The sequence below is a fragment of the Argentina silus genome, assembly GCF_951799395.1.
Source record: "Argentina silus genome assembly, chromosome: 21".
NCBI classification, from domain to species: Eukaryota; Metazoa; Chordata; class Actinopteri; order Argentiniformes; family Argentinidae; genus Argentina; species Argentina silus.
Genome location: NC_139675.1, coordinates 11,005,714 through 11,149,892, shown reverse-complemented (window position 1 = coordinate 11,149,892; position 144,179 = coordinate 11,005,714). Strand labels below are relative to the sequence as shown.

Below are 144,179 nucleotides of genomic sequence, written 5' to 3'. Positions count from 1 at the left end.
TCTTACTCTGTCTATCTACTGTATCTATCTACTGTATCTGTCTACTCTATCTATCTGTCTGTCTATCTACTGTATCTATCTATCTATCTGTCTGTCTGTCTATCTATCTACTGTATCTATCTGTCTATCTATCTACTGTATCTATCTATCTATCTATCTGTCTATCTATCTGTCTATCTATCTACTGTATCTATCTATCTATCTGTCTATCTATCTACTGTATCTATCCATCTATCTATCTGTCTATCTATCTGTCTATCTATCTGTCTATCTATCTACTGTATCTATCTATCTATCTATCTGTCTATCTATCTGTCTATCTATCTACTGTATCTATCTATCTATCTGTCTATCTATCTACTGTATCTATCTATCTATCTATCTATCTATCTATCTACTGTATCTATCTATCTGTCTATCTATCCATCTGTCTACTCTATCTATCTCTATCTATCTATCTATCTATCTATCTATCTACTGTATCTGTCTATCTATCCATCTGTCTACTCTATCTATCTATCTATCTATCTATCTATCTATCTATCTATGTACTGTCTCTATCTATCTATCTATCTATCTATCTATCTATGTACTGTCTCTATCTATCTATCTATCTATCTATCTATCTATCTATCTATCTATGTACTGTCTCTATCTATCTATCTATCTATCTATGTACTGTCTCTATCTATCTATCTGTCTATCTATCTATCTATCTATCTATCTATCTATCTATCTATCTATCTACTGTATCTATCTGTCTATCTATCCATCTGTCTACTCTATCTATCTATCTATCTATCTATCTATCTACTGTATCTATCTATCTGTCTATCTATCCATCTGTCTACTCTATCTATCTATCTATCTATCTATCTATCTATCTATCTATCTATGTACTGTCTCTATCTATCTATCTATCTATCTATCTATCTATCTATCTATGTACTGTCTCTATCTATCTATCTATCTGTCTGTCTATCTATCTATCTATCTATCCATCTGTCTATTTATTGATGTAGCTATCATCACACACATCTTTCCCTCAATCTTTTCACAGCTCCTCAAGGTCCACCCCTCTCACCTTATCAAAGCAAGTATTCATCTCTACTCACACACACACACAAACACACACACACACACACAAACACACACACACTCTCATCTTTCTTATTTATTTTTCATATATTTTTCTATCATTTCCCCTCATTCTGTCCATCTTGTTCTCCTTCAGTGGAAGGCATGGAAAGTCCTCATGGGGCTCCGCTCAAAAGCAAGTAACCCCCCCCCCCCCCCTCTCTCTCTCTCTTCTCTCTGTCTTCCCCAACTGTTTTTGTGTGTGTGTAGTTTGTGAATCTCTCCCTTCTTTTGTAGAAGCTGGACTGTAGAAGTTGCAGTAGTATTTACCTGAGTAGCAACACAGTAGTACTACAGCAATACTATAGTACCCTGAGGAGTACCGCGTCCTAATGTCACAATGTACTGTCGACAATAGGAGGCTGGTGGAGGTAGAAATCAGAGGATGGCCTCCGATTTCTCCCTCCACCGGCCTCCACTGACAGAGCTGCTTCTCCCAAGCCTCCATGGTGGCCCACCCGTGGATTAGACTCTTCATTCAAACAACATTTCTCTTCTCTCCCCAGCCGCCCACCAGGACAACTACCAGGCCATGTGGTTCGAGCGGACTGATGACCCCGTGTCGGGAGAGACCATGCATGTCTACAAGGGGGGCTACTGGGAGACGAAAGATCAGGGCAACTGGGACGAGTGCCCTCATATCTTCTGATCCAAAATGCCCCCCCCCCCCCCCCCCCCCTCACCTCACCCCCTCCCAGCAAAGTGGACTAACCCAGACATATGGAAAGATGGCAAGCCGCCCCCTCCAATTCCCCAACGAAGGGTGGATGTGGGGAGAGAGACGCAAACTGGGCATCAACCCCCCCCCCACCCCCCACCCACCACGCCCGTCTATGAGGACTGCAGACAGGCTGTAGGACAATGCAACCTGACAGGGGGACGAGCTTATTGCCTTCATCTTCAACATAATAGACTTATCAATGTATTATCCTCCCTGTAGAGCCACTGCCACAGACGAGACCAAGCTCTCGTTCTCTAGCTCTCTCTCTCTCTCTCTCTCTCTCTCTATCTCTCACACTCTTGTCTTTTTACTCCGTAGACGGTAGATAGGGGGCAGATAGGTGTAGTCTGATTGTTACTGTAAATGCTATCCATCTTACACTGTTTCAAATCGAGACACTTCAAATGTAAAAGAGAACTCGCGCCAAGTCAACCCTGCTCCTCTTCCAAAGGGGGTGTGTGTGTGTGTGTGTGAGTGTGTGTATGAGTGAATGTGTGTGAGAGAGAGTGTGTGTGTGTGTGAGTGAATGTGGGTGAGTGTGAGACAGAGAGGGGGGTAAGTGTTGGTGCTTAGCTTGCTGAGGGTCGGCCTGGTTTTCAGTATTTAGAGTGCTCCACAAATGCTGTTTTGAGAGAAAGGGAATGAATGCGAGTGTGCTTGTGTTTGCGTGGTTGTGCTTGCTCGTGGTGTGTGCGCGCGTGAATAACAAAGTGTATCAGGTTAAGGTCTCGTGACAACTCCAAAACCGTGTGTGTGTGTGTGTGTGTGTGTGTGTGCGTGTGCGCGCGTGCGCGCGTGCGTCTGTGCACAAGATGTTTTCCAAAAAAGAAGATAAATTACATTTTATTTTCAAGTGTACTTAAAAATAAATCAAGAGTTGAAAAACCAAGAATACAAAGCGAAGCAGAACCTTGCAAATATTTCTGTGTATATATCAAATAATGAAGTCATAGTAAATAATGCTATTAATGGTGGATGGTGATAATGATGATAACCCTGATCGATGATGGTGATGGTTGTAATGTTTTTGGAAGGTTCTGTTATTTGTTAATCACCCAAACTGAAACTGGATCATTGTACCACACTAATAAGTTAACTGTAACATGTCATGTTTGATGATCTCCAGCTCCTTGTCCGTCTCTCCATTTGAATGTTCATCTTGTCACTGTTGTATTGTACATGTTATTATTAATATTCTCAACTTTTGAGTTTACATTGTTTCCTTCTCCTGTCTTTATTAATTCATCTATTTGTTCATTTCTGTTTCGTCTATTCTTTCTCACTCCATCATTCCATCAATCTGTACTTCATTCTGCTCTTCCCTCAGTTTGTCTTTTCTTTCTTGTCCTCCTTTTTCTTTGCATGTTTGTTCTCTGTTATGATGGCTGTCAGTGCACCGTGATGAGCTGGGTAGCAGTGGCGCAGGGTGATGATGTATTAAAGTCTGGCTCGAGAAGAAGTGCATATTTGTTGTGGTGAATTGATTGTTATACACACACACACACACACACACACACACACAGACATCTATAAACACTCCATCATCACTTCCAGGCTGTTGAAGTGTCCTACCGAGAGCCTGACAGTGTTAATCCATCCCTGCGTCTCCTCTGATGTCGGGATCTTCACAGCACCAGTGAGAGAAGTCGACTACTTCAGATTCACTGGCCTAAAACTTTTCAAAGACACTGTTGTTGAAGTCTATTTGTCCAAGAATGACCGGAGAATGATAGCATCAGGACAACACAATAACCATGGAAACAGTGAGGAAATATCCAGTGGAGTGACTATAGAGCTGGAGAGGATGTTTTCAATGTTTTGAAATGTTTTCATTGACATAAATGGGGTAACAGGTTCCTTTACAGTATGTTTTGTCACTGGTCAATATTCAGATCTTTCTTCAGATTAAAGGGAAAGTTCCAGAATTATAAAATAACTTTAGGGTACCTTGTCACATTGCTGTCAATTTAAAGGACACACATACCTGGCACTCTTGTGTCATATATGTGTGTTCTCTATAAACATTATGAACCATAACTGGTCTTACTGGATGAATACTTTATTCAGGTATGGCCATCCAAAATAAATGTGGCTTCAGCCTCATGTTGATAGGTATGCCTCTCTTGCTTAGAAACACCACCACTCATGGTGTAAACACATACTCCCATAGCCTGCACACAAACTCACCCCCCAACGTACTTGCAGAATGTCTTAAGATAATGTACAACCAGACACACACAACACACACAGCCATGCACATTTACACACACACACACACACACACTCACTCTCACAAAACAGCAATTGTCTCAGTTTGACCCACAACATACTACAACTGGAATACTACACAAATGCTTAATTTTTTTCATTTATTTTCTGTCATGCATAAAGGAATGAGAGATGTACAGGACACTGTGAGGGAAATTTTTTAATGAAATAAATATGTAGGATGTAAAACAATAAGTAGAGTGGCCATTCCACCATTAGGACAACAGAAGTTTCTGAAAAATAAAAACATATGGCTGTTAGTGGGATACATGAAATTCTGTCTTGTCAAAAACCTCTCCAACTCTCAGCTGGTGTCCCAGTGTGTCTGAATAGTGCACTCTTACATTACTCTTTGGTTTTTGTTGTTGGCTTATTGTTTCACCTTTTTTCTACTCAAGCGACATATGTTTGCTCTTAGTCCACTCTTACCTTTGACTGTTAATCCACTATTAATTTCAGCAAAGACCATTGTCCAGCTGTGGAGAGACATCTGAGGAAGGAACATAAAGAGAGAGGTTCTGCTCAATGTCAATCAGTCAATCAACCTATCAATGAATGTACAATCAAAAGAGTTGTCCATTAGCCCACCTTTGCATTGTGCTCGCTGTCTACTCTGCCAAGTGTGGCCGTTGGGTATTGAACTCAGGTGTGTTTACACTTGGAAAAGATGGGAAAACTGTAGAGAGATACAGAGGAAAGAAAGTGAACCAGATGAACAAAAAAGAAACACTAGAATTGTAACTCAAAATGATATCTCAAGTAAGTGTGATGGCACTCCTCTCCTGTTCACTAATTACCTTTGCACTGTGATTGACTTAAGCTTTGTTCCCTTGTTTTCTCCACTCCCTTTCTTTCTTTCACCTGCTCCTCCTCTTCACAGTATATAAAAAAAAATGTCTCCTTTCTATTTTTGGCATCTGTCCATTATTCTTCATCAGTCTGGGGAATCTCTTTCTTTTCATCATACAATATTGATTGACGTTGGCATGCAATATAATGTGGGAAACATTGATTTCCGTTGTTGTGGCAGTGAATGCCAATGTCAGCCTGCGATGGCTGTAGCAAAGGAAAGAAGGCTGATTGTAGGTTGCAGTCACTCCTGGCCCATACCACGACTAGACTATTTCCAATATTAGACCAAGATGAACGAAAGTTCATCCAAATGTTGTCAATCTCTTTAATAGCTGCCTTATACTCCACAGACAGTTTTTCCTCTCCATGTTTTTGTTTTCTTTCGCTAGTATCTTCCTCATCTGCCCATGTTTCATTAGTGTGGAGATCCACCTTCATTCTGTTTTCTTTATGTATCATTTTTATTTCTATCTCTTCTTCCACAATCTCCTCTCCTGTTCTCTCCTCCTCTTCCTCCTCCTCCTCTCTTTCCTCTCTCTGTCTTTGCTGTTGTATCACTCTCTTCAATTCAGTCTTTCTCTGTCTGTCTCTTTGCTCTCTTTCCTGCAGATCTCTCTTTTTCCTTTCATATGCTTCCTTCATTTGTTGCATGACATTTTTAAAGGACATTTTAAGCGTCCTATCCTCCCTCTCTCTTCTCCTTTCCTTACTCTGTCCATCATGCAGACAGAGTTTCTTCATAAGCATCTTCTTTGCTGCCTTCTCTCTTCTTTTTCCTTCCATTCTTTCCTCTACCTTCTTTGACAATTTTTCCTTCAGACTTTCTCTCTGTGCCCTGGTCCAGTCTTGCCACCGCCCTACATCCCTCCGTCCTGATCTCTCCATCTCATACATCTCCTTTTTCCCCCTCTGGATCACCATCAGTTTCTGAATACTCTCCATCTCCTCCTCCAGCTCTCTCTCTCGATCCCTCACTTTTGTCTCGTCCACCATCAATTCACCTCTCTCCATCTCCCAGTTGTCCTCCTTCTTCCCTTTGTCCTCCTCCCCCACTGTATCTATTGTCTTCCTCTTCCTCTCCTCTCTCTCTTTTATTTCCCACTCTTCCTCTGTCTTCCACTGATTCAGTGACAGTCTATTCACCTCCGTCTTCATCTTTTCTCCCTCAGTCTTCCCCTCCTCCTCTTCCAGCCTCATATATCCCTTCTCTCTGCCTCTCTCTCCATTTCTCCTCATGCCTTTCACTAAGAGCCGGATCTTGAGTGGTGCTTTCCTTGTCAACAGTTTGCATATTTTTTCTAGCTTTGTTTTCTTCTGCTGTATCAGGGCAACTTCATCCCCAAAACACCAGTCTTCCTGATCAACACGACTCAATCCCTCCATATTGACTGCTCTCTAGACAGAGTTTTTGGACGTAAACTAGCGTTTCTGATGCTGGCTGGAAATCGAGTGCAGATGCTTCAAGAAAATGGAAAAACAGACATAAAGTGGAACTGTTCAACAAAAAAACAACTATTTTATCAGAAAAAAAGACTGATCATATTTATACTTTTTTCAGCCTTATACATATGAAGACATTCAAAGATATCTTACTTACTGATCTAACCTCTTCACAACAATGTCTCTGTGCTAACTGCTAAACCTTCTAGAATATCACCTAGCTGGCATTAGATTGGATTAGAAGAAGTTTAATTTTCCAGAAGGTACTTTGTTTCTGGTGTCAGGCGCATCACGGCAATATTAATCAGACACATTACGTCTATAAACATTGCATACAATAACAGTACATTACATTTCCAAAATACAGTACATAGTTAAAAGCAGTACATTTACATCAACCCACTACAATAAAGTAGCTAAATATTAAAGAGTTTGACCAGCAACTCACTCCACGAGCACCATTGAACTGATGATCAGCTCAGAATGTGTGGAAAATGTATAGGCCTACATTCCATGCTTTTGGCCAGTACCTTTTCTCTCATGGTAGGTATCAAAATATGACTTTCAATGTCACAATTTACATCTCCAATAACAGCTTATTCCCTACAGTATAATAGTGAACTGCATGTGTAAAAGCAGTGTGATGTATGTGTAATGCCATTTGAGATTTGACCTACAGTAGGTTACCATGGCAGCCGGCGTCAAATACGGTTCTGAGCTTTCTTGTGTCATCACTTGTGTGATGTCACTATGTTACAACATAATCTGGCTTTGTTGTCCTGTACCTCGCATCTCCTAGCAATAATAACCATGGCACCTCTGATGATGTCACTGTGACATCATGTAATGTAACAATGGCAACCAGGTTCATTCCACGCCGAACATTTTAAATTCCTATAGCCATGTATACAACCATGCACTAGGCTGGGCCTGCATAGGCCTTCAATAAAACCACCTACAATGCCCTCAATAATGCTGACATTTTAGTGGCAAACACATACTGATAGATCTTTTACCATAAGACAGCCCAAAACAAACACATATCTCAACTACAACTGTCTGTTAGCAAACACTTTCTGTTTCTGTAAACACTTCTGCCTTCTCTTTATTCTACCAATGTATTAAAAAGCAAACTAAATGTTCATGGAACACTCATAAGTCTTTTTCGAGATATTTTTGGCAATGCAATGCAAGTTGTTCAGAAACAATTATTACAAATTGCATCAACAAATTGCATCCAGATTGCATCAAATCTAACAAGGGAAATACATGCTTCTTACCAATTAATTGGTTTGTTAATGTTAATTCACACCAAGACGAAACTTGAATATTTTCGATACACAATACTGTACAAATTAGCAGGACATTGTATAATTTTGATAACAATCATTGCCTTTTCAATGAAACATTTGGAACATTTGACACAGAGGACTTACCAATGGTCAGTCTTTCTCCAACTACCTGACTCCCAGAATGTTCACATACCCAAGACTCTGTCCCTATGGCATTGTTTGTGACATCACATCATTGTGACATCACATCAAACTGTACTTGTGCCTGTGAAGATTCAAAGATTCAAGATTCAAGATTCAAAGTGTTTATTATCATATGCACAGTAGAAAACATGTTTCCCTGTACAACGAAATTCTTGCTTTGCTGTCCGCAGAATGCCAACCAATGTAAAATATACAATACTAAAGAATATACAATATATACTAAACAAATGTACAAGACAGCAACATTTAAGGCATAAAATAAAATAGCAGCAATGAAGATGCAGTTTGGGTCTTTTCTCTCTTGTTACTGTAACTATTAAACCTTTTTGCCGAGTCGTTGCCCTGGGCGTTTTATATTTGATATATAAAAATACGTTTTATATTTATCACTTATGGGCTACCATAGCTCAGGCTCGTGACAGCATCCTGTGGTGTTTGTTGACAAGTTAGCCAACGCGAATTAGCGAACTTTTCCTGAAATTGTCTGTGCTCGTCGCCAACCTTTCTCTTTACGGTAGGTTTTTTTTGAATACTTGAAACCCTTTTTTTGTGGAATACTTGATGCGGCCCAGCCTCACCCAGCCTCTACCTCCAGTGGCCCCCAGGTAAGTTGAGTTTGAGACCCCTGCGAATGTTCGAGCTAGATCTGCTAATGGACACTAGAGGGCAGTTCAGAGGCTGCCGCTGTCGGTCAGGAGAGAGAGACATGAGGCAGCTTTTCAGTTTAGTTTAGGTTTGAAGTTATCATATTAGTTTCTAGCTGCTTGGTTGATGCTTGATTTGACTTATTAAAGTATTATTTATTTCACGTTTGCTTCTCGACCATAAACACACACACACAACCTCAATAAAACCAAAACTGGATCCTGCCTCATGTCTCTCTCTCCTGACCGACAGTGACAGCCTCTGAACTGCCCTCTAGTGTCCATTAGCAGATATAGCTCTAACATTCAGTCTATGGGAAACCAAAGGCTTGAATTGCTCTCTTGCTTTAGATCTGTCATCACCTCCATCCAGTGGATCGGTTCATCATTAGACTTGATTCATCTCGATTGGCAAAAATAATTAGTTCTTTGCACAGAGCCACCACCACAATTCTCTTGCATTAATCTTTGACATCAAGGTTTACACATGTTCAAAAGCAATATAGTCACACTCCAGAGCAGGAAGAGACAAGGGTTCGTGAGAGGCATGACAATCAAGAAAAAGAATAACAGATGTGTAAGTGATAATTATTATTTCATTATCAAGAGTGTTTGCTTTCCTCCATTGCTCCTGACCTATCTAGATGAACCGTTCATAAACCGTTCCACTGGATGGAGGTGATTACAGATCTAAAGCAGAAGAGCAATTTCAAGCCTTTGGTTTCCCATAGACTCGATGTTCGAGCTATATCTGCTAATGGACACTAGAGGGCAGTTCAGAGACTGCCGCTGTCTGTCAGGAGAGAGAGACATGAGGCAGGATCCAGTTTAGGTTTTATTGAGAGTGTGTGTGTTTATGTTAGAGAAGCAAATATGAAATAAATAATACTTTCATAAGTCAAATCAAGCATCAACCAAGCAGCTAGAAACTGAAATGATAACTTGAAGTTGACAAACACAAAAAGCAGAAACAAACAGTCGACTGTGACTGTATTGCCAGCAGGGTACAATTTCAACCCTTTGGTTTCCTATAGACTCAATGATAGTGACCACTTGTTTTAAATCCGTAACTACCTCCAGTCAATGGATGGTTCATCATTAAACCTGATTCATCTGGATTGTCTGAATCCATAGCTAGATAACACATTTTGATAGCATGTTTCTCTCTTTTATTTTTATTTTTATTTTTTTAAATCAGTTTTGATAGTTTGGTTCCCCATAGACTCAATGTTAGAGCTAGATCTGCTAACTGTTCGTATCCCGGTGATTGTTGCAGTAGATCGGATTCATCTGGATAGGTCTTAAACAACAAGATGGCGGACTACCCACAATGCCTTTCCCCAATCAAGGAAGCGTCGGAGAATGACAAACGCACATGACGTCATTCCGTTTATTTAGAACCAACACACCTGACTTTAATTTCATTGATTGGGGAAAGGCATTGTGGGTAGTCCGCCATCTTGTTGTTTTAGACCTATCCAGATTAATCGGATCTACTGCAACAATCACCGGGATACGAACAGTTAGCAGATCTAGCTCTAACATTGAGTCTATGGGGAACCAAACTGTCAAAACTGATTTAAGGTGTGTTGGTTCTAAATTAAACTGATCGACGTCATGTCCGTTTGTCATTCTCCGACGCTTCAAAACTATACTGAATAAATAATATCTATGAAATTCAACCGTTCTTCCTGTTCTGAAATGATGGTAATTGTATTCCTGCTATATTCATGTCACAAAACTTATGTCACCCTATTATTCTATCCAGATTGTTTGGGAGGTTTAATTTCATCCTTGTAGCTACAGTATCAGTGTACCCAGGTTGCAGGTCATGATGTTGTCCACATGAGGGCGCTGATGATCCCACTGCTTTTCCATTAAATAGTGTAATGTCACTGTGCTGCGGGTCAGCTGGTTAAATTCATCAACACACACGAATATTTCGTCATACATTTTTCACAAATCCCCAAAAATGGAAATGAACTGCTGCACCTTGATTTGAAGACTTTTATTGCGTTTGAAGTTCTCTGATATATTCCTAATAGAAGATGAAACAACAGTAAAAGCAGCCAAATGGCTAAACAGCTGGCCAAACTAAAACTTCTGGCCAAACTAAAACTTCTGCCCAAACTTAACATATTGGTCTTCCCTGTTTGTCAGATCATTTTCATACAAATTTCCCAGTCAGTCTTAAACTGCATTGAAGAAGCATTTGTTACAGTCTAGTTTACTACATAGGAGGAGCTACAATACAACAGTACCAGCTTGACTTACGTGTGTGTGTGTGTGTGTGTGTGTGTGTGTGTGTGTGTGTGTGTGTGTGTGTGTGTGTGTGTGTGTGTGTGTGTGTGTGTGTGTGTGTGTGTGTGTGGAATAACTGGGTCAGGGTTGAGTGAGAAAAGTTCACAGGCACACATGCACACATACAAACACACACAGAAACATACACACACACAAAGACACACACTCTGAACCCTCTCTCTCGCTGTCATGGTTGTGTGTGTGTGTGTGTGTGGGTAGGTGTTTGTGGATTAGGGATACTGCTGTGAAGAATTGAGTCACAGAGACCTGACCCTCTTTACCATTGAATCACTGCGCATATCAAATTGAGTAGTATTGGAAGAAGAGGCTATGAATATGTGTAACAGTGGAGGTAGAAATCGGAGTACGGGATGATTGTAATGAATGGAATGAGGAATGGTATCAAACACATGTTGATTTCTTCAAGTCAATCTTGATGGATCATATCAAGAATGGAAGAGGCTTTGGTGGTATGACTTCCATTTACATTTTCCAGAAATGTGAATTGAAATAAAGCCAAAGCAGTGTTTTGACTGTGTTTAAATGTCCCACAGCAGTTCAATTATGCCACAAAAGATTGTTAGTAAGTAGAAAATGTAATATTTTAGTTAAAGTTAGTTACTCCAAAAATGTGAGAACATGAACTCACTGTCATAACACTCTGAGCTCCCCAGGAGTGTTTGAATGATGACATCACCCTCCCCCTCACCACTGCCATGCCCCTCCAGCCAGCCCTTGTTGGAGCCCAGCTGAATCTCATTGCCAATCAAACAGTCATCCACTACAACGGCCTTGGAAGAAGTTGTTGCCTTCACCAAACAGTTACAGTAAGAAAGAATTGTTTTGTTTTTGTTTGATTGTGTTTTAGATTTGAGTTTACATGAGTTGCCTCCCTTTTTACCTGTCTTTTTGGCTACAGTGATTTGGCCTGGGAGTTACATCAAAACCATTTACTGCTACCTGCCTACTTCCATGCTGTTCCACTCAAATGTGCGTTTACACAGTGTAGTTGTATGTGGAGTTTTACACAGTTGTGATGCTTCTGCTCTCTAGCAGTGGTTGCTAGTCATGGTTCATACAACCTTCACTCACAGTCTAGGATTCAACTCCATATACCAAAAGTCAGAACATAACTTAGTAGAAAAGGTTTTTGACAATCCACCACTCACAATGTCTGTAAAGAAAACAGGTGTAGCTACGTGTGCAGTAGTCAGTTTCTCTGGAGTTAGATTTCTGCCTTGTCTAGAAGGTTGTGAAGATCTTGGCTGTGATGTTCTGTTGAGTGATATAGTCTGTGCCTTTGAATGTAAGGAAGCTAATGCAATACTTTATCGCAAATGTCAGGCCCACTCTCTCCAAGATTAGCTAAATTGTTCATTGTCAAATGTATTAAGAACAGGTGTAACTGCACCACGGTTACAGTTTTTCTCGATCGCTTAAGCACATTTCTTGAAACAGTATTCAACTTAAACAGTTAACACACCCCTTAATAGTCAACACGGTTGCCAAAACACAACATTTCTTTTACAAAATGCACTGTAAAGCACAACTTAGAACACATCAAAACGGTATCCTTTGTCATCTATTGAAAAGTTCAGTCCACCATTAATTTCATAATGACATACTAAATAGTAACTATAAACATAAATACTCATTGCAGGTTGGACAACTTTCATTTGAAAACAAATGTGAAAAACAGTTAGAACAGTTATTTCACACAGCAGAAAAACATTGTACTATATAGTTTATGGTAGTACTGCGCCTGTTACAGAAAATATGATTGCTTACTATAAATATAAATCAAGTTCATCTCAAATATTCAGAGTCATGCAGGTAGTTACAACAACAAAAATGGTATGACTGTAGAACACAAAAAGTGCCCAAAAAAACATTTACAGTAATCTATTCTCTCCTGTGTGCCAGGCCACATGTTGTATTACTGATGACCTATTCATTTGTGAGTACAGGCTGATTGTTAGTTGAACTGTTGAGCAATGAGAGTTAACATGTATGGAGTAAGATGAACTATAATGGGAGAAATAGCTATATGCTGTCAAGGAAATAATTCCATTTTGTTGTCAACACTTACTCAATAGATTTGTGTCTTATATACTGTAGGTGTCTAACTTTTGTGAAAGCAATATTTAGCTGAAAAACTTGTGCTCATGTATGTTATTGCTGTGCGTATGTGACTTTCAGTTTCATCCAAATAGTTGAAGAACTTGAGCAAAACTGCAACTTCCTGTCTTGCGTCTGCGAAGTTAAGTATTGCATGTTCCTTAGTTGCAGATTTGGTGGCATTATGGTATGGAACATGCCCCATGAGCAGAATGTAGCTATTTGAAATGTCCATGCTACTGTCCATGCTACTGATGTTGTTGCACTTTTTTTCTTTTTGCAGGTGTCTGCTGACGTCGATGTCTTTGCGTCCCAGTGGTGTAATGGTGAAGGACAGGTCCCGCAAGCAGGATGTTGCTGGTTCAAACCCAGCTGAGGCCATGAGGTAAGTTGAGCAGTTTCAGGTGGTGGCTAATTATTGGTAAAGATGCTTCTTAGAACAAGAATTTTATATATATATATATAATATTCTTCTTCTTAAGAAGCATTTTTACCAAGAATTAGCCACCACCTAAACCTTCCATAGGATGGATGGAGAGAGATCTAAAACAAAATTATGGGGGGGGTTATTCATTAACACAGGAAAAAAGCAGCTTTCTACTCGATAACCGCTGCTGGACATTGTTCTGGAAGGGCGGGGGGGGGACACTCCCTCACATCCCCCCCACTTTCCTTTTTTTTTGTCCGAGCCTCGTCTGCAGCTTGCGGGGGGGAGACTCCCTCACATCCCCCCACTTTCGTCAGAGCCTTGTCCGCAGCTTGTGGGGGGGACACTCCCTCACTTTCCTTTTTTTTTTGTCTGAGCCTTGTCCGCAGCTTGCAGGGGGGACACTCCCTCACTTTCCTTTTTTTTTGTCCAAGCCTTGTCCGCACCTTTCAAATCATCCACCGTGGTGACATACCGCTGGTCAGACCTTGCACCAATGTTCCGGTAAGCTACCTGAGGCAGCACAGCTTCTCTACCTTGCGATAGCAGCCACAGGGTTTCAGAGCCATGACCGGGTCTCGAACCTCTAACCCCGTTATGATGGGGGCAAGGTACTAACCACTCAGCCACGGCTCCTTCACACTTTACATACTTCGTTTCTTTTATTTGACTTGAAGGTTTGAGGAAACATATTCAAAAGCATGTTCCAAACATACCTCAAGCACCATCACTGGGGCTTGAACCTCTAACCCCGTGATGATGGGGGCAAGGCACTAACCGCACAGCCACGACTCCTTCACACTTTACATACTTCGTTTCTTTTATTTGACTTGAAGGTGTGAGGAAACATATTCAAAAGCATGTTCCAAACATACCTCAAGCACCATCACTGGGGCTTGAACCTCTAACCCCGTGATGATGGGGGCAAGGCACTAACCGCACAGCCACGACTCCTTCACACTTTACATACTTCGTTTCTTTTATTTGACTTGAAGGTGTGAGGAAACATATTCAAAAGCATGTTCCAAACATACCTCAAGCACCATCACTGGGGCTTGAACCTCTAACCCCGTGATGATGGGGGCAAGGCACTAACCGCACAGCCACGACTCCTTCACACTTTACATACTTCGTTTCTTTTATTTGACTTGAAGGTGTGAGGAAACATATTCAAAAGCATGTTCCAAACATACCTCAAGCACCATCACTGGGGCTTGAACCTCTAACCCCATGATGATGGGGGCAAGGCACTAACCGCACAGCCACGACTCCTTCACACTTTACATACTTCGTTTCTTTTATTTGACTTGAAGGTTTGAGGAAACATATTCAAAAGCATGTTCCAAACATAGCTCAAGCACCATCACTGGGGCTTGAACCTCTAACCCTGTGATGATGGGGGCAAGGCACTAACCGCACAGCCACGACTCCTTCACACTTTACATACTTCGTTTCTTTTATTTGACTTGAAATTTTGAGGAAACATATTCAAAAGCAAGTTCCAAACCGAGCCTTGAACCAGTGACCTCTTTTTTATGAGACAGCATTCTTTGCAGTGAGCCACCACCACTTTCAGACTTGCTGTGCTTTTTTTTGTAACATATTCCAAATTACATTAACGTTTGCTGAAACATGTTCAAAAACAAGTCCCAAACCAAGAACCAGTGATCTTTCACAGATGAGGCAGTTCCTTGCACAGAGCTACCACACAATTCTCCTGTATTCCCCTTAATCTTTGACATCAAGGTTTGCGGACACATGTATAAAAGCAATTTTGTCAAACCACTACAGAGTAGTTTTGATCCCTCAACCTCCTGTCTACAAGTCAAAGGTCTTACTGAAGAGCCACAGCTACTTCATGTTACCAGTGCTTCTATTTATGTTTTATATATTGTGAGTTGATTAATTAGAGAAGTGTTGGAGGAAGAGACATGGGTTCAAGAGAGGGTGTGTGTGTATCTGTTTATGGACACTAGAGGGCAGTTCAGAGGCTGCCGCAATCGGTCAGGAGAGAGGACATGAGGCAGGATCCATTTTAGGTTTTATTGAGGGTGTGTGTGTGTTTATGATAGAGAAGCAAATATGAAGTAAACTATACTGTCATACCTTTAAATGTTTTTGTTTCCTCCTAATGGTTATTTGTATAATCTGTTCCTCTGTTCATTCATGAGCTGTCATGTGACCTCTATCTTCTGGAAGTTTATGTTGTCCTTGGTTGTCTGCAACTACCTCTTCTAATCTCGTTCTATCTATCTTCAAACGTGTTATACCTTTAGTTGCATTGTCGGTATGTCACAAATTCATTGACTACCTGAATTTCTAGATGGTTATTTTTGGGAACTTTGTTACATTTCATGATTATATTAGTACAAATTCTTGTCCTAATGAATGATGCTAGTTTAGCATGTAAATGGATCAACCAAGCAGCGAGAAACTGAAATGATAACTTAAGGTTGACAAACACAAAAAGCAGAAATAAAGAGTCCACTGTGACTGTATTGCCAGCAGAGGAGATTTTCAAGCCTTTGGTTTACCATAGACTAAGTGTTAGAGCTAGATCTGCTAATGGACACTAGAGGGCAGTTCAGAGGCTGCCGCTGTCTGTCAGGAGAGAGAGACATGAGGCAGGATCCAGTTTAGGTTTGAAGTTATCATATCAGTTTCTAGCTGTTCGGTTGATGCATGATTTGACTTATGAAAGCATAGTTTACTTCATATTTGCTTCTCTATCATAAACTCACACACACACACACCCTCAATAAAACCGAAACTGGATCCGGCCTCATGTCCTCTCTCCTGACTGATTGCGGCAGCATCTGAACTGCCCTCTAGTGTCCATAAACAGACACACACACACACACACACACACACACACACACCCTCTCATGAACCCTTGTCTTTTCCTGCTCTGGAGTGTGACTATATTGCTTTTGTACATGTGTAAACCTTGATGTCAAAGATTAATGCAAGATAATTGTGGTGGTGGCTCTGTGCAAAGAACTAATTATTTTTGCCAATCGAGATGTATCAGGTCTAATCATGAACCGATCCACTGGAGGGAGGTGATTAAAGATCGAAAGCAAGAGAGCAATTTCAAGCCTTTGGTTTCCCATAGACTCAATGTTAGAGCTATATCTGCTAATGGACACTAGAGGGCAGTTCAGAGGCTAGAAACTCATGTGATAACTTAAAACCTAAACTGGATCCTGCCTCATGTCTCTCTCTCCTGACAGACAGTGACAGCCTCTGAACTGCCCTCTAGTGTCCATTAGCAGATCTAGCTCTAACATTGAGTCTATGGGAAACCAAAGGCTTTAAATTGTCCTCTGCTGTCAATACATTCACAGTAGATTCTTTGTTTCTGCTTTTTGTGTTTGTCAACCTTAAGCTATCATTTCAGTTTCTAGCTGCTTGGTTAATGCTTGATTTGACCTATTTCATATTTACACACACACACCCTCAGATAAACCAAAACTGGATCCTGCCTCCTCTCTCCTGACAGACAGCGGCAGCCTCTGAACTGCCCTCTAGTGTCCATTAGCAGATCTAGCTCTAACATTGAGTCTATGGGAAACCAAAGGCTTTAAATTGTCCTCTGCTGTCAATACATTCACAGTAGATTCTTTGTTTCTGCTTTTTGTGTTTGTCAACCTTAAGCTATCATTTCAGTTTCTAGCTGCTTGGTTAATGCTTGATTTGACCTATTTCATATTTACACACACACACCCTCAGATAAACCAAAACTGGATCCTGCCTCCTCTCTCCTGACTGATTGAGGCAGCCTCTGAACTGCCCTCTAGTGTCTATAAACAGACATGCACACACACCCTCTCGTGAACCCTTGTCTCTTCCTCCAACACTTCCTCCACTCTTCCTCCAACACTAAATAGAAGCACTGGTAACATGAAGTAGCTGTGGCTCTTCAGTAAGACCTTTGACTTGTAGACAGGAGGTTGAGGGATCAAACCTACGCTGTAGTGGTTTGACAAAATTGCTTTTGTACATGTGTCTGCAAACCTTGATGTCAAAGATTAAGAGGAATACAGGAGAATCGTGTGGTGGCTCTGTGCTACTTGTGAACTTTGCCTCACCTGTAAGAGATCACTGGTTCAAGGCTTGCTTTGGAACTTCCTTTTGAACATGTTTCAGCAAACCCTGATGTCAAATAAACAAAAAGAAGCATGACAGTTGTGAAGTGGTGGTGGCTCTGTGGAAGGAACTCTGCCTCATCTCTAAGAGGTCACCGGTTCAAGGCTTGGTTTGGAACTTGCTTTTAAATATGTTTCCACAATCTTTAATGTCAAATATACAAAAAGAAGCTTGAGAATTGTGTAAGTGGTGGTGGCTCTGTGCAGCAAACGCCACCTCATCTGTTTGAGATCACCGGTTCAAGGCTTGGTTAGGAACTTGTTTTTGAATATGTTTCCTCAAAACTTCAAGTCAAATAGAAGAAACGAAGTATGGAAAGTGTGAAGGAGTCGTGGCTGTGTGGTTAGTACCTTACCCCCATCATCACAGGGTTAGAGGTTCAAGCCCCAGTGATGGTGCTTGAGCTATGTTTGGAACATGCTTTTGAATATGTTTCCTCAAACCTCCAAGTCAAATATAAGAAACAAAGTATGTAAAGTGTGAAGGAGTCGTGGCTGTGCGGTTAGTACCTTGCCCCCATCATCACGGGGTTAGAGGTTCAAGCCCCTGTGATGGTGCTTGAGCTATGTTTGGAACATGCTTTTGAATATGTTTCCTCAAACCTTCAAGTCAAATAAAAGAAACGAAGTATGAAAAGTGTGAAGGAGTCGTGGCTGAGCGGTTAGTACCTTGCCCCCATCATTACGGGGTTAGAGGTTCAAGCCCCAGCGTTGGTGCTTGAGCTATGTTTGGAACATGCTTTTGAATATGTTTCCTCAAACCTTCAAGTCAAATAAAAGAAACGAAGTACGTGAAGTGTGAAGGAGTGGTGGCTATGCGGTTAGAACCTTGCCCCCATCATCACGGGGTTTGAGGTTCAAGCCCCAGTGATGGTGCTTGAGCTATGTTTGGAACATGCTTTTGAATATGTTTCCTCAAAACTTCAAGTCAAATAGAAGAAACTAAGTATGGAAAGTGTGAACGAAGCCTCTCACAAACCCTTGTCTCTTCCTGCTCTGGAGTGTGACTATATTGCTTTTGAACATGTGTAAACCTTGATGTCAAAGATTAATGCAAGAGAATTGTGGTGGTGGCTTTGTGCAAAGAACTAATTTGCCAATCGAGATGAATCAGATCTAATCATGAACCGATCCACTAGATGGAGGTGATCACAGATTTAAAGCAAGAGAGCAATTTGAAGCCTTTGGTTTCCCATAGATTCAATGTTAGAGCTAGATCTGCTAATGGACACTAGAGGGCAGTTCAGAGGCTGCCGCTGTCGGTCAGGAGAGAGAGACATGAGGCAGGATCCATGATAGCTTAAAACCTAAACTGGATCCTGCCTCATGTCTCTCTCTCCTGACCGACAGTGACAGCCTCTGAACTGCCCTCTAGTGTCCATTAGCAGATCTAGCTCTAACATTCAGTCTATGGGAAACCGAAGGGTTGAAATTGTCCTCTGCTGGCAATAGTCACAGTAGACTGTTTGTTTCTGCTTTTTGTGTTTGTCAACTTTAAGCTATCATTTCAGTGGCAAGGAGTGGCATTCCTTCCTTGGTTCTTGTTTTTTAGCTGGCTATAAGGTTAACCAATTTGTTAGCAGCCTACAGTGTCTTCTGAATTTATGCAGCATTTCTGTTTGCAGTTGGATTCTATTACATTTGTTGAGTTACTTTGTAGCTAGCTTTGTAAAATTGTAGCAACTGCTCAGATAAGTTAGCGAGCAGGTCATTTTTCTATCTTGCAAACACTGTGCTATGCTAGCTCAAACAGGATAACTTTAGCTACATTTGCTTACCTTTGTATTCTGTCTTGCTGCATTTTACCCCAGCATTCTAAATGGCCAGTTTCACCTTGTCTCAGCTGTTATCTGTACCTGGGAGCTGACAATGTGTGTACTGCTAGTGCTGACTAACATGGGAGCAATGTAAAATGTCAACAAATGATGAATGCTTTATTGGATTGAGTTTTACAACCTAGAGCATGCATCCTATTGGAGTATAACATGAGCAGGTTGTGGTGACCAACAACCTCTTAAATCACACTTATTATAGCAGGGCTAGATTTTTACATAAAGAGTACTGGAAAATGACAGAAACATCATTCATGTTTGGGTGAGTCTAATTTAATCTGGTGAAGCCGAAACTCAAACCAAACACTGGAAATCACAATTTGCATAACTAAAAGCACTTACTAATTGCACAGGAAAAACAGCTATTGCTAGAGCTAAAACGTACACGCTTTCAGCAAGGAGTCCATCTGCAAAAGACTTGCTGGGGGTGTGTCCCAGTCCTTTTATACTGGCCCTGCCAGTGAAGCCCATTGGCTGAAGTCAAGATTGGATGGATTGATTGGGTTAGAGGGATGTCAATCTCACTATTGGCGCAGTGCCACTGTGGCGGATGGAAATCCTCGCATTGATCTACTTCATGCACACTACACACACACACTTAGGTGCATGCGTGTGCATGGGACCTCACACTGCCCAGACCATTGCACTGCCAAACCGCATCCAATTGAATAAAAGTGTACCAGCTTGTGACAACTGACAGTAGGCCTATCAGTATCTCACTTGATGTTAAATGGAATTGATAACAGTTCTCTAAAACATGCAATATTTTGTACACTGATGCATCCGCCCAGTTTATTTAATCATTTATTTCATTTTTTTTCTCATCAATGACAATGTGCAATACAATAACATGACAATTCGGGAGAGAAGCTTACAAAGAGTGTAGGTCCGTCCCGTTCTAGATCTACTGATATGTCCACCGACGGTCATCATCAACAACAAATAATCCGCCAGCTGTTCCAACCCGTCACCGCAAGAGGGAGACAGGGTTTACACACCTGTTTAACCTGTACATCCCTGGTAACAATGATTGGAACTAAATCGTTGAACTGTAGGCTACTAGTTTGCAGTGATGCAATCCGTGTTACCCCCCATTAACAGTCGTCAATTCTATTTAAATTCTAATTCTATTTTTTCACCATAATATCGCATTATTAGGACCCATCAATATTTCGTCGACGTCCGGTTCAGGGCAGGGAAGACCGATACTCCAGCCAGCCCCGTTAATGACGCCAAAACTCCAGGTGTCCCTGGGAACTCATCAGTGTGCGCAAGCTCCCGCCGCCTACCACGGGGCACTAGCAGTATTCTTGTTTACTCCTCGTGTTGTTCTCTTCAGACCCGGTCCCGCTCGATACCATTCCACGGCAGGATATGACACCGGTTCAGGATCGTAAGTTCGCGCTTCTGTGAGGAGAAAACGCAAACCGTTTACTTGAACTGATGGACTCGGACTGCCAAAAAAGAACCGAAACATGGCCACGGTGTCTCTCCATCTCTGCGCCAGCGCTCTCCTGGTTTTCGCCGTCAACAGTTGTTTTTCCGCCGACGTTCCGTCGTTCGTCCAACCGTTCACCGACTGCGTCCAGAGCCGAGGGAGAGAGGGCTTTTACCGGGGAGCGATAGACGTCACCGAGTCCGGTGGTCGCTGTATGAACTGGAGCGAGGTGGCAGGGTTTAAGGAGCGGTACCCGGCGAAGGGGATCGGGGATCACAACCACTGTCGAAATCCTGACGGCAGAATCCGACCCTGGTGCTTCTTCCAAAACAGCAGAGGCAGAGTGGACTGGGGCTACTGCGACTGTAAACAAGGTGAGGATGTTGTTGTGGTGGATGAATGTTTGTTTTATTGACATTGACTTGAAAATCAGAGTGTGTGTGTGTGTGCGTGTGTCAATGTGAGTGTGACTGTGTCTGATATTGACACACATTCATATTTTTATTTATAGAACAAGCTATAACTTATACAGTTAATAAAAAAGGTTCCACATAAAATTAAGTTCCAGGTAGAACCAAAAAGGGTTCTACCTAACCAGAAAGTGCACAAAAAAAGGATCCATAATGGTGACAAAAAGGGTTATTTTTCCTCACCAGTATAGTTGCTATGGCCCATCCACTGCTTTATTGGGACCTGAACCTTGATCCTCAGTGCCTGTGTCTGAGAAGACTGAGACATGTAGTGTGTGTGTGTGTGTGTGTCTAATAAGGCAAGTCCAGCACATTTAGAGCTTCTCATTTGCCCTTATTGCACTTATCAGGGATGAAGAAAGAAAAGAAGAAAAAAAAAAGAAAAGAAAGAAAAAACCCTGAACACCATAGACTAAATAGGTGGGTATAAACACTGAACACCATAGATTAAATAGCTGGGTATAAACCCTGAACACCATAGATTAAATAGGTAATAATAATATATAATATATGCCATTCAGCTGACGCTTTTATCCAAAGCCATTTAGCTTACATTGCAGTGATTGCATACATTTTTATAGTATATATGGTCCCAGCAGGAATCAAACCCACAATCTAAGTGTTGTTAGCGCTGTGCTCTACCAACTGAGCCACAGAGGACCACAGGTGAGATGTGGGGGGGATGTCAGGCCAGGGGCTAAGGGGGGGTACAGTAAGTAGCTGAGGTGGTGGTGACGGGGGGTTGTCAGGCCAGGGCCAAGGGAGGGTATAGTAGCTGAAGTGGTGGGGGGGGGGGCTGTCAGGTCAGGGCCAGGGGCTAAGGGGGGGGGGGGTACAGTTGGCTGAGGGTGGGGGGGTCTGTCAGGTAGGCCAGGTAGCCCTACAGTAGCTGGGGTGGGTAGAGAGAGTACAGGTGAGAGGGGGAGAGGGTACAGGAGGTGAGTAGAGAGTCTGTAGGTGGGTAAACCTGAACACCATAGATTAAATAGCTGGGTATAAACCCTGAACACCATAGATTAAATAGGTAGGTATAAACCCTGAACACCATAGATTAAACAGGTGGGTATAAACCCTGAACACCATAGATTAAATAGGTTGGTATAAACCCTAAACACCACAGATTAAATAAGTGGGTAAACCCTGAACACCGTAGATTAAATAGATGGGTAAACCCTGAACACCGTAGGTGGGTGTAATCAATTTATTAAAATTGAAATGCATGTCCATAAGTATTCAGACCGTTTGCTATGACACTAAATGTCAACAAATCACTCAATGAATTGAATTGAGTCCATCTTAATGCAAGGATAATAGTTCATGTAATTTGGGAATTAGTATCTTTGTTTTTATAGGGTCTCTGATTTGCATCGGAATCAATTACACACTCAAATATAAAAAACTGCATGTTTCCCAGGTCTGGTTGTGGTTGTTCTAGTAAGTCATTCAAAAAGAAAATGATGTTTTCACTTGACAAACACTGACTTGTTAAGTTGTCGTTTTATGAACAGCTCATCGTAGAGTGCAGGAGAGGCAGAAAATCGGAGGACAGGCTCATTGTGTTTGACACTGTTCCTTATTCTGTTCCATGCATTACAATGAGCCCATCCTCCGGTTTCTTCCTCCAGCAGCCTCCACTGGTAGAGGGTGGAAAAAAGGTGGAAAGACAGAAAGAGGAAGTGGCGTGTGTGTGTGATGACAAGAATGGTGTGTGTGTGTGTGTATGAGAGAGAGAGAGAGATGACAGGCTGTGTGATTTCCCCTTGGCTCAATGTGGGCAGCCTGAGGTATTGCAGAATAATCCACTTCTTAAGATGTTATTACACACATCAAACAAGTTATTAAAGTTAACGCCAATTACACATCCATCTATTTTCTGTGCGGAGCTGACAAAGGTGTGTGTCTGTGTGTGTGTGTGTGTGTATGTCTATGTGTGTGTCAAAGTGTTTGTGATTGAGGACAGCCCTGTGACGTACCTTCTCTTCACGGCAAACTCAAATGTGGTGACAGATTATTCCTATAATACAACACCCAGGAGAGAAACACACACACACACCTGCGAACAGTAGCTTTCTCTCCCTTTGTATGAGAGCTTACAGACGCAGCCACGCCGTAAATGTGTGTGTGTGTTTGTGTGTTTGTGTGTTTGTGTGTGTGTGTGTGTGTGTGTGTGTCATTGCGTCTGCAGGGCAGCAGTTCTAAACTGAACGGCAGGGTGGAGGTGAACCTCAGTGGGGTCTGGGGGTCCGTGTATAGCAACGACTGGGGGGACGCTACAGTGGTCTGTAGACAACTGGGTGACACACACAGACACAGGGCACACATGCACACATACAAACACACACAGAAACATACACAAAGACCATGTCATATTTTAGTTAAAGTTAGTTACTCCAAAAATGTGAGAACATGAACTCACTGTCATAACCCTCTGAGCTCCCCAGGAGTGTTTGAATGATGACATCACCCTGCCCCTCACCACTGCCATGCCCCTCCAGCCAGCCCTTGTTGGAGCCCAGCTGAATGTCACTGCCAGTCAATCAGTCATCCACTACAACGGCCTTGGAAGAAGTTACGGCCTCACCAAACAAGTTACAGTAAGAAAGAATTGTTTTTGTTTTGTTTGATTGTGTTTTAGATTTGAGTTTACATGAGTTGCCTCCCTTTTTACCTGTCTTTTTGGCTACAGTGATTTGGCCTGGGAGTTACATCAAAACCATTTACTGCTACCTGCCTACTTCCATGCTGTTCCACTCAAATGTGCGTTTACACAGTGTAGTTGTATGTGGAGTTTTACACAGTTGTGATGCTTCTGCTCTCTAGCAGTGGTTGCTTGTCATGGTTCATACAACCTTCACTCACAGTCTAGGATTCAACTCCATATACCAAAAGTCAGAACATAACTTAGTAGAAAAGGTTTTTGACAGTCCACCACTCACAATGTCTGTAAAGAAAACAGGTGTAGCTACGTGTGCAGTAGTCAGTTTCTCTGGAGTTAGATTTCTGCCTTGTCTAGAAGGTTGTGAAGATCTTGGCTGTGATGTTCTGTTGAGTGATATAGTCTGTGCCTTTGAATGTAAGGAAGCTAATGCAATACTTTATCGCAAATGTCAGGCCCACTCTCTCCAAGATTAGCTAAATTGTTCATTGTCAAATGTATTAAGAACAGGTGTAACTGCACCACGGTTACAGTTTTTCTCGATCGCTTAAGCACATTTCTTGAAACAGTATTCAACTTAAACAGTTAACACATACCCCTTAAAGTTCAGTCCACCATTAATTTCATAATGACATACTAAATAGTAACTATAAACATAAATACTCATTGCAGGTTGGACAACTTTCATTTGAAAACAAATGTGAAAAACAGTTAGAACAGTTATTTCACACAGCAGAAAAACATTGTACTATATAGTTTATGGTAGTACTGCGCCTGTTACAGAGAATATGATTGCTTACTATAAATATAAATCAAGTTCATCTCAAATATTCAGAGTCATGCAGGTAGTTACAACAACAAAAATGGTATGACTGTAGAACACAAAAAGTGCCCAAAAAAACATTTACAGTAATCTATTCTCTCCTGTGTGCCAGGCCACATGTTGTATTACTGATGACCTATTCATTTGTGAGTACAGGCTGATTGTTAGTTGAACTGTTGAGCAATGAGAGTTAACATGTATGGAGTAAGATGAACTATAATGGGAGAAATAGCTATATGCTGTCAAGGAAATAATTCCATTTTGTTGTCAACACTTACTCAATAGATTTGTGTCTTATATACTGTAGGTGTCTAACTTTTGTGAAAGCAATATTTAGCTGAAAAACTTGTGCTCATGTATGTTATTGCTGTGCGTATGTGACTTTCAGTTTCATCCAAATAGTTGAAGAACTTGAGCAAAACTGCAACTTCCTGTCTTGCGTCTGCGAAGTTAAGTATTGCATGTTCCTTAGTTGCAGATTTGGGGGCATTATGGTATGGAACATGCCCCATGAGCAGAATGTAGCTATTTGAAATGTCCATGCTACTGATGTTGTTGCACTTCTTCTTTTTTTTTTGCAGGTGTCTGCTGACGTCGATGTCTTTGCGTCCCAGTGGTGTAATGGTGAAGGACAGGTCCCGCAAGCAGGATGTTGCTGGTTCAAACCCAGCTGAGTTGAGCAGTTTCCTTCCTTTGGAAGGTTTAGGTGGTGGCTAATTATTGGTAAAGATGCTTCTTAGAACAAGAATTTTATATACATATAATATTCTTCTTCTTAAGAAGCATTTTTACCAAGAATTAGCCACCACCTAAACCTTCCATAGGATGGATGGAGAGAGATCTAAAACAAAATTATGGGGGGGTTATTCATTAACACACAGAAAAAAGCAGCTTTCTACTCGATAACCACTGCTGGACATTGTTCTGGAAGGGCGGGGGGGGGACACTCCCTCACATCCCCCCCCACTTTCCTTTTTTTTTTTGTCCGAGCCTTGTCCGCAGCGACACTCCCTCACATCCCCCCCACTTTCCTTTTTTTTTGTCCGAGCCTCGTCTGCAGCTTGCACACTCCCTCACATCCCCCCACTTTCGTCAGAGCCTTGTCCGCAGCTTGTGGGGGGGACACTCCCTCACTTTCCTTTTTGTCTGAGCCTTGTCCGCAGCTTGCAGGGGGGACACTCCCTCACTTTCCTTTTTTTTTGTCCGAGCTTTGTCCGCACCTTTCAAATCATCCACCGTGGTGACATACCGCTGGTCAGACCTTGCACCGATGTTCCGGTAAGCTACCTGAGGCAGCACAGCTTCTCTACCTTGCGATAGCAGCCACAGGGTCTCGCACATGTTCCAGAGCCATGACCGGGTCTCGAACCTCTAACCCCGTTATGATGGGGGCAAGGTACTAACCGCTCAGCCACGGCTCCTTCACACTTCAGATACTTCGTTTCTTTTATTTGACTTGAAGGTTTGAGGAAACATATTCAAAAGCATGTTCCAAACATACCTCAAGCACCATCACTGGGGCTTGAACCTCTAACCCCGTGATGATGGGGGCAAGGCACTAACCGCACAGCCACGACTCCTTCACACTTTACATACTTCGTTTCTTTTATTTGACTTGAAGGTGTGAGGAAACATATTCAAAAGCATGTTCCAAACATACCTCAAGCACCATCACTGGGGCTTGAACCTCTAACCCCGTGATGATGGGGGCAAGGCACTAACCGCACAGCCACGACTCCTTCACACTTTACATACTTCGTTTCTTTTATTTGACTTGAAGGTGTGAGGAAACATATTCAAAAGCATGTTCCAAACATACCTCAAGCACCATCACTGGGGCTTGAACCTCTAACCCCGTGATGATGGGGGCAAGGCACTAACCGCACAGCCACGACTCCTTCACACTTTACATACTTCGTTTCTTTTATTTGACTTGAAGGTGTGAGGAAACATATTCAAAAGCATGTTCCAAACATACCTCAAGCACCATCACTGGGGCTTGAACCTCTAACCCCATGATGATGGGGGCAAGGCACTAACCGCACAGCCACGACTCCTTCACACTTTACATACTTCGTTTCTTTTATTTGACTTGAAGGTTTGAGGAAACATATTCAAAAGCATGTTCCAAACATAGCTCAAGCACCATCACTGGGGCTTGAACCTCTAACCCTGTGATGATTGGGGCAAGGTACTAACCGCACAGCCATGACTCCTTCACACTTTACATACTTCGTTTCTTCTATTTGACTTGAAATTTTGAGGAAACATATTCAAAAGCAAGTTCCAAACCGAGCCTTGAACCAGTGACCTCTTTTTTATGAGACAGCATTCTTTGCAGTGAGCCACCACCACTTTCAGACTTGCTGTGCTTTTTTTTGTAACATATTCCAAATTACATTAACGTTTGCTGAAACATGTTCAAAAACAAGTCCCAAACCAAGAACCAGTGATCTTTCACAGATGAGGCAGTTCCTTGCACAGAGCTACCACACAATTCTCCTGTATTCCCCTTAATCTTTGACATCAAGGTTTGCGGACACATGTATAAAAGCAATTTTGTCAAACCACTACAGAGTAGTTTTGATCCCTCAACCTCCTGTCTACAAGTCAAAGGTCTTACTGAAGAGCCACAGCTACTTCATGTTACCAGTGCTTCTATTTATGTTTTATATATTGTGAGTTGATTAATTAGAGAAGTGTTGGAGGAAGAGACATGGGTTCAAGAGAGGGTGTGTGTGTATCTGTTTATGGACACTAGAGGGCAGTTCAGAGGCTGCCGCAATCGGTCAGGAGAGAGGACATGAGGCAGGATCCATTTTAGGTTTTATTGAGGGTGTGTGTGTGTTTATGATAGAGAAGCAAATATGAAGTAAACTATACTTGTCATACCTTTAAATGTTTTTGTTTCCTCCTAATGGTTATTTGTATAATCTGTTCCTCTGTTCATTCATGAGCTGTCATGTGACCTCTATCTTCTGGAAGTTTATGTTGTCCTTGGTTGTCTGCAACTACCTCTTCTAATCTCGTTCTATCTATCTTCAAACGTGTTATACCTTTAGTTGCATTGTCGGTATGTCACAAATTCATTGACTACCTGAATTTCTAGATGGTTATTTTTGGGAACTTTGTTACATTTCATGATTATATTAGTACAAATTCTTGTCCTAATGAATGATGCTAGTTTAGCATGTAAATGGATCAACCAAGCAGCGAGACACTGAAATGATAACTTAAGGTTGACAAACACAAAAAGCAGAAATAAAGAGTCCACTGTGACTGTATTGCCAGCAGAGGAGATTTTCAAGCCTTTGGTTTACCATAGACTAAGTGTTAGAGCTAGATCTGCTAATGGACACTAGAGGGCAGTTCAGAGGCTGCCGCTGTCTGTCAGGAGAGAGAGACATGAGGCAGGATCCAGTTTAGGTTTGAAGTTATCATATCAGTTTCTAGCTGTTCGGTTGATGCATGATTTGACTTATGAAAGCATAGTTGACTTCATATTTGCTTCTCTATCATAAACTCACACACACACACACCCTCAATAAAACCGAAACTGGATCCGGCCTCATGTCCTCTCTCCTGACTGATTGCGGCAGCATCTGAACTGCCCTCTAGTGTCCATAAACAGACACACACACACACACACACACACACACACACACACACACACACACACACACACACACACACACACACACACACACACACACACACACACACACACACACACACACACACACACACACACACACACACACACACACACACACACACACACACACACACACACACACACACACACACACACACACCCTCTCATGAACCCTTGTCTTTTCCTGCTCTGGAGTGTGACTATATTGCTTTTGTACATGTGTAAACCTTGATGTCAAAGATTAATGCAAGATAATTGTGGTGGTGGCTCTGTGCAAAGAACTAATTATTTTTGCCAATCGAGATGTATCAGGTCTAATCATGAACCGATCCACTGGAGGGAGGTGATTAAAGATCTAAAGCAAGAGAGCAATTTCAAGCCTTTGGTTTCCCATAGACTCAATGTTAGAGCTATATCTGCTAATGGACACTAGAGGGCAGTTCAGAGGCTAGAAACTCATGTGATAACTTAAAACCTAAACTGGATCCTGCCTCATGTCTCTCTCTCCTGACAGACAGCGGCAGCCTCTGAACTGCCCTCTAGCGTCCATTAGCAGATCTAGCTCTAACATTGAGTCTATGGGAAACCAAAGGCTTTAAATTGTCCTCTGCTGTCAATACATTCACAGTAGATTCTTTGTTTCTGCTTTTTGTGTTTGTCAACCTTAAGCTATCATTTCAGTTTCTAGCTGCTTGGTTAATGCTTGATTTGACGTATTTCATATTTACACACACACACCCTCAGATAAACCAAAACTGGATCCTGCCTCCTCTCTCCTGACAGACAGCGGCAGCCTCTGAACTGCCCTCTAGTGTCCATTAGCAGATCTAGCTCTAACATTGAGTCTATGGGAAACCAAAGGCTTTAAATTGTCCTCTGCTGTCAATACATTCACAGTAGATTCTTTGTTTCTGCTTTTTGTGTTTGTCAACCTTAAGCTATCATTTCAGTTTCTAGCTGCTTGGTTAATGCTTGATTTGACCTATTTCATATTTACACACACACACCCTCAGATAAACCAAAACTGGATCCTGCCTCCTCTCTCCTGACTGATTGAGGCAGCCTCTGAACTGCCCTCTAGTGTCTATAAACAGACATGCACACACACCCTCTCGTGAACCCTTGTCTCTTCCTCCAACACTTCCTCCACTCTTCCTCCAACACTAAATAGAAGCACTGGTAACATGAAGTAGCTGTGGCTCTTCAGTAAGACCTTTGACTTGTAGACAGGAGGTTGAGGGATCAAACCTACGCTGTTGTGGTTTGACAAAATTGCTTTTGTACATGTGTCTGCAAACCTTGATGTCAAAGATTAAGAGGAATACAGGAGAATCGTGTGGTGGCTCTGTGCTACTTGTGAACTTTGCCTCACCTGTAAGAGATCACTGGTTCAAGGCTTGCTTTGGAACTTCCTTTTGAACATGTTTCAGCAAACCCTGATGTCAAATAAACAAAAAGAAGCATGACAGTTGTGAAGTGGTGGTGGCTCTGTGGAAGGAACTCTGCCTCATCTCTAAGAGGTCACTGGTTCAAGGCTTGGTTTGGAACTTGCTTTTAAATATGTTTCCACAATCTTTAATGTCAAATATACAAAAAGAAGCTTGAGAATTGTGTAAGTGGTGGTGGCTCTGTGCAGCAAACGCCACCTCATCTGTTTGAGATCACCGGTTCAAGGCTTGGTTAGGAACTTGTTTTTGAATATGTTTCCTCAAAACTTCAAGTCAAATAGAAGAAACGAAGTATGGAAAGTGTGAAGGAGTCGTGGCTGTGCGGTTAGTACCTTGCCCCCATCATCACGGGGTTAGAGGTTCAAGCCCCTGTGATGGTGCTTGAGCTATGTTTGGAACATGCTTTTGAATATGTTTCCTCAAACCTTCAAGTCAAATAAAAGAAACGAAGTACGTGAAGTGTGAAGGAGTGGTGGCTATGCGGTTAGAACCTTGCCCCCATCATCACGGGGTTAGAGGTTCAAGCCCCAGTGATGGTGCTTGAGCTATGTTTGGAACATGCTTTTGAATATGTTTCCTCAAAACTTCAAGTCAAATAGAAGAAACTAAGTATGGAAAGTGTGAACGAAGCCTCTCACAAACCCTTGTCTCTTCCTGCTCTGGAGTGTGACTATATTGCTTTTGAACATGTGTAAACCTTGATGTCAAAGATTAATGCAAGAGAATTGTGGTGGTGGCTCTGTGCAAAGAACTAATTTGCCAATCGAGATGAATCAGATCTAATCATAAACCGATCCACTAGATGGAGGTGATCACAGATTTAAAGCAAGAGAGCAATTTGAAGCCTTTGGTTTCCCATAGATTCAATGTTAGAGCTAGATCTGCTAATGGACACTAGAGGGCAGTTCAGAGGCTGCCGCTGTCGGTCAGGAGAGAGAGACATGAGGCAGGATCCATGATAGCTTAAAACCTAAACTGGATCCTGCCTCATGTCTCTCTCTCCTGACCGACAGTGACAGCCTCTGAACTGCCCTCTAGTGTCCATTAGCAGATCTAGCTCTAACATTCAGTCTATGGGAAACCAAAGGGTTGAAATTGTCCTCTGCTGGCAATAGTCACAGTAGACTGTTTGTTTCTGCTTTTTGTGTTTGTCAACTTTAAGCTATCATTTCAGTGGCAAGGAGTGGCATTCCTTCCTTGGTTGGTTCTTGTTTTTTAGCTGGCTATAAGGTTAACCAATTTGTTAGCAGCCTACAGTGTCTTCTGAATTTATGCAGCATTTCTGTTTGCAGTTGGATTCTATTACATTTGTTGAGTTACTTTGTAGCTAGCTTTGTAAAATTGTAGCAACTGCTCAGATAAGTTAGCGAGCAGGTCATTTTTCTATCTTGCAAACACTGTGCTATGCTAGCTCAAACAGGATAACTTCAACTACATTTGCTTACCTTTGTATTCTGTCTTGCTGCATTTTACCCCAGCATTCTAAATGGCCAGTTTCTGCTAGTCTCAGCTGTTATCTGTACCTGGGAGCTGACAATGTGTGTACTGCTAGTGCTGACTAACATGGGAGCAATGTAAAATGTCAACAAATGATGAATGCTTTATTGGATTGAGTTTACAACCTAGAGCATGCATCCTATTGGAGTATAACATGAGCAGGTTGTGGTGACCAACAACCTCTTAAATCACACTTATTATAGCAGGGCTAGATTTTTACATAAAGAGTACTGGAAAATGACAGAAACATCATTCATGTTTGGGTGAATCTAATTTAATCTGGTGAAGCCAAAACTCAAACCAAACACTGGAAATCACAATTTGCATAACTAAAAGCACTTACTAATTGCACAGGAAAAACTGCTATTGCTAGAGCTAAAACGTACACGCTTTCAGCAAGGAGTCCATCTGCAAAAGACTTGCTGGGGGTGTGTCCCAGTCCTTTTATACTGGCCCTGCCAGTGAAGCCCATTGGCTGAAGTCAAGATTGGATGGATTGATTGGGTTAGAGGGATGTCAATCTCACTATTGGCGCAGTGCCACTGTGGCGGATGGAAATCCTCGCATTGATCTACTTCATGCACACTACACACACACACTTAGGTGCATGCGTGTGCATGGGACCTCACACTGCCCAGACCATTGCACTGCCAAACCGCATCCTATTGAATAAAAGTGTACCAGCTTGTGACAACTGACAGTAGGCCTATCAGTATCTCACTTGATGTAAAATGGAATTGATAACAGTTCTCTAAAACATGCAATATTTTGTCCACTGATGCATCCGCCCAGTTTATTTAATCATTTATTTCATTTTTTTTCTCATCAATGACAATGTGCAATACAATAACATGACAATTCGGGAGAGAAGCTTACAAAGAGTGTAGGTCCGTCCCGTTCTAGGTCTACTGATATGTCCACCGACAGTCATCATCAACAACAAATAATCCGCCAGCTGTTCCAACCCACCACCGCAAGAGGGAGACAGGGTTTACACACCTGTTTAACCTGTACATCCCTGGTAACAATGATTGGGACTAAATCGTTGAACTGTAGGCTACTAGTTTGCAGTGATGCAATCCGTGTTACCCCCCATTAACAGTCGTCAATTCTATTTAAATTCTAATTCTATTTTTCCACCATAATATCGCATTATTAGGATCCATCAATATTTCGTCGACGTCCGGTTCAGGGCAGGGAAGACCGATACTCCAGCCAGCCCCGTTAATGACGCCAAAACTCCAGGTGTCCCTGGGAACTCATCAGTGTGCGCAAGCTCCCGCCGCCTACCACGGGGCACTAGCAGTATTCTTGTTTACTCCTCGTGTTGTTCTCTTCAGACCCGGTCCCGCTCGATACCATTCCACGGCAGGATATGACACCGGTTCAGGATCGTAAGTTCGCGCTCCTGTGAGGAGAAACAGCAAACCGTTTACTTGAGCTGTTGGACTCGGACTGCCAAAAAAGAACCGAAACATGGCCACGGTGTCTCTCCATCTCTGCGCCAGCGCTCTCCTGGTTTTCGCCGTCAACAGCTTGTTTTTCCGCCGACGTTCCGTCGTTCGTACAACCGTTCACCGACTGCGTCCAGAGCCGAGGGAGAGAGGGCTTTTACCGGGGAGCGATAGACGTCACCGAGTCCGGTGGTCGCTGTATGAACTGGAGCGGGGTGGCAGGGTTTAAGGAGCGGTACCCGGCGAAGGGGATCGGGGATCACAACCACTGTCGAAACCCTGACGGCAGAATCCGACCCTGGTGCTTCTTCCAAAACAACAGAAGCAGAGTGGACTGGGGCTACTGCGACTGTAAACAAGGTGAGGATGTTGTTGTGGTGGATGAATGTTTGTTTTATTGACATTGACTTGAAAATCAGAGTGTGTGTGTGTGTGTGTGTGTGTGTCAATGTGAGTGTGACTGTGTGTCTGATATTGACACAATTCATATTTTTATTTATAGAACAAGCTATAACTTATACAGTTAATAAAAAAGGTTCCACATAAAATTAAGTTCCAGGTAGAACCAAAAAGGGTTCTACCTAACCAGAAAGTGCACAAAAAAAGGATCCATAATGGTGACAAAAAGGGTTATTTTTCCTCACCAGTATAGTTGCTATGGCCCATCCACTGCTTTATTGGGACCTGAACCTTGATCCTCAGTGCCTGTGTCTGAGAAGACTGAGACATGTAGTGTGTGTGTGTGTGTGTGTGTGTGTGTGTGTCTAATAAGGCAAGTCCAGCACATTTAGAGCTTCTCATTTGCCCTTATTGCACTTATCAGGGATGTAGAAAGAAAAGAAAGAGAAAAAAAAGAAAGAAAAAACCCTGAACACCATAGACTAAATAGGTGGGTATTAACCCTGAACATCATAGATTTAATTGGTAGGTATAAACCCTGAACACTGTAGATTAAATAGGTAGGTATAAACCCTGAACACCATAGATTAAATAGGTTGGTATAAACCCTAAACACCACAGATTAAATAAGTGGGTAAACCCTGAACACCGTAGATTAAATAGATGGGTAAACCCTGAACACCGTAGGTGGGTGTAATCAATTTATTAAAATTGAAATGCAGAAATACCTCATGTCCATAAGTATTCAGACCGTTTGCTATGACACTAAATGTCAACAAATCACTCAATGAATTGAATTGAGTCCATCTTAATGCAAGGATAATAGTTCATGTAATTTGGGAATTATTATCTTTGTTTTTATAGGGTCTCTGATTTGCATCGGAATCAATTACACACTCAAATATAAAAAACTGCATGTTTCCCAGGTCTGGTTGTGGTTGTTCTAGTAAGTCATTCAAAAAGAAAATGATGTTTTCACTTGACAAACACTGACTTGTTAAGTTGTCGTTTTATGAACAGCTCATCGTAGAGTGCAGGAGAGGCAGAAAATCGGAGGACAGGCTCATTGTGTTTGACACTGTTCCTTATTCTGTTCCATGCATTACAATGAGCCCATCCTCCGGTTTCTTCCTCCAGCAGCCTCCACTGGTAGAGGGTGGAAAAAAGGTGGAAAGACAGAAAGAGGAAGTGGCGTGTGTGTGTGATGACAAGAATGGTGTGTGTGTGTGTGTGTGTATGAGAGAGAGAGAGAGATGACAGGCTGTGTGATTTCCCCTTGGCTCAATGTGGGCAGCCTGAGGTATTTTTAGCGCCATGCAGAATAATCCACTTCTTAAGATGTTATTACACACATCAAACAAGTTATTAAAGTTAACGCCAATTACACATCCATCTATTTTCTGTGCCGAGCTGACAAAGGTGTGTGTCTGTGTGTGTGTGTGTGTATGTCTATGTGTGTGTCAAAGTGTTTGTGATTGAGGACAGCCCTGTGACGTACCTTCTCTTCATGCCAAACTCAAATGTGGTGACAGATTATTCCTATAATACAACACCCAGGAGAGAAACACACACACACACCTGCGAACAGTAGCTTTCTCTCCCTTTGTGTGAGAGCTTACGCAGCCACGCCGTAAATGTGTGTGTGTGTGTGTGTTTGTGTGTGTGTGTGTTTGTGTGTGTGTGTGTGTGTGTGTGTGTGTGTGTGTGTGTGTGTGTGTGTGTGTGTCATTGCGTCTGCAGGGCAGCAGTTCTAAACTGAACGGCAGGGTAGAGGTGAACCTCAGTGGGGTCTGGGGGTCCGTGTATAGCAACGACTGGGGGGACGCTACAGTGGTCTGTAGACAACTGGGTGACACACACAGACACAGGGCACACATGCACACATACAAACACACACAGAAACATACACAAAGACCATGTCATATTTTAGTTAAAGTTAGTTACTCCAAAAATGTGAGAACATGAACTCACTGTCATAACCCTCTGAGCTCCCCAGGAGTGTTTGAATGACGACATCACCCTGCCCCTCACAACACCACTGCCATGCCCCTCCAGCCAACCCTTGTTGGAGCCCAGCTGAATGTCACTGCCAGTCAATCAGTCATCCACTACAACGGCCTTGGAAGAAGTTACGGCCTCACCAAACAAGTTACAGTAAGAAAGAATTGTTTTTGTTTTGTTTGATTGTGTTTTAGATTTGAGTTTACATGAGTTGCCTCCCTTTTTACCTGTCTTTTTGGCTACAGTGATTTGGCCTGGGAGTTACATCAAAACCATTTACTGCTACCTGCCTCTGACCCTACTTCCATGCTGTTCCACTCAAAACAACAGTGTAGTTGTATGTGGAGTTTTACACAGTTGTGATGCTTCTGCTCTCTAGCAGTGGTTGCTTGTCATGGTTCATACAACCTTCACTCACAGTCTAGGATTCAACTCCATATACCAAAAGTCAGAACATAACTTAGTAAAAAAGGTTTTTGACAGTCCGCCACTCACAATGTCTGTAAAGAAAACAGGTGTAGCTACGTGTGCAGTAGTCAGTTTCTCTGGAGTTAGATTTCTGCCTTGTCTAGAAGGTTGTGAAGAGTGGCTGTGATGTTCTGTTGAGTGATACAGTCTGTGCCTTTGAATGGAAGGAAGCTAATGCAATACTTTATCCCAAATGTCAGGCCCACTCTCTCCAAGATTAGCAAAATTGTTCATTGTCAAACGTTTTAAGAACAGGTATAGCTGCTCCACGTTTACAGTTTTTCTCGATCGCTTAAGCACATTTCTTGAAACAGTATTCAACTTAAACAGTTAACACACCCCTTAATAGTCAACACGGTTGCCAAAACACCACATTTGTTTTGCAAAATGCACTAAAACTCTCACAACTCTCACAATAAAAGCTAATCAGTGCATCATGACAGTATCCTTTTTCATCTAATGAAAAGTTCAATCCACCATTCATTTCATAATGACACACTAAATTGTAACTGTAACCATCAATTTTCATTGCTGGTTGGGCAACTTTCATTTGAAAACAAATGTGAAAACAGTAAGAATTTCACTCAGCAGAAAAACATTGTACTGTATAGTTTAGTAGTACTGCACCTGTTACAGAGAATACGATTGCTTACTATAAACATAAATCAGGTTCATTTCAAATATTCCGAATCAAGTAGGTAGTTACAACAACAAAAATGGCATTACTGTAGAACACAAAAAGCGAACCATTTACAGTAATCTATTTTCTCCTGTATGCTAAGCCACATGTTATGTTACCGATGACTGATTTCATTTGTGATTGTTAGTTGAACTGTTGAGCAATGAGAGTTTACCTGTATGAAGTAGAGATTAACTATAATGGGAGAAATAGCTATATGCTGTAAATTAAATAATTCAGTTTTGTTTGTCAACACTTACTCAATAGATTGTTGTGTCTTATATACTGTAGGTGGCTAACTTTTGCATTGTGTGTGAAAGCAATGAGAAATGACTAACTGTTTAGCTGAAAATGTTGCTTTTCTGCTCATGTATGTTATTGCTGTGCATATGTGACCTTCAATTTCATACAAATAGTTGAAGAAATGGATAAAAACTGTAACTTCCTGTCCTGCTTCTGCAAGGTTAAGTATTGCATATTCCTGAGTAGCAGAGTTGGTGGCATTGGATACATGCATTTATTGTGAGCAGCTTGGTGCAATGGTATGGAACATGCCCCATGAGCAGAATGTAGCTATTTGAAATGTCCATGCTACTGATATTGTTGCACTTTTTTTTCTTTTTTTTGCAGGTGTCTGCTGACGTCGACGTCAAAATGACAGAGTGATGTCTTTGCGTCCCAGTGGTGTAATGGTAAAGGACAGGTCCCGCAAGCCCAGCTGAGGCCATGAGGTAAGTTGAGCAGTTTCCAAGTGACCTTCCTTTGGAAGGTTTAGGTGGTGGCTAATTATTGGTGAAGATGCTTCTTAGAAGAAGAAGAATTTTATATATATTTATAAAATTCTTCTTCTCAGAATTAGCCACCACCTAACCCTTCTGAAGGAAGGTGGATAGAGAGATATCTATACATTTTTATTGCGGGGGGGGACACTCCCTCACATCCCCCCCACTTTCCTTTTTTTTTGTCCAAGCCTTGTTCGCACCTTCCAAGTCATCCACCGTGGTGACATACCGCTGGTCAGACCTTGCACCGATGTTCCGGTAAGCTACCTTAGGCAGCACGGCTTCTCTACCATATACTGCACTACCTGTATATACTGTTCACACTGCACTTTTCTGCACTTCTGGTTAGATGCTCACTGCATTTCGTTGTCTCTGTACTTGTACTCTGCACAATGACAATAAAGTTGAATCTAATCTAATCTAATGTGACTTTCAGTTTCATCCAAATAGTTGAAGAACTTGAGCAAAACTGCAACTTCCTGTCTTGCGTCTGCAAAGTTAAGTATTGCATGTTCCTTAGTTGCAGAGTTGGTGGCATTGGAAATGTGCATTTGTTGTCAGCAGCTTGGTGGCGTCATGGTATGGAACATGCCCCATGAGCAGAATGTGGCTATTTGAAATGTTCATGCTAATGATGTTGTTGCACTTTTTTTTTTTTGCAGGTGTCTGCGAGTGATGTCTTTGCGTCCCAGTGGTGTAATGGTAAAGGACAGGTCCCGCAAGCGCAGCTGAGGCCATGAGGTAAGTTGAGCAGTTTCCAAGTGACCTTCCTTTGGAAGGTTTAGGTGGTGGCTAATTATTGGTAAAGATGCTTCTTAGAAGAAGAATTTTATAATATTAGAATATATTATATATATATAATATTCTTCTTCTTAAGAAGCATTTTTACCAAGAATTAGCCACCACCTAAACCTTCCAAAGGATGGATGGGGAGAGAGATCTAAAACAAAATGGGGGGTGGGGGGGTTATTCATTTAACAATTTAAAAACAGCTTTCTTCTCGATAACCGCTGCTGGACATTGTTCTGGAAGGGCGGGGGGGGACACTCCCTCACATCCCCCCCACTTCCCTTTTTTTTTTTGTCCGAGCCTTGTCCGCAGCTTGCGGGGGGGACACTCTCTCACATGCCCCCCACTTCCCTTTTTTTTTTTTGTCCGAGGCTTGTCCGCACCTTCCAATCATCCACCGTGGTGACATACCGCTGGTCAGACCCTGCACCGATGTTCCGGTAAGCCACCGGAGGCAGCACGGCTCCTCTACCCTGCGATAGCAGCCACAGGATCTCGCACATGTTCCAGAGCCATGACCGGGTCTCGAACCTCTAACCCCGTTATGATGGGGCAAGGTACTAACCACACAGCCACGACTCCTTCACGCTTTACATACTTCGTTTCTTTTATTTGACTTTTTTTTTTTTCTTTTTTTTTTTTTGAACCCGTCTGCTGATGTAAATGTCAAAATTACGAAGAGATGTGTGTTTGTTGTGAGCAGCCCAGTGGTGCAGTGGTAAAGCACTTGCTCTCTAAGTAGAAGGTTGCTGGTTCGAACCCAGCTGAGGCCATGAGAGCTGCACAGTGAGTGCAGCTGTGGGAGGAAAGCACAGAGAGGAAGATGAAAGGGAGTAGAGATTGTTAACTCTAAAAAAAACAACCTTCATGTGACAGGTAGTTTTATTAAAATTTCTCCTTAAATCCCTTTAAGTGCTGTAAAATTTTTCTCGTCTCCTCTCCATAACCGCTGCTGTACATTGTTCTGGAAGGGCGGGGGGGGTAACCCCTTAAATCCCCCCCCACTTTTGTCCGAGCCTTGTCCGTTTCTGACACAGCGCTGGTCCGAGCCTTGTCCGCACCTTCTGACCCTGCACCGATGTCCGGTGAGCACGGCTCCTCTACCTTGCGATAGCAGCCACAGGGTCTTGCATGTGTTCCAGAGCTGTGAGCAGGTCTTGAACCTGTAACCTCCTGATCTTGGAGGAGCGGTATTAACCGCTGAGCCACAGCGCCTTCACACTTTACACACTTCGTTTCTTATATTTGACTTGAAGGTTTGAGGAAACATATTCAAAAGCATGTTCTAAACCTAGCTTCAGAGCCATGACCGGGTCTTGAACCTCCAACCCCCTGATCTTGGAGGAGCGGTATTAACTGCTGACCCATGACTTCTTCACACTTGACACACTTCGTTTCTTATATTTGACTTGAAAGTTTGAGGAAACATATTCAAAAGCAAGTTCCAAAAATGTGGTCCAGAGCCACCACCAGGTCTTGAACCTCCAACCCCATTATGATGGGGCGAGGTACTAACCGCAGAGCCACAACTCCTTCACACTTTACAGACTTCGTTTTGAATGTTTGACTTGAAGGTTTGACAAAACCTATTCAAAAGCAAGTTCCAAACCAAGCCTTGAACCAGTAATCTCTTACAGATGAGGCAGAGTTTGTGTGCACAGAGCCACCACTGCTTCTAGGTTTGTCATGCTTCTTTTTATATATTTGACTTGAATGTTTGAGGAAACATAGTCAAAGGGAAGTCCAAAACCACATTGGTGATTTCTTACAGGTGAAGCAAAGTTCTTTGCACAGAGCCACCACCACAATTCGCTTGCATCACAATTGACTCACACTCCAGAACAGGTTTGAATGCTCAACCTTCTTAGAAGTCAAAGATCTTCCTGAATAACCATAGCTATTTCATGTTGCTGGTGCTTCTGTTTATGTAACACTGCTTTGTCTTTATTTCAATTCACATTTCTGGAAAATGTCAATAGTAGTGAACAAATGTTTCTCGAGAGCATGTGTGGTGCACATCCATGGATGGCAGTACACAGAAATAGGAGTGCAGAATTCTGACAAACACCATGCATATGCCATGAGGCTAAACCAAGATGGCCGCCATAGCCTTTACAAAATGGTCCCTGCATGCTCATGGTGCCATCTTGAAACCTTCATGGCTTTTGTATTTTTTTCCTCTCCGATATTCAGAGTTTAATATCCTTGGTAAGACATCATTTTACTGGCCTGCACTTTGCTGACACACATTAACCCTTTGAGATATTCCAGAGCTTGTTTGACTCATGTTTGCTCACTATTTTAGCAGTATACTTTCTTGACATATTGTAAAGTTACTTCCAACTTTTAGGTCTGTTGGCATTTGTACCATAATTGCAGAGAAGGACTTATGTCACAGGAAGAAGTATACAAGAAAGTATACTGCTAAAATAGTGAGCAAACATGAGTCAAACAAGCTCTGGAATATCTCAAAGGGTTAATGTGTGTCAGCAAAGTGCAGGCCAGTAAAATGATGTCTTACCAAGGATATTAAACTCTGAATATCGGAGAGAAAAAAATACAACAGCCATGAAGGTTTCAAGATGGCACCATGAGCATGCAGGGACCATTTTGTAAAGGCTATGGCGGCCATCTTGGTTTAGCCTCATGGCGCATGCATGGTCTTTGTCATAATTCTGCACTCCTATTTCTGTGTACTGCCATCCATGGATGTAAAACCATTACAAAGGATTAAGCCTTTTTTAAGTCTTCTTCTTCTTCTTATTCTTTAAGCCTTGAGGATCCATTCTGAGGAGAGAAGAAGAGCACACTTCAGGAAAAAGGGTACAGATTTGGGACAATTGTTTTACTTGCCTGCCAAAAAAGGAAAATCATGGCTAAAGTAAGTGATTTCCATATCAAATCATTTCTGGGTAAATGTCAGGTTACATACTTTACTTGTTCATAATTAAATTGCTCAAAAAGCAGCAAGAACTGTAGTTCGTTCCTAGGTTTTTTAGCTGGCTATAATGTTGACCAATTTGTTGCCTACAGTTAATTTATGCAGCATTTCTGTTTGCAGTTGGATGCCTTTACATTTGTCGAGTTGCTTTGTAGCTAATTTTGTAAAATTGTCAGCAATTATTCGATAAGTTAACAAACAGGTCATTTTTCTATCTTGCAAAATACAACAGTGCTATGCTAGCTCACACAACAAGAGAACTTTAGCTACATTTGCTTACCTTTGTATTCAGTCTTGCTTCATTTTACCCCAGTATTCTAAATGGCCAGTTTCATCGTGTTTCAGCTGTTATCTGTACCTGCCATGGGAAGAATGTAAAATGTTAACAAATGATTAGTTTATTTGAATGAGTTTTACTACCTCGGGCATGCATCCTATTAGAGTATAACATTAGCCGGTGACTAACACAACCTCTTAACCCATCAAAAACTGAGCGTTTGAGGAAGAGTAGCAGGGCTACATTTGTACGGAAAGACTACTGGAAAATAACAATGTGAATCTAATTTGATCTGGTGAAGCCAAAACTCAAAGAAAACATTGGAAATCACAATTTGCAGACCTAAAAACACTTACTGAGTGCACAGAAAAACAGCCATTGCTAGAGCTAAAATGCTTGCAGCAAGGAGCAAAGGATTTGTTGGAGGTGTTTCCCAGTCCTTTTATACATGTGTCCCAGCCCTGCCCCTAAAGCCCATTGGCTGATAATATTGGATGAATTGATTGGGTTAGAGGCATGTCAATCAAACTATAGTTGCAGTGCCACTGTGCCGGATGGAAATCCTGGCATTTTTCTACTTTTTAGGGGAGTTATCGAGAAGATCCTCTCAAAAAAGGAAAAACACTTAACAAAATTTAGAAAGAATTCCTTCTTAAATTCTGCACGGCTCATCTTCTCTGCGATAGCAGGCTCAGGGTCCCCCACATGTTCCAGAGCCATGACTCTGTCTCGAACCTTAAACCCCATTATGATGGGGCAAGGTACTAACCACACAGCCACGACTCCTTCACACTTGACACACTTCATTTTGTATATTTGACTTGAATGGTTTGAGGAAACACACACACACAGAGTTTATGAAATCCATGGTGCAACAGCTATGGATTCAGATAATCCAGATGTGGGTGATGGAGGTGGTTAAAAATCTAAAACAAGTGTTCAGTTTTGAGAGTTCAGTTTCCCATAGACTCAATGTTAAAGCCACCAGCATCATCCCTCCAAACTTTCTAGAATTCTCTGGCAATTCTCTTAGTTCATCATATTTAAACTTCAGGCTACCATTGTTATAATGTCAACCAGCAGGCCATTACTGGATTCAAACCCATGGAGCAGGAGTAGGATTAGCACTTGGTAGGGGAGATCATCCATCTGAGCTGCCTGTGAGCTCAGTTGACACTTGTTTTTAATGACATCACATTTAAACATTTGAAAAAATGAAGGAGGATGAAAAGAAAGCTAAAGACAGAGGTATGTTGAATGACTGTGTTTATTGACGTTCATTATTATCATCAAACAAAGTTATAGCTAAATCAATATATATCATATAAAATCACAATATATCAGGAGAAACAATCACATCCTTCACCAAAGAGGTCTTCAATGAACACCCTCAACTGCCAGAGCAGCACCAGAACAACCAACTGACATGTTTTTGTAGATTGTTCCAGCAGTGACGTGCACCATAACTAAAAGAGGATTTACCCAGTTCAATGGAGACCCGAGGAACCTCAAGAGTTAACCTACTCTGAGAACCAGTTTGGTAATGTATGTTCTTGAATTTCAATAATGGAGGTTAGGTAAGCTGGGAGTTTATGCAGTATTATTTTATCCTGTATGACACAGCGGCCAATGTTTTTGACCTTAAATTAATATACTGATCTATTTACACACATTTTCAGCCATTTGTGATTTTTAATGTGAGGCAGACCAAGTAAATCCTTACCTTCTCCTTTTCCAATGGTGTGACAAGGCTGAAATCAGTAAAACATTTTTTCCAATAAGTATATGAGTTTAACCAGATTATTTGCAGTAATATATGAGACGTTGTAATCTGTATGAAGGCAAAAACACCATTTTTAAATTGAGGATGAGTTTTTCTTAGTTTTCTGCTTGAGAACCAGTTTGGGTGTAAGCGTAGTTTTTGAATGACTGAAGGTTTCAATGCTGTGATGTCATAGTTTCAACCGCCTATATTCTTGTTCATTCTATAGATAGGCCCGTTTAATTCCGTCTATTCCAAATAAACTGATTTTTCCATGGATGGATAGGTAGTAGCCTGATAAAATTGAATCAAACTAAAATTCTCATCATCATGTTATGTTAATCAATACTGATTTGGGGTATCTAACTTACACATTTCTCTGTAACATTGCCAGGACTTTGCCAAAGCAAGTTGATCCTCCTGTGTCATTCTATGTAGATTATCTCTGCTCCTTTTACCTTTGTTGAACTGCTAGTTTTCCTGTTAATAGAATTGTAATGTCAAGATTCCCTGTCTCCTGGACTTCCTTAGTTTGTGGAGTCCAAGTGCTCAGAAAATCCTAAAAACAATATACAAAACATATTTAATGAAGACCACAAAATATGTCAATCCAAATCAATTTATCATTTCATTATAACAAGGATCACAGTGAACTATCAATCAGTCACACATTCATATTGCATTAGCTCAGATTGGCACATGACATCATAGTGTCTCCAGGTCGACCATGGGCGCAGTTTTCCTTCTCTGTGATGTCAGTATGCTGAGCTGAAAGAAAATAAATGAATAATGAGGAAAGACATTTAGAAAAAAATTCTATGAACAATTAGGAAACATTCAAAGCCACAACATCCTCAACATCAAAGTGTTTATTCAAAATATGATGTTTATCCTCGACATGACCTTACAGAATGCTGACATGGGAATGTATTGTGTAGGACACGTGATTCTCTGACATATAGAATAGGGACTGATGTTAGTACTCCAGGGGCTAGGTGACATTAAAAATAATAAGCCCCGACATTAAGTCAGGTAGCTGACATCACTGAGCGCCTCTCATTGAGCCATCTGAGGACCTTTACCTGCTGTGATGCCGTGGTTGCCCTCTGTTCTGCCTGCGTCAGGCGCCTCTGTAGACTCCTATAACTCTGCCGTCTGTCTCTCATACTGGACCCAAAAGAGAGCAAGACATTGATATTTACACCTCACGATATCTATATTTACACCTCATATCACAAACACCAGCTAAGGTCGGTTATAGCGGTCATCTCATAAGACCAACGCACTTTTTCTGTCAGTCATCAATGTGTCTGTGTGTGTGTGGGAGAGTGAGAGAGTGTGTGTAAAAATCACCTCTACAATGGTCTCATGGTCAGCCTCCAGCTGGATCTCCAGTTCCTGAGAGCGTTGCTTCTGTCGATTTAGTTCTCCCCTGAACCCAACAGACGATACCAGAGGAAGGAAGAAAAACAAGTTCAGAAATCAATAGAAAGCCTCAGGCTTCCCTTTTTTCCCCCAGTCTCATCTACATCTCTACCCCTCCCCTTCCCATTTTTCCCCTGGTTGCTCATTATTGTCTTTAATGCACCATTTAGGGAAAATCTAATCTCAAACAATTCAGATACAGTAAAATTCAGAGACAGTAAAAAAGGTGCTGCTTTGTGTTCTCACTTGTAGACACACTGAAGTAGGCGCATGCCCAAATGTCTGTCTGTTTTGGGATAAACTTGTAGCCTTGAACCTGCCTTGAATTAATCAAATCTCTTGGAGATGCCATCTTAAGTGGTCCTCAGACCTCACATGGGACCTTCTAGTAAAATAAAGGTTCAGCAAATATTGTACAAATATTTTTTTTTATATAAATACATAAAATAGTACTTGAGGCTGGTGAGTTTGTTCTCAAAGGCCTTGGTCAGGGTCTTGGCCTCGTCCTTCCAGCGCTGCGTGGTCTTCTGCTGGGCTGAGAGCAGACGGGTCAGGTCAGCGCTGGAGCTACGGCTGCTCTCCTCCAGCTCTCGGACCCTCGTGTCCAGACCCTGCTCCTTCCGACTGCACTCCTGCTCCATCTGGGAGACTTGGAAGAAAGGGGTCACGGTGTGGGTGGGTGAGTGTGTGTGTGAAGAGTATGAAAATAAAACACTGAAGACTAGATGACGGGTCAAACATAAGACACATTTATTCCCAATTATTACTTCTAACAGTTGTGGACATGATCGAACAAACTCAACACAAGTGGTCTCATGACCAACTAACACAAGTTCACATTACGTTATATCTGACTCCAAAAGATAGTTGATCGATAATGCTTTGCTCATCCCTGTGTGACAGACAGTCGATCATATTGGACCCTAGATTCCATTAAGAATACCCAAAATGCTATTACCATACTTATAAGAAATTGTGAGGAGTGGTCACATGGTCAAATACCTGATGTGATGACTCGAGTGTACGTGTTGCTAACTATGCATGTGAACATTAGACATTAATGGTATACTCTGTGATAACCTGGTCACGATGATGTTGTGCTGTTTTAACAGAAAATGAGAATAGAGTATCAACAAAATAACCAATTTAACAGTTTCAAAGCAACATATGACTAAGTTTTAACCATACGTTAACGTGCGTCAAGGACACGGGAGAATGGTGCCCGTGGCGGGCCTAACCCAAAACTCAAAGAACAGCTTGCTGTCCCTCTCCTCAAATATCATTCCCAACAAAGGACAAGGTGTGAGATACATTACAATCACAAAGGAATGGCGAGGGTGCAATTTTTTCAGACATTACAATCGCAAAGGAATTGACAAATGGTGAGCCAGGCTCATTCAACTGTAAATAGTTATACACGTTGAAATCAAGGCTGGTGCCACCAAAATCCGTCTACGTGTGTGTGTCAGTTACTCTGTCTGGCACATCCACACCCTGCTTCTTCAGGCTGGCCCTCCCTCCATCCTCCTTCCTTTTGCTTGAACCTAGTCTAACATGTTTGATTCATAAACCTGATGCCATGGGATCGGACCATAACAACTCAGCTTGGAACTCAGCTTCCTCAACCCCCAGCTTAGACCATATTTTTGGATACTTTTTTTTTTATATGAGAAAGGCAAACTAAATCCACTCACTCCTACTTGTTGGTCGTCTTGTTGACTACCAATCCCTCCCACTCTCCCTCCATCCCTCTGTACATCCATCCTACCTGTTGTAAAACGCATCTCTGGGCTAACAGGCTGGTCTTGCACAGTTGTCCCATCTCCCTGTCCCTCTATCTATCCCTCCCTACTCCTCTCCCCCCCTCCCTCCCTCCATACCTGTTGCTTGGCACGTCTCTGCGTCAGCAGGCTGGTCTTTCGCAGCTCGTCCATCTCCCTGCGCAGCTGCATGTTCTCAGCTTGCAGCTGCAGCCTCTGGTCACTGACCCCGCTGCAGTCCTCCCGCGCCTGAAGCCTCCGCACCTCCTCCTGACACCGGGACAGCTCCTCGCCGTAACTGGGGTTAGGGTGATGGGGGAGAAGGTTATTGTCACATTATTACACTGTGCTGATCTAGGACAGAGTAGGCCTGATAAAGTATTGCATTCGCTACAAAGCTTTCAGAAAACTGACCCCAGGACTGTCAAGTCACACAAGACAAACAAGCTCTGGAATATCTCAAAGGGTTAGTGTGTCAGCAAAGTGCAGGCCAGTACATTGATGTATTACTGAGTATATTAAGCTTTCAATATGGGAGAGAAAAAATACAGAAGTCATAAAGGTTTCGAGATGGCACCGTGAACATGCAGGGGCCATTTTGTCAAGGCTAAGGTGGCCATCTTGGTTTAGCATCATGGCACATGCATGGTCTTCATCATAATTCTGCACTCCTATTTCTGTGTACTGCAACCCATGGATGTAAAACCATGAGATTAAAAAAAAAAAAAATCTTTTTATTACACCTCTCAGCTGATCCCAGCCCATCCCACCTTTCTGAGCAAAGAGGTAAGCATATGCTGAATGTTTGTATTCAGAGTCAACAGAATAAACCAGAGATGGTATATTAAATACCTCACAGTTGTAGGTTCTGATCAGAGAGACACTCGAGAGGTCACTTCCCTAAATAAACTGATTGCATCAGGAGCACAACAACTGACAGTACCAAGTACTATACAGCCAACATTGGTTTACTGCTTCCTGCTGTCCTAGTATAGCCTTAAGGTACACCAGTAGAGGGCACCGTCTGCCTGGAAGACATTCTGCAGGTAAAACCATTGAAGATGACCATGGGCCTTTCTCAATTGTTAGAAACTCAACCCCTAGCTTCTTATTCAGAAAGCATTGGAGAAGATTGAGGTTCCTCTCCTAAGATGTTCTCCTCCAATGCTTTTTGAGAAGGAAGCGTGTGGAGGAATCAAGTTTCTAATAATTGAGAGAGGGCCCATGTGCCGATCCCACACCAACCCATAGCAAGTCCCACCCAAATAACTAAAATGGAGACCACCAGTCATAAGGCCCCCACCCCCTAGCTTTTAACTGCAGTTCCGTTTCAACTTATTGGATATAAACTACAAAAGCACATGGCAATTTAACCAAGACCCCTGATAGCTCAGAGACTTTGGCCAACAGACTTGTGCTTGTGAAATCCAGACAGAAAAAAACACCCACAGAACAAAGGGCAGGAGGAAAAACACATTGGACTGGGTCGGGTTCAGGAGCTGGGTGGGGTTCAGGGGCTGGGTTGCCGTCAGTGTGCTCGATCCGCTGACCATTTATTAATAAGAGTTGGTATATGACTTGGGGTAAGAGGGTGGAATGACCGATGATTACCTAGAAAATAAACAAAGGATTAGTTGTAATATCAAATGTTAAATGAAGTTGGAATAAACTCACATGGCTGGAGGCTAGTCACTACTAACATACAAAATGTTAAGCTAATGATGAACCACATGGCAAGCAATAGCCAAAGAAGGAAAGTCCTCAAAACAGAGGTATGAATTAGACAAAGGGAAGGAAAAACACTTGCGTTTCTTTTGCTCATCTTGGAATTGAGAAAATGAACAGAACAGCCATTGGAACTATTAAGAGATTCCCACTTCTTTAGAAGGAGTCCGATGCATGCTTAGGCTTTATATGGAATGGAAATCTAATAAAAAGGACAATCAGGTGTGTTGGTGACAATTAAACTCATAATTATCAGGTGTGTTTGCCATCCTCCATTGCTTTCAAAATATCTCAATGGTGGATAAATGAATTGCATGTTAAAAATGTGCACAAGGGGTAACATACTGTGGTAGAAAATAAACAAAAACTCAACTGCAGAACTAAAAACACTTACTGGATGTACTTGGCACAAAAGAGACTGAAAAACACCTAAAAGACAGCTATTGCTGGAGCCTTCGAAGACAGCCAAAACATGCATGCATTCAGCAAGGAGTCCATCAGCAAATGACTTGTTGGGGGTGTGTCCCAGCCCTTTTATACTGTCAGGCTTAACGATCTGCACAGTACTTACTTGTGATTGGCCGGTTCAGAAAGTCAGCCATCTTGTTGCTTAAGACCCATACGGATGAATCTGATTTACTGCAACAATCACCAGGGTAGAAACAGCAGATCTAGCTCTATCATTGAGTCTATGAAAAACCAAACTCTAAAAACCGACCCACTTGTTTTAGATCTGTAACTACTTCCAACCAATGGATGGGTTCATTATTAGACATTATTAATCCGGATTGACATCACTTGACAAATTCAGATCAAAATGTGTATTTATTGGCGCTGGATTCAGCCAATCGAGATGAAGTCTAATCATGAACCGATCCCCTGGATAGAGGTGATGACAGATCTAAAGCAAGAGAACAATTTCAAGCCTTTGGTTTCCCATAGACTCAATGTTAGAGCTAGATCTTCTAACTGTTTCTACATTTCCATTACATTTACATTCATGGCATTTAGCAGACGCCTTTATCCAAATCGACTTACAACAAATACATTTGTCTAAGCAGGTGAATCATCTGTCCATCAGTCATCATAAGAAAAATAACTCTATGCTCGGACCAGGGGCTATTGGCGGTCACAAAAGAAAGGAGAAGGAAGATTTATGTTCACATTCCGGATGCGCCACCTTCCAGCTCGATAACCACTGGCAGAACCTTCCAGAAGTGATGGAGGAGAATATTGGAGGAGAATATCTAAGGGGAAGAACCTAGATATTCTCCTTCAATGTGTTTTGAGTAGAATGCGAGTGAAGGACAAAGGAGAGGACGCGAGGAATCGTGTTTCTAACAATTGAGAAAGGACCATAGATCCAGTAAAAGGAGAGAGAGAGGAAGATGGAGAGAGTGTGGTAAAGTACCGCTGCTATATGTCAGTTACTATCTTCTCTTCTCTCATTTAACAACAATCAATTGTACAATGAACATACACACACCCACACACACACACAGCAGACACAACAAAAGAGCCCCCCCCTCCTTTATCAACAGCCCACTAGACATAACTAGGTTTGACAAGGTCAATAACCAATCCAAAGGAAAGCAACTTGAGATTGCAATTGCCACAGATCTACGTTCATCAGATTACCCTATCCTCAATTCTAACCATAACTATTAGCTGGATAGATACGAATCAGTGGTTAGGGGCAACATCTGGTCCTATCTACTCTGGGAACTAACCAATCATTTTATTAAATGCAGTATTTATTACGCAGAGTCAGATCTGAAAAGGGCGTCTAATTTTCTCCATCGTAGATCGAGGGAGGGGGGTAGAGTGAACAGACCTAACACTGCATGTTCAACATCACTCATCACAAAATGGGGAAAGCTGGAGGATCGAGGATAGCAGTTTTTGGACTTCTGTTCTTTGTGGAATGTCTGTCGGTAAGCATCCTTTTTGATCACAGCTTATTACAATGACTTAATCATTTAAAACAGATATCAGGACAGTTAATGAATACAACTGGCTTGAACTTTTGGTGCATTGTACAGTATGCATGCCCACGTATGTGTGTGTGTTTGTGTGTCAGTCTCAGGAAGTTCACTCACAAGTTTGCAACAAATCGAAAGAAAAATGCTGTTTTACCTTACCTTGAAAACTCCTGGATACCAAACTTGATTGAATAACATCTGTCTCTCTCCCTCGAGGTCCCGGTCCCCTGTGGGGAGCTGGTGGGGCATCTGCGGAAGGAGATCCAGAAGCTGGAGAAGGAGGTCCAGGACCAGCAGCAGTACATCCAGGAGCTCCAGCACAGCCAGGCCCAGAGGTTGCCTCAGATCCCCGTCACACACCTCCAGGCTGGGGACCACTACAAAGGTTCACTGCATAAAAATAGAATAGCCAAGATAGATAGATGATCATTTTAATTGTTGCATGCTCCATATTCAGGAAGTAAACTATCCCTAAGGTGTACACTATACTAGATATTAGAGAGTAAATAGGTGGAATATATTTAAAGAAAATTATGTCTTAAAAAAGGTATATTAAATGTCTGTAATTGAAAAATAGTGGTGATTCATGGCAGAAGCAAGTTGTTATAAATTCAACAAGAATTGCCATGGTCAGATTTTACAGAAAAATATATTTTTGAAATGTAAAATGTCTCTGAATGCCGTTTGTGAGACTCACTGCCCCCTGCTGGTGTCTCTGTAGACTGCTCTGATGTGCTTGCTGACGGGAACACAGCCAGCGGCCTGTATGTGATCCGACCAGGCCAGTCTGCCAGCTCCTTCATGGTGTTCTGTGACATGAGCGATGGAGGAGGCTGGACCGTCTTCCAGAGAAGGACAGACGGCAAGGAGTCCTTCGACAGGTGGGAGGGAGACAAGAATTACAGGAGTGGTAGTATGAACATATGAACAGGGGAGGCTGTTGGAGGTAGAAATCAGAGGACAGGCTCATTGTAATGCATGGAATGGAATGAGGAATAGTATCAAACACAAGTCCTCTGATTTCTACCTCCACCAGCCTCCACTGGAACATATACAGTGGAATGTAAAGAGTATTAATGTATGCTATCTGGAGAATTTAACAAATCAATACTTGAAACACTGACATTTGACATGAGCATGGATACAGTAAGGTCCTTCTTCAGATGAAGTGGTGGGATGAAATAGTGTATCAATGTGTCTGTGTAAGACTATGATATGTCCATGTGTGTGTATCAGATATGATTTATTCCAATAGTTGGCGTCAGAGTATACTTACTGGAAAACACTTTTAACAGTGAACCTGGATAGATTGACTTCAGCCATCTCGACAGCACCTCTTTATCTGTGTGTTTGTCTCCCTCTACAGGGGATGGGTGGAATACAAGCACGGCTTCGGAGACATCCAGTCCCCGAATGGAGAGTTCTGGCTGGGCAACGATCCTCTCCACCACCTCACCTCCCAAGGTAAACAGGGGTTCATCTATACACAGGGCCAGGAGTTTTTCCCTTACCATGTAACCTGACAAGGAGTAGCCCATAACTAGGGCCTTGAGTTTTTCCAAGTCAGGTTCTTGTAGTCAGAAAAACTCCTGGTCTTACACATGACCATGAGCAATGTTGATATCACATCCATTTATATTAGTTCATTTATATATAATGGTAATTGATGCAATTATAGAGCTACTTTTTGCTAATGGGGGGAAACCCCGTCCACCTCAAACATCCACCTACACACTGTGTGGCCATCTTGACGATGCATAGCAGCCATTTTAGCTTTTAACTACCTTACTCTCCATTCCATAGGAAACTACGACCTAAGGATCAACATGGAGGACTTTGAAGGCAAACAGCGCTTCGCAAAGTACAACAACTTTAAAGTAGACGATGAAAAGGTACGTGAACGCCAGTATCATGAGTATACTTCCCAAATGGAACCCATTTACGGGTTTCTTCTCTGTCCCATAACACCAGACTGTATTATTTTGTCTACTCGTGACATTGATGCAACGTTGAGAGCAAGGACGTCTGTCTCAAGATGTTTCTTTTGCCTTTTTAACCCATCGCCAGCTGGACCCTCTATCCTTTGTTGACTATCACTTTGTTCTCAGAAATCGATGTTGACCTAAGCGAAGTTAGAAATGACCTTCAGTCGAGGTATTGTGACAAACCGAACCTCCTTATCCACTCCCTTGACAAGGCCTACAGTGCAAGGACACCAGTCGTCATTGACTTAACCATTCACGCGTGTTCAGCAGTTTGTAGAATTCTACAGCTCAGCAGGGGCTCAGGAAAATGACTGAGTTGCAATGGGTATGGGTAGTATCACATAGCAGGTGTGATCGATTGCTCTCTCTCTCTCACGCTGGGGTAGGCAACTCTGTTCCTGGAGTGCAGCAGTGTGCAGGCATTTGTTCTAGCTCAGCTCCAACACACCTGATTCAACTCTCTGTGGAACACCAGTGAGCTACTGCTGAGCTAGAGCAAGTCTGCACAGCCCCCCACCCACCCCAACACCATCCCTGGTAAAAAAAAAACTATTTAGATGCAGGCTATTCAAGTGAAATTTACATTATAACTTTGTACCAGATTGCAAACCCCCCAGTGCGGGTTTGATTGAATCCTGCTCTTACTCTCCCCTCACCCACAGGACCAGTACCAGCTTCACCTGGGTGAGTACACTGGCAACGCGGGGGACGCTCTCCCTGAAGCCCACCCCCCTCACGGTGACCAATGGAACAATCTACAGAAGGGTCCCCGTTTCGTCAAGTTCAGCACCTACGACCATCCCAACAAGGACAACGATGCCAAGTGTGTCCGCCATGACAGGTCCGGCTGGTGGTTTAGCAGGTAAGGCAATCTGGTTACCATGGAGACACGTACAGGAGAGTCTCATCAACATCTTACCGATGGCACCAAATATATGTTTATGATGTTAACCTCTATAGAAATGGTAAATGCTTTGTGGGATGCTTGGACGGCCCAACTCTGACATCACCCTATTTCACCCTATTTCAATTAGGGTTAAGGGTTAAGGTTAGGGTAGTCCTAAGGATCCCACTTATGAATCTTCCCTTCAGAAATACTGCCGTACACCTCTGCATCCACCTCTCTCTAGGGGATGTTACGTTCAAAACCAAAGCTCCGGAGCTTGCGTCAAACTCCCTGTGTAGTTTATTCAAAACATTGTGCCGATGCTTGTATGGCTTTGGTTTGGTATTGGTTTCGTTTGGGAATAAGAGGGAGGCGAAACCCCACTCATTTCTAGGGTTGTTGTATAGGAGGCAGACAGTTGTTGAAAGTTGTGTGCTTCTATTGTATTATATCTAGTGAAGACGTACGCAATGTTGTTCCACACAAATGTTTTCCCTCTTGGAAAGTCTCTTTTTTTTTTTTTTTTTTTAAACATTAATAATTATACTCCAACGAACCAACTATTAGAGCGCTCTCTCCGCACTATGGCGTGTGGGACGTCATCATCTATAATAATTTGGCTGCTCTAAATTATTTTGACCAGCAGGTGCCACTAGTGTACACTGTGTTGATCAAAGCCTCCAGTAATGAACCCATTTTCGACACAATTAGCTGGAAAGCTTCAATGCATCAGAAAGCTTCGTTTCCCCATCACCAACTCTCTCTTAGACAAATATAACTTTAGTACTTACTGAATCTGGTCTGTTAAACAAACCTGGTCCTGGAGAAATACAGTTGGATGTCAAAGTGGTGGAGATGTTTGTGCTTCAGGTGTGCACGGCTGTAGTGGGCTGAGTGGACAGGTGTGCACGGCTGTAGTGGGTGTGTCCGTGCAGCCAAATGTGCTCGCTGGAGGAACAAGTCTGATCTGACTCCAATAGAACAAAATATGATTCAAAGGCTCTCTAGTTGCGTACATTCGCCAAATATAAAGAACTCAATCAGTTTATAGTCGGAACACTGGAGGAGATCAATAACAAACATCAGTTAGTCTCTCCCTCATGATTAATGATCTCTGAGTTGTGTGTAATTCTCAATCTGTCCACCAGGTGCGAGTCTGGTAACCTGAACGGCCACTACTACAATGGACCGTCACAATTCGTGACGGACGACGGAGTGGTCTGGTTCACCTGGCACGGCTGGTGGTATTCAATGAAATCCGTAGTCATGATGATCCGGGCATCCGACGTCCATCCGGGTAAACTAGCCGACAGGGTCAACATCATGGAGCGTCCTCCGAAAACCGGATAGGCCGAGAGGGTGCGATGTAATCTCTCAGAACGACCAATCATAACCTCACTGTGACCAAGCCAATGGGCCAATGAATGATGAGCTATTTCTTTATGTTTGTTTTATGTAGTAGCGTCAATACCCCACTGAGTGTGATTGTGTATGAATCTGAATAAAATGATCCGATTTACCATCTCACTTTCTGCTTTCATTGACATCATCTTTTAACATTATCATCAATGTTACTGTTTACTGGCTTTTGTCAACGTTTTGTGAACTTAATATTTGACAGTTCTGTATGAACTCTTCTAGCAGATATCTATTGGCGAAAGTATGATATTTTGATTGTGATCTCAAGTCCAAAGAAACCAGCCCTGAAAGTCAGTAAGAAGTATCCATGCTGCAATTAAATTGCTTAATTATTCTCTGCTATAATATTTCTCTGCCGGTGATATGTTAAATAAGACAAACAAGAGTGTATTGGAATAAGGTCATTGTGTCAGTAGTCACACACATCTCACTCACTCTGTGGGTCTTCACACTGGTGCATAAGCTATAGTACATCAGGTGTGAATAGAAAATAACAGGATTTGTGTAATTATATTTATATTATATGTATGGGAATTATAACTCTATTACACACACACACATCAAATTTAGTCACATATCATGCCAAACAGCGAAATTATTTAAATTGCATTTCTAATCTCTTTCTCACACACAACATTGCCCTGTATGTCTCAAGCGTCTTTGTGTTCTACAACTGTCTGATCAAGGGAGGATACAGTCTGTCTAACAGGGGACTGGAGGCATTCACACTGTTTACAGGTTGAAATGGCCAGTTTTGGTGTAAAGGTAAAGTTGAGCCTTGGTGAATGATATACTGTATTAGTGTTACTTCTTTTGGATAGAAATATCTGCTGTGTGTGTGTGTGTGTGTGTGTGTGTGTGTGTGTCACAAACCAAATCAAAGAAGTTCACATTAAATTGATAATTTCAGGTGAGCATCATTCCACCCTGAAATTTTGAGGAAGAAAACAGGGAAGGACATCTGGGAGAAACTGGACGATGAACGGAAACAACTATTCATTTCATTCATATTTCCATGTAAAGCGCAGCAGTGAAGCAGAGATAGCTGTGACAAAGCTCTGATCCCAGTGATGTTACCTGAGGGATCTGTGATATGCCCTCAAGGGAGGAATCCTCTCTCTGCATGGCTGCAGCACAACAACATCATGCATGAGTGCTGACACACACACACACACACACACACACACACACACACACACACACACACACACACACACATACACACACACAAGCATGCACATACATTACACACTCACACACGAATGGTCAATAGTCAGACATTGTGTATACTACACTACTTTGCAGCCTTCAACGTGACTGGGGGTATGATTTTTATCGTGTTTATTTATGTTCAAAATAAAACAAAATATGGTTAGCTGAGGCATTCTGGGTAAGTTTGGACACAAATGATGTTATATTTGGATTCAGTGAACAAGAAATTTCATAAACAACAAAAAGGTAAATACATTCCACAGTTCGATTAAGGTAGACATGTAAGGTTTGAAGAGTAACGGTATACGATTGAGTTCCAACTCTGGATATCCATGTCCATATATGGACAGTTCACACAATTCACACAAAAGCAGTTCATTGATTGATCTCCGCTCTTCAAAATGTCCTGAACTTCAAAAGAATCCACATCTCACTCAACCCACCCTTTTAAGATCATCATCATCATCATCAAGCAGGTTTCTTTTTTGTTCCAGCTGGCACAGGAAAAAGGACAGCTTACAACCAAGGACTTTCACACGCCCAACTCTTGGGGCGGCGGAACACGATGCACGAGAAAATAACAAATACCAAATAAAAACAAAACAAAAAAAGGAGGCTAGTCAAAATGAGGTGAGAGGCTATGTACAGACCCTGAGGCGTGCCTGTTCCTTCTCTCCTCTGAGGAGAAAAGGTGAGAGAAACCAGGCGATAGAGCAAGGGTAGCCAGTCCCACGCTAAGTAAGTGCATCTGTGCAACATTGTCTCGTTTTTTGGAGAGAGAAAAAAAAAAACGTCTTTTAATAAATTCAAAATGTACAAGTCGTCATACGCAGTGTGGAAAAAAACTGCGGCGAACGAAAGAAGTCCATCCGTTATCTGGAATAGCTTTTTCTCCTTGAGGCGCCGCACGCACACGCACACACACGCACACACACACACACACACACACACACACACACACACACACACACACACACACACACACACACACACACCGCGTTGCCCAAGTGAAGGTTATCTGGGTGAGAGGGGGGCGCTGGAGGGGAAGGAGGCGGAGTTGCGCGGCGAGGGGAATGTCGAGGTGGGTGACAGGCGGCGGGGGCTGGCCAGGTCTCCGTTGTGCAGCTTCCACTGGAGCTCCTCGTTCTCCATGGACAGACGCTTGTTGGCCTTGGACTCCTTCTGGAGGGTCTGCTGGAGCATGACCTGCTCGCTGGACAGCTGCCTGTAGGGGGCGACAGAGAGGAGGAGGAGGAGGTGAGAGAGGAGGAAAACACAGAGATGCATACAGAGATATACAGACAAGACCAGGGGATGAGAGGACGGGGCTCATTGTAATGCATGAAATGGAATGAAGAATGGTATCAAACGCGCAGCACATTCCACATTCCATTCCATGCTTTACAATGAGCCCGTCCTCCAGAGGTGGTGAGAGATGGGAAAACACCACAGATATTCACGAGTGACAGATAATCCACCCACACACACACACACACACACACACACACACAGTCTCATCGCCACAAGGACTTGCTGTAACCACAGGCATACATTCTGTGATGGTGAGTGTATGAGAAACCCTGCTGGAAGAGCAGATGGGGATAGCACGACTTCTGGTGAAAGATGAGTCACACGTGCACGCACGCAGACACACACACACACACACACACACACATCCACACCCATGCGCACGTACACACACACAGGCGCACACACATCCACGCTCAGACCCACCCACGCACGCTGCACGCCTGCACACGCATACACACACACACACACACACACACACACACACACACACGTACTTGGAGAGTGCTTGGTGTTTGTCCATGCGGGCCCTATAGTCCTCGTTCTCCTGCTGGACTTTGTTCAGGCACTCGTCCAGCTTCACGTTGGTCTCCATCTGGACATAAGCAACATGTCACATCTACGCCATCTTCACACCACCAATCACACACCCCACCCCATGGAACAGCTAGTCTAATTCACACTCTTCATAATGGTGGGAATATTCATATTCAGGGTTAGAAACATGGATCGGGACATTCTAACAACTGCCCGTTGCATTCTTCTGCCTGTTCGATTGCGTGTGTCACCTTGTTTACATGGCACCATCACTTTATATGTGTGTGTGTGTGTGTGTGTGTGTGTGTGTGTGTGTGGGTGTGTGTGTGTGTGTGTGTGTGGGTGTGTGAGAGTATGTGAGAGTGTGTGTGAGTGTCTTGTAAGCCTGTGACCCACTGGTGATCAGTGAAGTTTAATTCAATTCCAGTGTGTGTTTGCGTGTCGAGAACCCGCTGGCCCGGACTCAACTCAACCTTATCCAATCATGGTGTTTTTATGCATTTTTGTTTTCTAGCCAAATGCCTGCTGAGACAATCCATCATGAGCTTTAGCTACTTAGCTAGCCACACACTGTGTGTGTGTGTGTGTGTGTGTGTGTGTGTGTGTGTTTATGCGTGTGTGTATGTATGTGTGTGTTTTTCTTGGATGTGGTGATATAAGTGGTCACACCCTTATTAACAAACACAGGGGTTAGCTCAGGGCATTTGGCATGAGTGTGTGCATGTGCGTGTGTGCACCGTTTCCTGAAGACGAACCAGCCAGAAACGGTGTGTGTGTGTGTGTGTGTGTGTGTGTGTGTGTGTCCTCACCAGCTTGTCCATCTGCATGAGTTTCTTGTCCTGCTGGTGGAGCTGCTGGTTCTTGATCTCCAGCACCACCTTCAGACTCTCCAGCTCCTGCTCCAGATACAGCGTGTGGGAGTCCTTCTGGAAGGAGGGAGGGATGGGAAGAGAGAGGGAGGGAGGGAGGGAGGGAGGGGGAGAGAATGCTAAGTATCCTATACAACCCCTTCCCTCACAATCTGTTATTTCACACCACTATGAGACAGAGTTTCCTATTTTCCACTCTGCTGCTCTCCAAGAACCCACCACGACCACCACAACCGACATTACACGTCCCTTCCAAACCAGCAGGGGGCAGCCAACCCCAACACCACAACACTCTTAACTGCACTGCAGTCCATTGACTGTAAAAGCCAGGAGTTTGAGACTCTGACAGTGAACGCCTCTCCTAACCAGGACAGGATACTGTCTCTCAGTAGCCGTGTTGTTGACAGACAGAGGTGCCGACGTGTTCCAAGACCAACCACAGCGACACCCTACCTGGCTCTTCTCCGCAAGAATCCTCCTCCTCTCTTCCTCCTCTCTCAGCTTCTCGCTCAGGGCCTCGTTCTCCATCGTGAGGTCATGGATCTTCTCCTGTATCGAAGAGAGGAGTATAGTTTTGGTTGATGTTATCGGTTATTGTTTTTCGAGAATGTTTTTATGTTTTATTATTTATTCTTTTGGTGTTATTATATTATATCCTGTTGATCACAATTGATTGTGAGTGTATTGTGTTTTTAACAATGGTTATTGCATAATGTACGAGCAATGTGCATTGATGCGGAGATTCAAAGTGAATTAAGGAATCTTACCGAGAGAGAGGTCTCGGTTTCCTTCAGTGTTTTGTCCAGGTTCTCCATGTCTTGCTCCTGGGTGTTCCTGAGCTCTGGAAGACAGCAGTAAATTAATGATAGGAACTACATTGAGGATGCTACAATTTCTCACAAACTAGCTAGAGAAAATACATTTAAAGATAAAAAGTGGATGTAAGGGTGATATGTGTGTGTGTGTGTGTGTGTGTGTGTGTGTGTCCTCACCTTGGATGGAGGTGTCGTACTGCTGTTTAAGCGTCTCCATCTGCTCGCTGTGACTCACTTCCTGTTCTTTCCTCAGAGCTTCCTGTTTGGTCCTCAGCTCCTCCACCTGGGAACCAATAAGACGGGAGGGTGAGGGTTAGGGTTCTGACACCATACTGTAGGTGCACCTCAATAGCCTAAGTTTGCTTCCTCTCCTCGTTTTCCCTCCATCTACACCAGGGGAGGCTGGCGGAGGTAGAAATCGGAGGACGGGCTGATTCTAATGCATGGGATGGAATGAGGAATGGTATCAAACACGTCCTCATTCCAGTCCATGCATTACAACGAGCCCGTCCTCCGATTTCTACCTCTGCCAGCCTCCCCTCCACTGATCTATACTCATTTAAAAACACAGGACAGTGAAAGCAATATGGTGGATGCCTGAATACAGGAAAGGAGACAAGGAGAGGAGACAAGGAGAGGAAGCAGCCTCTGTACACTATGCTGGGCATAGGAATGAAGTCATATCACTGATTTGCTTGGTATTTCATATCTACAGTTCCATATCTGAAAATTGAGTTATTATACAATCAAATATTTGCCAGTCCCCCCCCCCCCCCATGGCTGCTCTGGCACTCATCAGAGATGCCATCAGAGAATAATAACCATGGCAACACTCGTAAATTCTAGGCAGCGCAGTTACGAGCCTGGGCTGCCTCTCCGCGTGTGTGAGAGCCAATGGAGCATGAGAGAGTGGCACTAAATTATGGGTTATGAGTCATATATGTTGACATCACACTAACCCCCCCCCCCCCCCCCACCATCCCCCCCCCCCCCCCCTCAGCCAAACAGCCAGGGAGAAAACGCTCTCTGTTTCTGCAAGTTATACAGTGTGTATGTATCAGTCGCTAACAGCTTCATATTCAACACTGTAGTCATGTTGCTGACTGTGTCTGTGCTCATGTTTTGCTCATAAATAAAGCCTTATAAATCCTTTCAATAAACAGTGTTTAATATGAAAAGTCAGTGAGTAATAAAAGGAAATAAAATTGCACGATGGAACAGCAACAGCTGAGTGAGGTCATCCTTCTGAAGGCCTGGCCGTCCAAAACATCAAGGGCTGGTTTCCCAGACACAGATTAACTCTAATCCCCCCCCCCCGCACCCCCCCGGAAAAAAATGCATCTTCAAAGGAGTGTGATTGAAAGTGTGATTTAGTCCAACCTTAGTCTTGGCTTAATCTGTGTCTGGAGAAACAGCCCCCAAGTGTACAGTACCAGTCAAAAGTTTGGACCCACCTTCTCATTCAATGGCTTTTCTTTATTTTGATTATTTTCTACATTGTAGATTGATATTGAAGACATCAAAACTATGAAGGAACACATATGGAATTATGTAGGAAACAAAAAAGTGTTAAACAAACCAGAATATGTTTTATATTTTAGATTCTTCAAAGTAGCCGCCTTTTGCTTTGATGACAGCTTTGCACACTCTTGGCAAGTTTGTGTCCAAACCTTTGACTGGTACTGTATGTCTAGTATCCTTCCACCCTCCCCTTGACTGACCTGCTGCTCCATTAGGCTGCGGTAGCGGTCGGCCTCCTCCTGGTAGGTGAGGTGGACCTTGTCCCACTCGGCCTGGTAGAAGGCCCTCAGGCTCTCCTCCAGCCGAGACAGCTCCCCCTGGTGGTGCTCCTGCACCCTGCGCAGGGCCTCCTCCAGGAACCCACGCGCCTCCTCCTTCTCATGCTGCAGACGATCGCAGTTCTGGGTGGACGAGACTGGAGAAGGGGAGAGGGAGAGAGGGGGAGAGAGGGGGGAGGATGGGAGAGAAATGGATGGGGGAGAGAAAGAACAAAAATCTCTCACTTTGTGCTTTGTGACTCTCTCCCACATAATTCAGTCTTATTGCTGTTGTTCACATGACAATCTAATAAAGGTTTCATTACAAAATGAAATTATTTGGCTGTAACTCCAAGACAGAGATGATGTGTCAGAATGTACACGCCTCGACACTGTCAACAGTTCAACCGCTCATGAAAAATATGTTTTTGTTCCTCAGTAACATTCCTCACTGCTAAATTCCTCGTAAATTGTTCGTAATGTATGATTCACAAAAAAAAAAAAATATTTGGACAAGAACGTCTGACAATGAAAAGGAAAGAAAAAAAATAAACGTTGCGTAACCTCGTCCCCAGGCTATTGCGTACGGCGCATATAAGCCTGGAATAACAAAGACTTAAACCCGGGGCTTAGTGGAAGTGAATTGACCGAGGAAAGTATTTGTTAATATCTGATCTTAGCGAATCACACAACTGTGAGGCGTAGCCCCGAATCAGAAAAGTGTGGTGTGCAAGCTCTGGGGGTGTGTGTGTGTGTGTGTGTGGGGGGGGGGGGGTGGGGGTCGCCGTGGGGGTCTCCGTGGGAGACGATTGATGCGAAGTGAAGCCAATGGCTGTGCGCCGTCCGTTTTGAACTCTTCCTCTTGGCTCCGTGAAGGCCAAGTTTGACGCGTTGGTCTGCCAGACCTTTCGCGCATTTGGCCAGGAAGTGTCTACAACAATACGCAACCTCTCTTCATCACAAGCTCATGCACACATTCCTTTCATCCTCACAGGACAGGACAGAGCAGGAGACATTTCATGCCAAAATGAACCTCTTCCTCCCTCCGTGTCCACCGAACACGTCATCTTAACACATTCACTCGTGTGTGTGTGTGTGTGTGTGGGGTGTGTGCCTCAATGTTTGAGAGAGAGAGAGAGAGAGAGAGAACCAGTCGACATTCCCCCAGTCCTCAGTGGGATTAATTATACTGCCTGTTGCCACGGCGATGATGACATGAGGCCGGCAGCTGTGGGTCCCCTCAACACTAGTCTCTGTCTCTATTATGGGATGGCATAACAGACACAGACCAGGGTGTGGGCAGGTGGCCTGGAATTGTGAACGATCACCATCACTGACCCCCCCCTCCCCTCCTCCCCCTCCTCCCCCCCCACCACAAATCAAAACATGGTTTCATAACAACACAGGGGCCAAAAGGGGTCAAAGGTGAGGCAGAGGCTGGAGAGAGAGAGTAGGCCTGCTGTCTTCTCCCTGCAGTGGTGTCCTGTCCACTCTCCTCCGTCTCCTCTATCTAAACACTCTGGAGAACTTTAAGCACGCGACAAAGGGAGTTTCTACCTACTCTACTATGTATTTTTAGACACCAGTCCAATGCATGAAGAACTCCTTTCTGAAAACCCACGGAGGGGAGAAAGGGAGCGCGCACTTTGGAGGAGAGAGGATTTAGAGGCCAGATTTAAGTGCACTGGAGATCCATGGTCATGATTTACTCGGCCCCTGTCCCACCGTAACTCTCCCCTTTTTACAGCTCGATAGACAGACTGATCCAGGGGAGGCTGGAGGAGGTAGACATCGGAGGACGGGCTCATTCTAATGCGACGGAATGAAAATGAGGAATGGTTCCGTTCGTTACAGTGAGACCGTCCTCCGATTCCTACCTCCACCAGCCTCCACTGGACTGATCCAAGAACAGTTCATCCTGAAGGTCCTTGGCAATAAACACTAGAGAGGGAGACACCAAACGGAGTGGGGCAGGCAGACAAACTGCTCTCTCTCTCAGCGGTACACGTACTGACTGAAAGTGTTCTTTGTCTGGCGGCAAGTTCAACTTAATGCGCAGTCGACGGTAAAGAAAAAAGGAACTTGTTCGGGCTGTTTAAAGCCTGAGATTTAAGACCTGGGTTTAAAAGGAGACGGTGAGAGCGGGACACACACACACACACACACACACATACACACATTCCACAGCCATGTGTAAGGGTGAGGTCGAGGGTCAAAAAACACTCCAAGGCCAAACTCATCAAAGTCAAAGCATTTCTGCTGAGGTTTGTAGGGAAACTGTGTCCAGGCATGTGTGTGTTTTAAGGGGGCAGGGGGCTGAGTACAGCAGTAAAAGTCTGAGCTTGCATGAGTCTGTGTGTGTGTGTTTTTTTGTGTGTGTGTGTGTGTGAGACAAAGAGAGAGAGAGAGAGAGTCAGAGAGAGAGAGAGAGTTAGAGAGAGAGAGAGAGAGAGAGAGAGAGAGAGAGAGAGAGGGAGAGTGAGTGTGTGTGTGTGTGTGTGTGTGTGTGTGTGTGTGTTGATAGACAGATATGTCTGTACATATTTGAGCGGGAAGGGGGTTTGCCACAGTACTGTGGTTGGTGGGAATGTACTGTATGTGTGTGTCTGTGCATGTATTGAGTTATGTATGTATACATGCGTGCGTGCCTGCATGTGTGTGTGTGTGTGTGTGTGTGTGTGTGTGTGTGTCTGGACATGCAGGCGAGTGTATGTCTACGTGTTTGAAAGCACAGAGGGGCCCTGTATCTCTGACAGTAGTCTGGCAGTGTGTTGTCCATGACCACATAGTGCTGGGTGAGCCTGCCAGAAGCCTTCAGGGCAGCACACACAGGTGGCAGGGGTGGTATGACAACACTGCTCGTCACATGGCACGTGGGCAGAGAAAAGCGATACCCCCCCCCCCCCCCCTCCCTCCCCACCCCTTCCTTCATACACATTACACATCACACACGCCTGGGGTCCGGGCCAAGTCTACGCAACAACTTGACAGAACACGACAAGCCCACCGCTCTCCGGAACGCCCAGCTCTCTGTTCTTGCAATGACATCATCACGAGAGGAACGTGGAGTCCGTGGGAACACGTACTCCAGAGCTCCTGAACGTTGTTTCAAAATGGCCAAACTACATCTTGCTTCTACATCTAAAAAACCCCAAAAAACTTAACACTTGAAACCATCATGTAAAAACCCATTGTCTGCTTCTGACGGATCTGGCGTGTCTCCATCAAGGGTAAACAGCGGCTGATGCAACATCGGAACTCCATCCAGCGCCATAGATCTACGGTATACTAGACCTGCAACGTTTGAGCGTTGACAGTGGGCTAGTGAACAAAGGAGATTGTGTCACTGTAGGAGGTCATGACAAAGGCTCTGGGGCTGCTACGCCCAGGCTACCAATAACAGCAATTAGATTTATGTCTCTGACACACACACGCACACACACACACGCACATGCACACACACCACATGCCAAGGCTTGTGTTGCAGCCTGGCAAACCCATCTTGCCCGGAGGGACTAGCTAGGAGCAACGTGGAGAGCAGAGAGGGACCTTCAAAAACAATGTGCTTTGAATGGCAGTTGACTTCTTTGATAAGATTACACTGATATGCAAACAGGCTTGGTGAACGGGAGGGAAGCCAAAGGAAAGTTTATGAAAGTCAAATTCGGATTTTGACCACGTTTCATGACGGGTGTCGTCTTGGTTCAGTCAAAACAAACTCCGTTTCACTTCAGCCGTTGCGGGAGAGGGCATATCGGCAGCTTTTTTGGAATTACTCGATTTTCGTTAACAGTTGTCTTGTTTATGGTATTGGCAGCTCATTTTTCGGGGGCTTTTCTGAATGAGCGTGCCAATGAAGCTCATTTGAATTTGCATGTGACAGAGAGAGGGGCTAGACAAAACGTTCTCTGTGTTGGAGTGGAAAAGCGCTTGTGGTGTTCTTACGGAGTTCATCCCGAAGGTTCGCTAGCTCCAGTGACAGCTCCTTCTTCTGCTTCAGGGCCTCCTCGCGCTGTGTGTGTGTGAGAGAGAGAGAGAGAGAGAGAGAGAGAGAGAGAAAAGTGAGACGATTAGTCATTTAACCAATGGAAAAATGATTCACATACCACATGAACGCTTTGTTTTGGAGTTGAAGCAGACATCACTTTGAGAAAGGCTTATACCTTGACTGACAGTTTAGCTTCCCTGTTTATCATGACACAAAGTTTCACATAGCAATTTAGGGCTTTAGCATGTTGACATGGAAATACCAATTACACACTGTTGTGTGTATACTGTCCAGTGGAGGCTGGTGGAGGTAGAAATCAGAGGACGGGCTTATTGTAATGCATGGAACACAAATGTTCGAATACCATTCCTCATTCCATTCATTATGATGAGTCCGTCCTCCGATTTCTACCTTTACCAGCCTGCCAAACTGTCTCAAACACTTCACACAGGGTTTCATTTTAAATAGCCCCCACAGCCCAGCGGAGTCATACAGCCTGTAAGACAATCCAGCCATGACAACAGCAGCACTGTGGTCAGCCGTCTCTATATGAGACATTCCTTCAGACATATTGTATTCCTTCCTACAGACACTGTACCTGGATCAGTTCACAGAACACTAACTGACTGTGTAGGAAACAAGGGGGAAACGTTAGAAGCTGTTCATTGGTCTGTTCCTTCACTGTGTGTGTTCAAATGCAAACACGTGCTGTGAAACTCTCACACGTTTACGTGTAAAAAAGGAAGAAAAAAAAACAGACGCGCGCGTGCACACACAGAAGTAGTCTTTCACACACACACACACACACACACACATTCTTTCACACACACACACACACACACACACACACACACACACACACACACACACATTCTTTCACACACACACACACACACACACACACACACACACACACACACACACACACACACACACACACACACACACACACAAGTACATTCTTTCACATATACACATTTTTTCAGGCACAAAAGTAGTCATGCTAACTCACATTCTTTCACACATATCAACATTGTCTCAAAGACTACACCCTGAACTAATCTAACACAGGGCTGACCCCGCCCCCCCACCACCACCACCACATCAAATGCTCCAACTTTGATAATGCCAGAATACTGTCCAAAGTGCATTCTGACAGACTTCAATCTACACCTGAATGAACTCTCATAACAAGTCATTCCCTCTCTCTCTCTCTCTCTCTCTCTCTCTCACACACACACACACACACACATCATACAGAGCCATAAAGGCCCATCTGCTCTCAGCATGGTCAGCCTAAGTGACCCAGCAGACAGGGTGAGAGAGAGAGAGAGAGAGCGAGAGGCCAAATATCCCGGCAACAGATGACCCCCAACTACAAAAACAAAGATACATTTAAAAGAAAGAGAAACCGAGGGAGAGAGCAAAAACAAAGAGAAGGAATGATAGAGAAAGAGAGAGAGAGAGAGAGAGAGAGAGAAAAAAGAAAGAAAGAAAGAAAGAGAGAACCAAACAAACACACCTTGGCTTTCTTCCTTTTGTGAGGAGCCTTCTGTAGGTAGGCTCTGCTAGCTGAGGAGCCCATGTTTCCCCCTGGGCTGCCGAGAGGCGGAATGAGAGGAACACCACAACATGCTCCAATGAACCTCCCCTTCTCCTCCTCCTCCCCCTCCTCCCCCTCCTCCTCCCCCCCTCTACCACCACCTTCACCTCCAGCAGTCACTCAGGAGAACTGGTCTGTCTACATCAAAAGTGTGTGTCTCTCTCCTTCTTTCTGTCTCTCTCTCATAACTTGTATAGCTGGTGAGGGAAGGGGTAGTATAGTACTGAAGGAAGGGGTAGTATAGTATACTTATGGTTGTCTAGTTAGTCAATGAGATGGTCTCTAACATCCTCCCTCCCCCCCTCTCTCTATCTCAGGAGCCCTCCCCATGAAACATCAGACCCTCCCTACCCACCTTCTAACCCCAGACCCATTCTCAGCCCTGTACTCCCCCAAACGAGACAGAGCCCAGGGCTGCCCTTCTGCAAATGCATTTTCTGCATCATTATTGTTTGACAGTGCAATGTTGCTGCAATGCATTGTGCAATTTAAATGCATTTTTAAGTGTGCATGTTTATTGCGATAACATGTATAGTGACTTGGTATTTAATGTTCTTGATTACATCGGAATGGCAAATGGAACACATATCAAAGTTTTCAGTAGGGTGGGGCTGGAGGAAGGAATGGAGAGAGGGGAAAGAAGCTGGGAGGTTAGGCTGGGGCGAAGGCTCCCTGCTCTGGGACTCTGGGGCTGCGTGGTCAGCCTCTCTGGTTGCTTTAAAGAGCCAGTGGGTGTATTACGTCCCCTGGGCAAAATATCGACCGGCTCTCAGACAGGACAGGGAGCCTTACTATTGTGTGTTTGCTGATATGAATGTTACACTAGTGCTGCTTAGCGGGACCAAACAAACAGTGGAGTTACTCTCAACAGCTGAATTATTATCGAATGAATACGTATGACAATTTCGAAAACACATAACGTCGCTTCAACCAGGTGAAATCAACAATTAAAGTCCATTAGCTTAGCAACGGCTGTACATCCAAGCAGTGTATCCATTTTAAACCTTGCAGCATTGTCCACTAGACTCTTTCAAGTGTTCCAGGCAGGCGAGATGGCTCTGGCATTCTCTCTTTAGATAACACACACACACAAATAGCACTGTGCAGTCTAGGGTGAATAAACTACGCTATCAGTGAAGAGCTATTCCACTGCCAAGAGCTCTCTCGCTCTCTAAACAGCCTCCTAGCTAGCACAAGCGCTATCGAGGAAATTTCCCCTCAAACAAAAGACAAGAGGGCAAAGGGCAACTCATTTTGGCCCAAAATGTCACTTAAGCCCTCGAGACTCTGATGGAGGGACGTGAGAAAGCGGTTCTCTATATGTTTACTGCACCAGCAGGACAGAATAAGAGGATTTCACGCTTTTGTTTGTCATGTGTTATGTTCACAATCATCCTCTGTTATTCATGACAAAAATATCTTGTGGTTTAATTTAATTGAGCTTATAGATAGCTCTAGATAAGGTTAATGTAATATATAATATAAATGTAATTGTAGAAGACGTATGAACATCATTTAGGGGTGTTACGGTAGATGTATGTCGATGGGGAACATCTCTTCCCCTTCTATCAGGAAGAATACAGTAAGCTCTCCAGGGGGGTGCGTTATCTGCCTATTGACCTCCAGCCCTGCAGCTCACAGGTGATCAAGGAATCAAGCGCCTTACCCCCTCCCTCCTAGCCCCCTCCCTCCTAGCCCCCCTCGCTCCAGGGTTCAAACTACAGCTGGTGCATTCCTCCCCCCAGTCCCTCCCTCCTCCTTTCTCTCCCTCCCTCCCTCCCTCCCTCCCCCCATCCATCTAATCAACAACAGAAAGACAGCAAAGCGCTCCATCGGTCTCCTCTGCAGATGTGTTTGCGTTTGGTCATAAAACAAACGGAAAACGACTGCACACAGGGACGACTTCCTCTCCACCGTTTGACACAGTAGCATCAGCTATGTCACCGAGTGCAGTATGATTCAGAACGGCATTCGATATTTCCGCAAAGCTTTCGGAAAATGAAGCCCATAATGGTTAATAGGACATAACCTGACTGAACCTGTCTCTCCGGTGTTGTCTGAATTGAAGTCAATGTTGACGGTCTGTGAGGTTGCACAACAGCTGCTCAATGACTAGTTGATGAGGTGTCACTCAGCCAGGACAGGTTGTGTTATCTGTAGGGCTCTGATAGCAGGTTTACGAGAGACAGATGCCTACTTTCGCTGAGTGAGATAACTACTCTCTCGCAACTCCACCTCCACTCAACCGACGCAGATAGGCTGGAGCCGTGTGTGTGTGTGTGTGTGTGTGTGTACCTATACAGTAGATGACTGAGGTCAGTATTAGTCAGGGTGTGGACAGCTATAAACAACACTAACCATTCCTCTCTCTCTCTCTCTCTCTCTCTCTCTCTCTCCAATCTGAGTTCTAGCCATGTCCTCCCCTCCCTAATGGGAACATAGCTGTCATGGCCTGAGTGTTTCTGCAGAGTCACCAGCATCTGCTATCAATAAAGAGCTATAGAGGCACGGTAGTGTGTTTTAAACAAGAGAGGGAGGAAGAGAGGATGATGAGGTAAAAATGAGTTTTAACACCCCTTTATTGTACACTTAAGGAATGTTACGTGGTACAATGGAGCACAACAGCTATACAGACCCAGAGAAAGAGAGGGAGAGAGAGCTTATCTTCCTCCGTCGTTTCAGAATCTGGGGCGAGGCGGAGGTTGACGAGCTCCAGGAACTCCAGAAATCTACTCTGCCATCGTTAAAAACAGGTTCAGAGCCTGAAGTGGCACTACCGCTGAATCATAGGGGAGGCTGGGGGAGGTAGAAATCGGAAGACGGGCTTATTGGAATGAGGAACGGTATCAAACCCGTTCCATGCATTTACAAAAAGACCGTCCTCTGATTTCTACCTCCACCAGCCAACAACTGTTCACACACACACAGCCTGAGGCCTGTTGGAAACTCTTGCGGGACATGACTGAGTCATCCCAACTGTCCCCTTCGTACTGTTCAAATGGAGGAATTTAAAAATTCTGTCTTGGCTAGATTCACTCTTTACATAACAATCTCAATCCTAAAGCCGACATAAAGCACATGAATCGAGCATTTAGCAATTATTTTCTCTCCGACACTGCTAATTTAGAGTCTATCATAAATGGGCTCCATCGAGTCAACCTGAAGCGATGGGAAGGCAGTGGCATATTAATCCCAGCAAATATTGACACAGTAGCCTATCCGTGTCCTGGATTCTGTGAATGACACATGGACAAACCGCTAGCCACACCCAGGTATCTGGTTGGACCAATTCGTTGGCTTCAGTCTCTGATAGAACCGCCCCAAGAGACAGGAACTCAGATGGGGTTGAACAGGATCCTGACTGAATTAGCCTTCCACTATGATTACTGGATGTGTACGATATACGGGCGGCATTTTGAAGAACGCTGATTAAAGATAGAAGGTTCAGTGATTACGAACAACAACTTCTAGCTGTGCTCTGGTTGACCTGTTTAAGTGCCAGTTAAGCATGAAAGGCCAAGTATATGAGGTCCATAGGGGCCCATTTATCCATCGCACACGCACACACACACACACACGCACACGCACACGCACACACACACACACCCCTCTAATACGGGCTCTGATACACCGAACACAGAGAGAAAACAACAAGCTGATGTAGCTAACCACAGTCAGACAACCGCGACATACCACTCACACACACTGATGAACACAAATACATATTTGTGGACAGACAGGCCCTGTATATTTGTTTACAAGACAATGTCTGGTAAATGGGTATTTTCCCATATTTCCCTACAAAACGTGCATCACCCAACACACATTCCAATACTCCTATTGTGTACTGCAACATTGGGAGCCATTCCCAAACTATAGCTAGTGTGTTTCGATGGCAAAACACACCGATACAAAACTGATACATGTATGTTCCTTTGACATCTACACACGTGTACACCTCATCAATGGATCATACAGGACAGCACACACGCTTCCCCATGACATACCACAGAGTTCTATGCCGTTCCGTGCCTGTCGTTCATAGTTTCAAGGTGACCTCATAGAATCTCTAGAATTCCAGTCTTACCCCAGTGTGACCTCAGTAAATACCATAGCAGCCTATCACATAGAAATACAGGAAACAGAATTGTCCTGTCTTACCATAGTAGCCAATCACATAGAAATAGAGGAAACAGAAATGTTCTTACCTCAGTGAAGATGTGCTGTAGGACGGTGGCGAGGGCCTCTATCCTGCGGTTCCCTAGGCCGAGGAGTTTCCTCAGCTGCACGATACACTGGTTCTTCTTCTCACACTGGTCCCGGTACTGGGCTAGCGTAGCCGGCTTAGCCTCCGCTGGGACCCGTACCGACCCAGACCCGGGGGTGGTGGTGGTGGTAGTAGTCACTGGTGCAGCTGGGACTGGGACCAGGTCCGGTGGTTGGGCTGACTGGGGCTGGTGGGAGACCCCACCTGGGGTGGCGGTCGCAGAGGTGGCGGTGGTCCTCGCCGGTGCCCCACGCAGCTTGTTCTTGTCCACTGCGAAAGAACAACGTCCGGATGAGTGTGGAGAGGCCACGACGTTCAACATGGTGACTCACACGTACGACCACAACCCCCCCAAAACACACGTGAAACATAGAAAAGACAAACACACACACACACGCACAAACACACACACGTGTGCACATACACACTCGGTTGTACACAGAAGGGCAGGAGGATACGCCCTGGGAGAGACTGGCTGTTTCTGAGCTAAGACTCAGTCTCCCTCTCTCCCTCTCTCCCTCTCCCCCCTCCTTCCCTATAGCCGCCCAGCTGAGCATGCTGGGATAGCACGATAATGATGGGCAGAGGTAAAGTCCCAGAGTGCTTTAGAAGTGCATTAGCATCAGAGCCACAGTGCAATTAGGGAGACAGAGGGATGCTCTTCTCTCACCCTCCCTCCCTCCTATTATTTTCCTGTCTCCCTCCCTCCCTCCCTTCCTCCCTCACTCCCAGTCCTTTTCTTATTTTGCTCTCCTCTCCCCTCTCCCTACCTTCCCGCATTTTGCTCTCCTCTTTCCCATCATTTTTCCTTCCCTCACTCCCTTCTTTATTTTGCTCTCCTATCCTCTCTTGTCCGCTCGCACCATTTTTATCTCCTCCCCTCATCCCTCCCTCCCTCCCTCCCTTCCTCCCTCCATCTATTTTGCTGTCTCAGAGCTAAAATGGCCCAGTGAGATTTGATCCCTGACTGGATGTCGAGCATGCAGTTTTATCTACATGGGTGAACTGGCCATAGTGACTGTCTGTCGGTGTTATTACCACTGACATTAGTTCTCATCATGATCTTCATCATCAGTTATATCATCATCATCATCAACCCATCTTCATCCCCAATGTGCTGTACTGACTGTGGACTACCATCTCTTCTGGAGGGAGTGAAGAGTGTGTTTGTGTGTGCATTAAAAAAATAAATAATTAAACATTTTTTAAAAATCTGGGTTCCTCGAGGGGGCTTTTCTCTCAGAGAGGGTCCCACTGAGCCTAGTGAACTGACACATGACCTCTGACCTTTGACTGCCAGGATCACACCGGCTGAGGTGTGGCTGTGATTCTTCCTCCCTCAGGGAGGTTTTACTCTACCACTGCCCCCTGCTGGATGCACCCCGTGTCACACAACTCATGTGCTGCATTGCATCTTTCCACCCTTGTCTTTCTTTAACTCCCTCACATGGATGATAAAGGAACAGACTGGTGTAGGAAAGCCTTTAAAATCCATATTTGGGAAGTGCAAAAGGGCACGCTTCAGGTGGAGAAATGGGACACCACAAACGTCAAGTGTACTTAGGCATTTTGAATACTTAAAATACATGCCCTCCTCCCTCCATTGAAGCAATCACTTACAGTGCCTTCGGATGCAAAAATGTCATAGACAAATCACTCAAATAAGTTGAATTGAGTCCATCTTAATGCAAGGATAATAGTTCCTGTAATTTTATGCTAATAACACCATCTTAATAACACCATCCTAATAACACCAACCTAATAACACCATCCTAATAACACCAACCTAATAACACCATCCTAATAACACCAACCTAATAACACCAACCTAATAACACCATCCTAATAACACCATCCTAATAACACCAACCTAATCATCCCTGATAAGTGAGCTCTCTAAAGGAGGGGAAAAAAAGAAGAAAATATGCCTTTTCTAAGTGTTCAATCAGAACAGGGCATGTGGTTTCAAACGTCCCCTTGAAAACTCGACAGTCATGGAAAAACTGCATCGAGGCACATTGACTCGAATGCAAATTTAATCCAATTGAATATCAATATAAATCTGATTAAGCTGTGTTATGAAAGGGAAAGGCAATCTTTTTTCAAGGGCAGCCGGGATAATTCTGGTTCTCTGTGGCTGGGTGAGTCGATCGGTGTGATGCGATTACGCAACACGTGGGCTTGCCAACCCGGGTCGATACAGCTACTGTATATATCAGTGTGGATGGCACCAGTGTTGGGAGAGGAATGCAGTTGGACCACGCAGGCGGTGCTGCCTCAACATCCATCACTAACACCTTATTAGAACATTGTGGCAATGTTACAGGACGGGGGTTGTACTTTTGGAATCAGAGCGGTCGATCAGCACTTGCTTTTTATAGTGTGTGTGTGTGTGTGTGTGTGTGTGTCTTCTCTAATGAGACCTACTTCTGAGGAATTAGTATAATATACCTGTCACACACACCCACACACACACACCCACACACACACACACACACTCGTGCACGCACACACGCACAAACGCACAGCAGTGTGCAGATTAGCAGTATGCCTTTGATCTAGCCCGTGCTTCAGAACCTCAAACACCGTTTCACAGCTCAGAAGGAATTATAATGGGTCCAAATGACTCACTTACATTGGATGTCAAACAGCTCATTAACCCGATCTTAAACACTGAATTAGTATCCATCAAACAACTGCACCGTGTATCAACACTGACACTAATAAGCTGTTTGGGGCATTCAGTCTATCATTTTCATACACTTCGTGTTTGTTCAAGTTTCACATTTTCCATCTCTGGATTACACACCAACATTCAGATTCAGATAATAAATGTATCCTAAAAGTACAATGTTTGTCAGCCAATGTTTGTCTAATGTGTGTGTGTGTGTGTGTGTGTGTGTGTGTGTGTGTGTGTGCACGAGTGTGTACCTGCGTGCGTGTGGGTGTGCGTGCCGCTTGGCGGTCAATCTGAACAGGTGAATAAAAAACGTCCGAATCAGTCTCTCATTGAATAATGTAGGCAGCCCAGTGTGTTGTGTCTCTACCGTTGAATAATTCAGCCAGAGCTGTGACCACCATCAATGTTTTGTTTTTTTCCCGAGGCAGTTTGGTGGCCAGGCACATTCAGTCTCCGATGGAAAAAACAGGTGTTGCGTGTGGAGCCAACATGGCGGGATGGAGAACAGCCATTTGGGGCCCCAGGGCAAATCAGTTTCCGGCGTCCTCATTTATCTGTTGGGCAGTGTAGTGCCAATGGATTAGCTTACAATGGGGACGAGTACAACAGTGAGCCTGTGAGCCTGTAAACTTGTGTGTGTGTGTGTGTGTGTGTGTGTGTGTATGTGTGTTCCTCAGAGATAGGGGTAATTAGCACCCTGTCAGTATGTCTGCCTCTTCTAATCACAGTGTGCTTGAGTACCCCTTAGGAGGAGACACGCTGTCGCAATGCGTGCGCGCACACACACACACACACACAGACACAGACACACACTTCAACGGTTCCTTGAGCGTGTCCTACTGCCAGTCCGGATGTCCCCATGCATGGCTGGTGCTAACAGGGGCAGCGGTGTAGTCTTTCATCCTGTGTTTAGCACCCAGAACACAACAACCACACACAGGCTGTGGGCTACCTCAAAATTACTCAATCTTTCAACACACACACCGGGGAAGGGAAGTAAAAACATCCTCTTTGGCACAAACACACAAACACACACAAACCCCGGCACAACAACAAACACTCTCTTCATTCAGGAGTAAAACAGGTTTAAATTGAGGAAAATTATCTCTGTCTACTTCAGTTAAGGAGGAGACTCATAAACAAACCCAAAACAAAGAGTCGGCCGTGGGTGGTGGTGGTGGTGGTGGTGGTGGTGATGGTGGTGTGATTCACAGAGATAAAATCCCAAAAGAAACTAACTCCGCCACAAAGACAGATGTTGAAATATCTGTCGTGTAAAACGTGTGCATTTTGCATTTTCAGTACAGTTGCATTTTCTTTCTTTTTCATCAACCCCCCCCCCCCCCCAAAAAAAAATAAACAACCACCCACATTTGTTAGAGCACGGTTAACAAAGGGACTAAACTCTACTACTGTACGCCCGTTGAGAAACTGTCTCACAAAATGCCTGTAACGTCTTCCTGACCGAAACAGACATTTTGCTGAGTGTGTACCTGGTAGTTGCCATGTGGAGAGACAGAGGTTGTAGGCCCAGTCTGTGAGAGAGAGGGTGTGTGAGTTAGTCACTTCAGCATGCAGTGGGTAAGGGGGTTGCTATGGGGGTAGAAGTCACTCTTAGGGACAGGTCTAGGATCAGATTGTCCTCCCCTAATCCTTCGCTTGGCTATTAAAGGGGAGAAACACAACTGACCTCCGATCAGTGTCTATGGACAACTGAATTCTGAAATAAAAATGATGGAAGTATCAGAAAGGAGATGATGGGTGAGTGTATGAGAGAAAGGGGGTGGGGGTGGGAGGGGGGGGGGGCTCTAAATGTGTGTGTGTGTGTGTGTGTCAGTCAGTCAGTCAGTGTGAAATGTCTGTCTGCGTGCATGCGTGATCAAAATGATAATCAGGCTCAGGATAAGACCCTTTTGAAATCCAGTCAAAACTGAACCGCAACCGCAACCGCAACCGCATTAATGAAGCTAGTTTGCTAGTTTGCGATGAGCTCACTGGACCAGTAGGGAGCTGGACCAGGAACAATCCCTCATCAGCCTCATGAGGAAGCAAGAGAGAGTTCTGTGTTGGCTGGCGTTTTAAAAAGCTCTACTTCAGAGGAGGATTGAGACTGTGTGTGTGTGTGCGTGCGTGCGTGCATGTGTGTGTGTGTGTGAGATGGGCCCGTAAGGACCTCAATTACTTGGGCTTTCATACTTCACTGGCATCAAGTCATAGGCAGCAGCTCAACCAAGTGTGTGTGTGTGTGTGTGTGTGTGTGTGTGGTTATGAGCATGCGTGGTGGTCTGGCGCAGGGAGCTTTTCCAGCTCAGCCTTTGACAACTGAGCAGTGAGCCAGGGGTCTGTGTGTGCCAGCCTTTAACCTTGGGGAATCAGCCATGTGCCCATTACACACACACACACACACACACACACACACACACACACACACACACACACACACCAAACACACCAAAGGTTGTCCATGGTTCTATAATCTCTATGGGATTAGTACTGTTTTTTTAAAATATTATGATTAGTCTGACGCCGGTACTAAAGCTGAGCAAGCAGATTTGGTCAACGCTGGCGTGCGTACTGCGTTTTAAAGGCCGTAGATTTACTGTTGGCACCCCATGTACATGCACTAGCTGTCTGAGCCATTGGCAGATGGGTAAGCGCACGTACGTGTGTGTATGTGTGTGGGTGTGGGTGTGTGTTTGTGTGCACGGGCCCTGGCGAGGGCTTCGCAGAAAATCTGCCCTGATTTCACTCAATGCGATGTGTAATCCCTGTTGGACAACCATCAGTTGATTGAGGAACATTTGGATGATTAACAGTGAAAAAAAAATGAGGAAAACGGAACAAGCTGTAGGACCGATGAGGTCGGGCAAATATCTGCTGCCAGGATTTACAGATGTACTGTGGGGACTGACCACCAGACATCACATGGAACCACCTCATTCGGTTTCAAGCTGGACAGATGTTGCCTGGTGTCACACACACACACACACACACACACACACACACACACACACACACACAATCAGTGTCACAGGTCGAGTGAGGCTATTAGACTCCAACACGGCTGTTTCGATGGCAACACGTGAAGACATGTCCAGCGTGACGTGCGAGTGGGAGAACAGGCGTGTCATTATCGCTGAGCGTGCCCGGAAACTAGTTGTGCATGTACTGTGTCCCGTGGACCGTGTACCGTGTACCGTGTCCTTGCATCCTGAGTCAGTACGGACTGTTCCTGCGTGTCCTTCACATCTCAGCTCTTGACTCAAGGGGTCTGTCTGTCAGAATGCCCGCATAGAAATAGTTTTTGAAATCCCTGAACATTAAATAAAACATGAAAGCCACTCTTTTATTCATGATTTATTCATCCCAAAATCTACTGGCACGTCGTAAAACAAGACGAATAAATAACGCAAACCGTTTAGAGAAGTAGAGGTTTTTCACATTTCTAATCAGCTCAGTGATGAACGACACCCAAAAGCTCCCCGAAGCAGATTTGTAAAAAGAGGATTCTAAAGAAGGAACATCTTCCCCCAGTTTTTACACAAACGTCATCTCCGGTCAGATCGCCTTCATTCCCCTCATCAGCCGCAAACGCAAAAATAAATAAAAACGCGCACGGTGCGAGAGATTATCTCCGGCGTGGCCGGGCATCCTGGGGTGAACTGCAGCCTCGGCTCTGCGACTAAAGCCGGCACTAACCCACATTTCCCCCTCAGTGGAGAAGTAGGTCTGTAAACCTCCAAAGATGGCGGACGGCTGCCTCTGAAGGCAAACACGTGCTCGCCTGGTTCAGATACAACACCGGCGTGCTCTGCCTCAATGCTGCTCCTCAATGGACAACAAGGCAGAACATACCCAGGCCTAAAGGCAAAACAAGGTAAATACGGCAATATTCTTTACCATCCTTACTGAAATAGGTACATACAGTACAAAGACATATCTTAAATGACTACTTTATATATGTACACAGAGCATATGTATAAACAGTGCTTTAAACACACTTGGTAGTCCTTAGGCAGGGAAATCTGGTTAAAGATATACAACAGTAATGAGAGTGAGAGCCAGATGAGGACGTGTGCTACGTTGTGCCCCTCTAGGCTTCTACACTTAAAAGGAGGTTAGTCCCCGGCTATTCTCCACACTCACTACGCTACGATGCAGCCACGAATGCAGAAAACACACACACACACACACACACACACACACACACACACACACACACACACACACAAACAAAAGGGTCTCTTTTGTATACGTCCGTGACGGCAACACACACACACACACAATAGTGAGAGCCCCCTGGTGAAGGACTCAGAGAGGCAACAATGGCCGCCCGCGTGGGAAGAGAGGAGGGAGCGGGGGAGACGAGGGAGGAGGAGGGGGGGGTGAGGTACGATGAAGGAGGGTGATGGCGGTGGTGGTGATGTGTGAGTGTGTGTTTGGGGTGGGGGGGGTGTGTGTGTGTGTGTGTGGGGGGGGGGGGGGGTCTCAGACCTGCATGGAACACCACGGTGCTCTTCTTGCATCCCGACAGCAGCTGGAGGTTCCGGAACAATCCCTTGGCTGTCAGCTTCACGTGGAAGTTGGACAAGGAGAGTCTTGGAGACCATATCATGTCTCTGGAGATCCAGGCAGGGGGGAGAGAGACCCCTCTTTAGTTTAAATGAAGAAAAGACAGAAAAGACGACTCCACCGGAACAGGACAACTCAAAAGCGCTGCGAACCGTAGCGCTCTCAAACAATACTCCTTTTTAGCGTACACAAATATAAAGGAATACAAGAAGAAGAAGAAGGAAAAAAAAGGGAAACTCTGCTCAAAAAAACAAACCAAAAAAAAAGCCCAAACCGCAGCTAGCGGACTGGATTTGAACGAGAGAGAGTGAGAGAGTCGTCCTGTAGCCGTGCAGCTGTGAATGAGGGAGCGGGGAAGGAGGGTAAACAACAAAACCCAACAGACTAAACTAGTGCCGAACCCCAGCCAATGGGGAAAAAAGAGATAAGAGATAATGGCGCCAAAAATATCTCGTTTTTTCAGCCTCCTGCGAGTATTCCTGCTAGCATCAACAGTCCAAGTCGTCTGTCGTGGAATGCTCAAGATAGAAAGTAAGTGAGAGAGAGAGAGTGAGAGAGAGAGAGAGAGAGAGAGAGAGAGAGAGGGGAGGGGGAAAATCCTGAACAGCAACAGCGATGATGTTCAAGATGATGATGATCCCGTCCACCTTCAGGGGATCGGCGGTAGCACGCGACGATGTCCCTCAGCGTGTTCAGCGCAAACACACGCACACACCACAGCGACGTGGATAGTGTTTTGGTGTACAGTTAGCGAAACACACACACACGGTCAGACAAAGCTCAGTCTCAGCATCTCTCTGCCTACACTGGTCCTTCGACAGCACCGTGTTGAAAATACATACACACACACACACGGAGGGAGGCTGACGGGGATGGAGAGAGGAGGAGGAGGAGGAGGAGGAGAGGTGGGAGGGAGAGGGGGAGGAGTGTGCGCAGAGTGGGGAGTGGGTGGGTTGAGAATAATCTCCTGTCGCTGGCTCCCGTGCTCCTTCTCTCTCTCTCTCTCTCTCTCTCTCTCTATCTCTCTCTCTCTGGAGGATAGAGGAAGAAAGAGGAAAAGAGAGTGAAGATAAAGGTTACCACGGTTATAGCTGATGGGAAGACAGAGATAAAAGAGGAGAAATTGAAATGTAATCTCTCTCTCTCTCTCTCTCTCTCTCTCTCTCTCTCTCTCTCTCTCTCTCTCTCTCTCTCTCTCTCTCTCTCTCTCTCTCTCTCTCTCTCTCTCTCTCTCTCTCTCTCTCTCTCTCTCTCTCTCTCTCTCTCTCTCTCTCTCTCTCTCTCTCTCTCTCTCTCTCGGCAGGGAGGGAAAAAGGATGCTGTGAAAGGGTGCCTTTGTGTCTCTCACACGCACAGAAAGAGTGAAAGAGAGAGAGCGAGCATGAGACACACACACACACACACACACACACCCCTCAGAATATTGATGAGTGACACTGACATTGTTCCATAGCATGGCTGGGGGCAGCCTGTGTACATTTCCATCAGTCTCTGTCTCCATTGACTCACTAGCAGGACAGCATATGGCATGCACACACGCGCACGCGCGCACACACACACACACACACACAATGGGATAGACATTCTATAGAAACATTCAATAAAGGACGGCGGTTATTCAAATTCAGTGTAGAAGGAAATTTAAAAAATGCTCCGGTAATTGAACTGAAATAGCGGAATAGACAACGGCAATGCTCACAGAGAATGAACATATCACACCACTATAGAACCTGCTTATGTAGCCTGGTCCGACAGCGAGGGACGTGGTACTGGACGTGAGGAGGTACCGTCACTGGGTGTGGTTACGGCAAGACGCCGCTATATATGATCACACACGTGTGCTGCTGGATGAGTCAGGGGGGCGTCATGGTCCCCTCTCACTCCTCTTTCCTCATCCCTCTACTCCCTTCTCTCCCTTCTCTCGACTCCTGACGACTCTCCCCATCATTCCCCTCTCCTCTCCTCTCCTCTCCTCTCCTCTCCTCTCCTCTCCTGTGAGGCAGCCACAGCTCACACACCAGCCAGAACTCAGAAATCACATCCATCTGGAGACTACGATACAGCCCTTTCAAATCACACAGCTAGGACCAGAGCAGGGTGTGTGTGTGTGTGTGTGTGTGTAAATATGTGACAGCACTTTGGATGATTGGTGTCATGGGCTTCACCTCTAACAACGAGGCCGCAATGAAACCACTCATATATGCGCGCACACACACACACACACACACACACGACTTAGTGACTGATACAAGTCTTTCACATTCACCCTGCCCTTCCCTGTTATCACCCAAAAGATGATGAAATGTATAAAAGGAGACATGTTGGCCTCCTACAGTGTGAAGGAAAGCAGTCCAAGCCCTGGATTAGGGTTCACTCAGCCCCTCGGCTCCCTGGGAGGAGATGATTGGTTGCGAGGCTGAGCTGGCGAACTGTCAGGCACCTCACTGCCAAGTGACACTCAAACCCAGCATCTTGTCTCTCTCTCTCCCTCCCTCCCTCTCTCTCTCTCCCTCTCTCTCTCTCCCCCCTCTCTCTCTCTCCCTCTCCCTCTCTCTCTCCCCCTCTCTCTCTCTCCCTCTCCCTCTCTCCCTCTCAAACACACTTTGGTGGTACAGCTTAAGTTTACAGTGAAATAAATGTCGGATTTTAGTCAGAAATTACGGCAACATGTGCAAATCACGTCCTGTGCTGCATCTAGCAGGTGCTGAATCGAATCCAACCTTGTATGAAGAATATAGTGAAAATCTGACAAATGGGAGTCAAACATTTTTTTTATAATAAAAACAAAAAGCAAACCTCTTGAGGAAACTTTAAGTGCTCACTTCATACTGTAAGAGATCTACTTAGAAGATAACTACTCTCCACTGCAGGGCAAAACAAGTCAACCCTGAAGTCCCCAGAGAGAGATGAAGTGATCTAATGTCTAAGCTTTAAAGCATGCAGTTTGTGACAAACTCAATAAACTCTTAAAATAAAGAACAGTTCTCTTGCCAGTGTGTCGTTGTAACCGCTGTCCCCCGAAGCCCTGGGTGGTGTGTGTGTGTGTGTGTGTGTGTGTGTGTGTGTGTGTGTGTGTGTGTGTGTGTGTGTGTTAACCCTGCATGCATCTACAGTACATGTGTGTATGTGTGTGCACACATGTGTTTGTGATATGTACTGTCTGCATGTATATGTATAAAGTGTGTGTGTGTGTGTGCGGTAACCCAAAGCGGGGTGACAGCGCGTCTGCGACTGGTGGCTCCCCACAAAGCCGAGTGGGAGTTCCTGACGTGACCGCAGTGCGGGGCGAGGCAGCCAGGCGCCGAGGCCCAGACCAGGGGCTGGGATATGGGGGGAAGGGACCAACCACAACCCCAGGCTTCACCAAGGCCTCCATGAACACATCCACATTTCACAGGGCCTTGGTGAAAATGGCTCTGCACCGTACTCCTCCCCCATTGAACAACTGATTCAGGATCAGATCTCCCTACACCTATCAGACCTTAACCATAACGAGAACAGGACAGACATCACAGATCTGGGACCTGTTGATAAGAGCATTACCACAAGACCTGTGTCAAACACATCAGCCACATTTTTTAAAATACGTTTCCTATACAGCCACATGCCCCAAAAGCCTCTCTCGATGATGTCAATCGTCAAGACGGTTTCATGCCAACACCACAATCTGGGCACAAACAACAACTATATTAGCTTGCTGAACGCCCTCTCACTGGGCATGCCCTGCGCCAACATGGCGGCTAGACTTCCAACGGGGCACACATGTCCGCATTCCGGAACCACGCCAAGCTGAAGTGTTGAGAGAAGTCCTCTTCAGGGCACAAAAGACTGGCTGTTCATCATGTGTGACAGGCGTGAATACAGCAGTGACACCACATCAGTCTGTTCTATACAGCATATGGGCCTCGCAACATGGACAATGGTGGCACCTGCCTTACAGGGCTCTGTGGCAAAGACAAAGCTCTGGGGTTAGACTAAACATACTTGGCTGAGAGAGAGAGAGAGGGGGGGGGGGTGGGGGTGGAGTGGAGGGGGGAGAGGGAATGAAAGGGGGGATGGGGGGGAGGAGAGAGGGAGAGATGTAGAGATACTGGATGAGGCCTTAATGGGGTAGTGGCATTGAAAGTCGCATCAGTGCGAGCCTTGAAAAACAAAGCACACTTCTGCTCCTAGTACAATTAAAGTAACTTGATTGGAACATATGCGTGTGTGTGTGTGTGTGTGTGTGTGTGTGTGTGTGTGTACAGTACGGTTTGTGTGTCACAGAGGAAACAGTTCCAGCCCTCAGAGCAATTTCCATCAGTCTCCAATATATTTGTATAATTACAGGCAGACTGCAGGACGACTATCTTGTGTATCTGTTTGTTTGCGCTCGGCGTGAGCCTGAACGCTAAGCACCAAACGCTGGCGCTAATGACTGTCAAACACATGGGAATGCTCCCAAATTACTTACATGTTTCTGTTAGAGACTTAACTTCAAAGTCGCCAAACTAAAAATAGAGGCTATTAAAAAAAAAAGACAATAAAATAAGGGCTTAGTTCACCGTCTAAGCTTTCACATCAAGCTAAAAAATCATTCAAAGTCACTTTTCCTTCGCTGAAGTTAAAAAAGCTCTTCAGCCCCAACTCCCTCAGCACTCCTCTCGATCTGAAACGATTGGATAGGTCGCCAAAATTCCACCTGGTCTTGCCTACCAGAAAGTAATGTTAACCAACCACCATATTGCTTATACCCATCTCATCCTTTCAGATCTACAGGAGTGCCTAGGGGCTAGGGGTCCATTTGGTGACTCTGCACCAGACACTACATCAGATAATGGACTCTTTTGATCTGACAGATCTCCTCAGATCAATCATCCTAGAAATACCAGCGACCTTGCAAATGACAAATCAGTTCTATTCGTACATGTTTCTAGATTCATAGTCGGTTCTCACAGCTAAGGGAGCACAACATTAAAACGGGTTGAGGGGTGTAATGTTGCCAGTCTTGTTCACATGGAACATACCGTACGTGCATGCTCTCACGATGTGAGGACGCTGGAATGCTGCCATGGTAACGAGGGCCTACTCTCGAGGCGGAATGGGGGTTCTAAAGACAGGTTAACCCTGTGTGTGCACTGTAAACATCAGCCCTGTGTGACAAGGGTATTATCCCTCTGTCTCTCTATCCATCATCCTAATCTCCCTCTCAGAATATTCAAGGTAAACTCGGTATGTTTTTTACATATTCACTTTTGTGTCATGACTTAAGAATCTAGACAGCATATACTGTAGTACCACACACACACAAAATGCATGACGCAAACACGCACACACACACATACAAACTCCCACATGTGCAGTGCTTTCTCACACTCACACACACAACACACAACACACACATCAACAGAAGTTCCTCCTTACCTGTCACTCCCGCGGCGGGGCGGCTTAGTCTGGCCGAGCCGTTCCTCTGCAAGGGGTTCTGGGTCTGCTGTTTAGCCGTCACCTGATTGGTCACCGTGGGGGTCTTCAGGCCTGCGGGCACAGTCACGGTAGAGAAGTAGTCAAAGACCATGGCTGGACAGAGTCTCATGGCTGGGCATGGTGGTCCCATGGTTGGATACTGGACACTGGACTCAGGATCTCACTGTAGCAGTAGACCACAGCTCCACGAGCAGGTTCTGGCTCTGTCGTCTCTTTACAGACAGCAGCTGTCTGGGAAGCTAGGCGAGGGCTGGTCTGGGCCTGTGGTAGAGGGTCTATCTCGGTGTAGTCTAGAGATCATGGAAGGATAGCTAAGAACTCCAGGTATCTCGCTGCTGCACTTTTTTGTTGACACAGGGGAGTGGATTTAGGCTTTAAGACCCCCTGTGTGGTGACTTGACCACCCATAAGGGAGGAGTTTGAGTGTGGGGTATCGGTGGGAGGGGGTCGTTGACACCTCTACCATGCCTACAGTATACCACCACCCCCCCCCCCCCCCCGACATCAGAAACATTATCATTTTTTCATACATTATCACCTGCAGACTGATACTGAATGGGTGGATGGCCCATGGAACCGCTGAGAGCAAACAGATGATTGAAACAGGCTTTTGAGAAATGACAAAAAAACAAAAACATGAGGAACGCAGTGATTAGAACTCATTTGTGTGGTAGAATTCAATCTCATCTCATGCTACTTTGGCTATTAGCCATTTGGGGGGAAAAAACACAGGTTGTGTCGTTAAAACGAGAGAGTTGTTGAGCTGTCAAAAAACGGTAAGAGAAACGAAAACTAACAACGTCCTCAAAAAAAAGATAGGAATCTCTCTGTTCACCCTGACGACTGCTGACTGCCTCAACCCTGCAGAACCCCGCAGAGAAATCAACTGCAGCGAACAAACACACTGGGTCCACACTCAGTGGTTTATGACATCAATGGTACCATGGCAACATAGAACCATACGCCAAATGTGCAGCCATCTGCCGCAGTTCATGTTTTTCATATCCATGTCTCAAAGGCGATATGGAGGAATAATAACACAGAGATGACTGTCAATGTAATGTTCTGTTCAGGTAAACATGTAGTCCAGGGACCGATGTTGGAGATGGAAGCCTGTGGAGCAGCGGAGGTGTACATCTGGTGGAGGAAGGACTCGTTGTCACGCATGGAATGAGGAACGGTATCAAACACGTGCCTCCACTGAATCCCAGGGCATTTCACGCGATGGATTATGTGGGAACAAACCTTCAGGTCCATAAAGAAGACATCTGAAGACATTTCAATATTACAGATTAAAGGGGACATTCTAAAATGAAGGAAATGGAGTGATTATGTGGATGTGAGAAACGCTTATCTAAGCAGGATAGAGATACCACCCGTAAGGTTTCTATTGAGGATCTACAACCCCATTCAGTATGCCAAAGCTATCTATATGCTATACAAATCCATGATTGTCGAGCCATCAGAGCTTATCTAATCCCATCAGCTAAACCCATCAACAGATCAAAGGAACGACACAGTGACTAACAATTAACAAGTGATGGTGAACTGATTAGAGAATTGAGAACAAATAGATTTAATGATGTAAATACTGTTTTGTGTAACGATTTGATGAGTGTTAAATTGGGATATCCTCCCATTTAAATGGGGCATGATGTTTATAATAAGCTGGCAGGCCTAAACATCACAAGATTGGTGAGAGACTGAGTGTATGGGAAGTATTTGGTGTGTGTGTGTGTGTGTGTGTGTGTGTGTGTGTGTGTGTGTGTGTGTGTGTTTCATATCAAATTGTATCATATGCACACGATACAGCAGTAAACAGTTCAATGAAAATATGTGTTTAAAAAGCTCAACAGTGAAACACAAGGATAGGAATAAGAATACACAATCAATAGTATTAACTGTGAGGTAATAAAGTGCAGCCTTGGGAGACAATACGTATGTGTGTGTGTGTGTGTGTCTGCGTCTATGTGTAGAGTGTGTGTGTGTGTATGTGTGTGTGTCTATGCATGTACTTTTGTGTGTACTCACCTGTCGCCGTGCTCCTCCCTGGTAGTGAGGTGGTCCGGTTTCGGACCCCTGGGGCTTTGCTGGTGCTGGAGCTGGTGATGGTGGTGGTGGTGGTGGTGGAGGGGGGCTTGACAGAGCCCTGGGTGCCCCCTAGAGCGATGGTGCGACTGGGCCTCTCCTCCGCCTTACACCCCCCCGATGCTGGAGCCACTGGAGCTGGGGTTAAGACTGAGAGAGAGAGAGAGAGAGAGAGAGAGAGAGAGAGAGAGATGGTTATTTCAGATTAAGTAAACATGAATGACATTATCTCCAAATAACTTTCAACAAGACTTCAATACATTATATGTCCATCTCAAATAGGTTGAAAAGGGTTGGGACCCAAACATAATCAAATGAAATACGATAAAAAAATAATGTTTGAAAAACCTGCATTCATATTTGCAAAGAGAACCGGAGCCCTCAAACCAAACCAAGTCGTCCTTCCTAGATTGCGTTACGTTGTACAGAAACTAAAAGCGTTTCCTAGGGGTATCCATGTGTGTGGGAAGGCAATGATGCACCCCAGCTATCCTCACACTCCCAACGGGAGTATGGAACCCGCAGACCTCTCCGTGCCGCACGTGCAATTTGGATTCTATAATTCCCTTCATTTTACGAAAACACATACGGCAATTACACAAAAAAATATGCTGGCACTAATTATTCTCATGATTACAATCATTAGCAAACTGGCTCTTCATGACTAAACCTGCATAAACAATATTATCTGCATTTGCGACTGCCGCCTCTTTCAAAGTGGGATCGCAATTAGGGGGGCAGGCAGTTGGGAAATACTTAATGATGTTTGTGTAGTGAAGATTTAATGGATGATTAATTGGGAGTGATCAGGCTTAGATTGTACAAGTGTGTGTGTGTGTGTGTGTGTGTGTGTGTGTGTGTGTGTGTGTGTGTGTGTGTAAAATGGGGGGGTGGGGGGGGGGGTTACACCATTGCTGATGAACAATTCAACTGTAAACAAAGAGCACACATATCACCATAGGAACCGCATCTCAGTCGTAATCTGGTCACCATGACAACCTGCTCATCCTACAGCATCTATTAACTACCGTTAACTATTGCTCCGAGATGAGTCACTACAGGGTGTGTGTGTGTGTGTGTGTGTGTGTGTGTGTGTGTGTGTGTGCGCGGGTGAGGGAGAATGTGAGAGAAAAGTAAGGAAGAGAGAAAGAGAAGAGAGGAAGAGAGAAAGAGAAGAGAGGAAGAGAGAAAGACGAAAAGAGAAAGAAGACAAAAGACAAACAATGAGTAGCCAGAGGTTAGCTTGTGTCTGTTTCTTACTCTTGCCAAAGGGATTCCAGATTTCAGAGAAATCCCTCCAGTAGATCTTATCCATGCCCTCATCTCTCCTTTTCCCTCTCCCCCTTTCTCTCCCCCCCCCCCCCCCCCTTTCTCTCCCTGAAACAGTGCGTTGCTGTACTGTAACAAAGGCAACCATTGACCACCATTTGGGGTTTTGTCCAAGCTGAGGTCATGAGCTGCTGTTGATAGCATCATTGACGTTATCACATTAGCTAGGCTTTGATCGCACTGTCAAATCTCTATGCTGTCAAAACAACCTTACTATAACCTTTCTCTAACCACCTCTACATTATCAAACCAACCTTCCTATAACCTTTCTCTAACCACCTCTACGCCGTCAAAACAACCTTACACTAACCTTCCTATGACCACCTCTACATTGTCAAACCAACCTTACTATAACCTTCCTCTAACCACCTCTACGCCGTCCAAACAACCTTCCTATAACCTTTCTCTAACCACCTCTACATTATCAAACCAACCTTCCTATAACCTTTCTCTAACCACCTCTACGCCGTCAAAACAACCTTACTATAACCTTCCTATGACCACCTCTACATTGTCAAACCAACCTTCCTATAACCTTCCTCTAACCACCTCTACGCCGTCCAAACAGACTGCACACTTTCAGGTTTGCGTTTGAAGTCGTATTGATCTTTGGAGGAACTGAGCAACAGCACAAACCCTCATTCATTATTAACTGGCCCAGTGAAGCCAGCCAGAGACGACCCAAACAGCCTCAGGCATTACATACAGCACCTATTCAATCACCTCACACTGGAGGATGTGTACAGGTTGTAGATCAACTGTACACAAGACTGTGTGTAGACTGTCTGCCTCCTGAAACGACTCTCTGGAATCAATAACTGTGTGAGTGAATTACTGTTCGGTTCACTTAGCGGACGGTGAACCTCAGTGAGACACACACACACACACAGGTCACACAGGTCACACACACGCGCGCATGCACACACACACACACACACACACACACACGTAAATACACCTTAGAGAGACAAAAAGGGGGGTGGGGGGGTGGGTGTAGAATCCAGATGTAATCCAGAGGCTTAGAGCAAGGCCCAGACAAAAACCCTCCTCTGAATGTGGGTCAGGGGAGCACACGCACACACACACACACACATGCACGCGCACACACACACGCACGTCTCTGTGTTTAAGCCTGCCCAGATGTGACCTCTGACCCCTGCAGAGGAAGTGGGAAGGCCACAGCAGCAGGGGTTGGTATTCCCAGCGACATTCCCAGAGGCGGGAGGCAAATGGTGACTAACGGAGTCACGGGAGGTCGGATGAGTGGCAGAACTGTATGTGTGGATAATTGTGTGTGTGTGTGTGTGTGTGTGTGTGTGTGTGTTTCTGTGTACGTGTACGAGTGGCAAGGAGGAGGATGTGAACTCACCAGCAACAGGAAAACCACACCAATGAACATCTCTGCTGGGGTATTGTGCTTTGTGTGTGTGTGTGTGTGTGTGTATATTACCAGAGGAAGGACATGACTAATAAAGGTTTTCTGTGGTTTGGAAATGTAGGAGGGATAACTCTGGCGCACACACACACACACACACACACACACACACACACACACACCATCTCTGTCTCACCTTTGCTGGGGGCCGGTGCGCCATTGGTCTCACTGGCGACACTGCCCAGGGAGGAGGAGCTGAGGCTTGTCGACAGGCCCTTCACGGGCAGTTTGGATACAGCCGCCGTTGGCCGAGCAGCGCCTAACCCTGGGTTAACTGACGTCTTGGGGTTAGAGGTCACCGTGGCCGGAGCAGCCAATCCCGACGGCCTCTCTGTGACGCGTGGTTTGGGGATACCTGGGAGAAGACACATATGGGGGGGGGGGGGGGGGGGGGGGGGGTCGAGTTCATCAGTGTCAGTGATCATGATGATATTATTGTTTGTTATTGTTTTGTCAGCGTATTAATATGTGGAGAATTGTTTATATTCGGTATCTGTTTCTAGAGAGAGAAAGAGAGAGAGAGAGAGAAAGAAAGAGAAAGAGAGAGAGACAGAGAGAGTGAGAACATGAGACAGTTACTGAGCAAAGAGAGTCTGATGCACTCCACAGTCCTGAGAGAGAGAGAGAGAGAGAGAGAGAGAGAGAGAGAGTGAAGGGCCCGTATCAGCACATACAGGATGCGGAAACCAACGACAATTGACTTATTCACACACAGTCACAGGCCTATCAGCAACCTTTTACACCATGGATACTCATTCTCTCACTCTTTCTGAATCTCACTTTCTCTCTGGTCAGCAAACAGAGACTTGGCCCCCTGTGGGAGGTGGATCCGTTCTATGACCTTATGGCTCACGATAAAGGTTGCAGCTGAGAGTAGGAGGGTTGTGAGTGAATTGAATTGCCCCCCCCCCCCCCCGCACACACACACACACACACACACACACACACACACACACACACACACACACACACACACACTACTGTGTTGCTGACTCGGAGGAGAACAGGGTGTTCCATTGTGTCTCAACACCATCAAATGCAGCGCTGGTGAAACACTGCAATGCACGACGCAAATACAACAATTTGCATCACTGCTCGGGAGAATACCTCTGAAGTGCAACACACGGGCCTTTATCGTCAGAAAGTGCGTCAAAGGGAAGTGTTATGGGAACCAATAGTCTTTCCTCCTTCTCATCCCTCTCTTTTCCATGACTCAATCACACATGCTTTCCTATCAGGAGAAACACCGCCGCAAAGACTGGTGACTCCTTTTTCCTTTTCACACCGGTGTTAAGTGGATGTGTGTGTGTGTGCGTGTGTGTGCATGTGCGTGTGTGTGCGTGAGATGACGACGATTGTGAGCGCAAAGAGAGAGAAAGAAAAAAGAGAAAGAGAGATAGGTGTGTGTGTCAGTGACTCAAAATTTAAGGCTCTATACATCTGTGTCCATAGCAACGACCTGAGTGGACCTGTGAATTCCGCTCATCAAAAACAGGAAGGTCTGCCGTGTGGAGAGTAAACACAGTAAACTCAACACTAAGACGCCTGCCCTCCGGTGGCTGAATGTAGGTACTGCAACACCACCATAAAGCCCTGCTCTGTGAGCTGTCAACTTGTATTAGATCAGGGTCGAACACATACAGTATGTGTCAAATACTTTCATATCCTTGAGCTGTGCTCAGTTTAGTTTGGTATAATGGAACCAACTGAATAGCCACCACATTTAGTACGACTAAAATACTCAGAAGGACGTATAGTATTTGATCAGGGTCAGACTTGTTTATGTGTTGGGTTGTTTCCACGTCCTAAGAAGACACAGTAAGCAAATAAACCGGATTTGTTAGACCAATTCTGCCCTCGGTAATGGTTGGCGCTTGATGTGTTGTGTCCACCTTGTGGTGAATGTTTGTTTACACCAAGGTTAAGAATCCAAAACAGCACATTGACAAGTGTGTCTTTGATAGGTTTGCCTCTGTGGCCAGTTAGGAAATTAGGAAACAAATCACTGTAATTGGACAAGAGACATCCTAAGAGAGGGCCATTCAAAGACTGTCCCCACAACCAAGTGAGCTCAAAGAAGGCTTTTACACATGGCCCGCCGTCGGGGTCAAGTAAGGACCACTTTCCCTCCGAACAGCAGGGAGACAGGCCAACCTATTGTGCCGCCTCGGAATTTGTCCTTTTTTCAACAGACGCAGATCTGGTTATCTGACAGTTACATTCCAACACACACACACAGTTTTCCGACAGTTAAATCCCCCCCCCCCCACACACACACACACACACACACACACACTTCCTATCTGCCTCAAATCCCTACTGTCCCAAATCACACACTGCAAGCTAGTGGTTATGGAAACAAGGGGTTAAATTACAAGCTATTGAGACAGACCAGACAGATGATACCATGTTAGCAGGAGCTGCAGCGTCTCGTTAATGTCACAAAATGGCTAACGTCACGCTGACTGTATCATCTCAATTTCCTCAGACAACACAGTCCTTTGTGTGTGAGGGGACACTCACAGGAACAATTATTGAATAAATCCCCTCAGGCCAAAGAAAAAGAATAGAAGACCCACAGAGAAAGAGAGGGAGAGACACAACAAGAAAAAAAAACACTTACGCACACATGCTCTTTAACTTCCTCTAAAGATACTGAAATGTATAGGAGAGGGAAGTTGAGGTAAAATTAGACTGCGAGCGCACGCACGCACACGCACACGCACACTCTGAACCCGAAGCACACGCACACACGCACACTCACTCTGAGCCCACAGCACATGCACACACACACGCTCACATTTTAAATGGCCTTTAAGTAAGAGCTGCAGTACATACCGGGTACAGAGAGAGAGTTCTCTTATGTAACACTGCGCAGCACTGAAAGAGACCCAAGCAGAAACACTGTCTGGACACACCAGCTGCAGTCTCTTATCCCCTCTACACACACACACACGCACACACACACACACACACACACACACACACTACATGCCTGTCTGTCAGCAACTAACTTGCTGTATGTGACATGAAGTGTAGAAAACAGACATCGTTGTGTGTATGTATGTGTGGCTATGTGTGTGTGTGTGTGTGTGTGTGTGTGTGTGAGAGTGTGTGTGAGGTGGTGTGTGTGCGAGGTGGTGTGTGTGTGTGTGAGGTGGTGTGTGTGTGTGTGAGGTGGTCTGGAATGCGAAAGGCATTTTAACTCGCAGCTCTGCAGTGTCAGCCTGCTCATTTCCTGCCTCTGCTGCAGAGACGGAGGAGACTTTAAATACACACCCTTACACGCGCGCAGACACACACACACACACACACACTTGGGTAAATAAGACACACATTTGTACGTGCCGGCGCTGCACACACTGATACAAAATCTCACACAACCATCGTTTTTAGCAGCAAGCTCTGTCACAAAAGCTCGACAGAGCGAGAGGGACAAACACATGGAGAGACAGAGAGTGTATGGACTGTGTGTGTGTACATATATATATAGATACAGATATATATTTTATGTATGTACATACCCACAGGCTGGCTCTGTCGTCCTCTTGGTGGAGAGCCACTTCCAGGGCTCTGACCATCCTTCCCCATCTGAGATGACGCTGGTGGGAGTAGTCTGGTGCCGGGACTCCCTCCTACAGCTGCTGGAGATGAAGGCAGGAGAGTGGGCCCCCCGGTGCTGCTCGCTCCCCCAGCCCCTCTGCCCTTAACCTGGGCCTGGAGCTGCTGCTGCTGCTGCTGTCTGGGCCCCAGCTTGGAGGAGACCTTCTGCAGAAAGAGCTGGCGTTTAGTCACCACGTCCCAGCCCATGGGCCCCAGCTCGGAGCTCCGCAGCGAAACCATGGTGTTGGCCATTCCAGAGTTTGAGGCAGAAATGTGGAAGCGACGGAGGGCAGGCAGGGAGGAGGGGTGAGACAGAGGGGGAGGAGGAAGAGAGAGGGAGGGAGGGAGAGAGAGAGAGGAGGAGGGGAAATAGGAGTAGGCTGGAGCTCTGAAGTGAAAAAGTTGCTATTGTACTACATTCCCTCTGGGAATCACTGCTGGGACCAGCCCTGTTTTTTCTTCCCTTCCTCTCCCCCTCTTCCTCCTCCTCCTCCTCTCCCCCCTCTTGTTCCTCCCCCTCTCCTCCTCTATAAACATTGGGCACACATGGAGCGAGTTTGCGGGCGAGTTTGCGAGAGAGACTCACTCGTCTGGGCTCCTACAGATTTGACTGACTCTTCTTAAGCACTTAGATGAAAGCTTACACGAGCTTATACCTCCATATGAAAAATGCCTGTGACTTTGCTTTTGGAATTGGTCCAAAAAGAACAGTTTGCTACGGTGGAACCTTTCTCAACGATGTGTGTGTGTGTGTGTGTGTGTGTGTGTGGGTGGGTGGGTGAAGAAGCACACATGCGAACATTCTTACATAACCGCACACGTCAGGACATTCCATCAACATTTTTGGACTCTCTAGCACTTACATTGTCATTCAAAAACCTTCCCTCAAAACAAAACAGTGAACAAAACAAAATAGCTCTTACGGTAACTCTCAAAATGGTCCGTACCTAATGATTCTCTTGACATTTTAAACCCAACCCATGCTTAGCGAATGGAAGTATTTAAGCCTGAATAACAACATCGCTTAGTCATGTGATGACAAGCTTATAGCTCGACGTGCCTGAGCAACAAGATACTCCCACAGTTACGCAGAAAGACAAGAACATTTTAAACCTGTCAATGGCTTATTGGCTAAAAAAAACCCACAACCAACCAAGAACATCCACCTCTACCACACCTCAGTGATCACCAGTCAGTCCCATGGTTACCCAACCTCAATAACAAAGCTTTGGCATGGTCGGTGACGTTAACTCTCTTGAACCCTTGATGATTTTCATAAACATCTTTGATGACAGGACACCAAGGGAGGGAAGGAGGACGGATGCACGTATGGAAAAACAGGGGTCTGATAGAGGGAAGGGCTCAGTTTGGATTTCATTTCACTTCATGAAATTTCAATTAGCACATTGGAAATAGGCATTTGTTGTCAACAAGGATTTTTCAACTCACGAATTGAACAATTCACACACACACACACACGCACACACACACACACACACACACACACACACACACACACACACACACACACACACACACACACACACACACACACACACACACACACCTTACCATGCCATTTCTTCTCCGTGGTTCGGCAGGTGTCTGGTCCCCTGTCCCCTCTCCTGTGCTCTCTCCCTCATTTGGGACAAGCGTATCTTGGACACCTTCCCCAGGAGTCCTTTCGGGCCCATCTACAGTGACCTCTGAACCTAAAGAGCTGCTGGAGCTCGATCGAGTGCCATGGGCTACAGTGCCCTTCCTCCTCTTCTCTGATTGGCTAGAGACTCTGCTCTCTCTGTTTTGATGGGGTCTGGGTTTGGGGCCTGGTTTCAGCATGGCCATTTTGGCATGACTGGAAGTTGACCTTTGTCGTTTGACCCCGTCTGCTTGTCCTTCCTTCTTCCTGGGAGGGGCTTTCTTCTCATTGGCTGGAGCGGCTTTTCCCTGCACCTGATTGGCTGTTCGCGGTGGAGCGGCTGGCCTGGAAATGATCTTCGACTTAACATTCTTCAAGTCCGGTTTAGGGAACCTCTTCACCTCTGGCTTGGAGGGTTTGGTTGCTGTGGAGACAGTTGTCTTGGCAGCAGCGGAGACTGTGGGTGGTTTGGCCCGTGCTCCGCCTGGGGGTCCCTTGGTCTTGCGAGGGGTAGGGCTTACCCCCTCAGTGCCCTCGTTTGGGGACAGGGACATGGGCAAGGGAGACGCGGCGAATTCCACACCCCCAGAGCCTTGCACTGAGGTTGAGGTCTGGGCCATGTCAGTGAAGCCCTCTGAATCAGGAACCACCATGGTCTCACTCAGAGTAACCTCCACTCCTACACCAGGCTCCTTGTCTACCACCTGGCCCTCTCTAGGCTCCACAACATCCACCGTGAGATCCAGAGGACAGACCTCCTCAGGCAGATCCGCCACCACCTGAGGCATGTCTTCATCGGGCAAACCCGGTGACGTGCTCCCCTTGCTCTGGAGGTCTGTGGTGGAAGTGGTATTCCTCCCTTCTAGGCCTTCACAGAGGTCAGGCAGTGGGGCAGAGAGAGGTTCCTGGGTGAGGGCCATGGTGATGGTGCCAGAGGGTGAGACCGCGTCAGATTCCCCCAGGATTGAGCAGCTGCTGCTGGGCTGCCTGTCCAAGTCACTGGGGCTCAGGCTGGTTCTCCTCACCACCATGTCGGAGCTCACAGACAAGAAAGACTCTTCCTCATCATCGTCATCATCATCATCACCAGGCATCTCTGTGGCCTCGGAGTCTGGTGAGGAACCCCGTCTCCCACCAGCTCCGTTGCTAAGGTCACCATGGATACTGTTGCTAGGTTTCTGTACCCCAGTGATGGAGAGAGTGATGTTGTCGTTCCAGGTGTCCTCGTCATCGGCAGCATCAAGGTACACAGACACAGAGTAGTCGTTGGATTCCGGTTCTGCCAAGTCATCCTCCGCCGGACAGACGGCAGCCATTTTGTTTTCTGTCGTCACCATGTCCAGCATGTCGACATCCAGAGGGCTGTCGGTACGGCCTCCGCTCAGGCTGCTCAGGCTCCGTAACGAGTCCGGGGATGAAGAGGATGATGAAGAGGAGACAGGAAAGGCGTTGCCATTCTGGTCCCCGGTGTGAAGCGGTAGCCTCATACCGGAACTGTTCTGGGCCCCGACCGGAATGCGGTCACCAGGCTGAGACACGCTCATCTCTGCGGCTCTCGGTGGTTGAGGTTATTGTTCCTGACTGTTATAGAACCACACAGCACGGTCAAGCCACTAGCACCTCCATGTGGTTGCTTATCTATTCAACCTCTAATTGGTCTCTGGTTGAAGATGTCATGTATGCTCCGGAGCTCAACTCAAGAACAGGGTTATTGTACAGTTCACTTGTCCTAGAATAATTCACTGAAGGGTGGACACTGAAGTGCACTTCAGACCGACAAGTGTACACTTCTTAGGGTCCTATGGACTGGTCACTCTGTACAGACAGGAGAGTGGAGTACATTGTTTTCAGGGTTCCTCCTTTGAAAACACCTGGAAAACACAAAAGGAAAACAACAACAGTGAATTAATATCACTTCCAAACCACAGTCAGTTATTTATCATCTCAGATGCCAATATTATGCCAGCAAGATTGTGCAAGATGACAAATGAATTGCAGGTGGCACAGCAAGGAACAAACGGTTGATCGTCAATTCCAATCAAATCAAATCATTACATTACGCAATGAATGTTGGCTATGGGCAATTCCACAGAAACAGAATAACCTGGGGACTCAGCACTGCTGCCCTCTACTGGGGAAAGTAGGGAGTGTTTAAAATGGGTGCATTACACAATACAGTACACCTTAACCGATTTTGACAATAGCATACAGTGCATCAACATATTTGTTATAATGTGGAAACTTGTGTAACATCTACACCCTAAAATCAAAACCCCTTTCTCTTGAAGGCTAAGAAACAACGGATAATCTGCCAAACATCAGACCTACAGTAGGTGGCATTATAAAATATGCTGAAGCGTCATTATTTTCCACAAAGTCATTAAATGTAGCTTTAAGAATTTCATATGCCATTTAAATCAATGAGGTCAATCAGCTTAAGATTGAACACTTTCCGTGGTTAATCACCCCGGCTACATGAGCATTTGGATGGAAAAGAAAGATGCTGGAAAGTTGTTTAAGTTTATGAAAAACTAAGACAGAAGACATTGTCAGGAGGCCCAAACATTACAGAGACTTGCCACACAGTTCCATAAATGCCTTTTATATAAAAAAAAAAGTTGCAAACAATAGCCCCATTGAAGGTTGGGCATTGTTAGAAAGACATAGACTTTGTCAAAGGCCCACATCCCTACAGTGCGTGGGTGAATTCAGAGAGAGAAACTCAGCTAAACTGGACTGAGAGAAATGTCAGAGCTTACATGTTTGATAAAGATGCAGGGGAAAGTGTTTTGTTTGTCAAGATATGGGAAACAGATGGAGTCATTTTCCCTTCCACGTAAACAACAGATAAACAGGTTCCAGAGACGGAAACTTCCGGCATCTGGAGAAAGAAAGAGAGAGAGGGGGAGAGAGAGAGAGAGAGAGAGAGAGAGAGAGACTGACTTCTACTTAGTAGTCCTGTGACCAGAACTGAATAGCACACTGCATTTTGGTCAGCCCAAACATAGGTAGATAGCTTGTTGTGGTTAGAATACTCCACACTCACACCTGCCAGATGAGTGAGTGAGTGCGTGCGTGTGTGCGTGCACATACTCATCTGGGTCAGAGAGAGACAGAGAGAAGCTATTAAAAGGAGCAGTTTTATTTTAATATCCAGGACAGTGCTGCTCCATTGAATGGCAGTTCCACAGAGACTACCTATCAGCTTCTTCCTACACAACTATGGGAGCAACACAACCCTGCCTTACCTTCATAAAAAAAAACACCAAAAAAACAGCATGGCCAAAGAGTCACAAAATCTAACACTGCTGCTGAAAACTCTGAATGGAAGCTACAACACAGCTTGTGTGACATGCAATCACACAAAGCGAGGTTTGAAGACCAGATCAGATGGACGTTAACTCCACGAGCCACTTCACTGACCGAACAGCCTTTTTCTAAATGCCACCGCTCTGACATCAACCTCACCGGACACCAATCCTGAGGGGAATCTCAATCGTCTAAAGTGGTCTCCTCTCCTCATCTCCTCTCCTTTGTGGCATCGCCTACAGAATAGTGTTTACATTCACCAGCCCAGGCCCTCTCTCTCTCTCACATCAGTTCCGATGAAGGAAAGGAGTCATAGTGAGGAGGCATCTTTAAAAACAATTGGGACGCACCCCCATGTCACCGTCAGTGCAGACCAAGAGCAGCTAGTTGTAAATACTGCAGTGTAATATAGTATCCAGTTCCCTCTCCTGGGCCTGTGACCCAGTCTCATTACTTATGCACGAGTTAGCGCTGGAACCAGCCGACCTGAGACGGTGGCCTTATCAAATATCCATTAGTCCAACACCGCCGCAGCGGCTACATGAGCTAGAGTCGCTATCGCTAGCTCTCTGACAGGGTGGGGAGGCACACCTGGGACGGAGCCAGAGAGAACAGCTAGCCTCTGGCATTTATGTCAATACAGCACAGGTGTCTCCGTAGCAGTGTAGCGCTCTGGCTAGCTTGAGGGCTAATGCACACATTAAAGGCTGGAGGTTTCATTTCAGTGAGACTTGTGAAGGGTGGAGGCAATCAACCTTCATGCCAGTGCTTGATGATTGTGATATCGTCTACCAAAATGCAGCAGCCACTACTCTTAAACCGTTGGATACCATCTGCCATAGCGCCATCCGCTTTATTACAGTTGATAGTTTTTAATACTCATCATTGCATCATTTATTAAAAGGAGGTCTTCATTACTCCCTTTTTGTGTATAAAGCCCAACTGCATAAACTCCCGGCTTACCTAACCTCGTTATTGAAATTTAAGAACATAAATTACCTCACCGAGGTTCCTCGGGTCTCCACCGAATTGGGTAAATCCGCTTTTAGTTATGGTGCACTTCACTGCTGGAACAATCTACAGAAAACATTTCAGTTGGATGTTCTGGTGCCTCTCGGGCAATTTAGGGTGTTAATTGAGGACCTTCTTGGTGAAGGATGTGATATGATGTGTTTCTCCTTATATATTGTGGTTTTATATGATGTATTGACTTCTGTATTTAACTGTGTTGTATTTTTTTGTTATTGTGTAAATATTGTGAACAGGGTGCACCTGCAAAAGAGTGCGTCTCCCCTGTATAAACAGATGTTAAAAAAAGTATGAAATCAAGTCAGTTCAGAAGTACTGAGCACTACTCATCCAGGAAATCTCCTACAAAACTAGGGAAGTGATCCTTCACTAAATGAACAAAAGTGACCACGACCACGATCTAAAGAGTAAACAAAGGGGTTGTGGGCAATGGAAAAGCAGAGGCCTAGATGCTTTAAGTTCAGATAAAGTTGACCACTAAGGGGGGGAAGAGTACTGCATCCAAAGTCCTGTATCAAAGTTCTGTATCAAAGTTCTGTATCATAGTAAGTCCTGTATCAAAGTTCTTTATCTAAGTTCTGTATCATAGTAAGTCCTGTATCAAAGGTATGTATCACAGTAAGTTCTGTATCAAAGGTATGTATCACAGTAAGTTCTGTATCAAAGTTCTATATCTAAGTTTTGTAGCACAGTAAGTCCTGTATCAAAGTTCTATATCTAAGTTTTGTAGCACAGTAAGTCCTGTATCAAAGTTCTATATCTAAGTTTTGTAGCACAGTAAGTTCTGTATCTAAGTTCTGTATCTAAGTTCCAATAGGATCCTCTTTACACGTTCAATCCATTACAACATCAACTTCATTTAGTAGCGGTCGGCGACCCTCGTTCAGTGACATCACATCTCTCTCTACGCTGCGGTCAGATTATCCTCAGCGAGAACAGAGTGAGCGGCACGTTTGACACGAGGGTCCTCGGCCGACGAAGCACGGCTGACTTTCTAAGGCTTCAAAAGCTGCGCTCAGCACATCAAATGTATAGTCCGTTCATGTTACATTCAGGCTATTGCCTCGAGGGGTGTGCTCTGTGTGTGTGTGTGAGAGAGAGAGAGTGCAAGTGAGAGAGGAAGAGAGTGCAAGTGTGTGTGAGAGAATGAGTGGGGGTGTGTGTGTGTGTGTGTGTGTATGTATGTATGTGTGTGTGCATGCGCGTGTGTATGCCTGTGTGTGAGAATGAGTGGGGGTGTGTGTGTGTGTGTGTGTGTGTGTATGTATGTATGTGTGTGTGCATGCGCGTGTGTATGCCTGTGTGTGAGAATGAGTGGGTGGGTGTGTGTGTGTGTACACGACTACCGATTGCAGAGGGAGAAGGACCCTACTGCGTATTCATGTACGCTTGTCGAGTACAATAACCACTGAGATGGAGGGAATGGGACACGGGGGAGGGCTGGGTGGAGGGGGGTGGGGGGGGGGAGGGGTCAGATACAGAGCAGTGGGGCTTCAAATGGTACCACAGACCACAATTAGCAATTAGCCTCCTACACTTAATCTAACTACTGAAGAACAATACAACCAGCCAAGGAATCAAACTCTCCAACCATTCCTCATTCCATGCATTACAACATCCTCCGATTTCTACCTCCACCAGCCTCCCCTGGAATGGAAATCTCTTCAGCCGGAACGACGGGGAACTCAGACGTGGGGGAGGAGGCAGGAGGCAGGAGGCAGGAGGCAGGAGGGTTGTGTCTGGGCTGGAGGAGGGTAATCATGTAAATATCACAGTACAGTCAGAACTGGAAGAACAAGGGAGACAGAGCTCATTAACCAGGGAGTGACGTGAGTCAGGGGAAAAGTGCGAGCTCTCTCATTCAATTAAATTGTTTTCATTGTAGCAGAAGGACAATTCACGTACAGCATCAACCACAATTAACAAACAACTAACCAGTGGAATGGGAGTGTATGACAACTGTGGAAAAAACAACTTCCACAGCATTAAAATGATAGTTAACTGTATCTCCCATGTGTAAGCTTATTTGCCACTCCAGCAGTTATGCAATCCTGACCTTACATTAACACGGTACATTGTATTAACCCTCAACAACAGTGCGAGTGGTCACACCTCCTCCTAAATCCCATTTTCCCATCTGAAGGCTCAACCGTACCATTACGCAACTGTACCGGCCTGCATCACATCACCACGATTGGCCGGCGGGGTGGCCGAGGTTTGGGGTCGTGGTTACCTCAGGATAGTTGCTGTTGCACAACGACGGGGTGAGGAAGAGGACGACATGGAAAAAGACGTGATCGAGATTACATTCGTGAACGCGTCACAAGATAAATATTAAAACTGCTAAGCTGAAACTGAACCCCTCTCTCTGGCTCCTTTCCCTCTCTCCCCCTTTCTCTCAGCCCTTTCCACTGACTCAACAGAAAATAAAAAAAAATCCTTTTGTTACAGGAGCAGTGTGTTCTTTCCTTATGCGAGATGGAGTGGACAAGAGAGCCAGGGGCACCTTCCTCCACTTCTATGGCATGGTCGTATACAAAGTGCAGGCTGCAGGGTTCCCTGCGTTTCCATTCTAGCCCTGACCCTCTGACTGAAGTGCAGTCAGTCAGTCAGTCAGTCAGTTGGACAGTCAGTCAGTCAGTCAGTCAATAAGGCATTGCTATCTAACGTAATGGGCCTTGGGGGTACAAACGCTAGATGGAAACTGTGATTGCTCTTTCCTTTCTGGGGGCCTGAGAATCCACCCCTAACCTGCCCTCTCTCTCTGTCTCCCTCACCCCATCTCTCTTCATCTCTCTCGTCTGCCATCTCCGTTAGCTCACTCCATCCATCCATCCATCCATCCATCCATCTTCACCATTTCTCTTCATGTCCCTTCTTACACATCCTGTCCATTTGTCTTTTCGCTCCCCCATTAGGCCCTCTCTCTCTCTCTCTCTCCTGTGCCTGGTTCAATCAGCCACCCCCCCCCCCCCCCCCCCCACACACACACACACACCCCCCCAGCAAGAGGAATTCTATGGGCCAGCACGCACGCACACACACACACACGCAGATACACACACACACACACACACACACACACAGACACACACACGCAGATACACACACACGCAGACACACACACACATGCACACACACGCATGCACAGCCACTCCCAAGGCAATAATCACCCTCACACCATCCACGGTGCCAGCCACAGCTTACCTCCTTAACTGCAGGAGCTGTTTGAAATCACTACTAGAATCCTCCTTTGTATTGGCTTATTAGTACAAAAATGAACAAGACTGTACTTGCTAGCAATCTTTAAAACTCATATAGCGTTCTGTGGACACAAGAAGACTAAAGAACTTTACTTCCTTTACGACCTGTTTTTAGTGAATAAAATGACTATTTATTGGGGAGATAATCTACTGTTGGTCTTATTAAAGTAAAAACATTAACAATATAATCTAAGGTTGGTTACCTTTTCTCATGGACTTAAAAAAAACAAAAACATATAGCCTACGAAAGGACATTCCTTCACGATGTCCAACTCCAAATCAACTTCAATAGTTGCCCTAATAAATGCCCTGAATCTTATTCAGGGTGAGAAAAACACAGCTGAAACTTTTAATGAATGAACCCTTGTTTAATGAATAAACTAAATCTTTGAACGGTCAAACGTTACACACAGCATAAGTCCACCATACACAAAGTACAGAAGGAGGGTAACTCACCTGTAACAGTGGGAGAATGAGAATGTGTGCGTTTTGTGTGTGGTCTAGTACACACACATACGTGCGCACACACACACGCTATGGATACTACTTTCTATCCACTTATCAGATATACGCCCATAATCTCAGTGTATTTATGCATTTATGACTCTCTTATCAGTCGGCTGATGTACTTCAACAGATTTACACTTTATGACATATCATATATTATATGTCCACATGTCCCAGAAATGCTTGGCTACACCTGGGGTTTCCACCAGTTCTAACACATCACAATCAAATTATTAAAACAATATAAAATAGAGAGAAGTATAAAATCAGCCTACCTATGTACAGTACAGTGTAGCATAAGAAGCTATTTAAAATGCACATTTTACCCCTCATCAAAACCATTGGCAAGCCTTTGCACCGCATCAAGTCATGCATCCTGACTACTGATATCATACTTCCAAGCAACGCATTTCAAACCTCTCCTCCTCTGCTGCAGTTGTTTGAATCAAACCTAGTTAATAACTGACATGTTATCTTGAACCAATCGTTAATGCATCCTGCAGCTATGGATCATGGGTTTGTGTGTGTGTGTGTGTGTGTGTGTGTGTGTGTGTGTCCCCTTGGAATGTGTGTGTGTGTGTGAGGCTAGGAATGGCGAACTGCTCTCGATTTCTGTCAGACTGAGGAGGGCTTTTCAGGAACAACAGGGGTTGCCATAGGAATGGGCTGTATGCTTAGTCATAGGGAGTGCTGTGTTCCAACGTTATACAAATGCTGGACTGTGGCGGGGTCGTAAAAGGACAAGTGCAACCACCGGCTGTGTGTGTGTGTGTGTGTGTGTGTGTGTGTGGGGCTGTGACTGTGTGCGCACAAGTCTCTCACACCATTTGACAAGCAGACAGTATTAAAGGATGTGTGTGTGTGTGTGTGTATGAGGGTGTGACTATTTCAAACCGTTGAGTGCATGTCCCTCACACCATTTGAGCTGGCGACATCATTAACAAAGCCTCTTAAACCACAGTGTGTGTGTGTGTGTGTGTGTGTATGTGTGTGTGTGTGTGTGTGTGTTTGTTTGTCAGTACAGACCAGCGCACTGTGAGGCAACAGTGACGCGCGTCCTCATACACCCAATCAATACAGCGACGATGGAGAAACTGCTGGACACCAGCCAGACAAGCTGCGTACGTCCACAGCCAGGGCTCCATTACACACATATGGATCTGACTGCAGTGATGGAACTTTATCTACAATACACGGTGATGGAGTCCATGCCCAGGCAGGCTGGTATAAAACCAACGGGCACTGCCAGTCCTCAACATCACCAGACTCTCTCCGTGACAAGTTTATTAAGTCACGTAGAGGAATGTTGGGGTACGTATTCCGCAACAATGAAGTAGGTTAAACCGATACTATGTCCATCTATGGGCTGAAAGTACAGAGAGTCAAAGTTTGCGGTTCATGAGCCACCCTTCGGCCACACACACACACACACACACACACACACACAAACACACAAACATAGAAATCCACCATAAACAGAACTGTTGCTCAAGCAGCTACAGTACTTACCCAGACATCCAACTTCTCTGTAAACGAAGGAAAAACACCAAAAGCCTTGTCCAGACTGAACTGTGGTAGGACTGCTTTTCACTCTCTCTCACTCACTCTCTCTCTCACACACACACACACACACACACACACTCACGTCACTCCCCCTTTTGCCGGGCATACACTTGGCGCTCTCCCTTTAACGGTGCCACACACACGCGCGCATACACTCTCTCTCACACTCTCACACACACACACTCACACACACACACACACACACACACACACACACACGCTGCGCAGTTCCTGTGGTAGAGTAGCCTCCGTCGTGTCCGCTCATCAGCCCAGTGCAGCAGGCTAGCCCAATGTGACGAGGTTTAGGGAGAGAGAGGGAGAGAGAGGGAGGAGAGAGAGAGAAAGAGAGGAAAGAGAGGGAGGGAGGGAGGAGAGAGAGAGAGAGGAAAGAGAGGGAGGGAGGAGAGAGAGAGAGAGAGAAGGTGGGAGGAGAGAGAAAAGAGAGAGGGAGGAGAGAGAGAAGTACCCCTCCCCTGAGGTGGTGAAACACGACCGAGCTCAACCCAGTCAAGCCAGTACTGCAGTAACAAGAACCAAAGCTGCTGAGAGAGAGAGAGAGACAGACAGACAGAGAGAGAGAGAGAGAGAGAGAGAGAGAGTGAGTGTGTGTGTGTGTGTGTGTGTATGAGACAGCCGTGGAATGTGTTATTCCCCCCTTACTGCGTTCCCTTCGTGCCAACAGCAGCAGCAGCAGCCCTCCACAACGCTCTCCTCAACACACACAGACACACACAGACACACACACATGCACACACTTCAACAGCGTGCGCCCCCTCCACACACGCACACAGTCAAGTTAGTTCAAGGTCTGGAGTGGGAGGGGAGAGTTGAGTTCTGTCTCTGTGTTTACAGTGTTGGAGGGGAACGTGTGTGTGTGTGTGTATTTAGAGGGTAACCCCATCCCGCCCCCCGCCCCCCCCCCCCCCCAACCTCAAACGTGGGAGGAGCCTAGTCCTGTCAAGTGAAATCAGCATTTGTTGTTTCCAAGCAGCCAAAGTTCCCTGTAGGACCGTAGCAGAATCAGAATCAGGGTTTTGGAGGGAAAGTAAGAGGAGGGGAAACGCACCAGCACAGCCAACCAGATTAACATAATCTCACATCTGACATGCTATTAACACAGCGATGGCCAGTTAGCCCGTGAAAGCAGATTACAGCGGGTTTGATCCAAGCACGAGACCCCATGCTGCCTCGTTCTAAACTGCACGTTCCGTTTCCGTTTGGAAAGCTAACTATGACCTTTGAACCCAAATCAACACACAGGGGTCAATCTGAGGTCATGAACTCACTGGGAGGGAGGACTTAGGAACTGCCAGTCAGCGGTCCGGAAAGCAGAGGCTCTCTCAGCTTACGCCTGCTTCATGTCCCTCCACCTCCTTGCCCTCACAGAGACATGGAGTACATCGGAAAACACAGCTACTCCAGCAGCCCTCTCTGACGCCTACTCCTTTTCTCATTCCCCTAGACTCTCTGGTCGAGGGGGAGGCAGCACAGGACTCCTCATCTCACCCAAGTGGTCACATAATGTCCTTCCCCTGTCCATATCCACCTTCGAATTCCATGCTGTTTCTGTCTCCTCCCCTGTCAAACTTCACATTGTCGTTATCCATCGTCCACCAGGTCAGCTTGGCCACTTCTTAGATGAAATGGATGTCCTTCTCAGCTTCTTCCCTGAGGATGGTACACCGCTCACACTACTGGGTGACTTCAACATCCAGTCAGAGAAGCTTCACTCATCTGGAGCACTTGACCTTCTCTCCTTCGACCTTACCCTGTCCCACTCTCCTCTGACTCATAAGGCGGGCAATCAGCACGACCTTGTCTTCACCAGATCCTCCCATACCTCCAACCTTACTGTTACCCCTCTTCCAGTTTCTGATCATCATTTTGTATCCTTCTCCCTTCCCCTCAAATCCACCCCCTCCCAGTCGGTCTCTACCCACACTGTATCCTCTCATCACAACCTGCGTACCCTCTCCTTCACCACTCTCTCTCATCCTCTGTCTTATCCTTCCTACCCTGTTGAATCCTTCTCCCTTCTATCCACTGATGCAGCCTCCTCCACCCTCCTGTCCACTCTTTCCTCATCCTTCAGCTCTCTCTGTCCACTGACCTCAAGGCCAGCACCATGCTCTCCAAGCTCTCCTTGGCCGTCTGAAACCCTGCAAGCTTGTAGAATAGGGCTCCGGGCAGCTGAGAGGAAATGGAGAAAAACCGGCCTCCCTGATGATCTAAAACCAGAGTCACTACCTATCTTCTGCCGGAGATTGAAGACCCTATCTCTCCTATCTCTTCAGGCTATATCTTAACTGTCCCTCCTAAAGACCTCTTCATCCCCACTACCCCCCTGTACAGTTTCTCTACTGTAAAACAAAAATAAAATAAAAACTAATTTAAAAAAAGTTATTCTTCCTTCTTCTAGCATTGTGACTGCCAATAGCCCCGGGTCCTAGCATAGATTACTTTTTCTTATGATGACTGATGGATAGATGATTCACTTACTTGAACAAATGTATTTTGTTGTGTCTGCTCGATGCCATAAATGTAGAAATGTAAATTTAACTACTGCACAAGTTACAGGGGAGAATGAGATATCAACATACACATTAAACTTGTCTAAGTCCTATAAATTGAACAACCCAAAAGTCAACATCAGGCTTACTATTTTACATCAGTGTCACATTAACGTCACTTGAATATATGTCACACACACACACGCACGCACGCGCGCACGCACGCACGCACGCACACACACACACACACACACACACACACACACACACACACACACACACACACACACACACACACACACACACACACACACACACACACACACACACACACACACACACACACACACACACACACACACACACACACACACACACACACACACACCATTAACCAAGGCAGTCACAGTGGAGCCATCAGAGAGCCCTGGTGACATGAAAATGACAGGCAGAGAGGAAAGAGAGAGAGGTCATATCTCTGCTGCAGAGCAGGACATAGATAAGGCTGTGTGTTCAGTGGGAGAAGAGCTGACCACAGGGAAACTTAACATCACTAACCCCCTCCCCTCTCTCTCTCACACACACACACACCACACACACACACACCACACACACACACACACACTCCCTCTGCCTCAGATAAGGTAGACCTAGACCTATTTCTGTCATGTTGGTATCAATTGACAACATATTGTCTTCAAAAAACAAACAAACATAAGGTCTAAACTGTTAGGGGGAGATTGTGAGTAGTGTTTTGTTCATGCAAGCAAAGATACACACACTTAAAATATCCTTGTTTCGATATCCGCACTGCCAGCACAGCAATATTTTAATTAAAATCCCTCTCTGGAACTTGGATGACTTTGAAATGTGCACACACACACGCACACACGCACACACACACACACACACACATCTTGACAATAGGCAAGTGGCCGAATGAGCAATCCACTGGCTCACTCACTCATGATAACAGACAACTCACTGTCACGCAACATCCCTCACTCTTCCCAGAGAGAGAGAGAGAGAGAGAGAGAGGGAAAGAAAAAGCGAGAGAGAGAGAGAGGGGAACCTCTCATGAGACCCTAGATGAACAAACAGCAGCATGTTTGACAAGAGCAAAGTTCCAACAGCCATCGCCAAACACGTTGTCGCTTAGAACCGACAACTTTTCCACGTCTATCCACACACAGGAACGGGAATCACAGTAGACCTACCCTCTAGGGTCAGCGGCGTGGAGGAGCTCTCTCTTCACTCTTCACGGCATTCTTCATTCAAAAGTGTCACAATAATAATTTCACAATATTCTTCATACATAATACATGAAAAGTGTAAGAGAGGTTTTTTTAAAGCATAGAAAGAGCAACAAAAACGTACAAGAACAAGTTACAACATAGGCGTGAGATGAAAAAAACATAACTATAACTTATATCATATCTCAAGCACAGGCATGTCAGCAGTGTGAATAATAACAGGATTGACGTTGATTAAATCTTTCGATTAAACGTTTCTAAGCGAATGCTTGTGGCAGCTTGTGCAGAGTTATTTCAAAGTTGATGCTCTTTATGCAGAGTCTCCCAGGTCAGAGTGAAGGTTATGGAGCCACAATAACAAAAATAGTAGCCATCATCCGTTCCTGTCGGTCTGATCTGACACAGACCGAGTTGTGGAGGAGGAAAGTAGCATTTGGGGTGTGTGTGTGTGTGTGTGTGTGTGAGTGATGAATGTAACTTCACACCGACGACTCTGCGTGTTACTGACAGTGTGTGTGTGTGTGTGTGTGTGTGTGTGCTCCATGTGGCGCCAGCTGTCACTGATAACACAAACTAATTTAGACGATTATCTACCCTGGCTGTTCTCACACACCTCCAGGTCAATAGGGAAAGCACTTCTGCACTACAAATATCCACTCCTACATTCTCAGCCACAGGATTATTTTACTACTCCTATTCCTTTGATGTCAAATGTAGTTTGTCATTTAACCAAGTCCACTGCATTTCTTTTCACAGATAGAGATGGCCACATACATACACACGCACTCAAAGACGTGAGCGCACGCACACGCACACGCACACGCACACACACAAAATGAGGACCACCCAGAAACTCACCCTCCAGCAAGGGCACACATTTCAGCTGGTGACTCATGTCAGGTCACTACAGCTTAACCTTTTTGGGGTACATAGGGGGGCACAGGGGGGCAGAGACCAGGGGCCCACCAGCCTACCACCAGCCTCCATCCCATACACTGCACATTAAAAGAGGAGCTACACTGGCTGATTTGGCCTTGATTTTCCTCCTCCTCCTCCTCCTCCTCCTTACAAGAAATGAAACTGAGAACAAGATTTTTTCTGGGAGATGTGGTTTGATGTACCAGCCAAAAGCCCAACCTTCAACATTTCTCAGGGTGAATCAGGATGTCAGAATTCCCCACCAAATTAAGCTTTGTTCTTGGAAAGAAGAAAAAAACAGAACAATGAAAATACTGGTTCTATGTCCAAAGTTATCCGTTTTCTTATCGATTTTGGGGTTAGAATTTATGGAAATTACTACGACCGAAGCCACATACACCGTTTTCAACAGGAAAAGTTGGTTTTTCGCTTCAGTTCCTCTTTAACACTTAGCAGCATAGCAATGTTCACCACACACCATGTTCAGCAACGGCAATTATACCCTGTCCTCAATTACGTAGGGGGCCTCAACACTAGCTAAAGCTAACTGCTTGTGACAAGTGAGCAAGTGCTAGGCCTAGCGGTTAGCGTGGGATTCCAGACTGGGTGTAATGGCATTAGCCTTTTCCCCTGGGAGTCATTCAGAGTCCTCACATAACTCAGCTGTTAGCTTTGTTAAGTGAGACGATGATACTAAACAAATAGCTGGCAGGTGGAACGCAGTCTCTCTAGCCTCGAAATGTTAGCGTGGTTGTTTGGGTTTGAACTCGGGGCACCTCCTAATGCAGCAGGTCTTACAAGGTTTTGTATGTATGGTGAATATACTACATACTAATACTACATACCATACTACATACCATACTACATACCATACTACATACTAATACTACATACTAAGAGTGGAGAATTGTTACTCACAGTGTGTGTGTGTGTGTGTGTGTGTGTGTGAGTGACTGAGTGTGTCACAATCCTGTCACTGTCTTTCCCAACAGTGTGAAATGTGACCAAACTGAGAGTGTATCAAATGTCCCACTGCTCATCTAGGGAGTGAGGGATCAGCATGTTTGATCTGAACTTGATTGCCCTGAAAGTGATCGGGACACAGTATCAGGTTTTTATGAGACCGTCACCCGCCAACAGAGCACCGAGACGAAACCCTAGGATGAGGTTAAACAGAGGTGGCGGCCATTAAAGGTGGCGGTAGATTAAAAGGTAGCTGGACATATGGGACCCACTCTCGCAGTACACATGGGCTACATAGACGACGTCAAAAGATTGTCACGAATAGGGAAGCATTTGAGATGGAGCCTACTCGATTGGAGTTTGCACTTTTGCGACAATTCCACCCGTTCCATTGTATAAGGCAAACTAAATCAAGCGCAGATCAGGTATTTCAATGTATTTGAGATAGGCCTAGACATATTTGACCCAGGTCTCTCTTGCTCTTCTGCCATTCCTTGTCCATTTCTGTTCCTCACTACAAACACCCACAATGCCTTCATCTCCAACCTGGCAATTTCCAACCTGGCTCGGGTGGCCGCTGAGAATGCCTGACGGACAGGCTGAGGACCTAAAATAGACCAGGGTAGGAGAAGAGGTAAACACAGAGGAGAGATGGAAGAGATGGAACATTCTTTCCTGTCTGTCTGTCCCATGCATGGTAGAACTAGACCTACAACAACACCAGAAGTAGGAAATGCCCTCTGTGTATTCTCTCCATCGGAAGCAGTTCTATTTTACTCTATTCTATAGCTACAATCCCTGCTGGGTGTCTGCATGACAAAGAAAAGGGAAGAAATTACACCAACCACTGTATGAATTCCGATCAGTCTGAATTACAGGTGTAGCCTACTGCCTTTGAGGTGCAGGGAAAAAGAGCCACATGGTTTGGGCCTTGTTCTAAGAAAACCACAAGATACATCAGTCTAACTGGTTTCATCCAGGTGTAGGCTTTGGCTATTGAATGTAACCAATTAAAGGCATGGTTCAATTATGAGGTTAGGGTTTGGCCTTTATAAAGTCAATAAAGCATGAGAAAGTTGTTTGGCCTTTAAGTCTTTAAGACACAACGATCGCATCAATCAGAAATGGGGTTTATTGCGTAACCGGGCAAGCCTAGGCAACCGTGGAGAAGTTTGGAGGGAGTTGCTTGGGATTACTGTAGCAGACAGACGGGCAATTGATTCAATTGTGACTGCAAGCAATGCTGGGGCCTGTTGAGAAGGTTGAAAAGCTCTCAGAACAGGTATGAGTGTCTGTGTCTGTCATGTGGACGAGGGGGAGGAGTCCACATGTATAGCTTTATAAATTACATTGCTATCGAAAACGTTCGGAACATTTCACCTGATTGAATAGATGCTTTTACTTTCAGGCGGGGAAGGTTCTACCCTAGGGCGATGCGGATGGGATTCGGTTACTTTTGCAAAACAGCAAATCAATTCAAAGATTATTTATGATATGCACAGGACACAGCAGTAAACAGTACAACGACTTTAACAAGCTACTTCTCAACTGTGCAGTGAAGAATAACATAAGAATAATAATAGAATAATATCATTAATAGTACAAACAGTGAGACTAACAATACATATAGCCTTTTGTGAATATATACAGATAAATAGTATAAATATAAATACACAGCAATGATGGAAGTGTGTGTGTGTGTGTGTGTGTGTGTGTGTGTAAGGGTGTCTTATTTTTGGGGCTTTATGTAAACGCTGAAAATACAAAGTACACTTAAAACAAACGACAGACCACTTGAAAAATACCTTGAACAACAATGAATTAGATACTTTAATCCTCGAGGAATGCAATTCAAGTATAATATAGCCTAGCAGCCTATACAGACACCAGTCTTCATACACTGGACTACAGTCCACTACACACCCTCCACTCCCTTCAGCCCTCACACTCAGGTAATCAAACAGAAGGCTTATTCATCACATACAGCCTGCCCTTCCAGAGAGAGAGAGAGAAGTGTTTAACCTCCTGTCTTACCCTGCCGTTTCCCCTATAGTCCCTCAGCCCGTGCCAAGAGGAGACGCTGCCAAGGTAACACACACACACGCACACGCACACGCGCACACGCACACACACACGCACACACACACGCACACACACACACACACACACACACACACACACACACATGCACACACACACACATGCACACACACATGCACACACACACACACACACACACTTCAGAAAAAACCTTGCTCAGTGCATTTACTGTAATCTCAGTCCCAGAGCCATCAGTGTGATGCAGCAGTGGACACATTATGTAACACCTTCGTCAACAGAGGATACAGCAGCTCTACGGCAGGATAACCCTGTCAGGACAATACAAGGACGCACGACAGTCAGAGCTCAGCTTTGGGATACCCAGGCTTGGCAAGATGCACCTTTACCCCAATGTGGAACCTATTCTTTGTAGAACCGTTTCATTGTAGAACCTATTCAACGTAGAACCTTTTCGATGCAGAACCTGTGTACTGTAGAATATTTTCTTTGAAAAACCTATTCATTGTAGAACCGTTCCACTGTAGAACCAATTCATTGCCACAGGCAGCATACCACAGCGTAGTCAATGTTCTGGCAGGTTTGAGCAATGCAAAGTATTGCCAATATGTATATACTCTAGGGCTACATGATTTAATGAGCTTTCTAAGACATTGTGCTACAGTAGGCCTATTCAACTGAAAGCCATTATGACACATTATTCACATTCACTTTCGGGGAACGAATTATGTCTGAGATCTTCAGATCAAAGACAAAGGCAAAGGAATCACTACTTGTCTTGTAGTGCTTCAAATCCCTCAATTGCACAGCCAAGAGCCAGTAGCCAAGGGGATAGACTGCCACACACGAGGGTAGAGCTTAAACAGACACAGGAGGAACAGCGCACCCAAACAGTGACAAATTATCTGGTTCTACTCCGCTCAATGGGACGTTAACAGACACTACTAATGGAACGTTAACAGACACATACTCTTCATGAGTCATAATGACACCGGCACACAGAGGTCCGGGCAAAGTTCTGTAACAGGACACAATGTACACACTTGAGTTCCAATGAATTGTCTGGTAATAAAAGCATGTAGACTTAGACTTAACGCCATTGAAAACAATGGTAGACCACAAACCTCTATGTTTGTTTAAAACTAAATAAAATAATAATAATAGCATTTTTCAGTTGTTTGTTTTATATTAGAAGGCTTAAATGGCAGGTTTGACAAAGCTTACCTAAACTCCACGTCCGTCCAACACTGTCCAGGTTTGCCGAAGGCAACTAATCTGCAATCTCTGCTATTCACCTGTGCAGATTATGAAGTCACCATAGTTTGTATTCATGTGACGTAGTGGTGATTCTGATAAAAGAACAACTGGATTGTAATTTAGCCTCCTTGCATTGCTTTGTAAAACAACCAATGCGAAAAACAGTCAGTATTGTACTGAAAAGTTCTATCCAGACTCTAGAGGCATTTGCGGAGGTCATTTTACAATCTCTGCTGCCATCTAGTGGGTAAATATAGTCAGTGTTAAATAATGACAACATTTAAATGTTTGATTCAAGGGAAGGAATCTTGGATTAATTGATTGGATGCCCTGGGCCCAGTACTTTTAATCACTTTTAATCTGGAACAGAATGATCCGGATTCTTTTTTGCGATCCTGGGTCAGATCAAGTTTGTGATTTCCCCTATAATACCTGGATGGCAAAAAAATAATCTGGATGATTCTGGTCTGAATTAAATGTTTTGAAATACTAGGCCCTGTGAATAGAATCACTACGACATGTCTTTAATATGTTACAGTTGCATAGTTCTGCATTTTCTCATATAGAGACATCAATGAACTGATCAGGAAGGCAAGATGCCAAATTGAATCACACACACACACACACGCACGCACGCACACAGACACACAGACACAGACACATACACACACACACACACACACACACACACACACACACACACACACACACACACACACACACACACACACACGTACACACACGACTTGTCACATGACTTGTGTGGTAGTTTCTTGCACGTAATAATGGAAGAGTGTCTCTGATAGGGTTCATATCTGATTCTTAAGTGTGTCTGTGTTTGTACTGTGACTTCCACTTCTAACCGCTTCCCACAAGATACACAATCTAAATGCATGACGTAGGCTGTAAAATAAGAAATGAACCCAATTATCATAAAAAAATAAATAAAAAAAAGGGTTAATGAATAGGCAATGTAATACAACCAATCATAGGCCTACAGCCTATCTTGGTGAAATAAACAGCAGAAGACACAAACATACATTTCAAATGCTTTCTGTTATGCGTAATACATTGGAGCGTATGTCTATTGCTCAAGCGCGAGAAGAATGCACTTGTGCAGGCCGACAATATCGCCACACTATCTTCTCGTTCAGGCATGTGCGCAGGCGCCGTTGGGAGGTAATCCTAGCGAATACGATCGGGTGTTGTTGTCATCATCACTACGGGAGTGGGTGCAGGGTTGTTCTCTATCCCACACCACAACGAATGAGGGGGAACATGGCATACCCGCAGGGCGTCCCGTCAAATAACCAACGCACAGGAAACATGAGGCGTGCGCGGTGGTTGTGATGAGACAATACAGCATATTTCCTAAAAGTCAAGCAGTAGCCTAGATCGGATTATTTCTCCGCGCACCATTTTGACTGAATAGTTCGATGATGGAGCACATCCGAACGCCAAAGGTAACGGACCCTAATTTCCCTAACGCCTTTATTTTCCCCATTCAATATTGCGACCCAGTGATGGTACATACTGTTCGGTATTAGGCCTACTGTCCGTTGTTTTTTTTCTCTCAGTCAAGTGCGTTTCATGAGCAGCAGTTGCGCCTCTACTGAATTGCCAGGGATGTGACAATGTATTGCTGATTCGTGCCATCTCCTGTGTGTTATGTATCCAATGGCTCATGCTGAAATTCCTGGAATGTAATAATTCTATTATTATAATGTAACGACGGTGCAGTATTGCAACAATGCTCAATATGCTCAATAAACGATCAATTGTCGATAAAGGTGTAAAGTCCGATTCATGACGGGTTTTGGTTTTGGTTGAATACCAGCGGACATTTTCCTCTGTTCGTTCTGACAAGGTAGAGAGGCCTCATGGCAAATCAAAATATTGATGTCTGCTGCTTTGTAGTCTACCTCAACGAAACAGCCTTGTACGTCAGACATTTAGAGCCGATCTGAGAACAGCACCTATTATGCCATGTTGTAATGACCTTGGTCATTCACAATACATGCACTATTGTTGTTAAATGTTTTTTTTTTACATTGGCCCATTCAGTTATGACACAGATGCATTCTTAATTGCAATTTTTACCCCTTTTTCTTCTATGTGTGTGTGTGTGTGTGTGTGTGTGTGTGTGTGTGTGTGTGTGTGTGTGTTCATCTGTGGTCCTATAGGTGGAGAATGTCCGCCTGATTGACCGCTTGGTACCCAGGAAGGCGAGCGTGGGGACGTTGTACCTTTCGGCCACTCACACCATCTTCGTGGAGAACAACACGGAGTCTCGCAAAGAGACCTGGGTAGGAAATGAAACCTAGTCGTGTGGCACGTACAGTAGCCACACTTCCCTATATCTTCCTTCCTCCCTTCATCAAATAATCTGATTTTGGCACTTCTGAGACACAGATCCACTTTGAAAATGCAGATCACGGCTCGTGATATCGATCCATGACCGTCCAATACATTTCCCCTTGTCTCTTTCATTTCCGACACCTGTCAATCACAGAGTGAGATCGGTCAGGTCGGTCACGGAATTTGCCAGATGTGACATGAGTCATGACATGCTTGAGTCATCTGAGGAACCACATTATTTCAGTATTTCAGATCACAAGCTGTCTGACACAATCGTACCTCACACGATACGTGTGATAAACTGGTGATTTGGTGGCATGATACAGACGCAGGATATACAAAATTTTTCCTGATTTCGGTTGTTTGCAACAACCCAACAAAAGGTCAGACGTGTGAGAGTTCTCCTGTGTCATTGGCAGCTGTTACACAGCATGGTGAGCAGCGTGGAGAGGCCGCCCACGACCCCGTCAGGAAGTCACCTGGTCATCCGCACCAAGAACTTCCAGGTCCTCCAGCTGCTCATCCCTCAGGAGAGGGACTCCATGGACGTGCAAGCCTCCCTCACCCGCCTCTCTCGCCCAGGTGAGAACCCCCTAACACCGGCCTCCTCTCGCTTCCCCCGTAAACCTGGTTCAGGTGTGGTCAACAGTGTTACTACAGTAAAGTCTAGTGTATTATAAGATATATATATTTATATATATACACTCTCCAAATATAACTCTTACATTGCTATACTATATTATTACTATTGTTGAGTGCAATCTGATAATTTCAACTCTGTTGTTTCTGTGTTGTCCAGAGAAGTACGGAGAGCTCTACTGTTTGTCCTTCAACCCCAACGCCAACAAAGTGGAGAGGGAGGAGTCCTGGAGCTTAATCGACCTGGGAGCGGATTACCGGCGTATGGGCGTGCCCAACAACCTCTGGATCAGCACTCCAGCCAACAGCGAGTACCGGGTTAGTCGTGTTCTGATACTGATGCTGAGTATGACCTTAGTATGGTCCTGTTCTGTTCTGCATGTGAGTATTGGTTGTACCTGTTGTAATAACAAATTCATGGTTGGTTATACGATAGTCCGGTTTCCCCGTTGACACAGGTGCAAGACTTGACTCACTTCATCTTTTATGAGATGGACTCCATCACACTGAAGAGGTCCACTTCCTTTCTCTCTTTCTGCCTCCAGGTTTGTGACACTTACCCATCAGAACTGTTTGTGCCAAAGTCAGCCACGCCCTCCGTCCTTGTGGGGAGTTCCAAGTTCCGGAGCCGAGGCCGTCTTCCAGCTCTGACCTATTTCCACCAGGACACACTAGTGAGTGAACGAGGCCTCCGATCGGATCAATTCCATGGAATGACATTGTCCAGAGAGGAGATGTTTAGTTCGATTGTGTTGTTTTAGAGTGGTTCCAAGTCTAATTGACTTTGTCTGAACACAGCTTTCAGCTTTAACAGTTTGAATGACTTTTCATGGCATTTCAAGTGCGACTGTAATAGCTAACTGTAATAGCTAACATGCTACAGGCTAACTGTTGCTCCAAGCCGGATGTCACCAGTCAGCTAAGTGCATTGACCTCTAACCCCTGACCTCTGCCCTCTCTCCCAGGCTGCTATCTGCCGCTGCAGTCAGCCCCTGTCGGGCTTCAGCGCTCGCTCCCAGGAGGACGAGCAGATGCTGCAGGCCGTCATGAAGTCCAACCCGGGGAGCGACTTTATCTACGTGGTGGACACCCGGCCAAAGGTCAGAGGTCACCGGAGAGCGTGTCGGCACAGGGTCAAGTGTCAAGGGGTCACGCAAAATGTTGAAATAGGGTCAATAGGGGTTATGGTCGACAGATACTGATGAAGCACATTCAGGGACTATTGGCGAGTGAGAGCTGTCCATTGTACTGTGAAACCAAAAAAAAGTCACTCATGCAGTGACCAGATAGATTTTCAGTCCATCCGGTAAATGTTCGGTTGAATTGCTAGTCAGAACAACAGAACAAGGAGGAAGGGCCTGTGTCACTATAATGAGAATATCTCTTTTTTTCCCCCAGTCTCCACAGCCCAAGGGTAGATAAGTACTGTAGACTTGCCTGTAACAGTGCATGTGTGTTTTACTGTGTTGTCTCTCTCCAGTTGAATGCAATGGCCAACCGGGCCGCAGGGAAAGGCTATGAGAACGAGGATCACTACACCAACATCAAACTACAGTTCATTGGCATTGAGAACATCCACGTCATGAGGAACAGCCAACAGAAAATCATTGATGGTAGCTAAAACTGAGTCCATTTGTCCCATCCATGCCCCCAGTATGAGTGTGTGTGTGTGTGTGTGTGTGTGTGTGTGTGTGTGTGTGTGCGCGTGTTAGATGATATGTGTATGTTTGACATGGTTCTCTCCCCTGCATTGTCCAGAAGTGTGTGTGTGTGTTAGAGAATATGTGTATGTAGTATAACACTGTCCCCTTATGTGTTGCTCTGCAGTGGGTGAACTCAGGGCTCCCTCAATGGGGGACTTTCTGTGGGGGCTGGAGAGCTCTGGTTGGTTGAAGCACATCAAAGCCGTGGTGGATGCAGGCGTCTTCATCGCCAAGGTGACATACCACACACACACACACACACACACACACACATGTGCACGCGCACACCACACGCACACAAAAGGAAAAAATGCGTCTGGCTGTCCAACAGTAGCACCAACATCTCATACTTTACTGCAGAAGTGTTGATTCACTGTGTGTGTGTGTGTGTGTGTGTGTGTGTGTGTGTGTGTGTGTGTGTGTGTGTGTGTAGGCGGTGGCAGAGGAGGGCGTCAGTGTGTTGGTCCACTGTTCGGACGGCTGGGACAGGACAGCCCAGGCTTGCTCTGTGGCCAGTGTACTACTGGACCCGTACTACAGGACCATCAAGGGACTCATGGTACAGCCTTAGCCTCTCCCTCTCACATCAATCGAACATACACATATTCATAAGGCGAGAAATGATTTAGTCATTCAATCAGCCATGCAGTCTTGTAAAACACTCTCCTCAACACACGGTGATTATACCAGTCTTAACATAAACAACAGTAATCTCAAAATTCGACATAATTCATTCAGATAAAAGGTGGAACGGTTAAAGCTCATTCTGTATCTTCGTCCCGTACTCCTAGGTGCTGATCGAGAGAGACTGGGTGTCGTTCGGCCACAAGTTTTCCCATAGGTCAGTACCTTTGCTTTTGTCTTACGGTCTAAATCCTAGCCTAACACTTTCTCAGAAAGATACCTTCAATACGATGCATGAAAGTGGTAAATCTGAGAGTTCTTTGTCTCCTCCTGAGGAAGTGTGTCCAATCGAAGCAACATTAATCTCCGATCATAATCTCTTTGAAATTGGACCACTTTAGCAGTGGTTGTCTCAGAGGTCCTTTGGAATTGATGACGTAGCTGATAACTGAGTATGAAGGCACAGCAGTTTCCACTGCAGGGTTGCTCCAAATAGTCTTTCAAGGCAACAGTGGTTGCTGGTCTTCTGTGCCCATGTGCTGGTCTTCTGTGCCCATGTGCTGGTCTTCTGTGCCCATGTGCTGGTCTTCTGTGCCCATGTGCTGGTCTTCTATGCCCATCTGCTGGTCTTCTGTGCCCATCTGCTGGTCTTCTATTCCCATCTTTGTGCCAAAAGTCGCTGTGCCAATTTCCCTAGCTCCTTAGTTATGTCTGATCAACTGGAGGAAAATGGTACAGCAGAAAAGAGTTCTGTCAGAGAGAACCCCTCCCTGTCACTCCCTCCCTAATTTTGGTCAAAATGATTCAAACTGGTTGGTTTCTCCTTCAGGTATAACCACTTAGACGGAGACCCCAAGGAAGTGTCCCCGGTCCTGGACCAGTTCCTGGAGTGCGTGTGGCAGCTGTCGGAGCAGTTCCCCTGTGCCTTTGAGTTCAACGAGCGCTTCCTCATCCAGCTGCACACACACGTCTACTCCTGCCAGTACGGCAACTTCCTGGGCAACAGCCAGAAGGAGAGGAGGGACATGAGGTGGGTGTCGTTCGGTCACATGAAGGGACTGGGGGGACATGAGGGGAGATGGGAGAGAGGTTTAGAGAAGTCATTGTGGTCTTGGGGGCATTGACACTTTTAATTGTTTGGGTCCCAGTATTGGGCCCCAGATCTAAGAAGTATGTTTTTTCTGTTGATATATATAAATATTCTGTTGATTCCTTTGATTCTAGTTGGCTGAGCATGTTGAATCGAACCCACTGTTTTTCCCTTTTTCTATTGTAAGTTGAGTCTCTGGAAAAAGTGAAGGACTTTACTCTTCAAGTCTTCAGAACGTTCCGGAATTGAGCACAATGTTGACTCTACTCGCAAGTGCTGTTTCAGTTCCCTGACAATGCACACACCAGTTAATGTTCAATCTGTCCTTGTGCAGGCTCCGTGAGAGGACTCACTCCCTGTGGAGCAAGCTGTGGAAGGACAGGGCGGAGTACACCAACCCACTCTACAGGGCGGACCACAGCCAGACCCAGGGCGTGCTCAGGCCCGCCACCACCCCCTACTGCTTCAAGTGAGTCACTGCATCCTCCTTGGCTTTCGTGAACCAACGATTTCAGGAGAATTCCATGTCACAGTAGACGATGATGAATCCATTTTCCGTGCATGTTCATCAAAGCAGACGATAATGAATCAATGAGTACAAGGCCATAGAGATGAATAGGAAAAGCAGGAAAAGCAGGAAAAGTACCTTGTTGGTTGTAGTAACCTTGTTACTTGATCCGTTCATCCCCCAGGATGTGGAAGGGCATGTATAACCGCTCAGAAAAAGCCGCGCCTCCACGCCAGTCGCCCACCGACTGCCTGATGGCGGTGAGGGAGGAGACTCAGCAGCTGGAGGAGGAGCTGACCAATCACCAGGAGGTACCGCGAGGGACCGCCCACCCGGGGACCAAACAAGGCATACAGACACAAGACACACCCATGAAAAACGCTCCAACAAACACTCCTCTTTAAGACCACGTGGCAAATTGAATTCGTAACATTACCCATGACTTATGTGTGGGTCATTATTTGTAACAAATATCGTTACATTTTGGAAAAGCGACTTTTGAGTCAGAGATTTAAAAAAGGCATGTGCCCCAGAATGATTGTCATAACAGTCTGTGTCTCAAAAGGAGTTGTTCAAAAAGAGCCTATTCCATACCGCATCATTCATAGTGTCAGTTATTTACTCCGATTCAAATTGAGACTTGTGTTACTGGTAACACTGGTTTTCTGTCTGTCTTCCAGAGGATAGCAGCCCTGAAGGGGAAACCAACGAACAGGAACGGGCTTCAGAGGAAGACGAACAAAGTGTGTGAGGAAGGATGCAGAGCGGGCCCTCCCTCTGGACAGCCCATCACCACCACCAGCCCCACTCAGGACCACTGCCCCTCTCTCACACCCGGCCACAAGGGGGAGCCCCAAGGCCCAGCTCTGATCCTGCCCCTGGGGCCTCCCAAGGCCCCTGACCCTGACGACCTCTCCGCCTGCAGCGATGTGGAGTCGGGCGTGGCCGACCTCAGCAGCCGCTCCTCCAGCGGTGGGGACGACGGCAAGGACCCGGACTCTGACGAGGCCGTCTACTCCACTGCCTGAGTGGAAATTAAGGTTGAATGGCGGTGAATGAAGACAAGAGGTTTGTCAGGTTTTGGGGGAGGGGGGGTTTGCCTTGTGGGTGAGGGCACTTTGCAATGACAATTGGAAACCACTGGGGTTTATTGTTTTTTCTCGTACAGGGCCAATTTGACTGGATTTTACTTGTGATTTTTTTTTTTTTGTGTGTGTAGTTCCAGAGAACCACTGGAAAAGCCTGTTGGGTAGTCTTGTTACACTGGCGACCCTATGTGTGTGTGTGAATGACCCGAACTGGGCTAAAATGTGAAGAAAATATTCCATGTTTACAACAAAGTCTTAAGCCTGTTTTTTGTTTCAATGTACTGTACATTTCCAAAAACAAGGACATACAACGTGCTGAACCATACTCTTAAACAGTATGTTAGTTTTAATCTTGAGACCTACTCATTACATTGATTACACAAAGTAGTAATAGACTCACTGTGTCAAAAGCGTCAGATGAACAAGCGTCTATAATCTTTCTCAGTAGTAAGCTAGAGAAGTGTGAAACATGCCTTGCATTATCTTCAAATATTTTAATCAAAACAGGTTGTTCCTTTTAATATCCTGTCTGTCTCTGTGCTAACCTGCCTTCTCTCACAGAGCAACACGGCACATCTCAACTGACCTTAAAGCTGATATGTCCGAACTGAAGTATTTTATTTGCTGTACAAATAGAATAAATCAAAGTTATTGCTGCTTAGTAAATAAAGTTATGAACTAGGAGAGAAACGTATTCCCTAAGCATACCCTTGTACCCACTTTTTTTTTTAAGCTGAGAGATGGTGATGACAACCTTTTTTGATGGTTCTTCCCATTGATGTGTATACTTAACTGAATATTCACTAGTGTGGTTGTGTGAATGTAGGATAAACATTCATTTCAGACCAAACCTTTCTCATTTCTCTTTGTGTCTGAGTGATATGGTTATACTGTTAAGACACATTGTATCGTCAACCTGAAAAAAAACAAAAAACAAACGTGAGTAAATGGAGTGACTATCCTTTTCACTGTTGTCTTTGCTGTGTACTGTATGCATTGTAAATGACCCGGTGAAATAAACTCTCCTCACTGTTAAAGGGAAACATGAACACGGTCTCATCTTGAACTTCTTCCACAGAAAGGAGTACACAAGATCATCAACATGACCGACAGAAACCAATCGATTGCACTGAAATGCAGTACATGCGCGCACACATTCTCACGAACGACGGTCAGAAATAAATGTCACTTCTGAGTAAACCCAAGTGTGTGTGTGTTTCAACGAATGTGGACAGAATAATTATTGACAAACAGCTTATTCTAAATGGTTTATTAACCTAACAAATTAAATAACATAATACAATGTGTCTTTGATTATAATAAAGCCTATTATTAACATTATTTAAATACAGTATCCGTCGTAGAGTATTCGGCAGCATTAACATACTCATCATCCAAATTCAAGTAAATATGAGGCCAGTCCCAAAACATCACCATCATCCTCATCATCATCAGAAACTGTATACTGAAATTAGTCTGGCTAGTTCATGTTACAATTCATATCACAACACTGGTTGTCTGGTTGCTTCTTTTGCATCTATCAGCACATGTGCTTGTCATCTTCTTAGGGCTGTTTGCTGGTAGATAAAAGTCCAAACCTGAGGAAACAAAACAGGTTAAATGAAAGCAAAAAAACCCTGATACATTTAAGGCTAAGAGGGGAAAGGCATCGCTTCCGAGACACTGTTTATTGCCTTCATCTGAATGGTGCCTTGAAATGTTGGGAGCCGTGAGGACGTTTGAGAGGGTGTTCACCTTTGTAGAAACGTGTGAGGGGGATGAGCGGGGGCTTAGTGGCTGCTGGGGAACTGTCCGTGTGTGTTGATAGACTGCTGCAGCTTCTCCTCTTTGGCCCTCCTGCTGTGACAAAGCTGGGACGAGAAGAAATACCGGAACAGTGAGTGTGTGTGTGTGTGTGTGTGTGTGTGTGTGTGTGCACGCGCGCGCGAATCAGGGGCATCCAACTTAAGTCCTCTTGAGGGCAACATGCGGGTGCAACTCACTGAACGTTCCAGAAAGAAATGTCCTAAACAGAGCTGACCTGATGCCTTGCTCTACTGTCCATGCCAGCGCATGTGCCAGTTCTATATAACATACTATATAACATTCATAACCTAACATTCCAGAACGCGGTGTCCTGTTAATTACCACCCCCAACCCCCCCCCCCCCCCCCCCGGTGTTCTCCTTACCGTTCTCTTCTCCATGAAGTTGGCCAGGAAGTCGTCGATCTCCGTCCGGCCCTCCAGGAAGTTCTCGGCAGTCTCCTCTGACTCCTCCTCTGCCTGGTGGGCGGCCACCTTCAGACGGGCCTGCAGGGCGCTGAGACTGCAGCTCTGGAGGGACGGAGGGAGGTTAGCAGCTTCAACACCGCGCCCAAATCAACCCCAATCGACTCCGAAATGCACTGATCGGAGTGAGTGTGTGTGTGTGAGAGAGAGTGAGGGAGGGGAGGGGGAGAGGGAGAGAGAGAGAGAGAGAGAGAGAGTTTGCAGTGTTATAACCCCCTTACCTCACTAAGCTCGTGCTGTCTCTGCATCTTTGTCTCAAAGGCAGACTTCATCTGGGTCACCTGGTCGTACTGTCAACAACAACAACAACAACAACAGTAGTCAGAATCACTGCTAGCCTAGAGGAAACCAATGGTAGCCTCCAGGGTTATCCCCGGGACTGGACAGAGGTTCCCTCGTCAGAGTAACGGGCAAAAAGACCGACATCGCGCCCGTCGCGTAAGCGGAACGTTTGTGTCCCGACAGCATCGTGCTGGGGATGCTGCTGCGCCGGGAACATGGAACCGAAGCGTGCCGGATGACGACAGTCAAGAGGCAGACCAGAGAGAGGCTTTGAGCAGACTCAACTTGTGTTGTTTTCACCCCCCCCCCCCACGGCTCTGGTACCGTCTAATGACGGAAGGAGATAAGACTTGAGGCTCCAGCCCCCGCTAACGTCAGACCTGAGGCCGTGCTGCTCACGGAGCGCGTGCGGCATGTCTCCGGGACGCTTGCGGGAGCGAGTCGGCCGCAGCTGACGGACGTTTCCTCAAGGGAGCAGCGACGGGCGCAATGTCGTTTGGCCGGAAGACGAGGGAAAGAGTCTGCAGTTCAAAGACAGGCAGGCCGTAACGGAGCGCGTCGTTGTCGGACTCACTTTGAACAGCATCTCCTGTCTCTTCCCCTCCAGCTGGGGCTCCAACTGTAGGTTCCTCTCTGGGAGAGAGAGAGAGAGAAAGACACAAGAGAGAAGCGTCAGTGAAGGTTCTAGGAAGGCCATTTTTTTTTTAAATACACAAAATGTCACATTTTAAAAGCAACAAGACCAAGACATTTTCTTCCCCCACCAAGTAATCAAGGAGGAATGGGGCTCGCAACCGTGACTATCACGGGGTGAGCAATAAAGCTTCAGCCTGGACTGGTTGCTTTGTGTATTTGTATGAAAGCAGATGTTAACACACGATCAGGCTACAGTGCACGATGATACGCTCAGTGTCTTAAATAATAATAATAATAATAATACATTGACATGACCATCAACAAGGTCAAGGTGTAGTGGTAAAACGTGTGCAACCCAACTATCAAGTGTGTGGTGTGTGGCAGAACAACGTGTTCAATGTACTCACTGGCCATGTCCACGATGCTGTTGACCAGCTCCTCCTTGTCTGTAGTGACCTGTTTGAGCTGTGGCAGACACACAAACACCTCCAGCAGTACGGTGTCCTGGTCACTCATATCCTTCAGCTGGGACACACTGGGGACAACCACAACACAACACACTGGGGGTTAGGACAACATGGGACATGAGAGACTCGAGATACGATCAAAGTCGACTGGCTTCAACTCGCTTCAAGTTTAGATCAAATACTTAGCACAAGATGACAGAGGAGGTTTTGGTAGAGTGGAAAAGAACAGCACAATATTAGCCTTTGGCTTTACCTCATAAACAACTTCAATCAAAAAATTCCTACCAAGCTATTTCAATGATTCTTCTCATGTTGTTATCTTGACCCCAGGAGGTGCCCTGCCTTTCAGAGTGTATATAAAGAACTGCATATTACCGTACCTCATTTCAGACAGCTCAGGAAATGTGTCGGGAATCTCTGGCATTTTGTACATGTGGCCGTTCAACCCAGCCTGGATGAAACACACAAGAGCCAGATGTTACCCATGTAGCATAGCGACAACACTTATTCCACCAGAAACAACACACAGAGGTTAACACAGGAAACTACCCTGGCAGCGACACGCGGGCATTGCAAAATTCTTTAACGCTCCCATTCTATTCAGTCATTTACATTTACGGCATTTAGCAGACGCCTTTATCCAAAGCGACTTACAACAAATACATTTGTTTAAGTAAGTGAATCATCTATCCAACAGTCATCATAAGAAAGTAATCAATGCTCACACCAGGAGCCATTGGCAGTCGTAATGCCAGAAGCAAACTTTTTATTTTTAATTATTTATTAACAGGAGAGAACTTGTACAGGGGGGAAGTGGGGGTGAAGAGGTCTCAAGGGTTGGGGTTAGGGTTAGTACAGGGAGGGTAAAAGTGGACCTCCTTCGAGCCGGATTTGAACCAGCGACCTAAGGATTTCAGCATTTGCCTCTACAGTCCTCCGCTCTACCAACTGAGATATCAAAGGGGCGGTCGTTATATCCACACCAGACTCTCGTGCGTCTGGGAGAGCATGTAGTCATCCCCTGTGTCTCCTAATAGAAAGCGCTTCTATTTTTGAGACGCTCTCAGCAGACACACACACACACGCTTGTTGGCGTGCGAGCTGCCAGTGTAGTGTCTGTGCCAGGTGTGATAATCCCAGTGAGGCTGCCAGAGAGGTTAATCCACAGTCATCTGTGACACCCAGCTCTTGTGTCTGGCAAGGCTGAGAGGACGCTGTGTCAACGCAGGTGTGGCTTTTCTTTGAAAAGAAGAGTCGAGAAATACCTGGGAGCTGTTTACATACTCTGACTTTTCACGTCGCCTATTCATGTTTCTGCTTGACGAAACGTTGTTACATAACCGGCTTACAGGGCATCCATTTCCACATGTGAATGACACGTTACAAATGCATGGAATGGAATGAGGAATGGTATCAAACATGTGTTTTTTTTTTTATAGCAGTCCTCATCCCATTCCAGGCATGACAGTGAGCCTGTCCTCTGATCTTCTACCTCCACCAGGCTCTCCTGACACACAGTGTGCAGGTACTCTCCTGTCATCTACACAGTATGTACCCTGTAACCGTGGTATTTTAATGGATACACTACCTTTGAGTGCTGAGTCATGTTCAGGAGGACACACCAAACAAAACAGTGCAGATAGAAATGTTGTGAATGGAGTTGACATGATTCTTTACTCCACATGTCAGAGAGGCATTGTCTGTCCTATGGAATATATTTATATCTGAACGTTCCTCATCGCTGTATAGTTGAATGTTTATTTTAGTTTATTTCATATTTTAAAACCAAGCACACATAATAATGTGTAAAAAAAAAAAAAAAAAACATACATACATACATGTTCATTAATAAAATCATCGAGGATAGTACACAAAGGACTAGTTTCCAATGGTTGGGTGGCTTATTACCTGTGAGTCTGTGGTGGGGACGGGCAGAGGCAGGTCAGTGATGAGGCCGTAGGCGGGGGCGGCTCCCCAGGGGGGGCCGTGGGGGGCCTCTACCCCCGGGTGGGGCATGGGGGCTGGGGCCTGGGGGTGGGGGTGGCCCACAGGGCGGGAGCCGTAGTGGAAGCCCTGCTGGGGGTACGGAGGCATCCCAGACGGCTTATACATGCTGACGAGAAAAAAAGAGGAAGAAAAGAAGAGTGGTTGGTGGAAAGCAAAGGAGGAATGAGATCAAACGGTACATTCCCAGGGAAAGTACAACAAACTGTTTCTTCATTGAGGGGTTGAACTGTTACGACATCATGAACATTCTTGGTATACTTGACATAGTAATGTGTTTGACATATAAAATGAAGTTTTCTGGTCTGCCATTTCTTTTTTGTGTATTGTACAACTGTCATAATTCATCTGGTCTATTTTTACTTTTTTACTTTGTTAAACTGTTTTTCTGGTGTGTGACAGGGTGAATTTGTAACCAAGTCAAATCCCCATTATTGGAAGACAAAGGATCACATGACAGTACTCACTACGGAAAGCCGGAGGCGCCAGACATCAGGACAGGAGGGCTTTTCCAGAACTCGTCCAGGAGACTCTGAATGACTTTGCCCAAGTCTGAGTGCATTCCAAACTGTACAGAAACAGAGGCTATCAGCTTAATAAAAAAGTAAAGACAACCAGAGTTTGTGTTGTAGCATCTATCTATTACTGAACAAGATTGTCAAAGGTTTAAACGCTGAGGAAAATAAAATGCAGACTACTGGCAATGTTTGCTTCAAATGCCCCATGTATAGTCGTTGAACAACAGTTGAGAAGATGTCGAATCTCTACACTATGAAAGTCCATATGCCACAAACTGCAGAATGTAAACAACACTGGAGACACTCATCATTTTTGCAGACGGGTGTCAGCGTTATGATTTCTAGCAAAAGAGAGTCAGTGCGGTAGCTAATTAACAGGAAATTCCACTTCTAACCTGCCAGCTTAGTTAACCGTGGGCCACATCAAAACACATTTACCTTTCGTTTAGCTACCGCTCAGGTTTACTTTTGCTAGCAATCATCACGGTGACGTCCGTCTCCAAAACTGACACGTCTCCAGTTTTGTTTTCGTTCTGCAGTTTGTGCCGTACAGGCTGTCACAGCGTGTTAGCAGGGCTCGGTGGCGTTTTAGCTCCTCAACCCAGTGATGGCTCCCAGAATGACAGGTTGACACTTACGTTAGTGATGAGGGGGCTTGTGACCATGGTGCCATTGTTGCTGTCGACTAGGTGATGTCCCACAGGGGGGTAAACGCTGACTACTGGTTTCTCCTGAGGAAACTGAGGCGGAAGCAGTCTACAGGCAGAGACAGAGAGACAGAGAAGCCTTTCAGCTGAGGCCGGAATACCTTTTATTGCTTATGAAGGAAATAATCAACACGAAAGCCAGACATGTTTGTGTTTAAAGAAGGGGAATGCCTTTCAGTAGCACAGTACACACATGGCAGGGAGACTCAACATTGGGGGAAGCTCCTGTTGGACCAGTATATGTAAACATGCACTTACATGTTGACGCTGATCGTAGAGTTGTTGACTGTGAAAGGTATTCTGTACTCAACATCTTTCTGGATCTCTGCTAAGCTGGGGAAGGATATAAAGCCAAATATACATCATTCATCCATCAATGTTCCAGTTCTCCACCAGACTAAATGCCTCAACAAGTACTTATATGGCAGAGGACAGACAACAGACACCGAGACTTATAAAGCTAACGAGACAAGACTACATAGATTCAGCCTAGAGAGATCTAGGAGAGAGCTGAGAGGTAGACAAGTAGATCAGAGAGAGGATCATAAACTTGGCAGTCGCCTCTAGTAAACAATGCATAATACTTTAATCTGGGGCTCATAGCCTAACATTGTCATTGTCACCACAGGTGACGCCACTGATCATACGATAAACTAGTGACAACACGTGTCATGTCAACAACGCGTATACGCAGTACTGGCTAGGTGGCTAACCGAGCAGGCTCGCTCGGCTCGCCAGCTAAAAGAAGCTAAGGGGACTGACAAGCGCTAGCTAGCCGCCGAGCTAACGTGGCTAGGGGGGTGTTTACATACCTGGAGTGGGCAGCTTTGAGGGATTCGATCTGTCTTTGTCTTTGTTGCTGTAAACTATTGAGAGGTGGGAGAGGTCCAGAACCCTTGGATAAGGGAAAAAGCCAGTTCATCCTCTTCTGGCGGGGCAAGCGCTGAACTTAATGGCTAGCGAATGAATTTAATTTCAAGTCTCTAATGCAGACCCTCCTCAAGAAGAAAAGACGAGGTGGTGGTGGTGGTGGTGGTGGTGGGGGGGGGGGGAGAGAGAGAGAAGAACACAAACCGAGATCAGGAAAATGTTGGCGAGCTCAGTATCGTTCCGTTCCTTTCGCGACAGCGACGGTGACGACGAAATGGCATATCCTGGATGGAAAACCACGGCGTCGTTCCTGTTCTCGAAGCATTTATCCCAAATGAGCACTGTCATTCAGTGGCGGCAGGCTTAGTCGCTACCGAGCACAGTGGTTCGGATAATAGGAAGACAACAACCTCCGTGTGGATGTGGGAACGAGAGCCTCATTGAGTTTTAGCGCACTACGTCATCGCCACACGATGCACACAATAATACCAGATTTACAAAGTCCGAATGAAATACCAACTAACCAAACGAAGCCCAAAAATAAATAAATAAATAAATAAACACAACAAGTAGTTTTGGTCAAATTCTACAATAGCGAAGAGGAAGTAGATAATAGTCAATGCAATGGCTATGTTTTTAACGTTCTTCGCGATCAGAGTTGAAAGGTCGCCGCGCATGTTTTTGATAGCGTCATCGTTTTTGGAAAAGTACGGCGTGTACCGAGAAAATCGAAGGCGATTCGCGTGATCGGATGAGCCGACGAAGCACAGATCATTTTCACTTTTATTTATGTGTAATACAAGTAACGACACCGGCGCTTCAGCCTGAATTCATGATATTGCATCGTGTTAAAACCTAATTGGATATGTGACACATGACTACAGTCCACTATTGATCTTATTTGTTACATCAACATTTCATTGCTGTAATACTTTATTAACTTGAAATTACAAGTAATGACAACTGCGTTTGAACCTCACTTCAAGTGTTACAGTTGTGACATCGTGTTAGTCTAGCTAATATGCGACACATAACTACACACACCTCAAAAATACGCAAATATTACCCGTTTTATTTTGGAACAGTACATAGACCACTCTGATCATATTCCCTCCCTCAATGCTCCACAAGGAAGCAAAGAACGGTCATCAATGGTAAAGAGTGTATGAAGTGAATCATTACTCAGTACCCGCTTCACGCTCAGAAAGGAATATCGAGTCTCATCCTCGTGGGTAGCGAGACCAAACACTTTAGAAACACATTTCACAAGTCAAGAACTATAGAAATGATCCCTGAAAGTATAGTCTTAACTAACTACAAGGCGAGCGAGGGTACCCTATGTTGGGGCAATGGTTCACAGTGACGGTTTCTCCTGACAGGTTGTCACTGGTCTGATAGTCTCGTTCCCACAAAAACTTTCGGCCCGAATGCGCCATAGCCTAGGGACGAGGTTACAGGTCTGAACGCTAGGGCGCAATGTAGGCCCATCCAAACCATACATAGCATAGGTTACAAGCATAGGCTACTTTTATCATATCATATCATATATTGTTACTTATTTCTCTATGATCTTGTTTTATATATTGTATGGCATTGCGTAAGTATCTACAGTCCACTACTGATCTCATTTATAGTTGTTGAATCAACATTTTATTGCTGTAATCCTTTCAGCGTCAATTTTCATTGTATGCTATACAAACGAGCACTCGGGTTGTGACATTTTGTTAATCTCGCTCAAAAAGTGAATACATACAGTTCCAGTCAAAAGTTTGGACACACCTCATTCAATGGTTTTTCTTTATTTTTTTATTATTTTCTACATTGGAGATTAATACTGAAGACATCAAAACTATGAAGGAACACATGGAATTATGTAGTAAACAAACAAGCGTTAAAGAAACCAGAATATGTTCTATATTTTAGATTCTTCAAAGTAACCACCTTTTGCTTTGATGACAGCTTTGCACACTCTCGGCAAATTTGTGTCCAAACTTTTGACTGGTACTGCACATAGTAATCTATGAAATGTTACAGGTAGAACTTTATTTTTGGAACAGTAAATAGACCACTCTGATCATATTCCCTCCCTCAATGCTCCACAAGGAAACAAAGAACGGTCATCAATGGTAAAGAGTGTATGAAGTGAATCATTACTCAGTACCCGCTTCACGCTCAGAAAGGAATATCAAGTCTCATCCTCGTGGGTAGCGAGACCAAACACTTTAGAAACACATTTCACAAGTCAAGAACTATAGAAATGATCCCTGAAAGTATAGTCTTAATTAATTAGAGGGCGAGCGAGGGTACCGTATGTTGGGGCAATGGTTCTCAATGACGGTTTCTCCCGACAGGTTGTCACTGCTCTGAACACTAGGGCGCAATGTAGGACCACCCATCCATGCAGCAAAGGTTAGGCAACTTTTATCTTCGAACATAACATAGTATAACAGCCTCCCAGCGGATCTGAAGGTAGCATGAATTGACGAATTGAAGAATTGTGGAGGTTTTTAAAAGGAACAGACATGTTTTGCTTTTACATTGGGGGCCTTTAGTACTTGCACACCTTATGTATCTACTATGTTGTTTTATAATGTTGTATTGCACGAAGTTAGTAGGCCATCTACAGTCCACTATTGATCTTATTTAGACTTAATGTGCGATACAAATAACGTTTGATTGATGTATTGATTGATAGGAAGCAGTCGTTGTCCTTCTTCACACTTACAACAAACTTGCTCTATCCAAGATCATATTTTCAAATTGTCATCATGATTTTTGCAATCAGAGGCCATACATAGCCTGCCATCTGCCAGAAAGGTTCATTTGCTTTACTGTACTGTACTCTACTGTAAATGTAGAGTGTCATCTTGGACATACATAACAGCGCAAACAAACGACATATTCACTGCTGCCTTAATTCAACATGGTAAACATTTGTTTTCGCGGCTACTATCGCTCTGACATCAAACTCTTTATATTTCATTATTTAACAGCTACCACTATTGATCATATTGTAAGGCAGATGATGAAGGATAACGTGCGTGACAGCATGCGAATATCACTTCCACTCTTATTTGCGTAAAATACAAAATAACCACTGCGGCGTTTCGGCCTCTCCTCATGATGTGTCGGGTAACGTGCGTTAATCTAGTTGGAAGTGACAGGACAACACAGCCCATAGAATACGTCGTACACTACTACTAAGTAAGCCTTGTTATTTTTGGAACAGTAAACAGACCACTCTGATCATATTCCCTCCCTCAATGCTCCACAAGGAAGCAAAGAACGGTCATCAATGGTAAAGAGTGTATGAAGTGAATCATTACTCAGTACCCGCTTCACGCTCAGAAGGGAATATCGAGTCTCATCCTCGTGGGTAGCGAGACCAAACACTTTAGAAACACATTTCACAAGTCAAGAACTATAGAAATGATCCCTGAAAGTATAGTCTTAATTAATTTGAGGGCGAGCGAGGGTACCGTATATTGGGGCAATGGTTCTCATTGACGGTTTCTCCCGACAGGTTGGCACTGTTCTGAACACTAGGGCGCAATGTAGGACCACCCATCCATGCAGCAAAGGTTAGGCAACTTTTATCTTCGAACATAACATAGTATAACAGCCTCCCAGCGGATCTGAAGGTAGCATGAATTGACGAATTGTGGAGGTTTTTAAAAGGAACAGACATATGTTTTGCTTTTACATTGGTTGCCTTTAGTACTTGCACACCTTATGTATCGACTATGTGGTTTTATAATGTTGTATTGCACGAAGTTAGTAGGCCATCTACAGTCCACTATTGATCTTATTTACAGACTTAATGTGCGATACAAATAACGTTTGATTGATGTGTTGATTGATAGGAAGCAGTCGTTGTCCTTCAGACTTACAACAAATTTGCTCTATCCAAGATCATATTTTCAAATTGTCATCATGATTTTTGCATTCAGAGGCCAGAAAGGTTCATTCGCTTTACTGTACTGTACTCTACTGTAAATGTAGAGTGTCATTTTGGACATACATAACAGCGCAAACAAACGACATATTGACTGCTGCCTTAATTCAACATGGTAAACATTTGTTTTCACGGCTACTATCGCTCTGACATCAAACTCTTTATATTTCATTATTTAACAGCTACCACTATTGATCATATTGTAAGGCAGATGATGAAGGATAACGTGCGTGACAGCATGAGCCAACGAAGCGAATATCACTTTCACTCTTATTTGCGTAAAATACAAAACAACCACTGCGGCGTTTCGGCCTCTCCTCATGATGTGTCGGGTAACGTGCGTTAATCTAGTTGGATGTGACAGGACGACACAACCCATCGTATACTACTACTAAGAAAGCCTTGTTATTTTTGGAACAGTAAACAGACCACTCTGATCATATTCCCTCCCTCAATGCTCCACAAGGAAGCAAAGAACGGTCATCAATGGCAAAGAGTGTATGAAGTGAATCATTACTCAGTACCCGCTTCACGCTCAGAAAGGAATATCAAGTCTCATCCTCGTGGGTAGCGAGACCAAACACTTTAGAAACACATTTCACAAGTCAAGAACTATAGAAATGATCCCTGAAAGTATAGTCTTAACTAACTACAGGGCGAGCGAGGGTACCCTATGTTGGGGCAATGGTTCCCAGTGACGGTTTCTCCACACATGTTGTGACTGGTCTGAACGCTAGGGCGCAATGTAGGACCATTACATTTACATATACATTACATTTACCCAACCATCGACACAGCATAGGTGAGGCTACTTTAATCTTCTAACATCATAGAGTATTATAACAGCCTACCAGAGGATCTGAAGGTAGCACCAATTGTGGACGTTTTTAAATGGAAGCTTAGACATTCACATATGTTTCGCTTTTACATTGCGTGCTTTTAATACATTGACAACCTATTTCTCTTATGTCTTCTTAGATACATTTTAATGCATTTTGTAACTATCGACACTCTACTATACATCTTATTTATTTGTTTCTAATCAACATTGTATTGTTGTAACACTTTATTGGCACTTTTCTTTGCATGCAATACAAGTTACGACACCTGCGTTTCCGCCTGACTTCATGGTGTGTATGACACCGTGTTCATCAGGTCGGCCATGTGACGGGTTGCACAAATCACACAATACTCTGGTAAAGTGGAAGGTCACTGGAGACACCCAAACAAGCACTCAGTGCTGTCACACTGACATGATAATGCAGATATTTGGCTGTCAAACATGATCCCACCATAATAACATTGATAATGCAGATATCTGGCTGTCAAACTTGATCCCACCATAATAACATTGATAATGCAGATATCTGGCTGTCAAACTTGATCCCACCATAATAACATTGATAATGCAGATATTTGGCTGTCACGCTTGATCCCACCGTAATAAAATGGACTAATGTTCATTATTTTTGCTTTCCCCGTCATCACAGAAAGTCGGTTTTCAGCTATATTATCGACTGGTCAAGTTAGCCACGTCACTTGTACCAGTTCACATGTCTCGAATATGATAGTTTATGACGCTAAAAAACTTTATTTACTATTCCTATGGAGTTTACAATACAAACTTGTTACATTTTATTGTCTTGCTATTCTTGAATTATGAGGCAATCACTACTAGTTAAACACTTCCAGACATCTTTTTTTATAACAGCATGAACAAACCACTCTGATCATATTCCCTTCCTCAATGCTCCACAAGGAAGCAAAGAACGGTCATCAATGGTAAAGAGTGTATGAAGTGAATCATTACTCAGTACCCGCTTCACGCTCAGAAAGGAATATCGAGTCTCATCCTCGTGGGTAGCGAGACCAAACACTTTAGAAACACATTTCACAAGTCAAGAACTATAGAAATGATCCCTGAAAGTATAGTCTTAACTCACTACAGGGCGAGCGAGGGTACCCTATGTTGGGGCAATGGTTCCCAGTGACGGTTTTTCGGTTCGACATCTAGGTTGTCACTGGTCTGAACGCGAGGGTGCAACGTCGAGCCACGAGGGAGCACAACCATGCATGCCTTACTTTGATCATCGAACATCATTTTATCATTTGGAGCCAACTGGAGGATCTAATAGCTTGTTTCATACATTGTATTCCATTCCATTAGTCTCTACTGTCCACCATTGATCTTAGTGTTACTGATACGTCTTTATAGACATTTTATCACTGTGATACTCTGATTAACTCCCTTTGCATTTACCATCCTCTCGTTTGTATTTATTTTATTGTGAAACACCTTGTATTGCATGAATGTACGAAATGTGCTATTCAAATAAAGTTAAATGGACAACAAACCATTATTAAATCCAGGATTCATAATACAATTTCAATTATCATAAATGTCACTGTGCAATGAGGTCATAGGACGCTGCCAGATAGGTACATCATGTTTACATCTACTACAAATACGGGATTCATGTTACAGATCCAGAAAACTAAGCCCTGATCAGTCCTCTATTAAATTAACTACATGTCTAACGGAACCGGCTAGTACTTACACCTCCTTCTAAAAATATATCTTTTTTTGTTACACATTTAATAGACTACCACTCTGATCATATTCCCTCCCTCAATGCTCCACAAGGAAACAAAGAACGGTCATCAATGGTAAAGAGTGTATGAAGTGAATCATTACTCAGTACCCGCTTCACGCTCAGAAAGGAATATCGAGTCTCATCCTCGTGGGTAGCGAGACCAAACACTTTAGAAACACATTTCACAAGTCAAGAACTATAGAAATGATCCCTGAAAGTATAGTCTTAACGATAGCTAAGCCGCGCAGGGGTAGCCTATCCGGGGACAACGTTTCACACTGACGGTTTCTCTCGCTGCCCATCGTAAACCTCAAAACCCAGTTCTTATCTCATCGCATGTCATACCGATGAAGTCCGCTTATAGCCTCAGACATCTATATTGTCATGTATATATATGTATATATATGACTCTGTAGTCTATGAAGCATATTCAACTCCCTTTCATGAACTGAAAATGACTGAATTAGTCAATGGATGTATTTTCCGAGGGATACTGATTGAAGTGATGTGCAGCGATGAGAAAAACAACACATCAAATATAATATTGGTTGAGAGATATTCTGGGTGTTGATATTCTGGGCTGTATAATAAAAACATTAAATTTTTGATTAAATCCATGCTTAATGTCCTAGTTAGGGATAAAAATGTTAATATTCAGGCGGTTTAAGCACAATTACCCACAATACTTTGCTGGTGATAACAGCCATACGCTGATGCTTCGGGACAACTTTCATGTGATACAAGTGACTTGATTTCTTTCTTAACTTAAAAAGGCCGTACTGAACATGTGTTTGAATATTAGAGTACATATTTATCCATTATGGTCTTTATAATAGCGCGCTTCGCATAAGGCAATTATGAAGGCATGAAAAACTACACGGGGGAATGGATAGATGAACGTACTGGTACGTCGGGAGAAATGCCCTGACAGAATCACGATGCAATTCACTTGGTTCCGCTAGTAAATACAATATCATAGTCCTCGAAGGCCCGCCAAGGGCCGCAAACTATGGTACAAGGACAATACATAAAACATATGTCTAAAAGCATATATAACACTGATAAAGCATGTGACAAAATGATATGGACTTCATTATAAATGAGTATCAGTATAAACAATTCGCGGCTTGATGACAAATCAAGCATGGCCTCAGTAGACGGTTGGAGAGGCCTCTCGGCAGGTACATTATAATACGTTTCATGGGCCAAATCAAAACTAGTCATCCCAAAACACGCAAGCCAGGACGAACAAAAGTGACACACTACACCACAACCACTGACAATACTACATATTTGCTGCCTTGCTCACGACACTAATGAGCTACCTAGCGAGCTAACCTACATCAAACATTTCGCTCATCAAACTTACCAGCTAGCTGACTAGCCTCTATAACGTCAGTTGCCTCCGCCAGTCCCTCCAAGAAGATGATTAACACGACCAGAAACAAACACACTTTAAACAATACAATAAAAAATAGATGCCAAAAAGCAGTAACATTCTCTCGGTAAGGTATCGCTGTAGCTCGCTCCTTTCTTTAACAGGTGTAGGTATGGAATGTGTTGATTAGAGGTTAGGTTACATCACTTTGAAAAGTAATGCCCCTTCACATGGTTTTTGTACGTTCTCTTTTCGTAAAATTTTATTTTTTATTTTTATTTATTTTTTTAAATAAAAAGCAATGCAAAGTCTTGCGCGTTTCTTTAAAAAAATGTCTTTATTCATGCATTCATCACGCATTGCATAACATTCTGTCATGTTGTTGTTACACCAAGCATCCCTTTGTCACCGCTTGGTCGGAGAATGACTGACAATATTCAAAGAAAAATATATTTAGATAGATTGTTATATTTTGGAAAATACATGAGTTAATTAAATCACATCAGTACTAAGAAAACAGACATACATAAGATTAAATAAGGAAACAATAATACAATATAGATCAGAATGATTGAATCATGAGATGTCATGAAATCAGTATCAAGTCAAAGCTCTCTCTCTCTACTTTGCAACATCACCCATTATATTGCTACATTGCACTTATAGCTTGTGTATGTTTTTTGCCAGTGCAAATCATCTGCTGAAGTGAAAACACTGGCATGTATATACAAGGTTTTATACAAAAATAAACAATTAACATGATTAAGACGTTCCAAAGATCAATATATATATATATATATATATATATATATAATAAGACTCATTCCCTTCTCCTTTGTAGTTGAGACTTCATAAGTTGTTCTAGGTTATCTCAGTAATGATTATTGATCACTGTAGTAGTTACATTGAAACATTGTTTGTGCTCACTGCATTATTCGGGAGTACAGCACCGTAATAGGCACAGCATTCAACTCATTCAATATATGGAGAGATTGAACCAGGACAACTGAAACCAAAGAGATGCGTGTTGCTAAAAGAAACCAAACAACAAACAGCTTCTCTGCATGCTTGTAGAAGGGCTGGTGGCCTGGACTAAGAACGTTTCCAGGCAGATAGTTCTCCTTCCTCCTCCTCTCACCTAGACCTTCTCCTGGAACCTCCTCCACAGTTGGCGGACATGTTTCCCGGCCTCGGAGCGCACACAGGTGGAGAAGGAGGTGTGTTTCCTGTTCACCTGGTAAACATGACAACATGGCACCATAAAACAGTGTATACAGCAGGAGTTCAAGGGACGGATAAACAAACGACCCAATACTTGTGTCTCTATGGGCCTTCACACACACACACACACACACACACACTGCCTGTGCCGGCTCCAATCATTTCTTTTCACACTGTTCTTTCCAGCGCTGTTACAGCAACTACGGTAGATGTGTAACCATGGCAGCACAATACAGCTCAGCTAGGTTCAGATCTGTCGTGTGTTAAGATCATAATGCGTATTGGAGATTGTATTACTTGTAGGCACGGCAATGACATAATAATCAAGAAGCTGCATGAACCAAATCCTCATGGTCTCATACAGTTGGTCCTTCAGGACATGGTGGATGTAGATCTTGAAACAGTGATAATCTATCCATCCCAGGGGACAAGGAAACCATTTTAGAGTGTTAGTGGTCAGGGTTTACACCAATGCTCTATATAAACACACACACACACACACACACACACACACACACACACACACATATATCTATATATATATGTGCGTATATATATATGTGTGTGTGTGTGTGTACATATATATACATATATATATTTATTTATATACACACACACACACACACACACACACATATATATATATATGTGTGTATATATATATGTGTGTGTGTGTGTGTGTGTGTGTGTGTGTATATATATATATATGTCTATGGTTTACACCCTCTGAGGGCCCATAGAGAAGTGCATTGGGATAGACTAATGTCTACAGACCATTGGATAGGTTGTAGGTCGTAGGTCAAGATGAGATAAGAGATCGGTGGGTAATACTTATCTGCCAGCCAGCTCCTTCTTCAGACACGACTTGAAGGAAGTGAATCGCTCAACAGTTTTGTAGCCCTGGGGTTAGTCAGCAGCAGAGTGGGAAAATAAACAGAGGAAGAAAGAGAGGGAGGGGGAGGGAGAGGGAGAGAAAAAGGGGGTGTTGGGATGCTGTCAGTAATAAGGGAAGCCAAGACTGCGAGGCCAAGAGAAAAGGACCATTCAATTTTCATTCAGACTGAAGACAAGAGGAGGTTCATGCTGGAAATTGTTCAGAGGTTCATGCTGGAGATTCACCACATACATACGTGATTAATAGATAAACGAGTACAATAAACAAAGGTACCACTCCATCCAGGGAGAGAGGAAAGTATAGTATTGAAATAATAAACACACATGTTTATTACATGTACAAGTTGGCTCTCAGATGTTATGTGTTTGGTTATACCTTACGATGCCACTAGGTGGCAGTAACAATCTTTGGAAATGGAGGGGACAGGATTTAAATGGAGGGGACAGGACAGTAAAATTCAGATTAGTAGCCTATCATTTTTAACCTCTGCAATAACTGTGTGGCTAAATTTCTGTTAGACAAAAGCCTTAAAACTGTCACTGGTTTAATGCACGCCGACAAAACTTAACAGCTAAAGCTAGATTCAAATGACACTGTCCAAGTTTAACATAAAAGAATATGAGAACATGTAAAATATGTAGAGGTGGAAACCAAAAAAAACGCCGAAGTAACTACTTCTGAGTTACCACTCTCTTCCACCCTCTCTCTCTCTCTCTCTCTTATATCTCCTTTCTCTCTCTCTCTCTCTCTCTCTATCTTTCCTTGCCCTCTCTCTCCCCTCTATACCTCCCCCTTCTTTTCCGACGACTTCTGAGTTACAACTCCCTCTCTCTCTTTTTATATCTTCATCTTTCTTTCTCTCTCTCCCCTCTGTCTGTCTCTCTCTACCTGCCCCCTCTTTTCCCATTTCTCCACCTCCCTCCCTCCCTCCCTCCCACCCTCCCTCTCTCTCCCCTCCTCTACAATCCCCTCCCCCATACCCGGCCTCCGCGGTGCAGGCGGTCCTTCATGATGCCGATGAACTCCTTGTAGCTCAGCTGGTCGTCGTGGTCCACGTCGAAGATCTTGAAGATGGTGTTGACCAGGTGTCGGGTCAGCTTCAGCCCGGTGGCCACGTACACGGCCCGCGCAAACTCATCTGAGGGAGAGGGGGGGAGAGAGAGAGAGAGAGAGAGAGAGAGAGAGAGAGAGAGAGAGAGAGAGAGAATGAAGAGGAAAGGCAGGGATAGGGAGAGAGAGACAGATAAAACAGAAAGAGATGGAGGACAAAAGAGAAAAGTCACACAAAGAGGTTACAGAAAGACAGGGGAATATACAGTAATTATGACCACATACATACATACATACACACACACACACACACACACAAACACACACACACACACACACACACACACACACACACACACACACACACACACAGTACATATATACATTCATACACACAAACCGACTTACCTACCTACCCACACATACACATGCACACACACACACACACAGACACACAGACACAGACACACACACACACACACACACACACACACACACAGTACACACAGACACACACACACACACACACAGTACACACAGTACACACATCCATCCATCCAGTACAAGGCTGATAGAAGAAGCCTATACCTTGACCAATGGAGCGACTGGCAAAGTTGTACATCTGCATGGCGATAGCAAAGTCCTCCAGGTTGTTGAGGAACTGGAAGAAGGAGCGGAACTCGTCGAAGGTGATGCCCTGCGGCGAAGGGAAGACACCACAGCAGCGTGTGAGTCCCACATGGCCACGTGATCGTGACCAGGGATGTAGTGGAGGGTTACACGCCGCTTAAACACCTTCTTCGTTTAACGGTGAGTAGCGTTGACCCAACCTTTTTCAATATATATTTTTTTTTTTCCCCCATTGGTTTCGTTTTAGTTTAGTTCAGTTTCCCCCGCCTTTTGTTTCTCGACCACTACATCCCTGCATGATGACATTCTCTAGTAGGCAATTGACTCAAGCTCAGACCCATTCCATGGGTGGAGATGGTATGATCCGGTGACCTCTGACCCATGCAAGACCCCCCCAACACCCCCCCGGCCCCAGACTATAGCGAATGGTAGGGTCCAGGGTGGTGAAAGTGAGCGACAGGTCTACAGATGAAGTCAAAAAGCTTTCTTTGTTTTTCTTTTCTTTATTTCAACATCAACATCGCATGACTTCAGGCCCAAGCTGTGTCAAAACAAAGAAAATCCAACAAAAGGGGAAGGTATGAGAGATTGATACATGCCCTCTCATGGTGACGAACAGCAGCAACGTGGTGACAGACACAGACTCTCTCTCCCACACGACGCAACATGAAACACCTTGATCCTAAGTCTCTACAAGGTCCGAAAGTACACAACATCTCAACCTGAGGATCTCCCTACAAAATGTATCCACCAAGAACAAGCTCCTAAAGTCTGTGCAGCCAGGAGGCCCATTTCTCGTGGCTGACTGGATTCGAACCTGCGTCTCCCGCTCCGCCAACATAACGTCTTACTGACAGAGGGAAAAAAGGACAGACTTTGGGCTGATAAATCTTCCGTGTGCGACGCCACCTCACGATGGACATCTCTCACTAGCTGATTCCCATCTGCTACACGAGCTAAGCTAACACACGCACATCAGTACCGGTCTGCTAAATGCTAAGTGGGATGCTTGGGACGACCCCAACTCTGAGGTCAACCTATCGAAGTTGAGATTTTAAACGCTTATGGTAAGGTTAGGGTTAGGGTTAGGTAAGGGTTATGGACAAGGTTAGGGTTAGGGTTAGGGTAAGGGTAAGGGGTAAAGGTTAAGGTTTAGGGGAGTGTCATCCCAAGGATCCCACTTAGCATCTAGCGGTAGCGGTAGCGGTAGCGGCAGCCTGGGCTCACTCCTCAGCCTCTCTGTATCAGCTGAGTGTGTGGACAGATGAGGAAGTGTTTAAGCAGCTACCGAGGGCCCTGCTGGAGCTCTGAGAGGAGATAAAGGGACGTGTAATGACTGGGATAATGCCTTAGACAAACACAGGGCTGGGGACCCTGCTGGCTGGTGCTGTGTGTGTGTGTGTGTGTGTGTGTAAATACAGCCTCACTAGCTGGTACTGTGTGTGTGTATGTGTGCTTGTGTGTGTGTGTGTGTGTGTGTGTGTGTGTGTGTGTGTGGGTGTGTAAATACAGCCTCACTAGCTGGTGCTGTGTGTGTGTGTGTGTGTGTGTGTGCTTATGTGTGCTTGTGTGTGCGTGTGTGTGTGTGTGCTTATGTGTGTGTGTGTGTGCTTATGTGTGTGTGTGTGTGTGTGTGTGTGTGTGTGTGTGTGTGTGTGTGTGTGTGTGTGTGTGTGCTTGTGCCTACATGAGTGTTTGTGTGTGCGCACGTGTGCGCGCGCGCGTGTGTGTGTTACTCACGTCTGAGCTGTCAACAAAGCCATTCCGGGGCGAGTGGCTCTACCTGCTTGGACTTCTTTTGAAGGCCAGTGAACCCGATCCCTCCAACACTAACAGGCAGGAGCTACCAGGCCCAGCGCAGCGAGAGCACACTGGATCCATTGGTGCTCACTGGAGCATAGCTCTACCTCCTGAAGAACCTTCCAGAACCGACAGCTCACCTCAGTGGAACGACAACACAGAATAATGAACGTCTGCCACACACTGCTAATTGAAACTGAAACTCGATGGATATCTGACCTTTTCTTTACCCTCGAGGTTATTGAGATAACAATCTCTTTAAAAAAAAAGACAAAAAAAAAAAGAAAAACTTGGGCCAAAGCGGACTCTGTACACAAATGAGTGTGTACGATGCAAATGACGATGACTGAGACAGCATTCTCACTAGAGCGAGTGGCCGCCTCGCTATCTGTGACTTTTAGGAAATGGTGGTTTAGGACATGGCGTCGATGGCGTTTAGGTAAACACTTGCATGTGTGAAGCAGAAAATGTAAATAGAATGCAGTAACAGTAACAGTAACAGTCTGCACAGTCCACCAAGAGTTTCAAAGTATGACAAACCTATCTTGAGTTGGTGATTAAGGCCATTTTAGAAATCTTTCAAAGTTGCGTTGCAAGTGTTTCAAGCCGAGGTGATAACCAGCGGTCTATTCAAATGACTCAAACAATTGTGAGGTAAATCAAAAATAAAACCGTGCCCTGGTAGAAAAGGGAAGATGGTTATTTCATGACGAGGGACAAACCTCCGGTCTCTTCCAAAGCATGAAAAGGGAAATACAAAAAGAGGGTTCCATAAACACTGCAATATGATGGCACACTACAAACCTTACAGTCATGCACCCCATGGCCGGTCAAACAACTCACTCCATTTGAAGGTGAGGTACAGAATGACACTCTCTCCATATGAAAATACTAACTATCCATGGAAGTTTGGCGAGGGGTAATGTGACATTTTTAAAAAACGTCTGTTCTTTCATGTTTTAAATTTTTTTTTTTTTTTGAGTGATTTGATGTTTCGGTTGTAGCAACACCACTGCCCGAATATTATTTCCTGTTCCGACCGAAAGCGTGCTCTCACAATGTTTCCAGCCCGATCTTAAACCAACTTTAGCATCTCGTTCAATGGAGAGAGTCCCTCACTTTCATATGCAGTAAGTTCTTCATTCAAGGCAGCGTGTGGACCACTATTCCAGTGGTCTCTGAGCACAAACCTCGTTTTGTTCATCCTGTAGGTTTGAATAAATTACAAAGTTTTAGAGGGAAAAGTGCAGTGTCGACACAAAAGCGTATCGGTTTGTGTGTTCACCCATAACCCGACCAACACATGCAGCCACACAGCACATGCAGCCTCATAACTCAATGACACACATTGAACTCCAATTAGTGGACACAGGGTTGCATAATATCATAATCACATCCTAACAATCGATCTGAAAAGTTCGGACGAGGGGAGAAATCAAGAAAACTGCATGTCAGACAACCCCCCCGCCCCCCCGACAACTTCTTGCAAAGTGGCTCTAGATCTCCGTATAGGACACAGCTCACGAGGACGACACCACCTTGTCAATCCATCAGCACTTATAGCACGTAGGACAATGGGGGGAGTTGTTGGGTGCTATTGAGAGGCTGGCCGGTGAGTACTGCGGCTGTAAGAGTACACTGGTACCTTACAACCGGGTGTCAGCTCGAGAGGTGGAAGTGTCAAGATGTAACAGGGTCGCTATCTGATGATGGGTCAGTGGTGCGTTCAGGTGTGGAGAGAGAGAGAGAGAGAGAGAGAGAGGCACACAACAGCAGCCAGGGCCCAGGGGAGTGGGAGGGCAAATATAGAGGGGTGGGGGGGGGGGGGGCAGGAAGGGCAGAGGGGGGAGAGTAGGGGTCGGGGTGTGGTGGGAAAGGTAGGGAAGGTGAATGGGAGAGATAGAAGGGTTAAAAGGGTGAGAGAAGGGTAGGTGACAAGAGACAAGGGGGGAGGAAGCCAGGAGGGGTAAGGGAGTGTGGGTTTTGGGGGTAGTGTTGTAGGGTGAGGAAGAGGGGAGAGATTCCACCTCGATTTGAGAGGGCAACTCTTCTGACCAGGAGGGCATTTGGGTTTACGTGTACATACCAAAGTATGTGTGTCAAATATTGGGCTGTTTGATTAAGCTTGAGCCCGGCATGGATAGGAGGCTACCAGAAGAGAGAGAGTGTGTGTGTGTGTGTGTGTGTGTGTGTGTGTGTGTGTGTGTGTGTGTGTGTGTGTGTGTGTGTGTGTGTGAAAAGCCTCACTAGCTGGTGCTGTTGTGTGTGTGCGTGTGTGTGCGGGCGTGTGTGTGTGTTCAATTCCGTTTCTTTTCCTCAATTAGCAGAGGGAGAGACTAGAGATGTGAAGAAGATTTTAGAATCAGAATACTACTCTTCAAATACGGGTTCCAGTAAGGTTCTAAGGTTCCAGATGGCTCTGCTGTACCTTCTCGTCAGGGATGCACTGGCGGACGTTCTCCAGGTAGCTGCTGATGTTCTCCACGTTGGTGTAGCGCAGCAGGATGCGGGCAAAGTCCTCCTCGCTGATGGTGGTCATCCCCTTGGAGTAGGTCAGGAACTCGATCTCCAGCATCTCTGTCTGCAGGTTGTCCATGAACCTGGGGGGGGGGGGGGCACAGGGAGTGTGTGTGTGTGTGTGTGTGTGTGTGTGTGTGTATGTGTGGTGGGGGGGGGGAGGGTGAGAAAAAGAAAGACAGACCGATAGAGACAGATAAAGGAAGGGGACGAGGGAATGAAAGACAGAGACAAGAGAATTTACGAATTTACGCACTTTCTGTGTGACTGCAGCAAATAAGTGCGTGTGTGTTGTTGTTTTTTTTGCGTGTGTGTGACAGAGCGACACGGTGTGTACGAACACCAAAGAAACAAACGGCGAACGCAGACGACACACGAAGCTCCGTTCCACGACGGATCTCCGTGGCGACGCACCGTACCTGTAGAAGTCATCGA

At 44.8% G+C, this 144,179-nt stretch overlaps 6 protein-coding genes across 15 annotated transcripts in view; 3 read left to right on the top strand and 3 right to left on the bottom strand.

The window, feature by feature from the left end:
- The window catches only part of LOC310821107 (oxysterol-binding protein 1-like), a 15,687-nt gene extending 12,371 nt beyond the window's left edge, over positions 1–3,316 (top strand). For all 4 annotated transcript variants that reach the window (XM_083693002.1, XM_083693001.1, XM_083693004.1 and 1 more), the window contains one exon: positions 1,644–3,316. In XM_083693002.1, the coding sequence (XP_083549128.1) occupies positions 1,644–1,786 (143 nt within the window). In that variant the 3' untranslated portion in view covers positions 1,787–3,316. The remainder of the gene's footprint in view (positions 1–1,643) is intronic.
- Positions 3,317–49,701: 46,385 nt separating this feature from the next.
- Positions 49,702–54,036, top strand: LOC310821228 (fibrinogen-like protein 1; the record flags this gene model as incomplete). Its single annotated transcript, XM_083693194.1, has 7 exons — positions 49,702–49,767; positions 50,032–50,200; positions 50,537–50,696; positions 51,182–51,279; positions 51,619–51,707; positions 52,463–52,662; positions 53,835–54,036. The coding sequence occupies 7 exons, from the start codon at positions 49,702–49,704 to the stop codon at positions 54,034–54,036; spliced, it is 984 nt and encodes a 327-aa protein (XP_083549320.1).
- Positions 54,037–55,431: 1,395 nt separating this feature from the next.
- mtus1b (microtubule associated tumor suppressor 1b) lies at positions 55,432–110,699 on the bottom strand. Of its 4 annotated transcripts, none has more exons than XM_083692998.1 (15): positions 110,641–110,699; positions 93,225–95,162; positions 91,574–91,817; positions 88,186–88,404; positions 85,229–85,435; positions 83,138–83,248; positions 70,424–70,752; positions 64,570–64,636; positions 60,568–60,782; positions 59,024–59,129; positions 58,799–58,872; positions 58,485–58,580; positions 57,972–58,088; positions 57,123–57,220; positions 55,432–56,542 (listed from the first exon to the last, which is right to left on the bottom strand). In XM_083692998.1, exons 2-15 carry the CDS (start codon positions 94,833–94,835, stop codon positions 56,332–56,334), a joined length of 3,705 nt encoding a protein of 1,234 aa, XP_083549124.1. In that variant the 5' UTR covers positions 94,836–95,162; positions 110,641–110,699; the 3' UTR covers positions 55,432–56,331. The 4 variants fall into 4 exon arrangements, with proteins under 4 accessions (XP_083549124.1, XP_083549123.1, XP_083549125.1 ...); XM_083692997.1 differs by lacking the exon at positions 110,641–110,699 and adding an exon at positions 102,909–103,029; XM_083692999.1 differs by lacking the exon at positions 110,641–110,699 and adding an exon at positions 102,909–103,029 and having other exon boundaries at positions 57,972–58,085.
- Positions 110,700–113,247: 2,548 nt separating this feature from the next.
- mtmr7b (myotubularin related protein 7b) lies at positions 113,248–119,871 on the top strand (the record flags this gene model as incomplete). Its single annotated transcript, XM_083693005.1, has 14 exons — positions 113,248–113,384; positions 114,105–114,227; positions 114,699–114,861; positions 115,079–115,236; positions 115,464–115,592; positions 115,884–116,018; positions 116,399–116,531; positions 116,746–116,855; positions 117,055–117,180; positions 117,413–117,462; positions 118,075–118,275; positions 118,670–118,804; positions 119,028–119,154; positions 119,524–119,871. The coding sequence occupies exons 1-14, from the start codon at positions 113,358–113,360 to the stop codon at positions 119,869–119,871; spliced, it is 1,965 nt and encodes a 654-aa protein (XP_083549131.1). The 5' UTR covers positions 113,248–113,357.
- Positions 119,872–121,192: 1,321 nt separating this feature from the next.
- On the bottom strand, positions 121,193–128,128 carry vps37a (VPS37A subunit of ESCRT-I). The gene is made up of 12 exons (XM_083693010.1): positions 127,647–128,128; positions 127,093–127,167; positions 126,766–126,883; positions 126,077–126,177; positions 125,514–125,718; positions 123,986–124,056; positions 123,546–123,673; positions 123,077–123,135; positions 122,442–122,510; positions 122,122–122,265; positions 121,687–121,802; positions 121,193–121,529 (listed from the first exon to the last, which is right to left on the bottom strand). The coding sequence occupies exons 1-11, from the start codon at positions 127,754–127,756 to the stop codon at positions 121,722–121,724; spliced, it is 1,161 nt and encodes a 386-aa protein (XP_083549136.1). The 5' UTR covers positions 127,757–128,128; the 3' UTR covers positions 121,193–121,529; positions 121,687–121,721.
- Positions 128,129–135,946: 7,818 nt separating this feature from the next.
- micu3a (mitochondrial calcium uptake family, member 3a) overlaps positions 135,947–144,179 on the bottom strand; it is a gene marked incomplete at its 3' end in the record, with an annotated part of 28,460 nt that continues 20,227 nt past the window's right edge. For 2 of the 4 annotated variants that reach the window (XM_083693006.1, XM_083693008.1), the window contains 5 exons: positions 144,164–144,179; positions 143,656–143,827; positions 139,386–139,494; positions 138,728–138,885; positions 135,947–136,865 (listed from right to left, as the gene is read on the bottom strand). The exon at positions 144,164–144,179 is cut by the window's right edge and continues 79 nt beyond it. In XM_083693006.1, the coding sequence (XP_083549132.1) occupies positions 136,770–136,865; positions 138,728–138,885; positions 139,386–139,494; positions 143,656–143,827; positions 144,164–144,179 (551 nt within the window). Of the gene's footprint in view, positions 136,869–137,683; positions 137,753–138,727; positions 138,886–139,385; positions 139,495–143,655; positions 143,828–144,163 lie in introns of those variants that run through there. The other 2 variants (XM_083693007.1, XM_083693009.1) reach the window with 2 other exon arrangements.

Bases quoted from the DNA above. Each gene is read 5' to 3' on its own strand.
- mtus1b (XM_083692998.1), bottom strand. From the start codon at position 94,835: ATGAGCGTGTCTCAGCCTGGTGACCGCATTCCGGTCGGGGCCCAGAAC. The intron at 70,753-83,137 runs GTAAGGAGGAAC...GTTCTTTCGCAG, and splicing joins CCCCGCCGCGGGAGTGACAG to TGGACAAGAACAAGCTGCGT. The intron at 56,543-57,122 runs GTACGTGTGTGT...CGCCCCCTACAG, and splicing joins AAACACCAAGCACTCTCCAA to GCAGCTGTCCAGCGAGCAGG.
- vps37a (XM_083693010.1), bottom strand. From the start codon at position 127,756: ATGAACTGGCTTTTTCCCTTATCCAAGGGTTCTGGACCTCTCCCACCT. The intron at 127,168-127,646 runs GTATGTAAACAC...ATCCTTCCCCAG, and splicing joins CTCAAAGCTGCCCACTCCAG to CTTAGCAGAGATCCAGAAAG. The intron at 121,803-122,121 runs GTAAGGAGAACA...TTCTCGTCCCAG, and splicing joins ACTTCATGGAGAAGAGAACG to CTTTGTCACAGCAGGAGGGC.